The 137,212-nt window shown below is 42.6% G+C and overlaps 1 protein-coding gene across 4 annotated transcripts; it reads left to right on the forward strand.

Annotated features, from left to right (window-relative positions):
* The first annotated feature begins 3,855 nt into the window (after positions 1 to 3,855).
* On the forward strand, positions 3,856 to 115,218 carry LOC116980744 (galactosylgalactosylxylosylprotein 3-beta-glucuronosyltransferase 1-like). Of its 4 annotated transcripts, XM_033033282.1 has the most exons (7): positions 3,856 to 4,187; positions 10,227 to 10,263; positions 92,267 to 92,427; positions 96,480 to 97,006; positions 98,930 to 99,226; positions 102,918 to 103,031; positions 112,702 to 115,218. In XM_033033282.1, the coding sequence occupies exons 3-6, from the start codon at positions 92,316 to 92,318 to the stop codon at positions 103,002 to 103,004; spliced, it is 1,023 nt and encodes a 340-aa protein (XP_032889173.1). In that variant the 5' UTR covers positions 3,856 to 4,187; positions 10,227 to 10,263; positions 92,267 to 92,315; the 3' UTR covers positions 103,005 to 103,031; positions 112,702 to 115,218. The 4 variants fall into 4 exon arrangements, with proteins under 4 accessions (XP_032889173.1, XP_032889174.1, XP_032889171.1 ...); XM_033033283.1 differs by lacking the exon at positions 10,227 to 10,263; XM_033033280.1 differs by lacking the exon at positions 3,856 to 4,187 and having other exon boundaries at positions 10,169 to 10,263.
* The last annotated feature ends 21,994 nt before the right edge of the window (positions 115,219 to 137,212 follow it).

Below are 137,212 nucleotides of genomic sequence, written 5' to 3' on the forward strand. Positions count from 1 at the left end.
ACACTTGGGGCAATTTACAGAAGCCCATTAACCCACAAACGTGCACGTCTTTGGGTTGTGGGAGGAAACTTGAGCACCCGAAGAAAATCGGTTACAGGGAGGGCGTACAAACTCTGTACGCACAGCACCCGCAGTCAGGATGGAACCCAGGATATTGGCGCTGTGAGGCAGCAGCTCTACCGCAGGGTCAATGTGCTGCCACTGTGCCTTTTCCTTGAGGTTTACCCACCCTAATAAACCTTGAGGCCACCAATACCTCCTCTTTTGTAATTGCGGAAATGCTCCAAGACACCATTATTCATTTCACTTATTCCCCATCAATTGGTTAGCAATGAAGGGACGTGAAGGGTAGGGATGGGTTGTTTGTTGGCGTGGTGGGAGCAGGAAGCGATCAAAGGCTGAATACATTGAGATTAAAATGAAGCATCTGACCTGGTGTCGGCATGTGTACAATTCACAGCGGATTAAACGGAACACAATAGGTGCAGATGTGAACTGACGCAGATCTCTGTCCTGCTTCTGTGCTGTTACTGTTTTGCAACTATGAAATAAGAGGGGCACGGTGAAAGGATGCAAAAGATCGGTGGGTAACGTCAATCAAACAAAGACATTATTGTAAACATATCACAATAAAAGGTTTGTCAGAGGGAGGGTGTGGCTAAATAGGAATAAGGAAAAACGTGTTTAGTGAAGTAATGGAGAAGGCTGAGAAAGCAGTTGACACATATGCAGCGTTTCAAAACGCACTTGACAGAAAGGATAGGGAGATGCTATGTTTGTTAGGAAACCATCTGGTTCTTGAAAGAGAGGGATCGAGTACAAGAGCAATATGATTTAGGATGAACCTGTACAGAGCATTGGATGGGTCTGCATGTGATGATGCACAGAAAGGAGTGCGTAGCGTGGGGTGGCGGTGAGCTGTAGTGGAGCTGAGGAACTCACCTCTTAGTACTGCAGTTGTATTAAAGCACCTAACACAAAATGGATATGTTATTCGGCAGACTCCATTACCCCGACAAACCTTATTGGTAAGACCATGACAGAACTGGAATATCTACAGGAATATCCATGCTACATGTTACATCCAGTTCCAAACAAATTATAATGGTGAAGATAGACATGAAATGCTGGAGTAACTCAACGGGGCAAGGCAGCTTCTCTGGATAGAAGGAATGGGTGACGTTTCGGGTTGAGACCCTTCTTCAGAATGTAAGCCAGCATCTGCAGTTGCTTCCTACACAAATTCTAATGGTGTGGTCCTGAAACAACATCAACACGTGGTTAAAAGGCAAAGTACTGAAGTAACTCAGAGGGTCAGGCAGCTTCTGGGAAGGTAATGGATAGATGATCTTTCGGGTCAAGACCCTTCATCAGACTGATTGTATAAAGGGGGGAGAAATCTAGAAAAGAGGTGGGGTGGGGCGGGGCAAAGTCTGGCAAATGAAAGGTGGTTACAGATGAGAGGGGGTGGCAGATTTTGTGGACATAGGCTGGCGATGAAAAGGAGACAAGGTGAACAGGAGAAAAAGGTGTGTTACCCTTTATCGCTGGGGCTATCAAACTGTACAACTCCTCCCCCTTCTGTCATGAGGTACACTGAGTCCCCTCCACCCCACCCTCCCCCACCCACCTTCATAGTTATAGAGTGAGATGGGGTGGAAACAGACCCTTCGGCCCATCTTGCCCACACCAACCAACATGTCCCAGCCACATGTCCCACCTGCCTGTGTTTGGTCCATATCCCTCCAAACCGGTCCTATCCATTTACGTGTCTATCTGTTTCTTAAACATTGGGAAAGTCCCAGCCTCAAGTACCTCTTCTGGCAGCTTGTTCATACACCCACCACCCTTTGTGTGAAAAAGCTATACTGCTTAAATTCCTATTAAATCTTTTCCCCTTCACCTTAAACCTATGTCCTCTGGTCTTCGATTCACCTGCTCTGGGCAAGAGCAGGTGATTCACCTGCTCCTGCAGCTACCCAATCTATTCCTCTCATGAATGTTCGGTGAATCGGTCGCCTAGTCTCAGCTTGGTCTCACCAATGTAAAGGAGGCCATATTGTGAGTACCAAATACTGCATATAAAGCTCTCTTTCACCTGGAGGGGCTTCTGGGGTACTTGGATGGAGATGGAGGGACAAGTTATATCTCCTGCGGTTGCTGGGGTAAGAACATGAGTAGTGGGCGATTTGGATGGGAAGGGATGAGTGAACCAAGGAGAGGGAGTGGAATCTAAGGAGAGCGGCTGGGATGGGGATGGGTAAACATGCACGATTATTGTGTTCGGGGACCTCATAGTTATTTTTAAGGTGATCTAAGCACATCAAAGCTGCCAAATATCAGAAGGAACTGTAGATCACTCAAGAAATCAAATCCCAAATTTGTTCAGTAGAAGTGCCCACCTGAGACTCTTTCAAGTGGAGAAGATTGATGAGAATGAATAAAAACCTTCAAGATTACGAAGGATTTTTTTCAGCTTGAGTAGAGAAACACTATATCCTTCAGTTACAGAATCACCAATAAGGGATAATTTAGAATCAACACTAAATTCAAAGCCAGAATAACTCCTATTACACTGTAAGTTATTGGAGGTTGACCACTGCAGTACTGAGAATGACTGAAGCAGGGAATGGAAAAGACATATGAAATAACAGAAAATATTAGGACAGTTACAGGAAGGGGCAAAGCGATGTGTTTTACATATTTTTCATGATGGCACAAACATAGCATTGTAAGCATTTCTTGAAAGCATTTCCACTTCTATGAAATGGTATTACCTATTAGAGTTAATGAGGGTCATTTCAATGTAACCGAGGATCTGAAGTCAGTCTAGGTGCAAAGTCCCCCTGGCCCAAATCTTCCCTGTTCCTTCGGTAGACACAAAGTGCTGGAGTAACTCAGCAGGTCAGGCAGCATCGATGGAGACAAAGAATGGATGACGTTTCGGGTCGGATCCCTTCTTCAGTCTGAAGGAAAACAAAACGTTTTCAAAAACAAAACAAAACCCCACCCTTTGAGTGAACAAGCTACCCCTCAGATTCCTATTAAATCTTTTCCCCTTCACCTTAAACCTATGTCCTCTGGTCCTCGATTCACCTCCTCTAGGCAAGAGACTCTGATCTTTATTTTCTATTCTTCTCAGAGCTGTGTTCTCCCATTCCTTTGTTTGGGGCCATTCTATTTCAACAGGTATAAGTAGGTGAAGTCCAGTGGCCAGTGTTCCCACCCTGATAGATGGGAAGCCAGTGCATGCTGGTGCTGCTCTATTGCATTTTAGGATGCAGGGCATCCAGAAGTGTAGGCACCAAGGCAGACAATGCTGCTGCTGGTCAGGCCTACACCATCCCTCCACAATGGGACCTCCACCAGAAATGTGGGTTAGTACTGGTGCCGGGTTCTCAGATGAAGTAGCTCAACATCATGCCTAATGTGGCCAGAAATGTTCCCTGCACTGGTTTATGAGCTGTCATCTGGTGCACTCCTCCAGTATAGTCTTGACAATCTATGTGCAGTGAAGTTAAAATCAAATTTGTTCCACTTGTTCAGATATGGGTGCACGTTGAATTGTTATTTATATGTAAATGTGCACATTGTATTGGAAGAGCACATTTTCACGTGAATACACTGCTTCCTTTGTGCGGCTTATATCCTGGTGCGAGTATGTGAAGAGTGCAGCTACGATATGAGTTAATTTATTCTGGATTAAGCAAATGTGATTAAAAAAAATGAAAAGCTGTTCCAGTTTCAAAGACTGCAATTTTAAAACAAAATTAAATGAACATCTTTGCTAAGCCCAAACCTAACTCTGTCACGACATTTTGCATCTCAATCAGTGTTAACGTAAGATAGGTAACGAGGAAATGCTTCTGGCTGTCAGCATGTCTTTAGCAGTGCGGCTTTAAGAAGCCTCTGCACAGGCGTAACAGTCATTTGCAGAGCTTGCTGTTGCAGCCTGCAGAATTCTGCTTGCTCAGTATTTCAGTCGTAAGAAGACAGGGCACACACTGCACATCTTCCTGATGAGCAGACCTGAAGAAACTTCTTCCAATTATTCTCTTTTTCTGGTTCTGTGGCCTTTACTGAACAGTAATTGAAACTCGTGTGCAATGGGTTTCTTCCCGAACTTTATTCATCTGGTTAGAAGGATGCTGATGATTTGATGACAGGACAGTACGGCAGTCTCACCGGTGAGTAATTATGCCTTTTACTCTACAATATTTATATTTTGCTCCATTTTAGTGACATTCCCTGCACAACTGCGTTATTCTTAATTTCAGCTGATTCCAGAGAAAATCTCGAAAGGCATAATACTTAGCAGTCTTTAGGTTTGCAATCAATAATCATCTACAATTGAAAATAGAGACATTTTGTTGCTTGTTTTCAAGATATTATTTCACCAATTTTCTGGCATTATTTCCAAAGCGATGCAGGCTTGCAGAAAATGTTCAAACTTCTGATATCTGCAAGGAGCGTATGATTCAGACTAACGTCAGGGATGCATATTCAAAGTTTAAGTCATGATTATTATTTTAATTTTGGCTGAGCATCAGATATAAGCTCAGACATTACACGTACTGTTTGACCTGCTTGTGGAACATATATTTTAAAGCTCTCTTACCAGAAAGTGTCAGAACAGAAATTCCAAAACAAAAATGGTCATGCATTATCAAGAATTCTGCATAGATCATCAAGATTGGGAAAGTTAATGGTGAAACCATTTATCACAAAATGATTAAGAGAGTATCGAACTTTCAATCGACCTGTTAGATCGTCTTGCAAATGACAGCATGCAAGTGACAGCAGTTTCTGTGATTCTTGGGTTGGCTTCCAGAACCCCAAGAGTGCCTTAGAATTCCTTTGAACATAGAGGACATTAGTTGCCAGGCATCCTTCACTGAGAAGGTATCCATGTACAAGCAAAGGGCAGATCTACACAGAGGGCAACTGAGCTATAACATGACACAGAAACCAGTTGTTCCTTTTACAAAGAATCCATGACCAGGACTCTTCTCAAACACCAACGGGTCGGGGCGAACAAGCAAATCTGTGAAGCTGACGGACCAATGAGGTCAACCAAGGAGGATGCTGAAAACCTCTGTGGTATTTTCGCTGCCAATGTAACTTATGTCATATCATTTTCTTCTGACTGAAATGGGATAAAACTACAAAAAGGTTGAAAGAAAGAAGTGGCGTGGCATGGTTTTGTCATTTGAAATGGCAATTGATGCTGGCGAGAAGGTTCTCAAAGTTGTTCTATAATTACTTGGGTCCTGAGGTCTCTGTTGTTAATGGAGATGAATGGAAGTCAAGGTATTCACCTTATTTAACCACCAACCATAAGGACCTGCTATAAGGAAAATTTAGAGTTATGCAGCACAGAAACAGGCCCTACAGCTCAACATGCCCATGCTGACCAAGATGCTTCTAGCAACAATAGCCCAACCTGCCTGTGTTTGGCCCATATCCATCCATATCCGTTGTGTCCTTGGGCAAGACACTTCACCCACCTTTGCCTGTGTGTGAATGTGTGTGAATGTGTGTGAGTGACTGGTGGTGGTCGGAGGGGCCGTAGGCGCAGATTGGCAGCCACGCTTCCGTCAGTCTGCCCCAGGGCAGCTGTGGCTACAGAAGTAGCTTACCACCACCGAGTGTGACTGAGGAATGAATGAATAATGCGATGTAAAGCGCCTTGAGCATTAGAAAGGTGCTATATAAATCCCATCCATTATTATTATTATCTAAACCTTTCCTATTAAGCACCTGTTCAAATGCATTTTAAATGTTGTTATAGTACCTGCCTCAACTCCTCCTCAGGCAGTTTATTCCACATACCCACCACACTCTGTTATAAAGTTGCCCCTCAGGTTCCTATTAAATCTTACCCTTCACTTTAAACCTATGTCCTCTGGTTTCTTTTTTCCCCTATTCTGGGTAAAATAATTCACCCTATCTGTTCTTGTCATGTTCTTCTACACCTCTATATAATCACCCCTCATCCTCCTGTTCTCCAAGGAATCAAGTCCTAGCCTGTCCAACTTCTCCCGATACCTCAGGAAAAGATCCCAAGTCAGTCTGAATGTTGACGATTGAGAAAATGTTATCTTGCTTCATCTGACCACCTCTCAGTCTGATATTCAGTGATGTTACTGTGAAAGGTTGACACATAAGGCTCAAATGCCAATTACTGGCCTGTTAAAGTTTGTCTTACATAATTGTGGGACAAGCATTGTAGAAGTAAGGGAATTTCAGAGAACACAGAACAATGAGCAAATCTGAAAATTAAACAGTGAAAGTATCCTGAGTTGGTTCATGCAGAGTCTAAAGACACAGACATTAAATGTACTCTCTTCCACAAGTTGTTGAAGGGCATACTTTTACTTGGCCTCTTGCACCATATGTGTCACTACCATTATCTTTAAAGACCTCCAGTAAAGATACTGCCTGTTGAAATTTGTGATTCACTACATCAATATCCGCATGAAGACTTGTAAAATTTCAACTGCATTTTGATTCTTTTTTTAATGTACAAGAGACGGTTGGAAAACAGTAAGCAGGAATTTAAATCAAGTTTTCAACAGGGAAGTTATTACCTCAGGGAGATCTCCGTACCCTGAAAAATATTTAATAGTTTCCTGCTACGATAAATCCATTCCTGTGGAAAAAGGGCTCCTAAAATCTACACTTCCTGTACTTTGTCACTTTGTCAGAATGAAAAAGTCTGTAGTCTGAAGAAGTCAGTAGTAACTAAGAAATATGTAAACATTTCTAAATTCTTTCAAATAGACCACAACATATTATCTCAGGCCACAGAGAGTATGCAGCATCAGAAATATTTGTGCCTCATTTGTTGCTTCAGTCCAACATTAATATTCTAGAGGAGATGTTACCATTTAATTTATACCTGTAGATCCATGAGGAATATATGAGAAGGAAACAATGGCTCTCTCCTCTCATGGAAGTTTGGATGAGTGAAAATGTCTTTGACGTGAGAATATCCTCCTATGTCATTATAAGAAATAATATTTTGCTGAAATATTATTTCTTATAATGACATAGGAGGATATTCAGCCTATGCCAGCTCCCAGAAGTGTAATCAAATCCTGGCACATCCCATTTGCCTGCACCCCATAGAAATCTGGATGGGAGCGGCAGTACATGTAATTGGACCTTGGCCATCTTCACTAGTTTTAGGTTCACAAGTCAATGAGAATATTGATATTGGAGGCATCTCAGAACATGGGTGATGACCAAAGAAAACAAAATGTCAAAGCTGAGATGGAAAATATTTGGAAACAACAGGCACAGGATCAGAGGCGAGGAACCGTGTTATTAATAAGAAGTGATCAAGCTGGGAATAGAAATGATTAAGGCTTAAACATATTGATGGAAGCGAATATTAGTGGCAGATTATTGATTGTTCATTGTGACAGAGTTTACAGTGCAGGAAATAGGCCATTCAGTCAATTGATTTTTTGTTGCTATTTTTTGATTTTGCGCAAGTACCAGCCATTTTCACACCATCTGAGTCGATGAGCATCAACTCATGCACGTAGCTGTTTTTTTGGTTGCTATTTTAGAATGCCAATGCAAAGTGGACAGATCATTGAAAAAGTTGAGAAATAGGTGGATAATTGAGAGATAGATCTGGCATGGGGGAAGAGGAGGAGATGGGGAAGGGGGGGGGGGGGGGAACAAATGTGCATACCCACATTTTGGGTATGCAAAACAAAGAATTTCACTCGACGCATGTGACGATAAAATATTCATTCATTCATTCGAAACAAAGTAATATGTCGGTCATGGGGGCAATTTCAACTGCATGGCAGACAGGGAAGATCTGAGGTAGACTGAAGTGAAGGGTAAGAGGCAGTGAGGAATAAGTTCAATAGGAATCATTTGATCATGCCCTTCATTCAGGGACTGCACTGAATCATCCCATTCATTGCTGGTGTGAATCGTACAAATTGGTGGCATCCGTATTTCTACTCTCTCTTTGATAAAACTCTGTACAGCATCCCAAAGTTAACGGAGTAAATTTCTGAGGCAGATTGCACTGCACTGGTAATAAGTTGCTTTACACCACAGATTGTGGATGAATTTTAAAGCTGACGTTCTTAATAATATTATGTAGGATGATGCACCTAGATTTTCTTTTTCCACTTAAAGTAAAATTACAAAGGACTTTAAGGGGCTTCCGAAAAAAGAGAACATTGATCGCATTAAAGGATGTTTTGTGTATGACTATGGCCTAAAAACAATAAAGGGGATGGCGCAGTGCCGTAGCTGGGAGAGCTGCTGCTTCACAGCACTGGAGACCCAGGTTTGATCCTGATTTTGGGTGCTGTCCGTGTGGTATTTGCACCTTTCCTTAGGGTTCTCCAGTTTCCTCCAACACTGAAGACTTGCAGGTTTGTAGGTTAGTTGGCCTCTGTAAAATTGCCCCCAGTATGTGAAGAGTAGATGAGAAAGTGGAATAACACAGAACTAGTGTGAATGGGTGATAAATGGTCAGTGTGGACTCAGTGGGCTGAAGGGCTTGGTTCCATGTTCTGTCTCTAAACTCTGAACTCTACCTAATACAACACATATAATGGAATTTTTACGTGGCTTCACGGGGATGAACATTGATTGATAACCAACATTTAACATTTGTATACATTCTCCTTCTTTACCAAAAATTGCAGCAGGATCTTGATCGGTTAGACAGGTAGGCATAAGGAATGTTTAATGGAATTTAATGCAGAGAAATGTGAGGTGTTGCATTCTGGAAGTCTAACATGGGCAGGACCTACACAATGAATGGTAGGGATCTGGGGAGTGTTGTAGAGCAGAGGGATCGAGGAGTGCAGGTACATAGTTCCTTGAAAGTGGCGTCACAGGTAGATAGGGTGGTCATAAAGGCTTTTTGGTATTGTGTTCAGTTTTGGGCACCATGTCACAGGAAAGATGTTGTCAAGCTGCAAAGGGTGCAGAGAAGATTTACGAGGATGTTGCCAGGATTTGAGGGAATGAAGCTACAGGGAGAGGTTGGCCAGGGTAGGACTTTATTCCTTGGAGTGCTGAGTGGAAATCCTGAGTGGAATGGATCAAATAAATGCACAGAGTCTCTTGCCCAGAGAAGGGGAATCAGGGACCCGATGACCTAGGTTTAATGTGTGGGAGGAGGTAGGTGGAGGGAAGGGGGGGTGGGGGGGGGGGGGGGGGGGGGAGATCTAATAGGAACTGGGTAGCTTTATTATGCAAAGGGTGGTGGATGTATGGAAGGAGCTGCCAGAAGAGATAGTTGAGGCACGTACTATTGCAATGTTTAAGAAACATTTAGACAGGTACATGGATAGGGTAGGTTTAGAGGGATATGGGTCAAAGCAGGCAGGTGGGATTAGTTAGTGTAGGTCAATGTGGGCACATTGGGCCGAAAGGCCTGTTTCCACACTGTACGACTCTATGACAATGACTCTAAAGCTGATTTTAAAATTGCTTACAATACATGCGCTCTATGGTAATAATATTACACTATTCATCCTACTTTGTGTCCAATGTTTTTTTGCTTTTGAAATATTTTGTGCACAAGCTGGAAGAATTAGATATTTAGAAAGCCCTTTGGCCAGATGAAATATATTTGAGAATCATAATAATATTAGATAGAGATACTCGTTGATATTTTCTGAGCTACATAAATAATGGAATATTGCCTGAGGACTGGGGTCCCAGGAATGAAAGAAAAGTATAAAGACCATGATTGTAGGTCATACAATTGGGAAGTTTAATAGATTGCCCTTTATACAATATTATATATGAACACAATAGAAAGTTGAATGTTACATCAGTTTCCAGTTTGGAAATAATGACACCAGTGACTGATATTTACATTTTATTCATTTATAGGATCCAGGCATCACCGCTGAGAGCAGCTTATATTTTCTATGTGTAATTACTCTCGCGAATATAGTCATGAGCCACTTTCTTGAAGTGCAGCAATCTTTACAGTGACGGTACTCCCACAGTAATGTTGTGAATGACGTTCTTGGACTTGGACAGAGTACATTGTGGCTATTTCTTTTGAAGTTGTGATATATGATATTATAAATGACACTTTAGAAGTTTGCATGTCACATCAGTTACCAATTATGACAACGGCAACTTGTATTCACCTTTTATTTATTTACATAATCCAGGGATATTGTGGTAGTGACATCCCCTTGCACCTTTTACCTTTATCTTTCCAGGTAATTGAATTGGGAGACAAAGCCAAAGAAAGCGCTGGTGAGTGGCTGTTATGCAATTGTACATGAAGTGAATAATGGATGGATTTTTATATATAGCGCCTTTCTAATACTCAAGGCGCTTTACATCGCATTATTCATTCACTCCTCAGTCACACTCGGGGGTGGTAAGCTACTTCTGTAGCCACAGCTGCCCTGGGGCAGACTGACGGAAGCGTGGCTGCCAATCTGCGCCTACGGCCCCTCCGACCACCACCAGTCACTCACACACATTCCCACACATTCACACACAGGCAAAGGTGGGTGAAGTGTCTTGCCCAAGGACACAACGACAGTATGCACTCCAAGCGGGATTCGAACCGGCTACCTTCCGGTTGCTGGCCGGACACTTAGCCCATTGTGCCATCCGTCGTCCCAAAGATGTGAATGGATTAGGTGATGCCTTTCAGGCAGGAAGCTTTACCCTGAGAGTTATTATGTTTCTAGCTGCACTTACCAGGCAAGATGAGAGTTCTCCATCAGAGCCTTGAACTGTGCGCTATTGTGTTAGAAACATAGAAACATAGAAACATAGAAAGTAGGTGCGAGATTAGACCACCAGGCCCGTCGAGCCCGCACCGCCATTCGCTCATGGCTGAACACTAAACAGACACACTTACCCACAAACAGTAGACACAAGACACAGAACACAAGACACTACCCTCCCCTTTATACCGCTATCACCCCTTTCCACCCCAAAAACCTCGTGATCTCCTGGGAGAGGCAAAAAACCGGATAAAAACCCAGGTCCAATTCGGGAAAAAAATCCGGGAAATTCCTCTCCGACCCCAATCCAGGCGATCGACACTTGTCCAGGAGATCACTCAGGTCTTACTATACTAACCATACCTAGGTCCATATCCCTGCCCTCTCCCCGTAGCCCCTTATCCCCTTGGCAGCTAAAAAACCATCTATTTTAGTCTTAAATATATTTAAAGTTTCTGCTTCCACTGCTCCCTGGGGCAGTGAATTCCATAAATTAACCACCCTCTGGGTGAAGAAGTTCTTCCTCATCTCCGTTTTAAAAGAGCCCCCCCTTATTCTGCAACTATGTCCCCTAGTTCTAGTTTCCCCGATCATTGGGAACATCCTCGGTGCATCCACCCGATCAAGGCCCCTCACGATCTTATATGTTTCAATGAGATCGCCTCTCATTCTTCTAAACTCCAAAGAGTAGAGTTCCAGCCTACTTAACCTTTCCTCATATGTCAATCCCCTCATTGCAGGAATTAATCTTGTAAACCTTCGCTGCACTGCCTCCAGGGCTAGTACATCCTTTCTTAAGTATGGACCCCAGAACTGTACACAGTATTCCAAATGTGGTCTCACTAATACTGTGTACAGCTGCAGCAAGACCTCCGTGTTTTTATACTCAATCCCCCTAGCAATAAATGCCAAAACTCCATTGGCCTTCCTGATTGCTTGCTGCACCTGCATACTAACTTTTAGTGATTCATGTACTAATACCCCTAGATCCCTTTGCGTTGCATTACAACGCAGCTCCTCCTCATTTAGAAAATAACTTGCCCTATCATTTTTTTTCCCAAAGTGAATGACTTCACATTTATTAGTATTAAACTTCATCTGCCAAGTTGTTGCCCACTCACCTAGCTTATCTATATCCTTTTGCAGACTCTTCCTATCCTCCTCATCCCCTACTTTTCCTCCCATTTTTGTATCGTCCGCAAATTTTGATATATTACACTTGGTTCCCTCCTCCAAATCATTTATATAAATTGTGAACAACTGGGGTCCCAGCACCGACCCTTGCGGAACCCCGCTAGTTACCGGTTGCCATCCCGAGTATGAACCATTTATCCCCACTCTCTGCTTCCTATTTGTTAGCCAATCCTCTACCCATGCTAATATATTACCCCCAATCCCATAATTTTTTATTTTTAGCAATAGTCTCTTATGTGGCACCTTGTCAAAAGCCTTTTGGAAGTCCAAGTATACCACATCCACCGGTTCCCCTTTATCCACCCGGGTTGTTACTTCCTCAAAGAATTCGAGCAGATTCGTTAAACAGGACTTCCCCTTCACAAAACCATGCTGGTTCTGTCCGATGAAGTCATGTTTATCCAAGTGCCCCGTTAGTGTTTCTTTAATAATTGTCTCTAACATTTTACCCACCACCGATGTTAGACTAACCGGTCTATAGTTACCCGCCTTCTGTTTACTTCCTTTTTTAAATATAGGTGTTACATTGGCCATTTTCCAATCCACTGGGACCGTTCCTGCCTCCAGGGAGTTTTGGAAAATTATCACCAATGCATCCACAATCCCCACCGCTATCTCCCTCAAGACCCTTGGATGTAATCCATCAGGCCCAGGGGATTTATCCTCCTTCAGTCTCATTAATTTCCCTAATACCACCTCCTTGGTGATCTTAATAGTATTTAGCTCCTCCATTCCTACCGCCCCCTGTTTATCCAGCGTTGGAATATTTTTTGTGTCTTCTATGGTGAAGACTGATACAAAATACTCGTTTAATGCCTTTGCCATTTCCATGTTCCCCACCAACAACTCTCCAGTCTCACCCTCCAATGGACCAACGTTCACCTTAGCCACCCTTTTTCTTTTTATATAGCTATAAAAACTCTTACTATTAGTTTTTATGTTGTTTGCTAATTTCCTTTCATAGTCTATTTTCCCCGTCTTAATTAATCTCTTAGTTATTTTTTGCTGACCTTTAAATGCTTCCCAATCCTCTACCCTCCCACTATCTCTGGCTACCTTATATGCCCTTGCCTTCAGCCGAATACTATCCTTTATAGTTTTACTGAGCCATGGCTGACTGTTCTTACCCTTACCCCTTTTTTTCTTCATAGGAATAATTTTTTCTTGAAGGTTATACAGTAGACCCTTAAACGTACACCACTGCTCATGTACCGTCTTATTCTTGAGTCTGCTATCCCAGTCAACTTTGATCAGCTCATTCCTCATACCTTCATAATCCCCCTTATTTAGACTAAGCACCCTAGCCTGAGTTTCAACCTGCTCCCCTTCTATTTGAATATGGAATTCGACCATATTGTGGTCACTTGTTCCCAACGAGTCCCTAACTATGACATTTTTAATTAATCCTGCTTCATTACACAGGACCAGATCCAAGATTGCCTCCCCCCTTGTCGGTTCTGTAACATACTGTTCTAGGAACCCGTCTCTAATACATTCTATAAACTCTTCCTCTAGTCTACCCTGCCCAGTTTGGTTTGCCCAATTAATATGAAAATTGAAGTCCCCCATGATTACAGCAGTTCCCTTTTTACATGCGTCAACTATTTGCAGATTTATGTTCTGACTAACAGCGTCACAGCTATTTGGAGGTCTATAAATTACACCCACTAGTGTTTTTTTTCCCCTTGTTATTCTCTATCTGTACCCAAGCTGTTTCACTATCCTGATCCTTCAACGCAATATCCTTCCTCTCTATTGCCGTTATTCCCTCCCTTATTAAAAGGGCCACCCCTCCTCCCTTTCTTTCCTGTCTATCTTTCCTAATTGTCGAGTACCCCTCTATATTTAACTCCCAGTCCTGATCCCCTTGCAGCCATGTCTCCGTAATGGCCACAATATCATAACTATATATACTTAATTGCACCGTTAATTCATTTATCTTATTACGAATACTCCGTGCATTTAGATAAAGCACTTTCAGATGATTTTTACTACCCTTCCTTTCCGTTTTTGCCCCTTTTACATCTAGAGCTTTATCTTCACACATTCTGTCTCCTGTCACATTTTGACTTTCCGCTTCCCCACTGATACCCTGCTCTATTTCCTCTACCCCTGCCGTTATTACCCCCCTTGATACCTCCCCCCCGCTACTTAGTTTAGAAAGACTTTGGAAATTCATATTCTTGCAACTATTTATGCAATTTGTCCGATTCCAGGACAAGGGGTCACAGTTTATAGATAAGGGGGAAATCCTTTAGGACCGAGATGAGAAAAACATTTTTCACACAGAGAGTGGTGAATCTCTGGAACTCTCTGCCACAGAGGGTAGTTGAGGCCAGTTCATTGGCTATATTTAAGAGGGAGTTAGATGTGGCCCTTGTGGCTAAAGGGATCAGGGGGTATGGAGAGAAGGCAAGTACAGGATACTGAGTTGGATGATCAGCCATGATCATATTCAATGGCGGTGCAGGCTCGAAGGGCCGAATGGCCTACTCCTGCACCTATTTTCTATGTATCTATGTATCTATGTAATCTTTTGATCAATTTGGCCCTCAGGATATTGACGATAGGTGATTCAGTGAGAGTAATGCTGTTATATAATTTGCAATGCGAGGAGAAATTAAGTAGACGAGACTTGCACTCTCTTCAGGCTAGCAGAATGGTGGGTGATCTCAATGAAACACACTGGAACCGACAAAGTGAGGGGTTAGATAGAATAGATGCAGAGTTGGTGGTTCCCCTGGCCAGGGTTCTAGAACTGAAGTCACAAACTCAAAACAATGGACTGGCCATTGAGACGAATGAGAAGAAATATCTTAATCAGTAGGCTGTAAATCTATTGAACTTACTATCCAGGAGAGGTGCGAATATACTCAGTTGGTGAGTATATTGGCAATTTTTACGTATCAGGTCACCGAAAAAGTTGCGGCGTGATGCGGGGCGTGTGTGGCGGTGACGCAGCGTGATGACGCGTTGATGCAACATTCCTCAAATGTCGCAACATTTTTTTTGTCGCCGCTGGATTTTGAAATGTTCAAAATCTTTCGGCGACCCTGATACTTCAGTCAATGATGCCGGCAGTCACTGAAAAAAATCACCAAGTGGGACAAGCCCTAAAGCCATTTAGAACGGAGATGAGGAAACACTTTTTCACACAAAGAGTTGCGAGTCTGTGGAATTCTCTGCCTCAGAGGGCGATGGAGGCCGGTTCAAGAGAGAGCTAGATAGGGCTCTTAAAGATAGCGGAGTCAGGGAATATGGGGGAAGGCAGGAACTGATTGTGGATGATCAGCCATGATCACAATGAGTGGCGGTGCTGACTCGAAGGGCCGAATGACCTACTCCTGCACCTATTGCCTATTGTCTTTTGTCTATTCAAGATCTTTCAATATTAATAGAATCAAGTGATGTGGGATTAGTGCGGATAAATGGGACTGAGGTAAAAGATGACCCATGATCTTACTGAACAGCAGAGCAGGCTTGAGGGCCAAGTGGCCTACTCCTGCTCCTGTTAACATAGAAAATAGGCATAGAAACATAGAAAACAGGTGCAGGAGTAGGCCATTTGGCCCTTCGAGTCAGCACCACCATCCAATATGATCATGGCTGATAATCCAAAGTCAATACCCCGTTCCTGCTTTTTCCCCAGATCCCTTGATTCCTTTAGCCCTAAGAGCTAAATCTAACTCTCTCTTGTTTCTCAAGATCACCTGCTCTTACATCAAGGTTAGGTGATTGCACTCTCTCTAGTTGGAGAGACTCATTGCCTGTCATGAATGTTATGCCCCTGTTCCACTTAGGAAACCTGAACGGAAACCTCTGGAGACTTTGCGCCCCACCCAAGGTTTCCGTGCGGTTCCCGGAGGTTGCAGATGGTTGCCGGAGGTTGCAGGTAGTGGAAGCAGGTAGCGAGACTGACAAAAACCTCCGGGAACCGCACAGAAACCTTGGGTGGGGCACAAAGTCTCCAGAGGTTTCTGTTCAGGTTTCCTAAGTGGGACAGGGGCATTAGCCATCCTTAGAATAAAGAAAGTAGACCATTCATTTTCCAAAAAACAGACAGCAAAATGGCATTGGTAGTTGAATTTCACCCCCAAAAAGCTTTATTTAGCAATCCAAAGTTATAATCCTCTATTTCTATAATCATTTTTTGTTTACCTGCCAAGGGTGTACAATGGTTGGCTAGCTTTTGATTTTTGGTGGGGGCAGAGTATGTTAAACCAAAGCCAACATGGGCTCTTTCCAGAACATCTTCCTTTCCCAGTGCCTGTACTTTGCTGGTTCTTCTGGACTAATTTGCAATCATTTTTGCCTCTAGATCTCATAGCAGGAACCATCTTGCTAATATTGTTATAAATGCTGACAGCCTTTTGCCGTGTTCTGAGTGCCTGACAGATACTGTCAATGAAAGGAATTGTGTGTCAACTCGTTGTTCTTTGTTCCTCTACGAGAATGTTTTAGTAGATGCTGACTTTGCATTCCAAATGCCATCATAAACAATCAGCCTGCAAAATCCTCCTTGTAACGCAATGTTTTGAGAAAATCTATACAAGTACTTACAATCTCTCTTTTATAATCTTGTGACTTCTGTATTCAGGTAACGTATCACATATTTTGCTCACCATTCTTTTTCTGAGTTTATAGAAACATAGAAACATAGAAAGTAGGTGCGAGAGTAGACCACCAGGTCCGTCGAGCCCGCACCGCCATTCGCTCATGGCTGAACACTAAACAGACACACTTACCCACAAACAGTAGACACAAGACACAGAACACAAGACACTACCCTCCCCTTTATACCACTATCACCCCTCTCCACCCCAAAAACCTCGTGATCTCCTGGGGGAGGCAAAAAAACGGATAAAAACCCAGGTCCAATTCGGGAAAAAAAATCCGGGAAATTCCTCTCCGACCCCAATCCAGGCGATCGACACTTGTCCAGGAGATCACTCAGGTCTTACTATACTAACCATACCTAGGTCCATATCCCTGCCCTCTCCCCGTAGCCCCTTATCCCCTTGGCAGCTAAAAAACCATCTATTTTAGTCTTAAATATATTTAAAGTTTCTGCTTCCACTGCTCCCTGGGGCAGTGAATTCCATAAATTAACCACCCTCTGGGTGAAGAAGTTCTTCCTCATCTCAGTTTTAAAAGAGCCCCCCCTTATTCTGCAACTATGTCCCCTAGTTCTAGTTTCCCCGATCATTGGGAACATCCTCGGTGCATCCACCCGATCAAGGCCCCTCACGATCTTATATGTTTCAATGAGATCGCCTCTCATTCTTCTAAACTCCAAAGAGTAGAGTTCCAGCCTACTTAACCTTTCCTCATATGTCAATCCCCTCATTGCAGGAATTAATCTTGTAAACCTTCGCTGCACTGCCTCCAGGGCTAGTACATCCTTTCTTAAATATGGACCCCAGAACTGTACACAGTATTCCAAATGTGGTCTCACTAATACTGTGTACAGCTGCAGCAAGACCTCCGTGTTTTTATACTCAATCCCCCTAGCAATAAAGGCCAAAACTCCATTGGCCTTCCTGATTGCTTGCTGCACCTGCATACTAACTTTTAGTGATTCATGTACTAATACCCCTAGATCCCTTTGCGTTGCATTACAACGCAGCTCCTCCTCATTTAGAAAATAACTTGCCCTATCATTTTTTTTCCCAAAGTGAATGACTTCACATTTATTAGTATTAAACTTCATCTGCCAAGTTGTTGCCCACTCACCTAGCTTATCTATATCCTTTTGCAGACTCTTCCTATCCTCCTCATCCCCTACTTTTCCTCCCATTTTTGTATCGTCCGCAAATTTTGATATATTACACTTGGTTCCCTCCTCCAAATCATTTATATAAATTGTGAACAACTGGGGTCCCAGCACCGACCCTTGCGGAACCCCGCTAGTTACCGGTTGCCATCCCGAGTATGAACCATTTATCCCCACTCTCTGCTTCCTATTTGTTAGCCAATCCTCTACCCATGCTAATATATTACCCCCAATCCCATAATTTTTTATTTTTAGCAATAGTCTCTTATGTGGCACCTTGTCAAAAGCCTTTTGGAAGTCCAAGTATACCACATCCACCGGTTCCCCTTTATCCACCCGGGTTGTTACTTCCTCAAAGAATTCGAGCAGATTCGTTAAACAGGACTTCCCCTTCACAAAACCATGCTGGTTCTGTCCGATGAAGTCATGTTTATCCAAGTGCCCCGTTAGTGTTTCTTTAATAATTGTCTCTAACATTTTACCCACCACCGATGTTAGACTAACCGGTCTTTGAATTCTTATCAATTGTTTATAGTGCATTTTCCTGTGAATTTATTTATCCTTCCTTTCTTTTTTGTTACCATTTCTCTCACCATTCAAGTGTAGTTACTTAATGACAAGGAAGAAATGTGTGTCTTAAAATTCCTTGCCCTTGCCAACCCATGGCATCTATCCCAGGCTGAAGTCTCATTTAGAGTCGCTTATGTTAACGTTTTAAGAGTTTATTTGAACCAATTATTTTACTCAACTTTTCTTAATACCATCCGTGATGTAAATCCAATGTAAAGGGTTAAAAAATGGTGCAAACAATGAGACCTCAAACTAGGGTTGTTGTAGTAGGAGTGGGGTTGTGATTACTGGGTAGATTGGCCAGCAGTTCTCTTGGTCTGTTGCTCATCCCTGGAAGGGGATACAGGTATTCTAGTCAGCGTTAAATCCAAAGAAGGGACAAAGGAACTGAGTGATACTCAGAAGGATTGTTCAGGAACTGGCAAATCCCAGAGAGAGAGCCTTCAGCCAATCAAGCAGGAATAGTCTGGTCAGATAGAGCTGAACAAAGAAATTATCATATTCATGCATCAAGAGTATTGTGCGGCATTTCTTTCAGGTGATTTCTTTAATAGAAGGACTTGAAACTATAATAAACCATGGTAGAGTATGACTTCTAAGATAGACACAAAATGTTGGAGTAACTCAGCGGGACAGGCAGCATTTCGGGAGAGAAGGAATGGGCGACATTTCCAGTCGAGACCCTTTTTCTACCACGACCTGAAAGGTCATCGGTTCTTTCTCTCCAGAGAAGCTGTCTGTCCCACTGAGTTTGTGTCTATCTGCAGATCTTTCCTACACCAAGTATGACTTCTGATCTGTACAATACTCTAGTGATTATAAAACAAATTGGGCTGGTTATTCATTCCTCACTGTAGTACACCAACGTATTAATCAGTCTAACTCTTGGAAATGTGTAAAAAGGCAATTTAAATTCGTAACAGCTACTTCTTATAATGTGCACCATGCATTGATTTAACTAGAAATTGAACAGTAGAGGCGAATTCTTAATCAAACATGACAAGTGATCTACATTTGGGAGACAGCAGTGGCGCTGAGTTCAAAAATGTACACAGTACAGACACAAATATTTTATCTGTCACTTTAGAGGTTTTAGAAGTCACAAATCAATCGCTGCAAGTAGCTGGATTAAAATGATGGTTGTGGGCAGTATCTTATTCATGTCTCCAGTGAACTCTGCTGGTAGTCATAAGGAAAGCTCTTTAATGTATCTAAACTGATGCCATGTAATCAACATCACACCCCAGTTTAGTGCCCAGGACCTGCATTGTGGACCTTAAACTGGCAAAACCAGGTGTTGGAGCATAAAGTGCTCAAAATGGTAAATGTTACAATTATTTACTTTACTTCCCAAGGAATGCCATCACCTCTGCGCAAAAATAATTGTATACCTTTTCACAACTTTCCAGAACTATTTTCAGTTAGGTCACTGTTGTGTCACAGAGCTGCTGTATAAAATCATGAGAGGAATAGATCGGGGTGGATGCACAAGAGTCTCTTGCCCAGAGCGGGTGAATAGAGGACCAGAGGACATAGGCTTAAGGTGAAGAGGAAAAGATTTAATAGGAATCCGAGCGGTAACTTTTTCACACAAAGGTTGGTGGGTATAAGGAACAATCTGCCAGAGGAGGTAGTTGAGGCAGGGACTATCCCAACATTTAAAAACAGTTAGGTACGTGGATAGGACAGGTTTGGAGGGATATGGACCAACGCGGGCAGGTGGGACTGGTGTAGCTGGGACAGTCTGAAGAAGGGTTTCGGCCCGAAACGTCGCCTATTTCCTTCGCTCCATAGATGCTGCTGCACCCGCTGAGTTTCTCCAGCAATTTTGTGTACCTTGTAGCTGGGACATGTTGGCCAGTGTGGGCAAGTTGGACCGAAGGGCCTGTTTCCACACTGTATTCTAAGGAGAATTTCCACACTGTGACTCTATGGTGGAACATTGATTCATCAGTAAACTGATAGCAAGGCTTCAAGACCAGGCAGTCTCTTGGTTGGATACACCCTGCGGGCTGCAGCAACAGGACAATGAATGTGTGGCATAAGTTTCCATCATTAAGGTTGGCCAATTCCCCCTCGAGGGTGCCTGCGAAAGGACAAGAGAAATAAACTTTGTATTGAACTAAATATATCAAGGGAACCTCATTAAAACTCTGAAGTGAGGGAGAGAAAAATAAAAAATGGATTTGGATTTGAATTTGAACTTTCTGCCAAGCTTTTTATCTATGGAAATTCTCATTGGCTCACATTGTGGTTGCTCTTTTCCCTAGATGTGTTTTGTGCAAATATTATTTGGTTACTCAAGATTGAATAAACTTCTCTCCAGAGATGCTGCCTGTCCCAGAGGAACTCCAGCATTTTGTGTCTATCTTCGGTGTAAACCGGCATCTGTAGTTCCTTCCAACACGTTGAATAGACTTCATTGACAAAGGTGATACTTGATCATAAAATTTCAAGGCAACAACCATCTCTAGTTTTTATGTGGTGTATGAAGAGAGCATGTGGATGATGTGAGAGGCAGATAACTAGTAGAACAAATATCCCACCACTGAAATATCCCACCCAACCTGAGTTTTGCGACTCAAAGGAACCAGCTATATAATCCAATGTGCTCTGCAAGGACGTGGGCCAAGATTTGTCTATCATCCAAATACAAATCGTAAGACTGGACTATATTTTAACTTGTTTAACAGACTTCTTTGCCAGTCCAGTCAGGAACTGGATATGATTTTTTTCTGAATTCAGGCTGTCAATGTGGAGAGCCACAACCATTCTCTCTGAAGTGTGGAGTGCAAAGCCAGCCACCCTTTCTCAGTTCCAGTATGCAGCGTGAATCTTAAAACAACGTTTGTATTTTGTACATTTAACTGGAGATCAGAATAAAGATCGGAACATAGACATCTGATAAAATGATGGCGACCAACAAAGTAATGGGACTGAATGAAGATGGAGTAAACTCAGCATCTCTGGAGAAACAGAATAGGTGACATTTCCGGTCAAGACCCTTCTTCAGACCGAGAGTCAGGGGAAAGGACAACGAGAGATATTGACTGTGATATAGAGAGATATAAAACCAATGAATAAAAGATATGCAAAACAAAGTAACGATGATTGAAGGGACCAGACCAATTGTACTGGCCAACTGGCTGTTTGGTTGGTTGAGAATTGAGAAAAAGCAGCATCATTGTGGCTCTGCTATTAATAGATTTAATTATTCCCGTTTGGTATTCAGATTGCACAGATTTTAATATTATATGTGCACATTCATTTGAAACTATTTGTTTTAGTTATGTTCTGTAATGCGCAGGCAAATTAACTATTTGGAAAAGTCAACCTGAACAATTCTCCTTAGCATAAATGGGTACATTCTTATCTATTTTGCAATGATGGATCTTGGTGTAATTTACATTGCTTTAAATGCCCTGACCAATGAAGGCAACATACCATATGCCTTGTTTACCAATCTATCCACTTGTTTGCCACCTTCAGGGAGCTATGGACTTGCTGATCTATATCCCACTGTATACTTTGACAGCCTTTCTCACAATCTGCAACTCTGCAATCTTTGTGTCGGCTGCAAACTAACTAACCAGCCCATCTATGTTCATGTCCAAGGTACAAAAATGCTGGAGAAACTCAGCGGGTGCAGCATCATCTATTGAGCGAAGGAAATAGGTAACGTTTCGGGCCGAAACCCGTCTCATTTAGATATATGTTTAAGAAGGAACTGCAGATGCTGGAAAATCGAAGGTACACAAAAATGCTGGAGAAACTCAGCGGGTGCAGCATCATCTATTGAGCGAAGGAAATTAGTCTGAAGAAGAGTTTAGGCCTGAAACGTTGCCTATTTCCTTCGCTCCATAGATGCTGCTGCACCCGCTGAGTTTCTCCAGCATTTTTGCGTACCTTCATTTAGATGTATGATGTTTTCAAGAGAGAGTTAGATTTAGCTCTTAGGGAATGGAAACAAGGGATATGGGGAGAAAGCAGGAGCGGGGTACTGATTTTGGATGATCAGCCATGATCAACAACAGAGGTCCCACCACAGATCTCTGTAGAACTCCACTGGTCATACATGTCCAACATGAATAACACCCTCCTACCACAATCCTCGGTCTTCCATCAATAAGCCAGTTCTGCATCCATACGACCAAGTCACAGTGAATCCCATGCACCTTAATCTTCCGGATACTATGAGGGACTTTATCAAATTCTTTATTAAAATCCATGTAGATAACAATGATCACTCTACCCTCATTGATGACCTGCATCATCTATTCAAAAAGCTCAATCGAGTGAGTAAGAGTAAGCGCCTTGAGTATTAGAAAGGCGCTATATAAATCCCATCCATTATTATTATCATTATAAGACATAACCTATCGCATACAAGCCCATACTGACTCTCTCTAATTAGCCCTTTCTTTTTCAAATGGGAGCAATTCTATCCTGAAGAACCATCTCCAATAGCTTCTCAACCAGTGACGTGTGGGTCATCAGCCTCCATTTCCACTTCCCTTCTTAAACAATGGAACAATATTGGCAACTCTGCATTCCTCCAGGACCTTGTCTGTTCAATCTCCTCTCTTGCCACTCATAATCACCTGAGATAGATCCCATCTGGCCCTGGGGATTTATCCACCTTAATGCTCTTCGAGAGGACCAAAAACATCCTCCTTATTGATTTCAAACTGCCCCTGCATATTAGTATTCTCCACATCAATCTCACTGCCCTCAATGTTCTTCTCCTTGGTGAATACAGAAGCAAAATACTTGTTTTGTACCTCACCTACATCGTCTGACTCCAAGCACAGATTCCCAAATTTATCCTTGAGCTGTCCTACCTTTTCCCTGGCTAACCTGTTATTTTTAATGTACGTATGAAAAGCCTTGGGATTTTCTTTGATAATTCATCAAAGCCAATTCTTAGCCCCCTTTAGCACTTCTAATTGCTTGCTTGAATTCTTTACATTCCTCAAGGCCCTCTCTGATTTCATCTTCTTAAGCATACATGCACTTCCTTTTTCTTTTTGACTATATTTCTAACCTCTTTGGTCATCCAAGGACCCCCCGCCTCTCCTCGTTACTGGAACATGCTATTCCCAAACTTTGGTCAACTGGCCTTTAAACAATTCCTTACTAGCAAATAAAAAAAGACACAAAATGCTGCAGTAACTCAGCGGGTCAGGCAGACTGAAGGAGGGTCTCGACCCGAAATGTCACCAATCTATGTTCTCCAGCGATGCTGCCTGACCCACTGATTAGTCCAGCACTTTGGGTCTTTTTGTGTAAACCAGCATCTGCAGTTCCTTGTCCCATGTATCAGATGTCGACTTGCCCAATGACCATTGCTTCCAAGGTAGACAAAATTGCTGGAGAAACTCAGCGGGTGCAGCAGCATCTATGGAGCGAAGGAAATAGGCAACGTTTCGGCCCGAAAAGTTGCCTATTTCCTTCGCTCCATAGATGCTGCCGCACCTGCTGAATTTCTCCAACAATTTTGTCTACCTTCGATTCTCCAGCATCTGCAGTTCTTTCTTGAACAATTGCTTCCAATTTATTCTCCCTAACTCCAGGCTAATGACTGTAATCTGCCTTACTCCGTTTGATCTCATGCCCCTTGGTCCAGACTTATTCCTATTCAAAGCATTCTTAACCTTATGGAGTTGCGATTGTTATCCTATCCATACATTGCCCATCAGCTGATATTCTAGGAGCTGTCTGGGTTTCACTTCAGTTGAGATTAATAGAACCAAAAGACTTCTGCCTCTGGTAACTCTTAACTATATGGGTACAACCAATTACATATTCATAAACTATGGAAAGGCGAATGGTATTGAGAAAAGGCTAAATGCAACTCGACATATTATTTAAATTTGCAATTTCTAAGAGAAAGTAAAAGCAAATTGGACCACATGACTCTGATTGGACTGTGCAAATTAATCTCCATGTCTGCCTCTGGAGAAAGTACCACCCTGAGCAGAGCAGAAGCTGATTTGAACAGTGACCCTAGTTACCTGCCCCCAGACTGAGAGGACCTCAGAGTCCTGCCCACTAGGAACAAAGTAAAGAGAACATGTACAGTTCAGTTCAGTGTATTGACACGTGTACCGAGGTACAGTGAAAAGCTTTTGTTGCGTGCTAACCAGTCAGCAGAAAGACAATACATGATTACAATCGACCCATTTACAGTGTATATATACATGATAAGGGAAAATTATTTCAATGAATTTGCAGGGTACAATCAGTCATGTCGATCAATTTGCTTTTATTTCTTTTAGAAATTGCAAAATGAAATAATATGTGTAGGAAGAAACTGCAGATTCTGGTTTAAGCCGAAGATAGACACAAAAAGCTGGAGTAACTCAGTGGGTCAGATTGCATCTCTGGAGAGAAGGAAGAGGTGGCATTTCGGGTTGAGACTCTTCTAATATGTTGTGTTGTGTTTGTCCTTTTCCCATGGCAGTCTGCCTTTCCAGAGTTTGTATACATAATTGATTGCACCAAGAAACGCATAGTTTTGAGTGCATTGTAAGAAAAAGATTAGCAACTATATCCAATAGTTTTGGATTGTTGTCATCTGTCACACAAGACTTTCAAGGATAAACGTCCATCGCAACGTTACTTTCCTGCTGCTGTCACATACAATTTAATTCCGTCTTGATTTCAACCTTCAATGTATCCATTTCATGGCATCCATATTCCTCTGGGTGATAAATGTCTCCTCATGTAAGTTCAAATAGGGACAATGACCCATAATTCTAAATTCCCAGCCCAAACAGAACAAGGTCACCATGTCTGCATTGAAGAATGTTAACACTGGGCTAAAATAAAATGCATTCAGGAATGCAGAAACCAGCAGGGATCCTGGCACGTGGAAGAGAAATAGGGCCTGTCCCACGAGCATGCGACCTGCATGCAGCAAGCGCGACCAAACCGGAAGCGGAGGCCGCGTGGAGGTCGAGTGATCCCCGTACAGGGCCAGTCCCACCAGCTTGCGCCTGCATGCGGCGAGCGCGACCAAACCGGAAGCGGGGGTCGCTCGGAGGTCGAGTGAGTGACGTGAAGTTCGAGCGAAGTCCGCGGGAAGTTCGCACGTGACGTACGGCGTCAAGACGCAGCATCCGGCGTTGAGACGCTGCGTATGCCCGTCGAGGCAGTGCATACGGCGTCGAGGCGGCTGCGGGCCGGCAGGCCGTTGCCGCGCGGAATTTTTGAACATGGTCAGTTTTTCGGAGCAGATGTCGGGACCAGCTCCGCACAAATCCATACGGCTCTGGCAATCGAAGTGGGACTGGCCCCGCGAGGCCGTACGGCTCAAGCGACCACGTTAGGTCGCGCTTGCCGCATGGAGTCGCATGCTCGTGGGACAGGCCCTTAAGAGTTGGAAAATAAGTTTAAGAAAGGTAACGAGCAAGGACATCAAACTTTTTTTTACAAATAGGGAGATGAGGCCATCAGGAGCAATGCATCAACCTTGAAAATGGGTACTGATGATCTTGTAAATTATAGTAAGGAAATGGCTGTTATGTTGAACACTGATTGATTCCACCAAGATGCAGCACAGAACGCTGCAGGACATCCTTATTCCCTGCGGCTATCAAACTGTACAACTCCGCCCCCTTCTGTCGTGCGGTAGACTGACTTGCCCCCCCTCCACAATCTTTGCACATCCCCAATCCTTTCCACTCGCCACTTTAATTTCATGTTTCATGTATTTCGTGTTTTATGTCTGTGGACAGATCAGTTTCCCTCCTGGGATAAATAAAGTTCTATCGTAACATATCGTATCGTATCGTATGAGTTTGCTTCAGAACTTGCAATCGTCATTGAAAAAGGCATCACTGACATCTCAAAACTAATATGGAATGAGGTTACATTTAACCAACATAAGCAACAAAACATGAATGGTGCAATGGTGCTAAAGTCAGTAAACCCCCATGATTCGATGGATTCCATTCTACAATAGGTAGATTATAACACTGAAATCATCCCATTTTAATTTGAGAACAAATCAGTAATTTTGGAAAATTGTGTCAGTCTTTCCACTGTTTAAAAAAATTGAGCTGAGAAAACCAAAGAACAATAAGACCAAAAAACACAAATGCTGGAGGTCAAAACTATGCGACCGTTTCACTAAACTTGCATTTGGTCCAACGAGGCTTGCTGGACTTCCTGGTTGCCAACCATTTTAACTCGCCTTCCTATTCCCAAACTGACCTTTCTGACCTGGGCCTCCTCCATTGTGGCCACACACAGACTGGGGGGGAACAGCACTTCATATTACTCTTGGGTAGCTTACAACCCTACATTATAAAGATTGAATTCTCCAATTTTAGATAGGTAATGTCCAACCATCCCATTTACCTTATTGCCTCTCCCTCTCTTCTCTGTGCCCCATCTAGATGCACCCCACCCATTTCTCCTGTTGTTTCCACCCCTATTCCCCCTCCCCTACATCGCCTCCTCTGGCCTCACTTTTCTTCTCTCCTGATAACACAGCCTTCTGTCTCCTTTTTATCCCTGGACTTTGTCCACCCATCTTCAGTGTTTTTTTGCTCAGGATTTCAGCATCTGCAGCTCGTTGTGAACGATACAACCAGTTAGAATGAAGTGTGTGGTCATAAAACAACTCGATTGTGAAATTAAACTCGATTGTTTGAAAAGGCTGCAGAAATGACAAGGGATCTATTGATATTGACTTACTTCCACACAGTATTTTATAAAGCCCCTCTTAGGAGACTTGGCCAAAGTTGAAGCTCATCGATCATAAATGACCTGGTCAGGAACAAAGTTATGCAACAAAATACATTGGTAAGGGTAATAGGCAGGTGCGTGCTGTAATTGACAGTTTCTATCTCGAAAGAAAGGTGTTGGTTCTGTCCAGCCAGCAGTGCTCACTGGATTCATTCCAGGAAAACAGTTCAGCAGACCTAACCTGGCAAGAAATGACCATTGATCCAAGGATGTGGTGAGCTAGATAATTTCATACACAATTGGCTTCATGGTCGGAAGCAGGGGGTGATGGTGGAAGGATGTTTCTCGGAACAGCGGCCTGTGACTGGTGGTGTGTCTTAGGTGCTGGGACCATAGCTATTTGTTGCCTATATCCAGGGGCGGAAATCCAGGGGGGGACAGGTGGGACACATCCCCTCCTGTTTTGAGAAGTGGGGGACAGTTCCCCCCCCCCCCCCCATTTTTTGTAATCCGGATTTTAAAACCCGGTGAAATCTCCGCTTTCCGCGAGGCAGTGGGGGTGGGACTGCTGATCGAGGGCGCCGATTGGACGAGAGAGACGTCGGACATGATAATTCAGCATGGTGATTGGAGGAGGGAGACGTGCCAAAACACTCTCGGCACAGACCTGCACCTCATCCGCAGCCAGGATCGATCCCGGCTCTCCGGCGCTGCCCCGTCCCCACCCAAGTGCTCCCCCCCCCCCCCCCCCCCCGGGGTGGCCAGAGATGTCGGGAGTCAGACGGGAGCTGTACCCCCAGTCCCACAGCCAGCGCAGAGAAGCAGCACAAAACCCAGCTCAACTCTGCCTGTCCCGCCGGGTCAACCTACAGCCCTGCCTGGACTTGCGGGAAATATGGCCCAGGTGTACAGCCAGCACGGAGAAGCAGCGCTGGTGTCCCGTCAGTCCAGGCAGGGCTGTAGGTTAACCCGGCGACACAGGGTGAGTTCAGCTGCATTTAGCGCTGGATTGAGCCTCCGAAGCCTCGCGTGTGTGTGTGTGAGTGTGCGCATGCGTGCGCGGCCGCCTAGAAATTGTGTTCCCCCTGTCTCCCAGTCCCCCCCATATTTTGATAGCGATTTCCGTGCCTGCCTATATCAATGATTTGGGTGAGAATGTACCATGCATGGTTAGTAAGGTTGCAAATGACACTAGCGTAGATGATATTGTAGACAGTCATAAAGGTTGTCAGGAATTATAGAGAGAACTTGTTCAGCTGGATAAGTAGGCCAAGGAATAGCACATAGAATGTATTCAGATAAGTGCAAGGTGTTGCATTCTGCAAAGTCAAACCAGGATAGAACTTCCACAGTGAAGAATAGGGACCAGAACAGAGGGACCTAGGAGCTCAAGTACATAATATTGTTCAAAACTCATATTCCATATTGTTTACAATTCACATCAAGTCAAGGGAAACAGTTCCCTGGTGTGACAGGTAGATAAGGTGGTGAAGAAGGCTTTTGGTACATGGGCCTTCATCTGTCAGGGTACTGCGTATAGTTTAGTTTAGTTTAGAGATACCCGGTGGGAACAGGCCCTTCGGCCCATCGAGTCACACCAACCATTGATCGCCCATGCACTAGTTCTATTTTATCCCACTTTCATATCCTACACACTAGGGGCAATTTAGAGAAGCCAATTAAACTACAGACCTGCACGTCTTGGGAATGTCAGAAGAAACCGATACAGGAAGAATGTGCAAACTCCACACAGACAGCACCCACAGTCAGGATTGAACCCGAGTCCAGAGCGCTGTGAGGCAGCAGTCTACCGCTGCACCACTCTGCCACCCATATTGGGAATGATGTTATGTTATATATGGGACGTTCTGTTACAGATGTGCAAGACATTGGTGAGACTGCATTTGGAATATTGTGTTCACTTTTGGTTACCCAGTCATGTCATTAAACTGAAAGCAGTGCAGAGAAAATTAGCATCGATGTTGCCAGGAATCAGGGCCCTGAGCAATAGGGAGACTTTGGGCAAGCTAGTACTTTATTCCTTGGAGCACAGGAGGCTTAGGGGTGATCTTCGAGATGTTTAAAATCATGAGGGGAATTGAAAGGGTGAATGCTTAGAGTATTTTACCCAAAGTAGGGGAATTAAGAAGTGGTTTAAGATGAGAGGGGAAAGATTTAACAGGAACCCAAGGGACAACTTTTTCACTCAGAGGTTGGTGGGTATACAGGATGAACTGCCACAGGAAGTAGTTGAAGGAGGTAAAAGACACTTGGACAGGTACATTGACAGGATAGGTTTAGAGACTATGATCCAAATGCGGGCAAATGGAACTAGCTTAGATGGGGCAGGTGGACAAAAATGCTGGAGAAAATCAGTGGGTGAGGCAGTATCTATGGACCGAAGGAAATAGGCAACGTTTCGGGTCAAACCCTTCTGGGCATCTTGGTTGGCATGGACAAACTGGGCCAAATGGCCTGTTTCCGTGCTGTATGAAGTTATGACTCTCTATGTCTCTAGGCACATGGCTGGAAAGATTTAGAGCGATATGGTTTAAACATGGGCTAATGGGACCAGCTTAGATGGGCATTTGGTTGGCATAGACTAGATGGGTGGAAGGGCGACTCTATGACTGTGAGTATGGGACTGGTCTGGCCCAGAGGAGGTGAGCACTAGAAGATTTAAACACGTTTGTCTTATTTGTGTAAACCTATCTTGTAAAGAAAGTACAGACAGGATGTTTTAAGTCTTTTTGACCTTTTCAGTATGAAGCCACAGTGCTGACAGCATAAAGAATCATTAGACTTTAGTATTGAATTAAATCTCAATCCTGTGAATTGAAAGTGCTTATAGGAGCCAGAGTAGAAGTTATTAATGACATGTTTAAAGGTATTTTACTTTTTATAAATAACAGTTATTGAGTTATGCTGCCTCACCCGCTGAGTTTCTCCAGCATTTTTGGCTACCGTCGATTTTTCCAGCATCTGCAGTTCTTTCTTAAACATTTATAGAGTGATACTTTATGAGTCTTAAAGTGTGGAAACAGGCCCCAAGGCCCAACTTGCCCACACCGACCAACATCTACATTTGTCCCAACTGCTTGCATTTGGTCCATATTCCTCTAAACCAGTCCCATCCATGTACCTGTTTAATATTTCTTAAACGTTGCGATAGTACCAACTTTGTTGTAATCTAGATTTTGCTTGGTACACGTTTCCCGCGACTTATGTAAATTGGAAATCATATGGAATTATTACAATCATGTATAGAAATATGGATGTTGTTATTTGTCCTTTCAGTATACACACAAGCTAATGGTTAAACTGAGACTTTGGATCCAATTTTAAACTCAGGACTGACAGGAACGTAGGAAGAAGTCAGTCACAATTGCAGCAATGTTCTCCCTTTGGACTCTCTTTGTTTAGACACCACCGAGAATTTTAAATGGCTCATATTTCACTGCTGATTTTTTTTGTGCATTGCAGTTTTGAATGATATAATACTGACTGCTCACAGTGGATGGAAATTGGGCATTAATACAGGGCAGACTGCAGGGAGGATCCAGTGAAGCATGCAGTGATGTTTTTTCCATTACTGTAACAAGTATTGAGGCAATGTGATGCCCATGAACCATGTAAGCGGAGCAGCGATAGATTCTCGTCCTTTAGGATGGATGTGAGAAAATCCAGGAGTCAATTCACTACTAACTGTTTAAAATACTTTAAGTGAAATTTTCAGTTTGATGGAATAACATAAACTCGTTTCAATGCCAGCGGGTGTAGACTTCAGCCCCGTTGAAGCGATCCTTTAGCTTCAACTACACCCGAGGCAATCACTCCATCTGTTGTGATGCCAGGTGCTTTCAGATGCTCATTGAGAGTTAAGCAAGTCTTCTTCATCTGTGTCATCCAAACTTACTTTTGTTTCACTGTTAACAATTATGTTTCAGTCACAAGATTCGATATCAAGGCAGAACATCTTTTTTACATTTAAAATAAAAAATAGAGTGTGCAACTTCTGTACAATGTTTATGTAATGGGCTAAATATTCGACGAAAGAATTGGTTGGAACACCATTTATTTGTTGGTCTGAAAGTAAACATAGTAGTTCAGTATGGCGGCCCCTGGTGGTGGGCCACGCACTGTACATAACCTTCAGCTTTGGGGGGGGGGGGGGGCTCACGTGTCCCGGGTGATGAGAGGTAGGGGTAACCCTGTGGGGTTATTTAGGGCACACATGGGGTGGGAGTTAGGAGACTTGTAGCAGCAATAACGAATCTCGTGTTGGACAAACTTTGTGTCCTGCCTCGTTCTTTGACGGACAGCTCCGTGTCTACTACATCAGTTTAGTTTATGGTCACTTGTAGCGAGGTACAGTGAAAAGCTTTTGTTGCGTGCTAACCAGTCAGCAGAAAGACAATACATGATTACAATCGAGCCATTTACAGTGTACAGATACATGATAATGTGAATAACATGAATGACATTTAGTGCAAGATAAAGCCAGTAATGTCCAATAAAAGATAGTTGGAGAGTTTCCAAAAAGGTAGACAGTAGTTCAGGACTGCCCTGTAGTTGTGGTTGGATGGTTCAGTTGCCTGATAACAGCTGGGAAGAAACTGTTTATGCCAGCTACAGTTTCAGTAGGAATGTAACAGAGTATTAAATGTTTAAGAACATGTTATTCATGTTATTATATAAAGACTGCAGTGTTGGAACTGGGGATAATTTTTGCCAGATTACATTGTAAAAAATGGAGCTCATGACATTTTGGACTCTGCTAAGGATGGTACCAGACTGAAATGCTTCCAGAATAGAAACATAGAAACATAGAAACATAGAAAATAGGTGCAGGAGGAGGCCATTCAGCCCTTCGAGCCAGCACCTCCATTCATTGTGATCATGGCTGATCGTCCCCAATCAATAACCCGTGCCTGCCTTCTCCCCATATCCCTTGATCCCACTAGCCCCTAGAGCTCTATCTAACTCTCTCTTAAATCCATCCAGTGATTTGGCCTCCACTGCATTCTGTGGCAGGGAATTCCACAACTAGATGGATAGATGGACAAAAATAGATGGATAGAGATTCTACAACCTTCCATTCATTCCTGATCCACCTACCAGCATTTTTCTCAGGAATTCTGGACCAGTGGGCAGCATGGTGGCGGAGCGGTAGAGTTGCTGCCGCGCTGCGCCAGAGACCCGGGTTCGATCTTGACCACTGGTGCTGTCTGTACGGAGTTTGTACGTTCTCCCCATAACCTGTGTCGGTTTTCTCCAGGAGCTCCGGTTTCCTCCCACGCACCATAGACGTACAAGTTTGAAGGTTAAATGGCTTGGTATAATTGGTAAAATGGACCCTAGTCTGTGTAGGGTAGAGATCATGTGTGGATATCGCTGGTCGGTGCAGACTCGGTGGGCCGAATGACCTGTTTCCGTGCTGTATCTCTAAACTAAACTAAAAGTAATCCAGCTCCCTGCCCATCCTAGAAGGAAGCACATTACTTGTTTTGTGGAAAATAGGATTTCAATAACATGCTATAGATCCTGTTACAATTGTTGAGACTCAAATGGGCAATGCATAAATAGTGAATGCTTCACCAGATCTAAAAAGCAATCCATAGAGGGATGATGTTGGACTTCCATCCAGGTACATGTATGGTTTCCTTGCAAGTACCTCTCTCTCTTTCCCTCTCCCTCGCTCTCTGTCTCTCTCTGTCTCTGTCTCTCTCTCTCTCCCTCTCTCTCTCTTTCTGTCTCCCCCCCCCTCACTCTCTGTCTTTCCTCCTCACTCTCTCTCTTGTTGTGGTTTTGAAGTTACAAACTTTAACCTGGTCGAGGCAATTTCTAGGGGCAACAAAACCTGCACACTGACAGGATCTGGAGTATTCTGCAGCCCAAAGAAAGGAGAAACCGCCAAGAAATAAAGTGCACCTTGGTGACCAATGGTCGAGGGTAAATCAGCCTGTAATATGCATGGATAAGCTGTGAAGCTGCATTGCCAATAGTTTCCTGTTGACTCCAATTGTGCTCCAATTGATTTGGGTATGTTTCCTGTATATACGTCACGCATGAGAGCCGATCAGGGTTCTACAGGCATCACATGTACTGATGGGGGATGATTTTGTGAGGACTGCTTTCACTGGGCTGCAATGAGCAACATTGTGGGAGCTCCATGTCCTGTCATACTGGGCCTTTGGGTATCTATATATCTGAAAGTGACTGCAGGATAATCCAGTTCCTGTCTCAGTGATAGTGGCTCCTGAACTGGACATAAATCACCTGTGTTCTACCCCACAATCTTCACCGGCATTGCTTCAGCAGTATCCTTGTTTCCCAGCTATCTATCCGCATGGAAATGATTCATGTGTAAGAAGGAACTGCAGATGTTGGTTTAAATCGAAGGTGGACACAAAATGCTGGAGTAACTCAGCGGGTGAGGCAGCATCTCTGAAGAGAAGGAATGGGCAACGCTTCGGGTCGAGACATTTCTTCAGTCTGAAGAAGGGTCTCAACCCGAAACGTCGCCTAGTCCTTCTCTCCAGAGATGCTGCCTCACCCGCTGAGTTACTCCAGCATTTTGTGTCCACCTGGTAATGATTCATTCCGCGCATTAGCATTACATGGAAGTGTTCTTCTTCAGTAGATCTAAAAAAAACGGTAAAATCACTTTCCAGTCAGCAGGGTTATGCCAGTCTTATGCTACCATAATGCTACTAACACCATTAAATCATCTCATTATAATTTTGCATTGTGTCCAAGAATAACACTGCTGAATAACTGAGCTCTACAATAGAAATGACAATTGCCATTGCATTGTAAATTGCAGCGTTATCAATTGTACGTATTAACTCGTCGCCTTCTATGCACCGTACATAAGTGAAACACAGCTTAATGCACTTTTTTTATTATATCATTGATGTTGTTGTTTTTATTATATCATTGAAGTGAGTCTACCTCACTTGTTCCCGAGTTGCTCAGCAATGAGGTAGAGATGTATTATCAAAGCTTCTCAGCACTGTCACAGTGGAACCTATTACAGCTTTGCTGCAGTATTATAATTGGAACAGCGAGAGATATCACGGAGATGCCTCCTTCCTACCATCTCCTTGCTCTGTTTGAGAATTTGATGGTTGCAAAATAAAAGGGTTGGTCGACTATTTAAAAATGCTTCATTTTAAGGATCAGAACAGGTTCACGTGAATTGGAGATTACAAAATAAGTGTTCTAGGGTTTTCATTAAAAGCCTATTCAAGTATAGTAGATTTCCAATAGATTCGCTGACGTTTGCTCATCTTGTTAGAATGCGAGGCTGTTCGGGGGATCAGAGAAAAGTGCTTTAATATTTAGAATATAGCTGAAACAGTCCAGTGCTGCTGTGCTGAAAGTCAGACTGGAGCAATTTATCTCCAGGTATCCAGTGAATCGGGAAAGTTGTCAAAAGCATTCAAGTAAATTCATAATATTAATGCTAATCTACCTAAATGGACACAGTCTGTGTGATACTGAGTACAAGGATGGCTGTTATGAACGGCATCTGGGCAAGTGAGCTGGTTTCTTTAGTAGAGAATCAGTTTTATTGAATGTATATTTCTTCAAATGAGCCCAATTTGCACATTAGCTTTCTGCGTGGTTCAACAGGAAGATTTAGTACTCAATCGCAAGGATTGTTGAGCCGGGTCTTCCAAAATAAAATGGAAAGTTCTGCAGGTCAGGAAGCATTTGTGGACAAAATAAATCAGCTTTGAGACCCTTCGTTTTAAGTTGCTGAAAAGTGGGGAAGGATAGGACAAAGAGGATGTCTCTGTTAGAGTGAAATTAAATGGGCTAATGTGGCCATTCAAGGCAGTGTTCTGCTATGTGGTGCCAGTAGCTGGCCCGTGGGACATCTTCAGCATGTCAGGCTGTACCGATGGAGAGAAACAACTCAAGCTGAATCACTGGGGGATGACTGGAAGAAATGGTCAGTTCTGGAGCAGATAGAAAGAAAGTGCGGGTTTCAAGAAATTGGAGAGTTCAGTGTTGAGTTCAGAAGATTGCGATATGCACAGATCGCAGGCGAGCTCCTCAACCTTCCCTCGGGTCTCAATGTCATGGAGGAGCCCACAGACAGGTAGGCTAGACTGGGTGTGGAATGGAGAATTGCAGGGGGAGACAAGTGGAAGATGAGGGTTTGTCCTGCGGATTGAACACAGATGCTCTGCAAAGGAAACACCCAATTTGCGTTAGGTTTCCACTGAGTAGAGGAGACCGTACGGTGCATTCAGAAATTATTCAGACCCCTTCACTTTTTCCACAATTTGTTACGTTACAGCCTTATTTTAAAATGGATTCAATTCATTTTTGTTATCATCAATCTACACACATAACCCCAGAATGAAAAGCAAAAACAGGTGTTTAGAAATTTTTGCAAAGTAATTAAAAATAAATAACTGAAATATCACATTTACATAAGTATGCAGACCCTTTGCAATGATACTCAAAATTGAGCTTAGGTTCATCCTGTTTCCATTGATTATCCTTGAGATGTTTCGACAAGACAGCTCACTTGGAGTTTACAAAAACGCATGAGAAACAAGATTCTCCGACCTGATGAAACCAAAATTGAACTCTACAGCCTGAATGCCAAGCATCACATTGGGAGGAAACCAGGCACCGCTCATCACCTGGCCAATACCATACCTACGGTGAAGCATGGTGGTGGCAGCATCATGCTGTGGGGATGTTTTTCAGCGGCAGGAACTGGGAGACTAGTCAGGATCGAGGGAAAGATGAACGGAACAAAATATAGAGAGATCCTTGATGAAAACCTGCTCCAGAACATTCTGGACCTCAGACTGGGATGGAGGTTCACCTTCCAACAGGACAACGACCCTAAGCACACAGCCAAGACAACGCAGGAGTGGCTTCGTGACTAGTCTGTGAATGTCCTTGAGTGGCCCAGCCAGAGCCCAGACTTGAACCTGAACAAACATCTCTGGAGGGACCTGAAAATAGCTGTGCATCGACGCTCCCCATCCAACCTGACAGAGCTTGAGAGAATCTGCAGAGAAGAATGGGAGAAATTACCCAAATAAAAGGTGTGCCAAGCTTGTAGCGTCATACCCAAGAAGACTTGAGGGTGTAATCGCTGCCAAAGGTGCCTCAACAAAGTACTGAGTAAAGGGTCTGAATACTTATGTAAATGTGATATTTCAGTTATTTATTTTTAATTACTTTGCAAATTTCTAAACACCTGTTTTTGCTTTATTAATATGGGGTGTGTGTAGATTGATGATTACAAAAAAAGAATTTAATCCATTATATAATAAGGTAACAAAATGTGGAAAAAATGAAGGGGGCTGAATACTTTCTGAATGCATTGTATTGTGAACAACAAATGCACTAAATTGGAAGAAGTCCAAGCGAATCACTGCTTCATTTGGAAGGACTATTTGGGTCCCTGGATGGTAGGAAGGGTCACATGGGATTATTTTCCTCAATTCAGTCTGCCGCATGGCATCACCACTTACCCTCACTTACTTGGCTAACATAGTTGACCCTTCACACTCTGGAGTCAAACAGCAAGGTCTCAACAATAACCAGTCAGGGTCACTGCCCCCTGACAGTTCCTGAGGAGAGTCAAGAGTGTTTTATTGTCATATGTCCCAGTTGAACAATGGAATTCTTACCTGCAGCAGCACAACAGAATATGTAAACATAGTACACTTTAAACAATATAATAAATGAGAAAAAAAGTTGTGTATATATACTTATACACACATATATATACATACATACATAACCACAACATATACAGTGGCTTGCAAAAGTTTTCATACCCCTTGAACTTTTCCACATTTTGTCACGTTGCAACCACAAACGTAAATGTATTTTATTGGGATTTTATGTGATAGACCAACACAAAGTGGTGCATAATTGTGAAGTGGAAGGAAAATGATACATGGTTTTCAAATTTTTTTACAAATAAAAAACTGAAAAGTGTGGCGTGCAAAAGTATTCAGCCCCCCTGAGTCAACACTTTGTAGAACCACCTTTCGCTGCAATTACAGCTGCAAGTCTTTTGGGGTATGTCTCTACCAGCTTTGCACATCTAGAGACTGAAATTTTTGCCCATTCTTCTTTGCAAAATAGCTCAAGCTCAGTCAGATTGGATGGAGAGTGTCTGTGAACAGCAATTTGCAAGTTGCCAGAGATTCTCAATTGGATTTAGGTCTGGACTTTGACTGGGCCATTCTAACACATGAATATGCTTTGATCTAAACCATTCCATTGTAGCTCTGGCTGTATGTTTAGGGTTGTTGTCCTGCTGGAAGGTGAACCTCCGCCCCAGTCTCAAGTCTTTTGCAGACTCTAACAGGTTTTCTTCCAAGATTGCCCTGTATTTGGCTCCATCCATCTTCCCATCAACTCTGACCAGCTTCCCTGTCCCTGCTGAAGAAAAGCATCCCCACAGCATGATGCTGCCACCACCATGTTTCACAGTGGGGATGGTGTATTCAGGGTGATGTGCAGTGTTAGTTTTCCGCCACACATAGCGTTTTCCATTTAGGCCAAAAACTTCAATTTTGGTCTCATCTGACCAGAGCACCTTCCTCCACATGTTTGCTGTGTCCCCCACATGGCTTGTGGCAAACTGCAAACGGGACTTCTTATGACTTTTTTTCAACAATGGCTTTCTTCTTCCATAAAGGCCCGATTTGTGGAGTGCACGACTAATAGTTGTCCTGTGGACCGATTCTCCCACCTGAGCTGTGGATCTCTGCAGCACCTCCAGAGTTACCATGGGCCTCTTGGCTGCTTCTCTGATCAATGCTCTCCTTGCCTGACCTGTCAGTTTAGGTGGACGGCCATGTCTTGGTAAGTTTGCAGTTGTGCCATACTCTTTCCATTTTCGGATGATGGATTGAACAGTGCTCCGTGAGATGTTCAAAGCTTGGGATATTTTTTTATAACCTAACCCTGCTTTAAACTTCTCCACAACTTTATCCCTGACCTGTCTGGTGTGTTCCTTGGGCTTCATGATGCTGTTTGTTCACTAATGTTCTCTAACAAACCTCTGAGGCCTTCACAGAACAGCTGTATTTATACTGAGATTAGATTACACACAAGTGGACTCTATTTACTAATTAGGTGACTTTTGAAGGCAATTGGTTGCACTGGATTTTATTTAGGGGTATCAGAGTAAAGGGGGCTGAATACTTATGCACGCCACACTTTTTAGTTTTTTATTTGTAAAAAAAATTAAAAACCATGTATCATTTCCCTTCCACTTCACAATTATGCGCCACTTTGTGTTGGTCTATCACATAAAATCCCAATAAAATACATTTACGTTTGTGGTTGTAACGTGACAAAATGTGGAAATGTTCAAGGGGTATGAAAACTTTTGCAAGCCACTGTATATATAGTGTGTATATATAGAGGGTATAAGTGTCTATATGTTCACTTGTACATACATACATTCACTTAAAAAACAAAGGACTTTGTTGTGAATTTTAAGTTTTTGAATACCTCTGACGTTCGAAGACAGTTAAACACTTTTCAGAGACATTAACACTAATGTGAAAATATTAAAAATTAAAAATCCTAAGTTATTTAAAACACATTAAAACAGTCCAGGGAAATCTGATTGCCGTGTTGCTCTCAGTGAGGGGACTTCATTTATGGACCATTGAGTAGAGTTGCAGCAGTGGATTTGGACGAGCCTGCAGGAATGACCCATTCAGAATGACACATGGCAGAGTGACGCACAACCAGCCGAGAGGCTGCAGAGTGTTAGAAAAACTCCAGAGCAGCAACACGCACACAGGACAAGGAAAACATAAAGGCTGCATCCTCCAGGTGTTGCTAAACAACAAGTAAATAATGCAACCCATCGGGCGTGCAAATATGCAACTTTGCACTTTCAGTCAAACTGGGAGGAAAGATGTAATTTCTTAAACCTCAGCGGAAAATAAAACCGAGGTTATTAAAGATACGTTGAGCAACCTTCCTTGCAAATAAATTTCTAATCTTGTCAAAAATATATAATGTTCAGCAGCTTTTTGGTGTTCCATTCAAACCTATGCAAATGCGTTTTGGTTACCCAGTTGCAAACCTCAGTTGATAGTGAAACTATGGCAGGTGGCAACTTTTTTCAAAGTTACAGAGCTCATCTCTTCTGTCCGCATAATAGCAGCACATCACGCGGCTACAATTAAACTTCTGCTGAGATCTAATTCTTAGCTCAAGCAAAACGTTGAAATATTTGAAAAAGCCTCTTTTATATCCCGATATCGATGGTGTTGCTCACAGGAAGTTAAAATTAAACATCATCCCTGGATCTTCTCACTCACATCTTGCCCTCTGGTTCCATTATGTTCTACTTTCACATGTGTGCTGCCCTCAAACCTATCACAGGCTCCAGCTTCTTCTCAGTGGCCATTTAGGGAGTGAGCGGCACAGTGTGGCATGGGGTGGGTGGTGGACATGTCACCACAATCTTGAGGGGGCTTATGGCAGCAGGAAAATATATTCCCCGACCCGCTACATTCAGTGGGTGAGAGAATACAGAGAGTGGTGAATCTCTGGAATTCTCTGCCACAGAAGGTAGTTGAGGCCAGTTCATTACCTATATTTAAGAGGGAGTTAGATGTGGCCCTTGTGGCTAAAGGGATCAAGGGGTATGGAGAGAAGGCAGGTACATGATACTGAGTTGGATGATCAGCCATGATCATATTGAATGGCAGTGCAGGCTCGAAGGGCCGAATGGCCTACTCCTGCACCTATTTTCTATGTTTCTATGTTCCTAATATGAATACAGCAGACCACTCTCCAGTGGCACGGTGGCACTGCGGTTGAGCTGCTGCCTTACAGCACCAGAGTCCTGGGTTTGATCCTGGCTACGGGGGCTGTCTGTACGGAGTTTGTACATTATCCCTGTGATCGAGTGAATTTTCTCCATGTGCTCCGGTTTCCTCCCACATGCCAAAGACAGGTTGGTAGGTTATTTGGTTTCTGTGAATTGTCCCTAGTGTGAATGATAGAACTAGTGTGCGGGTAATCGCTGGTCGGCACAGACTTGGTGGGCCGAAGGGCCTGTTTCCATGCTGTATCACTAAACCAAACTAAACCAAATTAGTTTTTTTTCTGTCAACTTAAAAACTGGAAATACCAAAAAAGAATTCATGTTTTTTAAAGATTGTGTAACTCATCCTTCTTTCAGCCACATGTGGGAGAAATCATTGCCAAGACAGTGTGATGGTGAAGTAATCAAATTCCTGTCAACATATCCTAAATTGCAGCAGACAAAAAAACACTTCCAATTTTGTCAGTCGTGACACTATTTTATATTCTTCAAATGAAAATTCAAATTTGACTCTTTCTTCTCTTCCAAAAAATTATAAATGTCAAAAATGCTCAATCTGCATTGTCACCTGGAATACCAAGTGTGAGTACCACCCACGCGCGATCCCCATGGTCCCATTTAATCAGACCACTCACTTTCTTGCAATTAGGTCATGCACACACTCCCAGTTGTAAGATCCCAGATCATCAAACACTGAAAACTAGCTACATGCTTAATTGAATTGAATTGAATTGAATTGAATGCCTTTATTGTCATTCAGACCTTACGGTCTGAACGAAATTTCGTGCCTGCAGTCATACATACAATCATACAATAATAACAACAATAAACACAAATTAACACCACCACAGTGAGTCCTCCAAGCACCTCCTCACTGTGGTGGAGGCAAAAATCTTAGGGCTGCAGTCTCTTCCCTCCTCTTCTCCCTCTGCGCTGAGGCGATTCCCCACCGGGCGATGGTACAAACAGTCCCGCAGCTCACCGAATCCCGCAAACGGGCCGGCTCAAACACCGCGGCCCGGGGTGGTCGAAGCTGCCGCCCTCCAGTCCAGCACACGCAGCCGCTGGCCCGCCGCTCAACCCCGGACTCAGGTCGCCGCCGCCAGAACGCCGTCCCAGCCACCGGAGCACCGTTCCAGCCCCGAGCCGGATCGCCCTCACGTGAGTGCCGTTCCTCCCTCGGGCTGGGCCACTCCGATGGGAGCGCCGTTCCTCCCTCGGGCTGGGCCACTCCGACGGGAGCACCGTTCCAGCCCCGAGCTAGGCCGCCCTCACGGGAGCGCCGTTCCACCCTCAGGCTGGGCCGCTCCGACGGGAGCACCGTTCCAGCCCCGAGCTGGGCCGCCCTCACGGGAGCGAGCCCAGTGCAAGTCCTGACTGGCTCTGCCTCCGGAGTCTCGAGGCCGCCAGCTCCGCCATCAGGCCTCAGCGCAGACGGAGGCAGAGAAGGGGGATACGATAAAAAAGTCGTATTCCCCCGAAGAGAGAGACAGCAAGCCCCGTTTAAACCCCCCCCCCCCCTACATAAACACAACCTAAAAAACAAAAACTAACTAGACAAAACGGAAAAAAACAACATAAAAAAGTAAAGACAAACGGACTGCAGGCGAGCCGCAGCCATTCACCACCGCCGCCACTTCCGGAATCACATTGAACTGTGCAATAAGTATATACACAGGTGGAAGATGCTGCCCATACTATCTGCAGTTCTGGTGGCAATATTAATTCTTAGTTCAGAGATACAGCACAGAACCAGCCCCTTCGACCCACTGAGTCCACGCCGCCCATTGATCACCCATTCACACTTGTTCTGTGATGTACCACTTTCAAACTCCCTAGACACTAGGGGCAATTTACAGTGGCCAGTTACTGTACACACCCACATGCCTTTGGATGACCCACAGTGCCAGGGAAAACCCACACGTGGTCACAGGGAGAACATGCACATTTTACACAGGTCAGGATCGAACTCAGGACCTTGGCGCTGTGAGGCATCGGCTCTACCAGCTGTGCCACCATGCTGCCCAATTTGACAATTTAAGTTTCAACCTAAATATTTGCACCGTTACATTAACCAGCGCCACCCAGCTGCAGCTTAGCTGCTGGTGACCATCTCATTCAATCCTTTGCTGCCTCTTGGCGTGACTATACCACTGCTCTCATGATAAGTCTCACCAATACTCTTCTGTTCACACCAAGTCTTGTTTAGGACCCACAGTAAAGATAAAGCTCAATAATGAAATTCTCAACCTTTCTTTCAAACTGCGCCAGGGCTGTACCTATCTCTGTAATTTGTGGAAATAAGGAACTGCAGATGCAGTTTGCAAAAAAGAAACAATGTGCTGGAGTAATTCAGTGGATCAGGCAGCATCTCTGGAGAACATAGAGAGGTGACGTTACAGGTTGGGACTCATCTTCAGACTTATGCCCCTGTCCCACTTAGGAAACCTGAACGGAAACCTCTGGAGACTTTGCGCCCCATCCAAGGTTTCCGTGCGGTTCCCAGAGGTTGCAGGTGGTTGCCGGAGGTTGCAGGTAGGGAGACTGACAAAAACTTCTGGGAACTGCACCAAAACCTTGGGTGGGGCGCAAAGTCTCCAGAGGTTTCTGTTCAGATTTCCTAAGTGGGACAGGGGCATTAATCTCCAAAGACTGAATTTAATGACAGGCCCTGATTCGAAACGTTACCTATACATGTTCTCTAGAGATGGTGCCTGACCCACTGAGTTACTCCAGCATTTTGTATCTACCTCTGTCATTTCCTCTGCATTTCCTAAGCCCTTTCAATTCTGACTCCTTGGGTTGTTCTCGAGTTCAATCACTCTCTTCACAACCACACCAAAGTTAACCTAGCCTGAACTCTGCAATCCCTTCCTTAAACTTCTCTAAAACTTTCTTTCCCTATCTCTCTAGATTGTTCTCATCCAAGCTTAATGCTTTGGTCTAACTTTCTAAATATTAATAAGCAGCCTAATGTTCCTTATGCGGTTCAGCCAAAGTTTGTTTGAATAGGCTGCTGTGAACGAGAGCTATCTTGGACAATTTACTGTCCAACATAAATATAGGTCATTGTTGTCAACTTTTTATGAGGACAAATAAGAATAAAGCTGAATCACAACAACCCCCCAAAAAATTAGGCTGACGTTATGAGTTATGCATTCAACCATTTCACATTTGTTTCATCGCGAATACCTCCAGTATTTTACTGACAGCGATTTCTTACATTTTAACAGCATAATTTGGAGAATATCTTACATGAAATATTTGACATTTGCATTTCCTTTGCCAACAAAGAGCCCTTAAATACTTAAGAAGCCTTATTGTCACGAACTGAAATACAATGGATCTTTGCAAATCTTAGCAAAAGAAAATCCTTCTGAATACATAAAAGTGGCGCCCAGATTTTTAAAATAAGATTACATTCTTCAATAAGAACAAATAGACCAGTTACATGGCACATAATGGGTTTAAAGAAAAAAGAATACAGTGCCTATCTTGTAATGAGCAGTATTCTTTTGTTGAAATATGTATGCTGGACTTAAGATTAAAAAATATCAAGCTTACATTGCATTTTCATTTCACTTTGTTCAGCCATTTTATAAAAGAAACAATGATGAATATTTAGAGGCCTGTATTATAGAGTCCAAACTGAAAAAAAACACATCCAACATCAAATGGCCTAAATCTGAATCCATTTATCACAGTAACTACTTTTATAGAGTGGCGATCGAAAAGTGCTCTTTCTAAATGTAACAGATAAAATACCCTATTCACAAAAGCTCTATTTTAACAAGTGCAGTATCGTTTAAGGTCATACAATTCCACTGTTCATTAAAAGATGTAGGTTTGAAGAGTATGGTTCCAACTCATCTGATGAATGCTAATTGTCATATGTAAAATCAGGAGAACATGATGATCCAGAGATGCCATTCAACAGCAGAAGGCTTCAAAACAAAAGCCTATAAAGCTCACAATTTTGAATGGTTTCACAATATCCGATCAGAACTACAGATGCTGGTTTACAAAATAAGAAGTCGCAAAATGCTGAAGTAACGCAGTGGATCAGGCAGCATCTCTGGAGGACACAGACACCCAGTGGACCAGGCAGCATATCTGGAGGACACAGACAGGCGAAACTTTCTTCAGACTAATTGTGGAAGCAGGAGAAAAGTGCAAGAGAGGTGGGGGCTGTAATAGTGCTTTGACATGTACATATTCTCTTAATATTTCCCTTAAGTTTGGACTTCAGGGTCACCAAGAAAATGCGTTTCAATGTGAATGAGAAGTCAGCTGATATCTACCGAAGTCCTTAAATGCCGAGAATTTCTTTGAAACCATTTTTGTCACAATGGCCTCACTGGTAGTGCATGGCAATCCCTACCCATGAGATCAACAGATGTGTAGATCTTATGAATTGGAAAACTTGTAGTCAATTGACAGCTACATTCCTGTATAAATGGCAATGATGCCGATAAAAACTCTCTGAGCAGCCTTCAGGGGGTTTGGCGGGTTCAAGTGGAATTCATCTTACTACTAGTTTACCACAAATTTTGAACAAAGACCAACATTGTGTGTCGTATATCAGTTTTCATCCAGCCTGAGTTTGCATCAAGCAATTTCAGTTATTGTGATAACTTAACTCTGCTTCCACAAGTGACACTATCATCAGGTGTCATGGCCTTGGGTTTAATCAGTAATGCCCCTGTCCCACTTAGGAAACCTGAACGGAAACCTTTGGAGACTTTGCGCCCCACCCAAGGTTTCCGTGCGGTTCCTGGAGGTTCCCGGAGGTTTTTGTCAGTCTCCCTACCTACTTCCACTACCTGCAACCTCCGGCAACCACCTGCAACCTCCGGGAACCACACGGAAACCTTGGGTGGGGCGCAAAGTCTCCAGAGGTTGCAGTCTTCAGGTTTCCTAAGTGGGATAGGGGCATTACGCTTTCATACCTGAGTCAGGAGATTCAGCTTTGAAGTACCACACCATAGGTAGAAACGCTAAAGTCTGGGCTAGTGTTTTAGTGTAGAACCAAGGGAGCGCTACATTGTTGAAGGTGATGTATTTTTGATGTGCATGAGAGACCCAATGCCTTTATTTCTATGAAGAACAAGGGAATTATTTGCAGTGTGTAGTCTATTTTTATCCCTCAAACAGCATTACAACAAAATGGATTACCTGATTAATATTCATTGCTGTTAGCAAGAGTAAGTGTAGTCTAAATTGATTGTTGTGCAACCTATATTAGCATTCTTATCGTGCATGTTAAGGAATTCATGATGGAATATTCTTCTTCATTCAGGCTACAAAAAAGCTAAGGAATTACCATTTTAATGACAATGTTGTGCATCAGCGTTCAACATGTTTATGTCCCTCTGCCATTTAAGAGCAAATATTAATGTATTTGTGTATTTTTGTTAATATCTCTGGAAAAATATTGGACAGAAAACTGCAGATGCTGGAAACCTGAACAAAAACAGGGAGCGCTGGAAGCAGGGAGTGGGTCAGACAACTGTGGAGAGATTCATAGCTGTGTGTTCCGGGTCTGTTATTGATACTGTCTGACCTGCTGGATGCTTCCAACTTTCTTGGCAACATGAAAGTATTAAGCTTGTATGCCTAAATGATAACGGTAATTGCTTAGCTATAGATTGGAAGGTGGCATAATGGCTCAACAGGTCCAACAACCTGGCTCTGTTCCTGACCTCTGGCACTGTCTGTGTGGAGTTTGCAAGTTCTCTTTGCGAACTTGTGCTCTGGTTTCCAATATCCTAAAAATGTTTTGGTTGGTTGGTTAACTCACTACTTTTATTTTAAATGTTGAGATGTTCCAGGGACATTTAGACTCTTGCAACACTTTTAGTGTTTGACATAGACTTCCCCTTTTTCCTTTCTCATGCCCTCTATGCATGTTGTCTCCAGGGATGTTCCTGGGATGGTAATCCCACTCATTTATTTTCCTGTAAATAATTCTGTCTCACATGCCCATCAGCATCCGTGTGATTCACCTACCACTGAATTACACTTTGGGAACTTGTGGATTCCCCTGGATGCTCTGGTTTCCAATATCCTAAAAATCATACGGATGATGATGAGGGATCAATGAGGGATTGAGATATAATGAGATTGCTCTGGGAGATAGCATGTATGTGATGGGCTGAATAGCCTCCTGAGTCGTAAAAAATGAGAATTAAATGTATTTATATTTCATGCTGGAGCAACTATTTCATAGGTACAGTACAAATAAGACCCAGATTCTGAATGAAGAGCAGCATTCAAAAGGATTCAGGGAAAATGGAAGGAAGAAAGAGTGGGACTACCATCCCAGGAACATCCCTGGAGACAACATGCATAGAGGGCATGAGAAACGAAAAAGGGGAAGTCTATGTCAAACACTAAAAGTGTTGCAAGAGTCTAAAAGTCCCTGGAACACCTCAAAATTTAAAATAAATTTGAGAAATCAAAAAGAGGATGTGTGAAGATTTTTAGATAGACACAAAATGCTGGAGTAACTCAGCGGGGCAGGCAGCATCTCTGGAGAGAAGGAATGGGTGATGTTTTGGGTCGAGATCCTTCTTCAGACTGAGAGTCAGGGGAGGGGGAGACACAGAAATGGAAGGGTAAGGTGTGAAAACGAGAGATCTGAGGGGACGAAGTGTAGAATGCATCGTTGTTAGCTAGGGGAAGATGACAGCGAGGCATAGAGATAACATTTCATCAGGAGGACAGTCAGACTGGTCGGAGAACTGGGATAGGGGAGGGAAAGCAAGGGTTACAGGAAGTTTTTAATTATGTGTCACACCGTGCCACAGTCCCAGGTTCGATCCTGACCTCGGCTGCTGGCTGTGTGGAGTTAGCACGTTTTCCCTGTGACTGCATATGTTTCCTCCAGGCATTCCTGTTTCATCCCACATCTCAAAGACGTGCAGCTTAGTTGGTTAATTGAAGATAGACACACTAAGCTGGAGTAACACAGTGGGTCAGACAGCATCTCTGGAGAAAAGGAATAGGTGACGTTTCGGGTCAAGACCTTCTTCAGAGTCAGGGGATAGAGAAAGTAGAGATATAGATGGTGGTATACAGACAGTGATTGGTTCTGTAACGTACCCCTCATATGTAGGGAATGGTAGAAAGAATGGTACAACATCGAGCTAGTGTGAATGGGTGATTAATGGTCGGTGTGGAGTGTGAACCTGTTTCCGTGCTGTATCTCTGATCTAAGTATCAAAGATAACGGATTTGGAAATGTATACGACATCAGGTCGAGATAGATCTGACCTGTTGAAGAAATAAGGGAGGAAACGGCTGAAGCTCTGAATGTTATTGATAGTGGGGAGGAAAGATTGAGACTGCAGGAAGATGATCACATTACAAGATTGATGGAATGCCCTGGGGAGGAATAAAAGGACGTTGTCAGGCGTGGAAGGTTGAAAATTAGAAGAAAGATTGAATAGGTTGAGGTGGATTTATATCGAGCAGACGAAACTGAGGGAGTTTAACGGGGAGGTATAAAAGTACAAGGGTCTTAGATGACATGAATGAAGAAGGAACTATTTCCCTAAACAGAGGGCTCAGTGATAAAGGCATGATTTTAAACTCATGGATGGAAGACAAGAAAAAAATATTTTCACCAAATCTTTGATGAGGTTCAATAGTTTGCCAGCAAACCCGATGTAGAGAGTGCATCATATTTAAATTCATCGCATTTAAATAATACCATGATGTGTACATGAAGCGATGTGACCTCTTAGTGCTATAGACTTAGTGCTGGAAGATGGAATCAGGTTGTTTTGTTCAACCAGTACCGGCATGATGGGCTGAATGGCCCCCTTCTGCCTTCGAAATGGATGGTGGCACGGTGGCACAACGCTTGAGTTGTTACCTCACAGCGCAAGGGAGATGGGTTCAATCCTGACTACGGATGCGGTCTGTACAGACTTTGTACGTTTTCCCAATGACTGCGAGGGTTTTCCCCACGATCTTCGGTTTCCTCCCACATTCCAAAGACATATAAGTTTGTCGGTTAATCGGCTTGGTATAATTGTAAATTGTTCCTAGTTTGTGTAGGATAGTGTTAGTGTGCAGGGATCGCTGGTCGGTGCGGACTCGGTGGGCCGAAGGGCCTGTATCCATTATTTCATGTCTATGAACACTGACCAGATTTTGATTTTCGAAAACAAATTACCTGATATAACTCCTTGGTGAGGTAACACAGCAGGTCAGGCGGCATCTGTGGAGGTAGTGAATAGATGATGTTTCAGGTCAGGACTCTTCTTCAGACAGAGTTCTCCAGAATTCACGGAGTTCTGTCAAATTCTTTTTCAGGAGACCCTCTTTCACTGCTCTCATGGAAGTTACCTAATATGTTGACCTGCAAATTGGAATAGAAATCTATTCACTAACGACAGACAGTAAGACAGACTAGATCATCAATTGTGCAATTTATATTCTCCCGCAATGCATTGTTGATGACACTGGCCATTTCCTACTGGGGTTGTTTTGTACATACACAGTCCAACTGGAGAGTGGTCTGGTGCTATAAAGGAGTTTTCAGGCAATTTTGACTTCTTATAATTTCTCTGTGATGGCACTCAAAATCCCCGTGGAATTTCAACAATCTCTCTGCACAGCTATCATCCAGTTCCCATAAATGCTATTCAGAATAACATAAAATATGATTTACCTCACGCTGCCTCGGCAAGGCCAGCAGCACAATCAAGGATGAGTCTCACCCTGGCCACTCCCTCTTCTCCCCTCTCCCATCGGGCAAAACACCTCCAGATTCAGGGACAGTTTCTTCCCAGCTGTTATCAGGCAACTGAATCAACCTACCACAACCAGAGAGCAGTGCTGAACTACTATCTACTTCTTTGGTGACCCTCGGACTATCCTTGATCAGGCTTTGCTGGCTTTACCCTGCACTAAACGTTATTCCTTATCGTGTATCTGTACACTGTAAATGGATTGATTGTAATCCTGTATTGTCTTTCTGCTGACTGGTTAGCACGCAACAAAAGCTTTTCACTGTGGTGCATATGACAATAAACTAAACTAAACTGAACAGTGCATATTCATGATTAGCATTTCTGCATTAACAAAGCTTTTTTCATCATAACTTCATTTGCCTGATTTTTAACAGTGATTTTTAACAGTGATCTGCTACCACATTGATGGAAACTCCTGGCTTTGAAATGTGCCATTTATAAGAATCCAATTACATTAGCCAATACACAAGGAGCGAATCATGACACACTTCATTCAATGGTCCTTTAGTAATTCATTATTAGCTAACCAGCCAATAATGTGTACATATTTCAAATTTTATGAATCCAGCTGTGATATCAGCTCAGGAATAGTGAGCTGGTTTCAGATTTATTCATGAGGTTCAGTCCATCTTGGAGTAGATACACCAATGATAAAAGTTCTGAGGAATGTCACGAGAAAACTCATCTTTCTTCGGTAAAAGTCGAAAGAATCATTGCTGTCTTGTTGAAGTTAAGGTCAAAGGTGGTAGGTGCAGAATTAGACCATTCGGCCCATCAAGTCTACTCCGCCATTCAATTATGGCTATCTCTCCCTCCTAACCCCATTCTCCTGCCTTCTCCCCTTACCTCCTGACACCCGTTAGGATCTGTTAGGATCTGTTCTATTGTAGGATGAAGAAGCTTGCATCTTTCACAATCTTATGAAATCCCAAAGAATGTTTTTTTATTTAAGCAATGTTAGGCAGAAGAAGCAAATGCTTCAGAGTCTCCCACTAAGATACTGGAAAAGCTGTTAGTATTTGAAGCTTTGATAAAGAAATTCATTTAAATGAATAAAATCCCTGCAGTGTCATGGCAGCATTTTCATTCTGTGGTTATTTTGCTCCCACAGAGATGGACAATTTCTGGCAAATCACACACACAAATCAACACTGTTGCAACCCAGAGTGTTGTCAGTCCTGTGACACAATCCCAAATCACAGCAATGACAAGTGACACAGTGGCACACACGGTAGGGTTGCTGCCCCACCAGACACCCAGGTTCGATCCTGACATCGGGTGCTGTCTATGTGGAGTTTGCATATTGTCCATGTGACTGTGTGGGTTTCTTTAGGTACCCTGGTTTCTTCCTATATCCCAAAGAAATGTAGGTTTGGCAGTTAATTGGACTCCATAAAATTATCCTTCATGTAGTGGAGTGGATGGGAAGTGGGATGGCACAGAGCACATGTGAATGGGTTGGCGTAAACTTGGGGGGCTGAAGGGCCTGTTTCCATGCTGTATTTCTAAACTAAACTAAACTAAACTAATGCCGAGCTTCAGATCAAACAGAATATTTGGATTCATCATGCCATAACTGGTTAAAATCCGACGTTCTTCTAAGGAGCACATTTTATTTTTAAAAAGTAAAACTAATGAGAAGCAAAAACATAGCTAATTTAAATGTTTATTTAAATAAAGCCATTCACATCAGTACTTTAATGCCTCCTGTCCCACTTAGGAAACCTGAACGGAGACCTCTGGAGACTTTGCGGCCCACCCAAGGTTTCCATGCGGTTCCCGGAGGTTGTAGGTGGTTGCCGGAGGTTGCAGGTAGTGGAAGCAGGTAGGGAGACTGACAAAAACCTCCGGGAACCTCCGGGAACCGCACAGGAACCTTGGGTGGGGCGCAAAGTCTCCAGAGGTTTCCGTTCAGGTTTCCTAAGTGGGACAGGGGCTCCAATGCAATGTAAGTTCCACAGCAGCAGTGTGCAATGTCGGAAACATGTGCAAGTGAATGATCACTTTTGTACTAAATGAGCACAAAGATTTGTTTTGGTAAATTCTGTTTACATTACACAAAAATTGCAACAACTTTTATTTTTCCAGTTTCTAACCTACACATTAGATTAAAATATTCTACAGAGGCAACAGAGCAGCAAGCCGGACCACACGTGCATCTGCTTGCATTCTTCGTACACAATGAAGATTCAGTTCCATGGGATGATTGGAATGATTACAGATGGCCAGAACTAATCAATGTCTCACTAATCAATATTAATTACTTTTAACACTACTGTGATCCATGCATCTACCACTCACGGGACCGTCCACCAAACAAAGGTCACCCAAATGGGTGTGAAGTGCTTTATCGACATGAGACAGAAAATATAGATTCCTGGTTCCCCACACCTTTTGACTAAAGGGCCTGTCCCACTTGGCCGTCATTTACGCAACAGGCCAGTAGTGAATGACGCGCGAGGGTCGCGCGCATCATCATGCGTCCACACAGCCGTCTGGAGCACGTGACGTCATTTGAAGATAGACACAAAATGCTGGAGTAACTCAGCGGGATCGGCAGCGTCTCTGGAGAGAAGGAATGGATGGTGTTTCGGGTCGAGACTCTTCTTCAATCTGAAGAAGGGTCTCGACCCGAAATGTCACCCATTCCTTCTCTCCAGAGACGCTGCCTGTCCCTCTGAGTTAAGGGTCTGTCACACTTTTTCGACTTTTTTTGGCGACAGCCGGAAAATAGGCCGTGGCCACATGTTCTCGGGGTGACGCGGCGTGACGCTTGTAATGTCGTGAGCTGTTGCCTCCAGTGTCGTGGCCTGTTTCTTGTCGCCGCTTGGTTTTGAATTGTGCAAATCCTGTCGGTGACAGTTAGCTTGACGTCGCGTGACATCTCCTGGCGTAGGTGCTGTCGTAGGTTGTCGTAGGCGGTCGCCAGGTTGACGCCATCTGACGTTGGCTGACTTCGGTGAATTCAAGTGGCGGCAGCCTACGTCATGCTACGTCCACCGGCGACAATATCGGCGTCACGAGAAGTCACGTTGCGTCATTTAAAAAAATGTGCACCTGTCTCCACCTGTGTTCAGTTGGCGCCGGCAGGGTCATAGCTTGGGAGGGAGGAGGGGGGGAGTGGGAGGGAGGGGGGGGGGGGTGGGGGGGGGGGGGGGGGAGTGGGAGGGAGGGGGGGGGGGGCGGACAACGTAATAGAGGTTAATAGAATTTTGAGATGCATAAGCAGGCTGGATAGTCAGTGTGTTTTTCCTGGAGTGAAATTGTCAAATACTAGGGGGCACAGCTTTAATGTGAGATGGGGAAAGTTTAAAGCAGATTTACAAGGCTAATTCATCTCACAGCCAATGCTTGGAATACCCTGCCTGAGGAAGTGGTGGAAGCAGATACAAAAGCATTAAGATGCATTTAGATAGACATATGAACAGGCAAGAAATGCAAGCATTTAGACCATGTGCAGGCAAAATTGGTAACGTTGTAGCCACAGACATTGTGGGCCGAAGGGCCTGTTCCTGTGCTGTACATTGCTACGATTTTTTAGGTGACTTCAGGCGACTAGGCAGTCACCGCATGGTCGCCGGGGTGTCACTGTATGGTCGTGAGTAGTCTCCTCAGTCGCCCAACGAGTCGTAGCGTCTTTCTGTTTGCCACTGGATTTTCAACTTGTTGAAATTTTTTTGGAGACAGTCGGCGACAATGGGTTTGACGCCAATGAGCGTAGCTTGACTTCTCCTGACGTAGGTGCTGTCATAGTTGACGCCAGGGTAACGTAGGTTGTCACCAGGTGCTGACTTTGTTTTTTTTGTTGTTGTCAAAGTAATGATACTATTTAAAATTTTATGTCGAAGGGGGGGTCCAGTCACCGGTTTTTCGACGACCTGCTACGACTATGACAGTCGCCGGCAGTCGCCTAAAAATAGCCTAAGTGGGTAGGCCCTTTATTCTAACAGCCCCTGAGTGAAAAAATCCTTCCTCAAATCTCCTTTAAACCTCCTAAAAATGCAAATCCAAAATTTCTATGCCACTCGCAACTTCCTATATGTCATACAGGTCCCCCTTCATTGTCCTCTGCTGTCAGGAAAACAAGCTCAGCCTATATCATGTCTGCCCAGAACCGCAACACCACAAAAAAGCAGAAAATAGTGGAAACACTCAGCAGGTCAGGTAGAATCTGCAGGAAACCAGCAGAGTTGATGTTTCATGTCAAAAACCCTTTGAATGAATTAAAATTCAATGTTTGGTACATTAATGCATTATGGTCATGCAACAATGTGCGGTTATTTTCTAAAGATATACTGTATGTCCAGTCATGTTTGTTGGGTTTATTGACATCTGTACAAGTACGGTGAGATACAGGTACAATGAAAATCTCGCTTTCAGCTCCATCACAGGTTCATGGACCAAGACACTTACATTCACTCCATTATCCCCCCTTTAAAATAAAATACATAAAAACTAACAACAGTTTACAACATGAAATTCTATAATTGGTTCACTACTTCACAACTGAATTCTCTCTCTTCATTTCTTTTCACTGATTTCCTCATGGCAAGAGGCACTCGACATCTCTGAAGTATGCACTCCAGGCATTGGCAATTCTGAAGAATCCTTCAGAGAGCCCTCACATATACCTAGTTTCACATCTTCTGGAAATCCGCCTCAATTTAATCAACACATAACTCGGATTCCAGGTCATAACCCTTCTATATCACCTATGCCTACTAACCTGTCACAGCTAAAATCTACCGCAGGTGGCAAGTAATTTATCAACAGTGTCACCATTGTACTTTGTATTTGGTACATTACCGAATGCGACAAACAGGTTGCAGTTGCTTCTTCAAACATTGTGCCCTGATTTCACGACTCTCTAAAGACACTGGATCCTGCCGGAATGTTTGGAATCCTGAAGTCATTTCATCTGAGGTTCCATTTCTGGATCATAGCATCATAGAGTCATAAATTCATAAGTTCTAGGATTGGAATTAGGCCATTTGGCCCATCAAGTCTCCTCCACCATTCAATCGTGGCTGATCTATCTTTCCCTCTCAACCCCATTCTCCTGCCTTCTTCACCTTAAAAATGTCCATTGACTTGGCTTCCACAGCCATCTGTGGCAATGGATTCCACAGATTCACCACCCTCTCAACAAAGAAATTCCTCCTCATCTTTCCAAAGGTACATCCTTTTATTCTGATGCTATGGCCTCTGGTCATAGACTCTCCCACTAATGGAAACATCCTCTCTACATTCACTCCATTCACTATTCGGTAAGTTTCAATGAAGTCCCCCCCCCCCCCCCCCCCATCCTTCCAAACTTTAGTGAGTACAGGCCCAGTGCCGTCAAACGCTCATCATATGGCACCCACTCATTCCTGGGATCATTCTTGTAAATCTCCTTTGGACCCTCTCCAGAGCCAGCACATCCTTCCTCATATGTGGGATCCAAATCTGCTCATAATACGCCAAATGCCGTCTGACCAGTGTGTTATAAAGCCTCAGCATTACATTCCTGTTTTTACATTCTAGTCCTCCCCAAATAAATGTTAGCATTGCATTTGCCTTCCTTACTACTGATTAGACTTGCAAATGAGCTTTTTGGGAATCCTGCACCAGAACTGCTAAGTCCCTTTGCACCTTCAATTTTTCAATTCGTACAGTGTGGAAACAGGCTCTTCAGTCCAACTTGCCCACACTGACCAACACATCCCATCTACAATAGTCCCTCCTTCCTCCATATCCTTCTAAACCTGTCCTATCCATAAGAATATCCAACTTCAAGAATTTGCCACTTTCAACCTCACCAAATTCTGACCATGTTGTTTGAACTGGCATTAGTAAGTCCATAAAAGGAGCAACTCAGCAGGTCAGGCAGCATCTGTGGAGAACATGGATAGGTGACGTCTCGGGTTGAGATCCTTCTTCAGATTGATTGTGGGGGGGGGGGGGGGGGGGAGAAAACTGGTACAGGGGAGATGCAGGGTAAAGTGTGTCAGGTAATAGGCTGGCATAGGCGAGGGGGGTGTTTGATAGGCAGATGGTTGGCACTTTGTGTGGTTTTGTGTATTAACCAACTGATGTTCTGTGTTTCTACAGTTAGTTAGTCCATATCTGCTTGTAACATCATTCATAGAATCCACTGATCTTAGAAGTCCCTCCACATTGTGCAGCAGGCATGGACTTACTCACTGGAGAAACTCATAAATGCAGATGCTGACTTAAAGCATCCATCTTAAACTGCACATGATTCAGTCCATTCAACAATTCTGCAAATTGATGGACACTGACCTCCTCTCCAGAACGCGTGCAGTTTCATCTTCTCTGTCTACACCTTTACCGGACTCAGTTGAGATTATCCCAAATGCAACACCTTTTTTGCTGAGTTAATTTCTTTGTTCATCAATTTTTGGGCTGACAACTGATACCATAAACATCTGTGAACTGGTTCCTTCATAGAACCCTCTCACCTGTCGCCCCTTATGTTTGGTGAATCATCCCAATGAACTGAAATTGCCAGGACATGACAAGTGACGCCTCTGTTCAGATTGTTTTCACTGGGTTCGGGTCCAGAATATATTTATCCTCTGGACCGCAGGTCCAATTATCTCTCGAACGAATTATTTTGGTTTGAATGTCTTTTTCAGTCTTAAGGTCACCTCTGTAATCAGCACCTTCTATCCGAGTGTTTTCCTCAAAAATATCTCCTTCGTTTGTTGCCTGCAGTAAAATAGACATGTGCCCAGCCCAATGGACACCTGAGCAGTCAGCACTGCAAATATATTGCCTATGGAAGAATGTTCTCAGTGTTCTCTTTATGTCTTAAATTCTTTGTTAATATTACCCACCCCGATTGCGCATCCACTTCTGATGATATCACCTTCCCATTCACGACCATGCTGCCCCAGCACACTCACTGGCTCTGTGCCACATGGCTTGTCTTTGGTTTCTTTGTACACAACAGACAGGCTCACACACACCCATGCCCACACACCCATGCACACACACCCATGCACACACACCCATGCCCACACACCCATGCACACACACCCATGCGCACACCCATGCACACACACCCATGCCCACACATCCATGCCCACACACCCATGCACACACACCCATGCCCACACACCCATGCACACACAAATTGAGACACTGACACACGTGCACACACACACAAAGACCAAGACACTGACACACACACACACCGACACACAGTTTCCAGTTGAGACCCTTCTTTAGACTCTGAAGAGCAGAGGTCTGAAGAAAGGTCTCGAGCCGAAACATTCCTTCTCTCCAGAGATGCCAACTGTCCTGCTGAGTTACTCCAGCATTTTGTGTCTCTTTATTTTAAACCAGCATCTGTAGTTCCTTCCTACACAAGTGGACCTATGGAGCCATGTCCCTTGCAGGAAACTGCCTGTGTGAACAGCACAGGATTCATTTTTAACAAAGCAATTGGTGTGTTAACTACTTTAGCAATTTGTTAAAGACAATTTTTTTTCACTTTTATAAAAAAAATTTGAGTCCCATTATTGGGCATTTGTCAGGACAAAGTAAAATATTTTTCCTAAATTAAAAAATATTCAAAAGTATATTTGTTTTGCAATTTAAGAGGGTTAATGAATCAGTACAATTACCTTCGCCACACTCTCTAATGGGCCTGGAAAGGACATCCAATGCTGGGGTAACTCAGTGGGTCAGGCAGCATCTGTGGAGAACATGGGGAGGTGACCTTTATGTTCAAGGCCCTTCTTCAGGTGACCTTTCGGGTCGAGACCCTCCTTCAGAAGATGGTGCCTGGCCTGCAGAGTTACTCCAGCACTTATGTATTTATGTTCTCCAGAGATGCTGCCTGTCCCACTGAGTTACCCCAGCACTTTGTATGTGCATGTTCTCCAGAGGTGCTGCCTGACCCGTTGAGTTACTCCTGCACTCTGTGTCCTTTTGTGTATTAATCACACACAAGGACACAAAGTGAACCTGCAATCAGCATCTGCAGTTCTTTGTCTCTGATGGGTCAGTATCTAACGGACACCATGCCTGGGAGCTCCTTGGATCTGATTTGATATTGGGGCTCTGAAGAAGGGTCTCGACCCGAAACGTCACCCGTTCCTTCTCTCCAGAGATGCTGCCTGTCCTGCTGAGTTACTCCAGCATTCTGTGTCTATCCTTGATATTGGGGCTGTCAGATTATAGACCACAGCTCAGGGAAGATTGTGTTCACATGGCATTGGCCCTATTGATCTCAAGCTGCTGGCTCCAAGTAATTTGTATGCACCTGACAATGGCCTTTCCGCCTACAGGCTGCAGCCTCCAACTGGTGCAGACCCAAGTAACATTAAACCCCATGCAGGCTCTAACGCGAGTTTACAATCACAAACCATATCTTGAAATTAACATTGCAAAAGTCTAAACAGACATTGTTGGCAATTTATTTCCACAAGCTATAATTACTTTTCTAATAATAGCCATAATGGATTTTAATTTATGCTATTATGACAACAGGGATGATTCTGTTATTTTTAGATGTCTTCATTTTCTCAAGACATAGGCAAGACTAAGACACTGCTAAGGCAAGTATTAATTGTGTAGGAAGGAACTACAAATGCTGGCTTACACCGAAGATAGACACAGAAAGCTGGAGTAACCCAGCGGGACAGGCAGCATCTCTGGAGAGAAGGAATGGGTGATGTTTCAGGTCGAGACCCTTCTCCAGAAATTGCCTCGGAGAAGGTGGTGATGAGCCATCGAGATACCTGTGCCATCATCTGCAAGTGGATGAAGTGCTACTTTGGGGTTACCTGGTTAATCATTGAGAGGGTAGGATCACTCGAGGATAAAGGGGGGAATTTATGCGTGGAGTCAGAGAATGTTGGTGAGGCATTAAATGAGTACCTTGCATTGGAAGTCACCAAGTAGGAGGACAGAGAGATAAGTGTGGGGTAAACTAATATGCTAGGGCATTTTTGGATCACAAAGTTTAGTTTACTTCAGTTTCATTTATTGTCATGCTTACCGAGGTTGATTACAATCAAGCTGTCCACAGTGCACAGATACAGGATAACGGGAATAATATTTAGTGCAAATCTACAACGTTCAATAAAGTCCGATTAAAGATAGTGTGAGGGTCTCCAATGAGGTAGATGGTAGGTCAGGTCCACTTTCTAGTTGGTGATAGGATGGTTCAGTTGCCTGATAACAGTTGGGAAGGAACTGTCCCTGAATTGGAGGTGTGCATTTTCACACTTCTGTATCTCTTGTCTGATGGGAGAGGGGTGAAGAAGATGTGACTGGTGTGAAACTGCTCCTTGATTATGCTGGTGGCCTCGCCGAGGCAGCATGAAGTGTAGTCTGCAATATCATGCGGTCTTGGATGGAACTGGTCTCAAACCAAGCTGTGATGCATCCTGACAAAAGTTGGTGAGAGTTGTTGGGGATACGCCAAACATCCTGAGCCTTCTAAGGAAGTAGAGCATTGGTGTACATTCGTGGCCATTGCTTCAATGTGGCTGGTCCAGCACAAGTTGCTGGGGATATTTACTCCGAGGAACATAAAGCTTTCAACCATTTCTACTTCGGCACTGCCAATGTATGTGTACCCCGTCACTTCTTGAAGTTGAGCACAAACTCAAGAGTCAAGAGTCAAGAGTGTCTTATTGTCATATGTCCCAGATAGAACAATTACATTCTTACTTGCTGCGGCACAACGGAATATGTAATCATAATAAATAATATAACAAAAACTCAGAAAAAAACAAGCAATAACATTGCAGTAATAATAATAATAATAATAATAATAGTCTATTGTAGTTCAGAGCTTATGAGGTTGTTGGGTTTAATAGCCTGCTGGCTGTAGGGAAGAAGCTGTTCCTGAACCTGGACATTACAGTTTTCAGGCTCCTGTACCTTCTTCCTGATGGCAGTGGTGAGATGAGTGTGTGGCCAGGATGGTGTGGGTCTTTGATGCCGCTGGCTGCCTTTTCGAGGCAGCGACTACAATAGATCCCTTCAACGGTGGGGAGGTCAAAGCCGGTGATGGACTGGGCAGTGGTCACAACTTTTTGCAGTCTTTTCCGCTCCTGGACGTTCAAGTTGCCGAACCAGTTTTGCTGACATTCTGGGAGAGGTTTGTGTCTTGGCACAGGTTACGAGGTTCTCTATCTCCTTCCTGTACTCTGTTTCATCCTTATTTCAAGGGACCAAGTTCACGGCATCCTGAAAGTAGCAATGAATATAAATGGAGTGGTGAAGAGAGTGAATGATATGCTTGCCTTCATTAATTGACTCCAGTGACCATGTGGCTGATCTATAAATCTTTGGTTGGGCAGAAATGAAGGAATCTTGATATATTTCCAGTCAGTAAAGTGGAAGATTTGGAGGGGAATCTGCAGGTGGTGGAGCTACCAAGAGCCTGCTCCCCTTGTCCTCCGTTGTGGAAGAGATCACAGATATGATAAGGGGTTTAGAATAGCTCCAATGAGTAATTGTCTTTTTTAGTTTTTAGAGATGCAGCGCGGAAACAGGCCCTTCGGCCCATCGGGTCCGCGCCGACCAGCGATCCCCGCACATTAACACTATCCTACACACACTAGGGAGAATTTTTACATTTTACCAAGCCAATTAACCTACAAACCTGTACGTCTTTGGAGTGTGGGAGGAAACCGAAGATCTCGGAGAAATCCCAAGCAGGTCACGGGGAGAACGTACAAAACCCGTAGTCAGGATCGAACCCAGGTCTCCGGCGCTGCAAGCGCTGTCAGCCAGCAATTCTACCACTGCACCACCGTGCCGCCCTTTACATTTTACATGTGTGGTACACTTTACATACGTGACACTTGCAGCCACATTGGTGATGGAGGCAATGAAGCCCAACCAAGTGGGTTTTTGGAACTGCACTCACGCCAGCACGTGGACTGTACTCTGCTGGCGTGGATTGTGGGTGGGTGATCGGCCTTGGGGTGTCAAGAGGTGAGTCACTGGATGCAGGCAACCCGGCATTTGGCCTGCTCTTGTGGTCACGATATTCATATGGCTGGTCCAGTTGAGTTTCGGATCAGTGGTGAACTTGTTGCATGTAGACGGGGGGGTAATGAGGGGTGGGAAGGGGAGCAATGGTGCTACCATGAAATATAAATGGAGGGAATGGTTGGACTCTCTCTTTCGTCGGAGGTGGGCATTTCCTGGGATGTTTTGAAAATGGATCGTGCCAGTCGGAAAATGAGTCAAATTTCTGGCTTGGGCGCATGCCCAAGCCTGAAATTTGACTCATTTTCCGATGAGATAAATCTTTACCGATAGACTGTTAACAATTCAATAACGGCCACATCCAATCAATGAATGAGTGCAAATTTGCAAATGACTTGCTCAATGATTAAATGACCTGTCTGATGACCTGTCAAAGAAATAGAACATCGGTCAAATACTTGCATCTCCAGTGATTGTAGGAAGAGGAATCTGACCAACAGCAGCGGCCACACACGTGACCCATCTGTCTGTCTTTGTAGGTGGTTAGGTTGCATATAAACAATATTACAAAACTGATTATCACACAAAACAGCTTGATGCTGTGAATGATTTCAGCGTAGTGGAGAAAGATTGACGGTGCAAATTAACTGCTTATCGATGTTATTCACATTGGTTAAGCAAGGCTTCAGGCATACATTGACCTCATCCATGAAATATAATGCACCACATTATTGTCATCCGTTCAATGCCAAGCGTTCAGCGTGAACACTGTTACATGAACACCGCCAATATGCGTCCTGGAGATTCAATGCAGACCTTCACCAAAATGTCAAAGTTTAGAATTAAGCCTTTTGTAATGTCTGTGGGAAATGGATGTCAGCCTTTATCTAATTATATAAGCAGAATAAAAGCCCAGCTATGTGCTTAATCATGTTGGCATAGTCAACACAATACACTTTAACTCAAACTGCGGACTATCAGATATTATTTCACCCCACTGCTTGGCGACAGCTTAATAATGGCAACTCCAGAGATAGCAAACGCTATCTCCAACACAAGCAAGTGTGGCTGTGACCCTCTGTGGCTTGTCATCGCAAGTGTGTGGTGTTTGTGTGATGCCAGTCGTGTGGGTACAGTTTGCAGTCTGGGCAAGCCATGAAAACTGGATGTTAACCTTGAAGCAGTATCACAGGATTCCAAGTCCTGATTGACCAGGACCATCAGGACCATCAGTTGGAGAGGGGGGGAGGGGGTGATGAATTGAGCAGTGTCCTAAGCTAGTCATGTCATTGTTGGGATTTGACATTTGAAGATGCATTTTGTGACCTGAATCACTCATGCAAGTTCGCATTGAACTTCTTGTGGCACCACAATGCGGTTCTTAGGGCTTAGCACCTGGCATTGAGTAACACAGCCATCTGGTCAACTGCTCTCTGGGAGTTTGGCTGGACTTTCCAACCCTCTGTGGATCACATGCCTCCGTTATTCCACCTCCTACACCATAGCCTCCAGTGCAGAGTTGGAAGGCCAGAGAGCTCTCGCCTGTGTCGTGCCATTCTTCAGTCTCTCCCTGAACAATAGCCAGCATTTGTATAACAACAATGTACATCTTTTAAGAGCTATTAGCTGGTTTTAAGAAGTGCTGGCTGGCTTTGAACAATGTTTTTTTTTTTTTTTGTGTGTGTTTTTTTGTTGTTTATTTTATTAGAAGTTAATACAGTGCAAAACAGTACAGTGGAACCTAATTTTAGGTGCCAACTATGTCATGCCGTAATCCATTCTATGTACAACCTCTAGTTTTATGTTATGAGAAGGAAGTAAGCAAGACAAGAAAAAGAAAACAATAGAAAGGGGATAAAGTGGAAAAATAGATGGTAGAGAGTAGAAAAACGTGAAGTGTGTATATAAAAAATAAAAAATAAATAAAAAATAAAAAGTGGAAAGTAGAAATAGAAGAGAAGGCCCCTTAAAAGAGAATTTTTCAAATCTGTATTTGGAGATGTAGATCTATCCACGTCATGAACTGAAATCAGCAATCCTTATGGTACCGCTGCATCACATGATTCCAAAAAGTCGATGAAAGGAGACCAACTCCTTAAGAATTGGTCATATTTATCTATTAGTCGGAGTCTTGAACAATGTTAACTGTACAGAATATTTGGCCTTTGCTGAACATTTAGACTATTAAACAGTAGGGTTAACGATGGGGGTAATCACACCAACTTCCAGGGAGCATGAATTAACATTTGCCTGGAACAGAAACAAAGAACAAAGATTAATTATGTCTCATAATGCCCATGCTTGATTTTGATCTATTGCATTTACTTCTTACTGAATTATTCCATTTAACTGTCAACAGAAAAATCAAGACGCGATGCTGATGGATTGAATAACTATTGATGTTTAAAAATAATACCATCCTTTAAAAAGCTTGTCGCTTTTTTAAGGGCAGCACGGTGGCGTAGCAGTAGAGTAACTACCTTACAGCGCCAGAGACCCGGGTTCGATCCCGACTACGGGTGCTTGTCTGTATGGAGTTTGTACGATCTCCCTGTGACCATGTGGGTTTTCTCCAAGATCTTCGGTTTCCTCCCACACTCCAAAGACATACACATTTGTAAGTTAAATGGCTTAGTATAAATATAAAAAATGTAAAAATTGTCCCTGGTGCGTGTGTGTGTGTGTAGGGTGGTGTTAATATGCGAGGATCACTGGTCAGAGCAGACTCGGTGGGCCAAGGGCCTGTTTCCGCACTGTATCTCTAAATTAAACTAAAACTAATACCAACGACCCACAGGTTTACCTGACAGTCTTGAAGCTTTCGAGGTGTAAAGTATGTGGTGAATTTGTCACTTTCTCCTTTAACCCATGTGAACATATGATTATCACTAGTTCTTTATGAAATTCTTTGTTGAAGTCCTCTGATGAATATAAATTCCTGCTAAACTAACATGAAAGGTCAACAAGACTGGCATTTGATATTTCATTGGTAATTTCATGGAACCCACATACTGACCTCATCTCTACACTCATGCCCTTTATTATAATAGAGGCACTTCATTCTAAATCCCCTCTGACAGCATCAGTTATTCTTCCTTTACAGGTCTGAACTCTCAAGATTTGACAATATCTTCAGCTGTTCTTAAAGCTTGAAAGAATAAGCAAATATATTTCAGATATTGTATCTTCAACTGCCTGTGTATGTTTCGATGTAATGTTACAGACAAATTCTTCTGTGTCATTTAAGTCCAACGACTGTGTTCTAAGGGCAACTATAGGCCAGTCTTGCAAACATCCAGCTCCTGTTAACTGGCTGCACTCTTGTACATGCTCCCATGTTAAAGGTTCATTCATTTTAGTAAGAGGACAGTTGCTTCTCTGTTAAGTTCACGAGAGTATTCATTGGCATACTGAATCTCTCCAATCTTCTAAAGGAAGTAGAGGCTTTGATGGGCTTTGTTTGTGATTGCATCAATGTGCTGGATCCAGGACAGATCTGGGGTCAAGGAAAGAGCGTTCACGTCGCGGCCCTGTTTCCACCAATCTTTCCACCACCACGCACAAGAAGCACAAGAAGCGACAAGACAGACACCGTTGTATGAGGATGCCGAGAAGTGTGTTCATCTCTGGCTGAACAACTTTTAAACTTGTGTGTGAACTCGATGAGAAGAAGGACAGATCTTCAGAGAAAGGCAGGCCCAGGAGATTGAAACTTTTGACTCTCCGAGCCTTGAGGTGCTCCCGAACTGATGGTTATCGAGGAGCAAGTTTTGCTGCCAATAGGTACAGATTGTGGTGTGTGGATGAGGAAGTCAAGGATCCAGTTGCAGAGGGATGCACAGAGACCCAGCTCCATGGGGAGATTTTGCAATACATAGACTGACTGAAAATTCAGAAGATGTGAGCACAAATTTAGTTTGAGAATTTTAAATACGTGATAATGAAAAGTGACCACAAGTAGTTAGAAAGCACTTCCTTAATCTCACAATTTTGCTCCTTCAAGATTAATGAGGTCGGTGGACCTTTCATTTCCAGCTTCTGAAGGCATTTGACAGATAAATATTAATTTTAAAAGCCTGACGTAAATCTTACATTCTTTATGGAATAAGTCATTCAGACTAATGACTGCTACATAATGCTTTGTGCCAATCCATTCTGGAAAAATAGAAGTGCACATTTCAAATCTGTCAAACATTAGAGATTACAGTTCTATGAACAAGCAATACTTACATAAGCACTCTTCATTAAATGGCTTTTCTCACTCAGTGTTGGAGCCTCATCGACCGCTGCCTGTGAAGGCAATAAATGACTGGGAAATATACTTCTTTTATAATGAAGGATGAGAGATTTTACATTTCCTTTTCTAATCAAGGACCTACCAAGGAAGTCATAATCTCCAAAGATCAACACAAAATGCTGGAGTAACTCAACGGGTCAGGCAGCATCTCTGGAGACAGGGAATAGGTGATGTTTTGGGTTGAGACCCTTCTTCAGACTGAGAGTCAGGGGGGAGGGAAAGTTGAGGTATGAAGAGGTTCAAAGAACAAAAGAATGAAAGGTAGGAAAAGACAAATCAAAGCCAGCAACGGTGATCAAGGAAAGGTGGAGCCCACAATGGCCCATTGTTGGCTGTGAAAAAAGCGGTAACAAACAGTGAAACTAAGCAAGATGACAGTGAAACTAGTAGGATGACTAGGGTGGGGGAGGGGGGTGGTGTAGAGAGAGGGAATGCAAAGGTTTCTTGAAATTAGAGAAATGAACCCCCAAAACTGTATATGTTGCAGCCTCCATCATCCTGTGTTCAAAAAGGGCCTCGAATTTTGGAGAAAGTCAGCCACTGCCCTCCTTTTCTTCAAGAACCATTGTAGCTCAAATATAAAAACATAGAAACATAGAAACATTCTTAGGCCTCCCTCGGTCATGGCAGACCATGGGTGTCTCCAGGGTGCGATTCCCTATATGGAGGACGCCTGTGCGTGACTTTGTTTAACGTGGGGAGACTGGTGCACAGACAGCCACCCCACGGTCCTTGATAGATCTGGGTCAGGATCCAGTGGCATGGAGTCCAAGACGACCGGAAACCCTTTTCTGCTGCAGCCTTCATCCGCCTTCCCAGCCGTTGTGACGCTCCACTAAGGTCATCCATCGTCCTCCGCCTGTTCCACCGTTGAGATCTTGGTTGGATCGCTCTTTGTCAGAGACCACCCCCTCGACCTTACCGCCATGGGTGGCCCTACCAGGAGCATAGCTTCAGACGGCATCGCTCTCAGGATCTCTGGTCCACACAAGCTTCTCCACCACGACAATCCACGGAGAAACATAGAAAGATAGAAAATAGGTGCAGGAGTATGATGGCTGATAATCCAAAATCAGTACTCCATTCCTGCTTTTTCCCCCATATCCCTTGATTCCTTTAGCCCTAAGAGCTAAATCCAACTCTCTCTTGAAAACATCCAGTGAATTGGCCTCCACTGCCTAATGTGGCAGAGAATTCCACAGATTCACAACTCACTGGGTCACTTCCTTATCTCAGTCCTAAATGGCCTACCCCTTATTCTTAAACTGTGACCCCTAGTTCTGGACTCCCCCAACATCGGGAACATTTTTCCTGCATCTAGTCTGTCCAATCCTTTAAGGATTTTGTATGTTTCTATAAGATAACCTTGCATCCTTCTAAATTCCAGTGAATATAAGCCTGGTCGATCATATGTTGGACCCGCCAACCCGGTATTTAACCTGGTGAATCTACGCTGCACTCGCTCACTAGCAATAATGTTCTTCCTCAAATTAGAAGACCAAAACTGCACACAATACTCCAGTCTCACCTGGGCCCTGTACTCAATATGTCTCAAATATGTTGCACGGTGAGAGATTAAGCAGCCATAAACATCCAATGTGAGCAAGTCTCATCCAAGTATTTCCAATAGTAGCAGATGTGTTTAGTTTAGTTTAGAGATACAGCCCGGAAACAGGCCCTTCGGCCCAACCGAGTCTGCGCAGACTAGGGGACAATTTACACTTATACCAAGCCAATGAACCTACAAACCTGTATGTCTTTGGAGTGTGGGAGGAAACTGAATATCTCAGAGAAAACCCACATAGTCACAGGGAGAACGTACAAACTCCGTACAGACAGCACCCGTAGTCAGGTTCGAACCCGGGTCTCCGGTGCTGTGCGGCAGCAACTTGCTGCTTTGTCACTGTGCCCCCATGTGGCAAAGCTTAAGTTAAATATTTCTTCAAGGAGATACAATGCCACTATGTCTAGGTATGAATTAACTTTTGTTGCTTAGCTTTGGATATAAAATATCCATTTGGTCTTCGTTCGGAGAAAGCTGCAGTTCTGCTCTGACTCAGCAGGTGGCACTCACGAGCAAGGTTTGAACGGCAAATGGTTCCAATCTTTCTCCGGAAACTTCTACTTCTTCCATATGGCGTGCAAAACCTAAAGTTGTACGTCAACTTGTTCTAACTGATCTATTTGTTTGTGCACTCGGTGGCTGCATATGTGGTTTGACCCCAAAAAAATTGTTACAAAAGGTTTCTCAACAGTTATTTTGTAGTATCAGGTGTGCTTAATAACATACAAAAAATCTACCACAGTCAGACCACTAGAAAGGTCTAATTTTCAACATGGCGTCCAAGATGGCCACCAAATTCTTAAAATACCCATTATTCTTTCATTATTCATCATAGACAAATAATCTTGTTGCCTAACCCCATGTTTTGAGGGTCTAGGAATTCAATTTGCATATTTAAATTATAGTAAAGTGAGTACATAATTGTGAAATCCAAGATTGCGGACCAACATGGCCACCAAGCTATGAAAATGCCCATTACAACTTCATCATTCATCATAGACAAGTAATTTTGGTGTCTAACCCCATATTCTGGAGACCTAGGAATCCAATTAGCGGACTTAACATATAGTGAAGTGATTACATTACAAAGTGATTACAAATCCCGTAACACTTATTTCTGAAAAATAACTTTGATCCGCACCAGATTTATAAATAGTCATTGTCACACTCTTCCTCCTGTAAAGGCTGATTATGTGGATTCTCACAATTCTCGTCTTGACATGGTCCGCAAGCGGGCGTGCATGGTAGTCCGTATCTTCTGCAACTACACCATCTTGTTCAGCAGGCAGTTGTGCAATTACAGTGGACCATCTGCAGGAGGCTTTCTGGGGCAGCACTTTAGTTGGTCATAACTAGCACAAACCAATTGTTCTTCAGTTTCCATCCCCAATCCACCGCATTCATGTCACTCTCGTTGCCAATCCACGCCATGACCTGGTAATACACTCTAAGGCAGTGGTTCTCAACCTTTTTTCAATATTTTTTCAGCCAAGTACCCCCTAACCAGTGCAAAAATATAGGCCTACATATATGTAGGCCTATATTTTAAAATCTCACGTACCCCCTGGAGTGCCTTCACGTACCCCCAGGAGTACGCGTACCCCCATTTGAGAACCACTGCTCTAAGGCAATGATATCTAGTCGGGGGCTCGGTAGGAGGGAGATGTTCTGGGGTAACAAATGACTTGGCGCAAACGATTTGCTTGCTAAGAAGATTGTAGCGCAAAGAAGCGAGTGAATCAGCACTCTTTACACCAAACATAACTGCCATCGCCTTGCTCCCAAGGTCCTCTATGACATTGTTTGTTTGATTTGGAAGCAGTAACGCATTGGCCCAGGTCTGGATGGTCGACTCACCATTCGCAAGTTTCAGAAACGCTGACTTTTTGGTAACTCTAAAAATGAGCGAAGTTGTATCACATCCTATGAAAGCTTGAATAAACTGAGAACACAAATCACTACCCAGGACTTATTTCATCTCGATGATGTCGTACACCTTAGGAACTGTGGACTTGTCAAATAGGGATGTAGGGAATGGGCTTAGCTCATAGCTCATCACATCTTCCAGTGAAAGGTCCCCAAGTGAACCCAAATAAAAATCGTTGGAACAGCAGAGCAGGATCAATGGTTCGGCCATGGGCAACTTTGATGTTGGACTCAACTGCAAGGGTTTTTGCGCGGTCTTTCCGTTTGAACGAGATCCCAAAAACTGTTTTTCCAACCATTTTTTCAACAATCCAACATTGTCGAACCCATTCACATCCTCGTTGGCGACTACACCAGTAACAATATTTCTCAGAGATGGGTCTGAAGAGAATGGCGTGCAAGTGGAAAGTTTCTCCTTGATCTTTTCCAAGTCAGAGTGATCTCATTTCATCCTTGCTTCTGTTGATTCTCTGTGTTGCTCGCAGGTCGTGTAGGTGAGATCATTGATTTCCTGCAGGGCGTTGTTGTACTTAGATGTAATGGGTGTGGATCTGGTTCACAATGCGTGCATTTCTTCGGTCATTCCACTTCCATGAGTCAATCCTGTACCACTCTTCAAGGACTGCATCAATGTTCGTGAATACCACCCTTGAGTGTTGTGACAGTCGTTCAGGTGAATGGGCCTTCAATGTGAAAGGCAGGATTGAATATTATGGCTGAGATCTACCTGCTGCGGACTGTATTTACCATCACTCATGCAGTGGTCATTTCCCGTCTGGGCTTCGCACACCACTGCAGTTCCAGAATGTCCCAGAGGCAAAGCACAGAAAGTCTGGCCGGCCCATAAACAAAGTTCAGGAGCAGGCATTCATGAACGTTTGTTCTTACCTAGAGAACAATGATGAAGAACAGTTGACAATTTCACATTTACGAGATAAAATGAAGGAATTTCTGAAAAATACAGATTCTGTACCATTTGGAAATCAGTACCTTAAAGGGAAATTGAAAGAACAGAATGTGGACAATGTTCATTTTGCTGAAGTGGAAGGCCTCCATGACATAGTGACCATGAGAGAAAAGACATCACAGATACTGAGACCTTATTTCAACACCCCAGCAAAAGACGAAGAATCACAGAAAGAGGCGATCATTGAAACAGCGGCGCGACTCATTAAAAGTGATATCAAGTCCAATGTGCCGTCTCTTAAAAAAATCAGTATTCAAGTGCAAAATCACTCAAGCTTGATACTGCCCTTTCTTTTGTTCCTGAAGCTCTGCAGACATTGTTGAATGGTCTTTTCATGGGTAAGGAGACAAGACAAAAGGTTGCAGGAATAGGACACGCAATTGTCCAGGCAGTTCGACCACGTGCCGTTGTAGCTCACTTACAAGTTGGCCTTGCAGTGCAGGAACATAATTTGTATCGGTCACAATTCCTTGTGGATACCCTTCATGAAATGGGATTTAGTTCTTCTTATAAAGAAGTCTTGCGTTTTGAAAAGAACGCAGCGGATTTAGTTGCTCCAGATATGTTAGCAGATGACATTCATTTGCTGGACTAGGCACTTCTTTTCACCGGGGACAATGTTGACCACAATATCCTTACTATCGATGGCAGGGGTGCTTTCCATGGAATGGGAATCATAGCAGCACTCACCCTAGAGCGAAATAAACCTTGTGTTATTACAAGGAAAGTGTCATGTTTGTTTTTATGAGGCAGACCTATACTTGCACTGGAAAATATTCCTTTCTATGCTAATATTACACATAAAATGGATCTTGGGCACCATCTTGAAAATTAGACCTTTCCAATGGTCTGACTGTGGTAGACTTTTGGTTTGTTATTAAGCACATCTGATACTACAACAAACCGTTGACAAACCTTTTGTAGCAATTTTTTTAAGGTAAGGTGTTTTTTTTTGTCATATATGCAGCCGCCTACATGTCGGGTTGATTGCATTAGTCGAAACAGGATGGACCACGTGAAGGTTGCAATCTCCCACCCCTCTCCAGAAACTGAGCACAGGGGGATACAGCGTGATGGCACAACCAGTAGAGCTGCTGCCTCACAGCTCCAGAGACCCGCAGTTAATCCCCATGTTCTGCATGTGTGACAAGTGCACATTCCCCCTATGGCTGCCTGGGTTTCCTCTGGGTGCTCGCATACCCACCCACATCCCAAACATGTGGTAGGTGGTAGGCTAACCGCAAAATGACCCCTTGGTGTAAGTGAGTAGTAGAATCTTGGGCAGGGGTGTTGATGGGATAGTGGTGAGAATAAATTGGGGAGAATAAGGGGGGGGGGGGGGGAGGGAAGTGTGGAGAATCTTGATTATAGAGGTTACTAGACTAAGTGGGACCCGTTGGGTGCCATGTTCACATGGGAGGGCTGGTCCCCCAACGCAATATTCCTCCTCTCCACCAATTCCATTTCAAGCAGGGTGCAAGGCCACCAAATTCAAGTGCAGTTTGTTACCACTTCAAGCAGGGTGCAAGGCCACCAAATTCAAGTGCAGTTTCCTACCACTTCAAGCAGGGTGCAAGGCCACCGAATTCAAGTGCAGTTTCATACCACTTCAAGCAGGGTGCAAGGCCGCCAAATTCAAATGCAGTTTCATACCATTTCAAACAGGGTGAAACCACCATAAAACCACCATGAAACCACACAAAACACCACACTCACAGTTCAATAGACATGTGTGTTCAGTGTGTTCAATTGATTCACAGCTCAGACAGAGTCGTGACCTCTCCCTCCCCCATCATGCAGAGACTGAACCACACCCACACTTCCGGGTTTTATAATCCCTCCCCCCCACCCACCAGAAAAGCTGTGGCCTTCATGGCGTGATTGAGAGGAAAGATATTCTCAACATTTTTGAAACACTAATAACACTTTTAATTTTCATTGATGGGAAGAATCCTCTGCACCTGATGAGAGGAGGGAGACTGAGTAAGATGGCCAAATATCACAGCCATAAGTGGTAGCGCTTTATCTAAAATCAATATAGAGTGCAAACAGGAAGTTGTCAAGTTTTGACCACCAACCATTTGCAGTGCTTTTACTTCAACCAAAACCCCCCAAACCAACCATTTGCAGTGCATTTTACCTCAACCCAAAACCCCCAAACCAACCATTTGCAGTGCATTTTACCTCAACCCAAATCCCACCCAACCATTTGCAGTGCTTTTACTTCAACCCAAACCCCCAACAACCATTTGCTGTGCATTTACTTCAAACCAACCACATTTTCATTTTCAAACCACATTAAGGGCACTCAAGGTCAGTAAAACCACACTCAGTTTAGTAGACATGTGTTCAGTGTTATTCACAGCTCAGATTCAGAGACGTGACCCTCTCCCTTCCCCCATCTTGCAGAGACTGACTGAGGCATAACACTTCCGGGTTTTATAGTCCCTCCCCACTCCCACCAGCAAGGGCAGCAGAGAGAATGTCAACATTTTAAAAACATTAATAACTCTTTTATGTTTCATCGATGGGAAAATCCTCTTGTCCTGTGCAGCGGAGGGGGACTCTGAGTAAGCTGGCCAAAAATCACAGCCGTAAGTGGCAGCGTTCTTTCTAAAATCATGAAACAGAAAAACAGGAAGTGGTCAAGATCTTACTTTTAGTAATATAGATGGGGAGAAGGCAGGAGAATGGGATTAGGTGGGAGAGGTAGATCAGCCATGATTGAATGGCAGAGTAGATTTAATGGGCCGGATGGCCTAATTCTACTCCTATCTCTAATGATCTTATAATCTTATGAGAGTGGGATTAGTGTAAATGGGAGCTTGGTGATTGGAGTCAGAAGCCACAGCGCCTGAGTTGTGCTGTATATCTTGATGATGTTTGTGAGGAGCTTGTTGTATACAAATTGTCTGCTGCAGCTCCAGTTTTGCCACAATCAACCTATTTCAAAAGTGCTTAGCAGAATGTAACATGTTAAGATATTTTGAATGGGACAAGAGAAACATTATATAAGCATTATGCAAGTCTTTGCTGACTACCTTCAAATGTCCAAGCACCAGGACAATATCCATGTAACAGGCAGCATGTCAAGATGGCAAACGGTAGTGTAAGCGGCACAGAACTATTGTGCAGTTTGCACAAACGTTTCATATCTTGAGGATTGCTTTGATACCTGCAATAAAATCAGTACTAATTGCAAAGGTGAAGGGCCATATGGTAATAATGAAATATGGACATGTTTAAAGTTAACTTATGATATTGAAACCATATATTTATCAAAGCCAACACCAATACCATTGATGCCTGCTTCACAATCTCTGAATTATTTGACCTACATCCTACAATTCAGAGATTGTAACGCAGGCATCACTAGTATTGGTGTTGGCTGTGATAAATATATGGTTTAAATATCATAAGCTAACTTTAAACATGTCCATATTTCATTATCCAACAAATTAAGAAGTGACCTCGGAAATACAGATTATCAGCTAAAGTGAGCAATTAGTCATATTGGGACTTATTCAGATACCCAGTGCCACAGCCAACTTTATGTGATATGGTTATATATAGAAAATTATATATAACGAAATTACAAAGAGTTGGAGCTGATTTTCAAAGTAAGTTAACACACAGGGGAGTCGTCAAAGATTAATGGGGACTAGTGGAAAGGATTCCAGTTAAAATTATTTTTTATGATCTTAGGCCAATTAGTAGCACGCACAGTAATACAGCCAAAACTGCCACTAATTAACTACAGAGTTGGATTTTATTTGGGCAGAAAACCCCCAAGGATAACTGACACAAAATTTTTATATTTCTTCTGTGATTCCGACTGTGAATGACAGCAAGGCAAAATTAAGAGAACTTCATCTTCAATTTAGTGTATTGTCACGTGTGCTGAGGTAGAGTGAAAAGCGTTGGTTGCAAGCTAACCAGTCAGCAGAAAGACTATATATGATTACAATCGATCCATTTACAGTGTATAGATACATGATAAGAAGGCATTTAGATAAGATGTGTAATGCTAGTGAGATAAAGTGGGCAATTGGTGGAACTGGATGATAAGGGAATAATGTTCAGTGCAAGGTATAGCCAGCAAAGTCAATATACAATACACAATAGATGCAGTGGTAGGTCATTCAGCCCTTCGAGCCAGCACCGCCATTCACTGTGATCATGGCTGATCATCCACAATCAGTACCTCATTCCTGCATTCTCCCCATACTCCTTGACTCTGCTATCTTTAAGAGCCCTACCTAACTCTCTCTTGAAAGCATCCAGAGAATTGGTATCCACTGCCTTCTGAGGCAGAGAATTCCGCAGATTCACAACTCTCTGGGTGACAACGTTTTTCCTCATCGCGTTCTAAATGGCCTACCCCTTAATCTTAAACTGTGGCCTCTGGTTCTGGACTCCCCCAACATCGGGAACATATTTCCTGCCTCTAGCGTGTCCAATCCCTTAATAATCTTATATGTTTCAATAAGATCCCCTCTCATCCAGTCCAATCAAGGATAGTCCGAGGGTCACCAATAAGGTAGATAGTAGTTCAGCACTGCTTTCACAAGCTCCAGATCCTCTGGAGGACAAATTGATGGCACTGATTCTGACTTGAACGGCACCTGTGCAGAGGTTGGTGATCTGTAGTGGGTTTGCTCCATCCCTCCTCATTCCAATTTGACCTCTGGCTGACCTCTCTTCCCATGAAATTCCCCTCTCAGTCCGTGTCCCTGCCCAGCTTCAAACTTAATCTTTTGCCCATCACCTGATTGGCAATCTCTCTCCTTCAGGCGTAGGACCCTGGTAAAAAATGGTAGATCCTTCATGTGGCTGAGCCCAGTTCTCTGGATCCCCATCCTCCAGTTCCGCCGATTGCCCTCTTTACCTCACTAGCATTACACATCTTCTCTAAGTGCCTTCATATTCCCAGCACCATGATGATCACCCCAATACTAATCATGTTAGATGGTAAGAGAAGTTGTGCTGAAAAGGGAAACACACAAAGAGACTCTTTAACAAACAGTAGCCCACTGCTACTGTCAATATTTGTTATTGCTTTGAGCCCAGCATATGACACCACTGGTCTTTATTTTACACCTCTAAGTGTGTATCAACTTGACTGGAGACACAAATTGAGGCGGCACGGTGGCGCAGATAAATATGAGATGCTGTTCCTCCAATTTGCGTTTAGCCTCATTCTTGCATTGGAGGAGGCCCTGGACCGAAAGGTCAGTGTGGGAATGGGAAGGGGAATTAACACAAATTGGAGGAACAGCATCTCATATTTAGCTTTGGCAGCTATGAATATTGATTTCTCTAACTTCAAGTAACCCCGGCATTCCCTCTCGCTCTCCATCCCTCCCCCACCCCAAGTCGCTCCAGCTTCTCGTTTTCACCCAACCCTACAACTGGGCTGTTTACCTTATCATCGTTATGTTTTTGCATATCTTTCATTCATTGTTCTTTACCTCTCTACATCATCATATATATCTCTCGTTTCCCTTTCCCCCGACGAGTCTGAAGAAGGGTCTCGACCCGAAACCTCGACCCATTCCTTCTCTCCAGAGATGCTCTTTGTCCTGCTGAGTTACTCCAGCTTTTTGTGTCTATCTTTGGTTTAAATCAGCATCTGCAGTTCCTTCCTTACACAATGCGTCCTTGAGGTGCTCCTGTGCTGAAGGTCAGTGACGAGGAAGTGTTGTTTTCAGTTCCTACTGATTGAGGTCTGCCGATGAGGAAGTCAAGGATCCAGTTGCACAGGGACGAGCAGGGACCCAGTTCCCTGCGTTTGACTATAAGTTCAGAGGGTATGATTCTGTTGAACGCCAAGCTGTAATCGATGAAGAACAGCCTGATGTATGTGTTTTTGTTGTTTGTGGTCCAGCACAGAGCTTGTGAGGTGGCATCTGCTGTCGATCTGTTGTGGAGGTGGGCAAATTGCAGTAGGTCCAGATCCTTATTCAGGCTGGAGTAGATACTGTATGCATCATAACCAGCCTCTCACAGCTCTTCACCACCGTGGAAGGGAGCGTCACCGGTCGGCAGTCATCGAGACCTGTCACCTCACTCTTCTTGGTCACCATATTATGAATATTCTTTTAAAGCAGGTGGGGCATCAGAATGTAATAGTGGGAGGAGGCTGCGAAGATTCCAGCCAGTCGGTTCACGCAGGTTTTAAGAACGCGGCCAGGAATACTGGGTGCTTGCCAAGGGTTCACCCTCGCGAAGGATCTTCTGAGGTCAGCCTCGGAGATTGTGAGCATAGAGTTGGGGACTCTGTTAGTTCTTGAGGGGACATCGTTATTTTCCCATTCGAAGCAAACACAGAAAGCATTGTGCTCGTTCAGGAGTGATGCGTCACTGTCATTTCACATGTTCATAGGTTCTTAAGTGTTAGGAGCAGAATTAGGCCATTCGGCCCATCAAGTCTACTCCGCCATTCAATCATGGCTGATCTATCTTTCCCTCCTAACCCCATTCTCCTGCCTTCTCCCCATAACCCCTGACACCCTTGTGTTACTTGGCTTCACTTTGAAGGAAGTGATGTCGTTAAAGCCCTTCCCCAATTGTTGACAGTCCATCTAATCCTCCAGTTTAGACTGAGAGTGTTTCTTTGCTTTCTTGATGGTCTTCTGAAGGTTGTACCAGGACCGTGACCCAATATCACTTACCTTGACTAAAACATGATACATCACCTTAAAGTTTGAATAAGGGCTAATGAGAACTGAAAACAGCAATTGAAGCAGGTTCGGCTGAATCCATTGCAGCATGTTATAATATGGTCATTATATAGCGGTAGAACTGCTGCCTTACAATGCTTGCAGCATTGCAGCGGAGACCCGGGTTCGATCCTGACTACAGGTGCTGTCTGTACGGAGTCTGTTCGTTCTCCCTGTGACCACATGGGTTTTTTTCTGAGATCTCCCACACTCCAAAGACATACAGGTTTGTAAGTTAATTGGCTTGGTATAAATGTAAATTTTCCCCAGTGTGTGTAGGATAGTGTTAGTGTGCGGGGATCACCGGTCAGTGTGGACTCGGTGGGCTGAAAGGCCTGTTTCCGCACTGTATTTCTAAACTAAAGTAAACGAAACTGAACTAGGAATAAAGTGCACTGATATGTCCATGGTGTGTTTACCTCTCCACCTCCTTCCTATACACTGTGCACACCCCTCTCTCTGGTGGTGAATCAGGGTAGTGTTTAAAACAGTGGCTCCCAACCCGTTTCATCTGCGGATGAAACTTGATCAGACATTTGTATTTACAGCCCATATTTTAAGATAACATGATTGATGAATTGATAATTCTGTGAAAACAATTTGAGTTTTCAAAATTTTAGCTCTGCAGCTTATTAATCACAGAATTAAACCATTTAATAAAAGTCAAATTAAATAATTGAAAACGAAATTAAGGCATGAACTAAAAATTTGATGGCCCTGTTTTAATCGTTCGACACCCAATTTTGGTCCGCAGGGGTGGAGGTTGGAAACCAGTGCTTTAAAGAGAAGTAGATAAGCATGAGGGAGAAAGGAATACAAGGGTATGCTTAAGTCCATTTGGAGTACAAAAGGTGAAATTGTCTATTTAGACAGAATGCCTGATTTAGTTTTAGTTTTTAGTTTTAGAGATACAGCGCGGAAACAGGCTCTTCGGCCCACCGAGTCCGCACCAACAAGCGATCCCCGCACATTAACACTATCCTACACACACGAGGGACAAATGACACATACATACGGCAGGCCAATTAACCTACAAACCTGTACACCTTTGGAGTACAGGTTTGGAGGAAACAGAAGATCTCTGAGAAAACGCATGAGGTCACGGGGAGAACGTACAAACTCCGCGCGGACAGCGCCCATGGTCGGGATCGAACCTGAGTCTCTGCCGCTGCAAGCGCTGTAAGGCAGCAACTCTACCACTGCTGCCCTTTCAATACTGTCAATTCTACATTAATGAAGAATAGGACTGTCATGTGAACAGGAATGGACACGATGGGGAGAAATTGTACTCGGTGTACCATCTTGTACAACTTTCCCAGAATTATTTACCTCGCCCAGTATTTGCTTCTTGACAGATGGCACAATGGGCTAAGTGTTCGGCTGGCAACCGGAAGGTAGCTGGTTCGAATCCCGCTTGGAGTGCATACTGTCGTTGTGTCCTTGGGCAAGACACTTCACCCACCTTTGCCTGTGTGTGTCCTTGGGCAAGACACTTCACCCACCTTTGCCTGTGTGTGTGGATGTAATTATGTGAAGCACTTTGGGGTCAATGCAAGTTGACTAAAAATGTGCTATATAAATAAAGACATTTAAAAAAAAATTGAATTTAGAGGTTATGAACACTGCACTGACCTTGTTAAATTGATGCAATAATTTCCTCTTGCTTTTTCTTCAGCTTTGATCACTGTGGAACTAAGGTCATAAGGTCACAAGGAATAGGAGTAGATTTAGGCCATTCGGCCCATCATCTGCGCCATTCAATCATGGCTGATCTATCTGTCCCTCCTAACCCCATTCTCCTGCCTTCTCCCCATTACCCCTGACACCTCTACTAATCAAGAATTTACCTATCTCTGCCTTAATAATATTCACTGATGTCCTCCACAGCCCTCTGTTGCAAAGAATTCCACAGATTCCACAGAACTAAGGCCTTAACTTTGCCAATGATTTTGAAAAAAATAAAAACAAGGATTGTAGAAGAAATAAGAATGACCGAAGCTACCTTTCGGTAAATCCATGGGAAATATGAGAGAGATTGAAGGAAGTGTATGTTTATTATCTGCTGCTTCCAATAAAAATGATCAAAAACATCAATAGAGAATGAAAAATAATTAACGATTCTGAACCTCGAATTAAACATCACTGATCTGAAGCATTAACTATGCTTCTATCAGACTAGATGCTGCCTGACCTTCTAAGCATTACAGCAATGCCCAGTGTTTTGATTAATTAATGTTACTATTGTGTCAAAATCACAATAGCAATGATATTTATAGCACATCTCAAGAACTCAAGAGCTGTCTAACTGGTTTGCAAATATTTTGCCAGTTTAATCCATGTATCATTGTAAGATCTCGGTTCCTGTGCACTTAGACAATGTCTGAAGAGCCATAATCATTAATGTGATATTTGAACTCCAGTCATATTCTGCAAAATAAATGATACCAATAATGTTGCTTGATATTCTCCCAAATTGTGATTCCGAATGTGACGTTTCCTCCATCTTTTTTTTTATTGTCTCTTTGAATCAAAACATTCAAACATCTGATCTTTCCACTTTGTGATTATATTGTCATTAGTATATGGAGCCTCTTAGATGCCTGCTTGATGACTGCAGTCCAATGCATCTCGTCAGATGTGTAATTAATTTTCAAACTGATGATAACAATTTGATCAGGAGATTGGACAAACACAATAAGAAAAAGCACAGGTTCACTTTCAATCGGAAAGTAAATAACTCCATTGTTGTAGGTAAAGATTCTTTTAAATCTTTACAATTTTCAAAATGTTTTAGTGTAATAATAGCAAAATGTTAATAATAAACAGGCCTCAGAAAAATAATCACAGCTTTGGTTTTAGTTTTACTAAGATTATTGTAGTTTAACTTTAGAGATACAGCATGGAGACAGGCTCTTCGGCCGCGCCGACCAACGATCACCCCGTATACATGAATACTCTCCTACACACTGGGGACAATCTTTACAATATACCGATGTCAATTAACCTACAAACCCATCCGTCTTTGGAGTGTGGGATGAAATCGGAGCACCCAGAGAAAACCCTTGCGTCTTAGGGAAAACAGACAAACACATTACACCCATGGTCAGGATCGAACCTGGGTCTTTGGTGTTCTAAGGCAGCAGTCCACCGTTGCGCCACCTGTGCTGCATTGGACCATTGAAGTAGAATAATATTTATTTTTGCAGCATGCAACCTAAAATCGTAGCCGCTAAAAGAAATGTCATTCTACTTCAATATTAAGAAGAAGTGCAGTGCCTGCTATCTTGTTGAAGATTTGAGGTCTATTAAAAAGCTGCAGTGACTGGTTAATAATGTCATATCACATACTGGATTATGCTATTTAGACTGTGTGAATGTACATTCTTTGTACATTATTCAATCGAATGATCCTTAATTCCATCATTAAGGCATGCTTTGAATTCTTATACTCCCTGCGATGGAACATCGCCCAAAGCTATAAGAAATTACAGCAGGTTGTCGACCCAGCCGAGTCCATCATGCAAACCACGCTCTGCTTCCCCCCACCCTCACCCTCACCCTCACCCTCACCCTCAGGATGTTCTTTTAGCAAGGAGATGAGGAGGAATTTCTTTAGTTAGAGGGTGGTGAATCTGCGGAATTTGTTGCCACAGAAGGCTGTGGAGGAAAAGTTAGTGGATATATTTAAGGCAGAGATTGATAGATTCTCAGAGGTGTCAGAGGTTATGGGGAGACGGCAGGAGAATGGGGTTAGGAGGGAAATATAGATCAGCTATGATTGAATGGTGGAGTGGACTTGAGGGGCCGAATGACCTAATTCTACTCCTATCACTTATGATCTTATGATCTGATCAACTCCATCTACACTTCACAATGCCTTGGGTAAGCAACCATCATAAGTAAGGATCACCTCACACTCCGGTAATTCTATATGCTCCTCTCTCCCGTTGGGCAGAAAATAGAAATGCATGAAAACACGTGCCACCCAGATTTAAGAACAGCTTCTGCCCTGCTGATATGAATTCTGGAATGGACCTCTTATATGCCAGGGATGTATCCCCGATCTTTCAATCTACCTTGTTGCGGTCCTTGCACTTTTTTTAATCTGCACTTTCTCCGCAGCTACGACACTATATCTGCAGTGTGTTTCCTTTCTCTTTTCGCACTATGTGAACGGTTTGATTCTACTCATGCATGATATGATTTGTCGGGATATGTTTTTCACTGCATCTCAGTGCACCAACAATAATAACCCAACTGCACTATCTACTGGTAACTCTTTATAGTTGCATTTGTTGCATCTCTATAGCTCGCCCAGTTAATCTTGGTTAAAAAAGAGAGATTTTGAAGAGAAAGTTGCTCATCATACAACACTTAAAGGAAAGTGTGGTTTTGTTACAATTAAATGTTTTTTTTAGGATGCAATTTTTTTTTAAACATCCTGCCTCTAAATGTCTCACTGACAGAAATGGTGTACTGCACATATGTGAAATTGGACATTAAGTAACACTTCCTTGTGGAGTGAAAAAAACATATGTAATTATTCTTTGTTGCTTTCAGTGCATTGGAATGCCAATTATGTCGGGGACCTCCAAATTCTATTTGACGAGAGGCAGGGTTGTAATTGCACTCAGTGTAGTGAAGTGCTGCACAAAACAAAATTAGAAATAGGTCCATTAACTTGACACGGTTGATGCATATGGTGCTGATTGTACTTTTACTGGTTTGTGGCTCCAGAAGAGAGAAATTTAGTTTCACTTAAGCAAGCTTGGAAGGGAAAATTTGAGAAGTGTTTTTTTGCTTGTGAAACACAAATCTAAGACTGGCTAAAAGCTAGAGTATTATGTTGGCCAGTCATATACAATTCATTTGGAACATTGAATGATAGGTAGGATAGCTTCAACCAAGCATTGAAATGACAGATGGAACTGCATTTGAGCAAGTGGGGCTTGGGCCTGCGTTAATGAAAGCCTAGAGTTGCAGACACCTGATGCAGCACCGTGGCGCAGCGCCAGAGTTGCTGCCTTACATTGCTTGCAGTGTCGGAGACCCGGGTTCCATCCCGTCCACGGGTGCTGTCTGTACGGAGTTTGTACATTCTCCCCGTGGGTTTTTTACGAGATCTTCGGTTTCCTCCCACACTCCAAATATGTACATGTATGTAGGTAGATTGGCTTGGTATAAATATAAAATTTTCCCTGGGTAGAATTAATGTGCAGGGATTGCTGGTCGGTGCAGACTCGGTGGGCCAAAGGGCCTGTTTCCACGCTGTATCTCTAAACTAAATTAAACTAAACTAAACACAGCCACCCACTTTCAGGTGAGGATTTGCACTGTGACAGCGCATCTCCGTTGCTCTAGAAACCAAAGATCCGCTATAGGATCTTTGCTAGAAACATAGAAACCAGGTGCAGGAGGAGGCCATTTGGCCCTTCGAGCCAGCACCGCCATTCATTGTGATCATGGCTGATCGTCCCCTATCAATAACCCGTGCCTGCCTTCTCCCCATATCCCTTGACTCCACTCGCCCCTAGAGCTCTATCTAACTCTCTCTTAAATCCATCCAGTGACTTGGCCTCCACTGCCCTCTGTGGCAGGGAGTTCCATAAATTCACAACTCTCTGGGTGAAAAAGTTTCTTCTCACCTCAGTCTTAAATGACCTACTTACAATGACTTACAAGACCTACACCAAACCCAAACCAATTAGGAGCAGACGAGGGCATTCGATCCAATTTGTGATCCCAACTACAAAGACAGATGTGTACAGCAATTTGTTCTTCCCCCGCACAATTAAAGCATGGAATAATCTCCACCCTACTATAGTTACCCAACTAAATTTAAAGTAGCTCTTTCTTCCCAATAACCCCTTTCTGGCTTAAGCCCTCCCTTCACCACCTCCAGTTTAAATTCCATTTGGAATATTTTGGAGGACCAAGAAACCAAGAACCAAGACACCATTCTCAGGGAACTGAATAAATGTGCTCCTACAACCATTTGCTCTACAACACTGTGTGAGCGCAGCCTTTCACTGTGAAGGCCCTGCCCTGGTTTGATTTTCCAAAATGCAACTCCTCGCACTTATCTGCATTAAACTCCATCAGCCATTATTCAGCCTTCTTCTCCAGCAGAACAAGATGCTGCTGTCATTTTTGATAATCATCATCACAGTCTACGATTCCACCTACTTTGGTGTCACTTGCAATACGTGAACAAACGTCTGAAGATGCATTTTAGACAATATCCTGAGTGGTTGCATCGTAGCCTCATTTGGTAATTTCAACGTGCAGGAATGTCTAGAGGATATAGACATTATAGGTAGGCTCACCCACTGCAATGTGTAGGAAGGAACTCCAGATGCTGGTCTACGCCAAAGATAGACACAAAATGCTGGAGTAACTCAGTGGGACAGACAGCATCTCTGGAGAGTAGGAATGGGTGATGTTTTGGCACGAGTCCCTTCTTCAGACTGGGGCCTCAACCCGAAACGTCACCCTATCCTTCTCTCCAGAGATGCTGTCTGTCCCGGTGAGTTACTTCAGCATTTTGTGTCTATCTAGGACACAGCCCTCCCCACCAGAGAAGCCAACGGCATGAAGTGATGCCTCAAGATGGTGGCATCTATCATCAAGGATCATGACCATACCCTCTTTTCACGGATACCATTGGGCAGGAGGTACAAAAGTCTGAAGGCACACAACAACAGGTTCAGGAACAGTTACTTTCATCAATCATCAAGTTCTTGAACCAAGCCGCACACCACTAATCAACCTCAACAACAGAACACCATGAACCCACCTCTTGCACAACCACAGACTTGTCTCTTCTTGTAATTAAGCTTTGCATTAATGTCTTTATTTTGCACAACTTTTTTTTCTCTTTTTGCAGCAGTTTTATGTGTAATTAAAGTATAATAAGGATTTACTACAGTCTACGTGCTGGCAGTAGTGTTGTACGCAAGATTGTCTGTATTGCGTACAGTTTTGGTCTCCAAATCTGAGGAAGGACATTATTGCCATAGAGGGAGTGCAGAGAAGGTTCACCAGACTGATTCCTGGGATGTCAGGACTGTCTTATGAAGAAAGACTGCATAGACTTGGTTTATACTCTCTAGAATTTAGGAGATTGAGAGGGGATCTTATAGAAACTTACAAAATTCTTAAGGGGTTGGACAGGCTAGATGCAGGAAGATTGCTCCCGATGTTGGGGAAGTCCAGGACAAGGGGTCACAGCTTAAGGATAAGGGGGAAATCCTTTAAAACCGAGATGAGAAGAACTTTTTTCACACAGAGAGTGGTGAATCTCTGGAACTCCCTGCCACAGAGGGTAGTCGAGGCCAGTTCATTGGCTATATTTAAGAGGGAGTTAGATGTGGCCCTTGTGGCTAAGGGGATCAGAGGGTATGGAGAGAAGGCAGGTACGGGATACTGAGTTGGATGATCAGCCATGATCATATTGAATGGCGGTGCAGGCTCGAAGGGCCGAATGGCCTACTCCTGCACCTAATTTCTATGTTTCTATGTTTCTATGTCACTTGTGTACGTGACGATAAACTGGACTTAAATTGACTTAATGTTGTCCACACGTCTTCCACATTCAAACTCAAATTAACAAATTGCAAACAAAAATTGGTTGGCTGGGAACCTTGAACCTTGAAGCGGGATGTACATCAAGTTCCTCCTGAGCAAAAGTTTAAGTAGGCTATCCTCGAGAGTAGCCTTGTGCTCAGAAGATCAGTCCACCTAGATCCCTCGACCTGCATCAATGAACTGACGTCCAGCAGAAAACCAATGTCTGCAGATTCCCCACTCTCATTCTAGAGCAGTGACCATGTGCCTTGTTAAAACATGTGTTAGAACAATGTATCCAGGGAGACAAAGGGGCAATTGGCTGTTAGGAGGAAGGCAACTGGCATTTTTATTACATTTAATTAAGCTAGTTTAAATATTTAAACCTTTTAGTTTTGTTTAGTTTAGTTTAGCGATACAGCAGAAAAACAGGGCCTTTGGCCCACCGATACCATTCCGACCAGCGATTCCCGCATACCTACATTATCCTACACACACACGGAACAATTTACAATTATACCAAGCCAATTAACCTACAAACCTGCACATCTTTGGAGTGTGGGAGGAAACCAGAGATCCCGGAGAAAATCCACGCAGGTCACGGGGAGAAGGGAGAAGATGCAAATTCCAAACAGACAGCAGCCATAGTCAGGATCGTACCTGGGTATCTGACACTGTACGGCAGCAATCTTACCACTGTGCCACCGTGCTGTCTCTGTTTGCATGCCTATGTGCATGTATTTGCGTGCATGTGCCTGTGCGTGTGCCTGTGCGTGTGCATGTGTGTGTGCATGCGTGTGTGTGTGTGAAGCTCTGGGCAAGCACCATACACAGTCACTGTGGATTGAGTTGAGGAATTGCAAAGGCAAGAAGACACTAATTGGTGTTATCTACAGACCCCCAAATAGTAGCCCGGATGTAGGGTGTAAGTTGCAGCAGGAGTTAAAACTGGCATGCAACAAAGGTAATGCCACTGTGGTGATGGGGGATTTCAATATGCAGGTAGACTGGGAAAATCAGGTTGGTTCAGGACCCCAAGAAAGAGAGTTTGCAGAGTGCCTCCGAAATGGATTCTTAGAGCAGCTTGTAATGGAGCGGACCAGAGAAAAGGCAATTCTGGATTTAATGTTGTCCAATGAACCAGATTTGATAAGAGAACTCGAGGTAAAGGAACCGCTTGGAGGTAGTGATCATAATATGATTAGTTTCAATCTGCAATTTGAGAAGGAGAAGGTTAAATCGGAAGTGTCAGTGATGCAGTTGAATAAAGAGAACTATGAAGGCATTAGAGAGGAGACAAGGTAGACTGGAAAGGGACCCTAGCAGGAATGACTGTGGAACATCAATGGCAGAAATTTCTGGGCATAATCCGGAAGACGCAGGATCATTTCATTCAAAAAAGGAAGAAAGATTCTAAGAGGAGTAGGAGGCAACTGTGGCTGTCAAGAGAAGTTAGGGATAGAATAAAACTAAAAGAAAAGATGTATAACACAGCAAAGAGTAGCCGGAAGCCAGAGGATTGGGAAACTTTCATAGGACAACAGAAGGAAACAAAACGGGCAATACGGGCTGAAAAGATGAAGTACGAGGGGAAGCTGGACATGAATGTAAAGAAGGACAGTAAAAGCTTCTTTAGATATGTTAAGGGAAAAAGAATAGCAAAGTCAAATGTGGGTCCGTTGAAGGCAGACACGGGTGAAACTATTATGGGGAACAAGGAAATGGCAGAAGAGTTGAACAGGTACTTCAGATCTGTCTTCACTAAGGAAGACACAAACAATCTCCCAGAAGTACTGGAGGACAGAGGATCTAAGGGGGTCGAGGAACTGAAAGAAATTTTAATTAGGCGAGAAATAGTATTGGGAAGGCTAATGGGACTGAAGGATGATAAATTCCCTGGACCTGATGGTCTGCATCCCAGGGTCCTCAGGGAGGTGGCTCTAGAAATAGTGGACGCATTGGTGATCATTTTCCAATGTTCAATAGATTCAGGATCAGTTCCTGTGGATTGGAGGATAGCTAATGTTATCCCACTTTACAAGAAAGGAGCGAGAGAGAAAACAGGGAATTACAGACCAGTTAGCTTGACTTCGGTGGTGGGAAAGATGCTGGAGTCAATTATTAAAGAGGTAATAATGGGGCATTTGGATAGCAGTAAAAGGATTAGTCCAAGTCAGCATGGATTTATGAAAGGAAAATCATGCTTGACTAATCTTCTGGAATTTTTTGAGGAGGTGACAAGTAAAATGGATGAAGGGGAGCCAGTGGATGTAGTGTATCTAGACTTTCAGAAAGTCTTTTTATAAGGTCCCGCACGGGAGACTGGTTACTAAAATTAGAGCACATGGTATTGGGGGTAGGGTGTTGACATGGATAGAAAATTGGTTGGCAGACAGGAAGCAAAGAGTAGGAGTGAATGGGTCCTTTTCAGAATGGCAGGCAGTGGCGAGTGGAGTGCCGCAAGGCTTGGTGTTGGATGTTATATTAATGATTTGGAAGAGGGAATTAGGAGCAACACTAGCAAGTTTGCGGATGACACAAAGCTGGGTGGCAGTGTGAACTGTGAAGAGGATGTTAGGAGGTTGCAGGATGACCTGGACAGGTTGAGTGAGTGGGCAGATGCATGGCAGATGCAGTATAATATAGATAAATGTTAGGTTATCCACTTTGGTGGCAAAAACAAGGTTATTATCTCAATGGGGTTAGGTTAGGTAAGGGGGAGGTACAGTGGGACCTGGGTGCCCTTGTACACCGGTCACTGAAAATTTGCGTGTAGGTGCATACCAGTGAAGAAAGCTGGTGGAATGTTGGCCTTCATAACAAGAGGATTTCAGTATAGGAGTAAAGAGGTTCTTCTGCAGTTGTATAGGGCTCTGGTGAGACAACATCTGGAGTATTGTGTACAGTTTTGGTCTCCTAATTTGAGGAAGGACATCCTTGTGATTGAGGCAGTGCAGCTTAGGTTCACAAGATTGATCCCTGAGATGGCGGGACTGTCATATGAGGAAAGATTGAAAAGACTAGACTTGTATTCACTGGAGTTTAGAAGGATGAGGGGATTTCTTATAGAAACATATAAAATTATAAAAGGACTGGGCAAGCTAGATGCAGGAAAAATGTTCCCAATGTTGGGCGAGTCCAGAACCAGGGGCCACAGTCTTAGAATAAGGGGGAGGCCATTTAAGACTGAGGTGAGAAAAAACTTTTTCACCCAGAGAGTTGTGAATTTGTGGAATTCCCTGCCACAGAGGGCAGTGGAGGCCAAATCACTGGATGGATTTAAGAGAGAGTTAGATAGAGCTCTAGGGGCTAGTGGAATCAAGGGATATTAGGAGAAGGCAGGCACGGGTTATTGATCAGGGGACGGTCAGCCATGATCACAATGAATGGCGGTGCTGGCTCAAAGGGCCGAATGCCTCCTCCTGCACCTAGTTTCTATGTTTCTATGAAAGTGGACCCAGCGGCCAGTGTGAACCAAAGATCATAGTACTACGGCTTTTTCGCCGAGTGGAGTATCTTGCTCCACTCTATGATCTTCAGACTGAAGAAGGGCCTCGACCCGAAACGTTGCCTATTCCTTCGCTCCATAGATGCTGCTTCACCTGCTGAGTTTCTCCAGCATTTTTGTCTACCTTCCACTCAGCAGAAGGTCGGCCCAATAAGATCTATTTGCTCTCTCTATGAACTGTAGATTCTGCCTGACCTGCCATGTTTTGCAGCATCTCCTGGTTTTATTTCCAATTAAAATTAATTGATCTTCAATATATTCTTAATGTACGGAAGGAAGTAGTGATTTTTTATCAAAATCAAAATCAATTAGATTTTAACCGGGCACCAAGGACAGGTTTTCCATTATTATGTGTTTGGTGCCTGACTGCTCACCAGAAAAGAAGCTTGTGTAATTGTCACCCTTCACCAGTAAACGGGAGCATTTCATTCACATTCCCATGGCCTAGAGATTCTTAAAAACAATCTGCGATGGCTTTGTGTGCTAGACGGTAGAACACGGGAGGCCAGTTGGATAAATTAGATGTCGACTAGGATTGACAAATGGTCTGCAATGCTCTTTTGGATTTCATTTGTGCAAATTGTAGTATGGAATCGGGAACTCTTGAGTGGATCAGAGCTAGTGCTGTGAAATAGATCTTACCAAATAGTTCAAGCCTGTACTTGCATTATTTGGAGATGGCTGGACCTACCAAGGCCAGTTCTGATGAGCCTGAAGTGTCCATCTTCCAGATAAGTCTTTCTTTAACGTTTTCCTTAATGATTGCTGACAACTCCTCATGCCCCCACACCTTGTCACCAATGTCATCAGGTTCCAGAGTCCTCTCTCTGTGTCCCCTTCCTGATCTTCACCCCAACTCATCCCATTAAGCATTTCCATGTCCCTCCCAACCAACTGACGTATCATCATGTTGCATTGCATTCCCTATCAATCATCCCAAAACAAAACCATCAGTATCCTTAATCATGTCACCTCGACTATCCCTTGCACACACCACCATTCTCCTCTTTCCTACAACCCTCCCATTGTCTTCCTTCAATGAGACTCGTAATGAACTGATTAACAAATACAGCATAGGGTGGCACGATGGCGTAGAGCTACTGCCTTACAGCGCTGGAGACCCGTGTTCAATCCTGAATACAGGTGCTGTCTGGACGGAGCTTGTACGTTCTCCCTGTGGGTTTTCTCCGAGATCTTACAGGTTCAAGACGTTACAGGTTTGTGTGTTAATTGGTTTGGAATAAATGTAAAAATTGTCCCTAGTGTGGACCCGGTGGGCCGAAGAGCCTGTTTCCACGCTGTATCTCTAAACTAGGCCAAACTAAATTAAACCCTTGCAATAATGACCACAGGTGGACGATATTGCCGATTGTCCGCTATAACCAAGTGAAGGGGAGTAAAGTTTAACCCAAGTCTTGGTGGGAAGTAACACGACATTGGGCAGGGGTTACATACATGGGAATTCCCAGGCCGGTGAGCTGCAGAGCCCCTCCCCACACGCAGTGCACCAGGGACAGGCCTGGTACTCACACTCACACAGTGGGGACAGCACTCATGGTGGCGCAGCGGTAAAGTCGCTGTTTTACAGCGTTTTCAGCGTCGGAGACTCGGGTTCGATCCGGACCACGGGTACTGTCTGTACGTAGGTTTGTACGTTCTCCGAGTTTTCTCCGAGATCTTCAGGTGTGTAGGTTAATTAGCTTGGTATAAAAATTGTCCCTAGCTTGCGTAGGGCGGTTGTCATTCATTTCAATGATTACCATTCAACGTGCGGCGATCGCTGGTCGGTGGGGACTCAGTGGTCCATTTCCGCGCTGTATTTCAAAAACTAAAACTAAGTTAGTTATTGCGAGAGTTTACTGTAAACAGTAATATGGAATGTATCCTTTAAATGTTTGCTTTTACCATTGGCAGAAACCACAGAAACTGCACTGATTCACAGTCACTTCATCTTTTGCAGTGAACAGTGAATAAACAAAGGATTGACGTCTAAATGAAGCATGAAATATTAATGTTAGAACTCAAGCCATGATAAGTCAACACCATAATGAAAACCAATTCTTGGCTGGTGCTCATTAAAGGTAGAATATCCTTTCAGTAACAATGGGCCATCGATGTTATTTCAACATAAGGCATAAAACAGATGTTCATTGTTAAAGTATCTGAATTGGAATGATTCCATTGTCAATCACTTGAAGGATGATTGTCATTCATACAATGTTTAACAGACTGAATATCAACAATCCTGTTCATTCAAACGACAGCAAGTAGCAAACTAATTTCATACCATAAAGCCACCATTGGACATATATTAAGCATTGCTGAGGCAATTCAGTGGAACAGGCAGCATCTCTGGGTAGATGGAAATGGGTGATGTTTCGGGTTGAGACCCTTTTTCAGACTCAATTTGAATAAGGGTCTTGACTTGAAACGTCACCCTTTTCCTCTATCTAGAGATGCTGCCTGTCCCGCTGAGTTACTCCAGCATTTTGTGTCTACCCTTCATGTAAACCAGCATTTGCAGTTCCTTCCGACATATGTATGCATGTTTCACTCTAAGTATGACTTTAAAAGATTACTAAAATGAGCCACACTACATTTTTATTATCTTTATGGGTGCCAAAGCACTTGTGAAGACTAAAACCTCACTGACAGCGGGATGCTTTCCTTATGGAATAATGAAAGATGGAATCATTCATCACTGTTTCTTTCTGCTGTAATTAGACAGAATCGATTAACTGGGAAATGGCATGATATTAAAATGTCTGCAGGCTTGTCGGAACACAAAATTGATTATTCAATATCTAAGTTTAAATAGCTCTCTATTTGGTTTGTGTTGAAATATCCTTCCTACAACCAACCTGAGTAATATTAATCAAGACTGCAATCAACTGAGGCAATTGAGTAAAGTCCAGCTGTGGTGGAAATCCACTGTAGGGTTACCAAGACTCAAAAAATGAATACAATGATCATGTAGGGCCACCAATTTGTTTAAAATGAAAATCATATCATTTTGGAAATATTCAACAATGCAGAAGACATCTGTTGGTTGAGCATTTCACACTTTCAACCATTCAAGGTTCAGGAACATCTTCTTCCCTGCAGCCATTATGCTGTTAAACACTATAAATAAGCTCTGAGTTGCATAGACGATTATTGTTATTTTATGTGTACATGTGTGTCTATATATATATATATATATATATATATATGTGTGTATGTATGTGTATGTATGTATGTATGTATGTATGTATGTATGTATGTGTATATATATATGTGTGCATGGGTGGGTGCATGCAAAGGAATTTCAAAGTGATCTTATATTGACTAACCTGTCAAATGTGCATTTGCCCAGTGGGAGTATAGATGCTGAACTCAGAACAAAGATACATTCTGGGCCTAAGATAGACACAAAGTGCTGGGATAACTCAGTGGGACAGGCAGCATTTCTGGATGGAAGGAATGGGTGAACCTTTGGGTCAAGACCAGCATCTGTAGTTTCTTCCTACAAGGCAGCATCTGCAGTTCCTTCCTACTCTATTCTGGGCCTGATGTGGATGACAAAGCTGCAAGGGGTTTAACTACCATCGGAACAAGACCTTGCAAGTGTTGATGAATCGACTTTCACAACTGACCCTGTTGTTGTTCAGTAGGAGCAGGCTTGTTTCCTATTGGGTTCTCTTTAATTCAATATTCCTCCCCTCAGCTACGTGTTGATTTTTGCAGAAAATAATTTTGTACATTGGTGCCTTTAGACATTCAAGACCGTGGGAGATCCCTGGTTTATTGAACTATGATGTTACAAATAGTGTAAGCATGTAATGTCTGTTGTAGGACCATGTTGTGCTAGCACAATGAATACACGTCCAACACCGACGACATCTTGTATGAAGAGTTTATTTCCGACAACTAACAGAAACTTCTAGAAGGTCACATGTTATCAGTCACGAGGCACAGGCACACTCGCCAGCTTCTACTCCGGGCCTCAAGGGGCGCTGGCATTTACATTACAATTACATTACAGATCCCAACCTGAAATGTTGCCTATCCACGTTCTCCAAAGATGCTATCTGACCCGTTGAGTTGCTACAGTTTTGTGTCCTGTTTGTAATCCAGCATCTGCAGTTCCTAGTGTTTCTAATCTCCTTCCCTGACGACAACAACCGTTTCCTAGAGTCACTCGAGCATTTAACCCGTTGCCTCCAGTGTTATTTTTCACAAATTAGATTCCAGATTATTCTTTGCACCAAAATAATGTGATATTTAATGAGTTATTGTATATTTTCTTTGCCTGGTTAGTTTTAGAGTGTAATGCTAATTATTTCTATAGATGGGGTTAATCATATCATGGAACAATCAGGGCTGAGCAAAATTGTGGAATGATTGCAGAACGGAAGGAGGCCATTCATCCCCTCAAGGCCATGCTGCCCCTTTGTGGAACTATTTAGTCAGCCCCATTCCCACGCTCTTTCCCCTATCCTGCAATTTAATCTTCCTCACACACCAATCCAAATCCCTTTTGAATGCACTGACTTGATTTGTGTCCACTGCCCTTACAGGGGCTGAGGTCCAAATCATTACGCAACCACAATGAAAATCTTGTTTCAGTCACTTTGAATCTGTGTTTCATGAAATGTCCATTCATGGCATACTTCAATCACCATCACTAAATTATAGTGTAGGAAGGAACTGCAGATGCTGGTTTACACCGAAGATAGACACAAAATGCTGGAGTAACTCTTCAGAAGAAGAGTCTCGACTCGAAACACCACCCATTCCTTCTCTCCAGTGATGCTGCCTATCCCGCTGAGTCACTCCAGCATTTTTATCTGTCACTACATTATATGATGGACATTGCTTTGTCTAAATGTGGCTGTTGTGCTTCCCTTCACTATGATGGTAAATATGTTTTACAGTAATTCATTGATAATAATGCATTCAAGACTGAGTTTTGAAATGAGTTATATAAATGCAAGTTATTTCTTCAACTTATATATATTAATGTAATACTGGACCAGGTGGGGACCTGTTGGGCCAGTCCCCCAAGGCAATATTCCACCACTGACCCATAGCCCCCAACCGCGCAGGCGCGGCTGAGGGGTTCCCGATGTGACACCAGAGATCCCCGTTGTGACAAGAGTCACGGCAACCCTCCCCCAACTGTGCCGCACCATCCCTCTTCCTACCCCTATCCTCCTCCATTCCCCCTCATCCCCAGCACTCCCTCCCCCTCCTCTTCACACTCTTTCCCGTCTCCTTCTTTACCGTCTCCTCCTCCCCTCCCTCACTCACCTCTCCCTCCGTCTCCTTTCCCCTACCCATAGCCTCTCCCTCCCTCCCCTCCCTGCCCCCTCCTCTCCCTCTATCTCCCTGCTCCCCACACCTCACCTCCCCATCACACTCCCCCTCTCCTCACCTCCCCCACTGCCCTTCTCTCCATCTATCCCCCACTCCCTACCTCCCCCCTATCTCACCCCCACAATGAAAATCGCCATTTTTTGAAAAATGAACCTTCCCCCTTATCCCCCCCCCACCCATCCCCCACACACAATGAAAATCACGATGTTTTTTTAATGCAATTTTCAATGAAAATCATGTTTTTTCTTTAAAATAACCTTAACACAATGTTAGCTGTTAATGAAAACGGAAGAATTTGATTTAAACAGTTTTTTTGAAAATAGCGATTTTCTATGTAAATGAGATTCGTGATCGCATTGTGACACCGTTGTGACGTCGAACGCGGCTGACGGGCAGGGCTAGTGGAAAAGTGGTTTGAAAAGTGATTTTTGTAAAGTTTAAAATGTCAATAACTCGTAAAAAATATCATCAATCTGAACAAAACTTGTTTGATTTACATCACAGGGCAATGGTAAGGTGGGCCAAAAATTGTAGTGCTATCGTGTACCATTTTGGCTGGGTTGTGGGATCTCATGCGCACGCATACAAACAAACAAACAAGATGAGAGTTATAGTAATATATAGATGAATGCAATAAACATGAACATCATATTACACTACTTAAGTTCTCGGCTACTAGTCATTGTATTTTTGCAAGTGCACCGTTTAAATTATCATATTATTTCATTTGGTTGAAGGCACACCAAACACAAATATATCTACTTTTCTGGTCTGGATCTGTGATGTTATTTTTCTGTTCTGCTTGAAGATATAGATGAAGAAATGAGGCACCTTTCCAACTGTGAGTTCCCAACAAAATGCCAAGACGAAGAAACCTTCTCACTGCAATCCTCATTGTTTTACCCTGGACCATACTGCTGACTATTTGGCATCAGAACTCAAGAGATTTTTATTTTGCCGTTAAGAGAAGTAGGTGAACACTTTGTGGCCCCGTGTGACTTTTCATTATTCATGAATTCATTAGCTATGAATTAATGCTGCCTTTCATGTTCCTGACATGTATGCTGCAGACCACATTTTAAATAAACATATTTGATGTGGTCATGTGGCAGATAGACACAAAAAGCTGGAGTAACTCAGCGGGTCAGGCAGCATCTCTGGAGAAGAGGAATGGGTGATGTTTTGGGTCAAGATCCTTCTTCAGGCTGGTTCTTGGCACTATGAACACTTCCCTTCTCAAATGTACTCAGCCACAAACATTAGGAGCAAATACTTGGAAATTACTGGTGCTCCCCCTTCAATTTCAAACAATAAATAGCAGCATCTTTGAAATGTCCACATGGAAGTGGGGTCGAGATAGTTATGTGAGTCAGTGGGGAAGATCAGTTGGACCATCTCTGACACCTATCTCCCTTTTCTTGATCCCACTGTCTCTATCACTGACGTCTATTACAAACCCACTGACTCCCGCAACTTTCCCACCAAGTTTCCTGTAGAGACTCTATCCCCTACTCCTAATTCCTCCGTCTACACTGCGTCTGCGCCCAGGATGAGGTGTTCCATACCAGGACAGCCGAGATGTCCTTATGCTTTAGGGAATGGGGGTTCCCCTCTGCCATCATAGATGAGGCCCTCATTCATGTCTCCTCGGTACCTCGCTACTCTGCCCTTGCTCCCCCTCCCCCTAGTCCCAACAGAGACAGTCCTTTCCTTTCACCCCATCAGCCGTCGCATACAATACATAATCCTCCAAAATCTTCGCCACCTCCAACAGGATCCCAATACTAGTCACATCTTCCCATCTCCACGTCTTTCTGCCTTCCACAGAAACCATTCCGTCTGCAACACCCTGGTTAACTCATCTCATCTCATACAACCTCATTTTTTGCTGAGGCAGCTTACAGCCCAGTGGTATGAATATTGATTTCTATAATCTCAAGTAACCCTGGCATTCCCTCTCTCTCTATCCCTCCCCCACCCAAGTCGCACCAGCTTCTCGTTTTCACCCATCAAACAGCTAACAATGGCCTGTTTCCTTTATCGTTACTTCTTTGCCTTTCGTTCATTGTTCTTTATCTCTCTACATCACCGTCTATATCTCTCGTTTCCCTTTCCTGGGACTTTCAGTCTGAAGAAGGGACTTGACCCAAAACGTCAACCATTCCATCTCTGCGGAGGTGCTGCCTGTCCAGTTACTCCAGCTTTTTGTGTCTATGCATTCCTTCATGGGCTGTTTATATTACCGTCTTACTGTTTTGTATCATATAAGATGGTTATCACTCTAAAGCAAATGTATTTACATAAAAGCACAGAGCCAATTGTGCTAGCATCTGATTACACCCCACTCAATCAACAGTGCTGGATATCACTGATAAAATAGTTTACATTTAGACAATATCTTTCCTGAGCTTGTTTGGGTGAAACTAGGCATCACAATTCAAAAAATAAAGAGAAAGGTATTTTGCGCTTTTCCAGCTTTAACTTTAGAAATAATTTCTCCTGTCGTTGTCAATTGTGAAGACAGAGGATAATTTAATATCATAAATCAGTTCCTGCTCTAATGCCAATGAGGTCAGTATGTAAATGATAATGCTATCTTGGGCCACATATTCCTTTTGACATTGCGGTCTTTTGTTACATTCTCACCCCAAAGGAGGGATATTTAACCTAGAACTACTGCATTAGTCCTAAACAAGCAAGAAGATGCAATATACATATCCCTACACGCTTAGTTTGAGGCCAGTTTAGTTCAGTTTAGTTTATTGTCACATATAACAAGGTGCAATGAAAAGCTTTTGTTGCGTGCTAACCAGTCAGCGGAAAGACAACACATGATTCTAAGCTGCCTGATTATAGTCGGCAGGTTCACAGTTTCCAATATCCAGAGAAAATAATTTCCCTGTTGGATTTATCATTAATTTCCTTTCTCTATGATTAATGGAATGAGTTGTGTGCGGGCAAAGGGATATCCAGTAAATGAATGAGGTCCTGGAGAAACTCAGCGGGTGAGGCAGCATCTATGGAGAAAAGGAGTAGACGACGTTTCGAGTCGGGACCCTTCTTCCAGTAAGTGGAAGGCTTTTTTAAGTGAGATAGTGAGAGTTCAAGGATGTTCAAGCTAAAGTAAACAACGAGGTGATCGGGAGGAAGGAACCCTGCAAAACAAGAGATATTGAGGCTTTGGTCACAAAAAAATAGGAGGCAATTTTAGGTACAAACTGTTGGGATCAGATGAATCGCTGGAGAAGTAAGGAAACGCACAAGTGTACTGATGGAAATTGAGAGGGCTAAATGATGGAATGATATGGCTTTAACGGGAATATTAGGGAGAATCCAAAGAGTTTTTGTAAGTTTAGTTTAGAGATACAGCGCAGAAACAGGCCCTTCGACCGACCGAGTCCGTGCCGACCAGCGATCCCCGCACACTTACATTATCCTCCGCACAGTTTACAATTGTACCAAGCCAATTAACCTACAAACCTGTACCTCTTAGGAGTGTGGGAGGAAACCAGAGATCCCAGAGAAAACCCACGCAGGTCAAGGGGAGAATGTACAGACTCCGTAAAGACAAGCACCTGTAGTCAGGATCGAGCCCGGGTCTCTGGCGCTGTAAGGAAGCAGCTATACCGTTGCCCAGATATTAAAGGAAGAACAATAACCAGGGAGATAATAGAGCTCCTCAAGGATGAAAGTGGACATTGATGTTTGAAGTCGCAGGACATGGATGAGATTATTTATCCATTGTTTATACCATGGAGAAAGATGAAGATTAGTGAATTCGGGAAAGTTAATGGGGATGTCTTGGGGGTAGTTTGCATTAAAGATCAAGATGTGGGTGTGTGTCTTAAAACGAATGAAGGTAGATAAATATCCATTGCCTGATGTATATCCAAGGTATATCCAAAATTATTGTGAGAAGCTAGAGAAGCATAGAGAGGGAATGCCGGGGCTACCTGAAGTGAGAGAAATCAATATTCATACCATTGGGCTATAAGCTGCTGTAGCGAAATATGAGATGCTGTTCCTCCAATTTGTGTTTAGCCTCACTCTGACAATGGAGGAGACCTAGGACAGAATGGTCTGTGTAGGAATGGGAAGGAGAATTAAAGTGTCCAGCAACCGGGAGATCAGGTTGGTTCAGGCGGGCTGAGCGAAGGTGTTCCGCGAAATGATCGCCCAGTCTGCGTTTGGTCTCACCGATGTATAAGAGTCCACATCTTGAACAATGGATACAGTAGATGAGGTTGGAGGAGGTGCAAGTGAACCTTTGCCTAACCTGTGCAACCAGCTCTCAGAAAGATTGGCTGTAGCTTATTCCACTTGTCTAGAACTTAATTTTTTTATCTATTTGTTTCGATGGGGCATAAACTGCCAAACTACTTTCCAAGGTTCTCACCAGTAGTTAGAAATGGATACAAGGAAATATTCAAGAATAGGACATTTTACATACTTGTTATAACACAGAATGAGGCTATTCTTCCCTTCAGGTCCATACTGGCTCACAGCAAGTCAACCAATTTCTCTCTTCCCATTATATTTGTATCCCTGCAACTTATCCTCTCTCATATGCTCACCACCCCTCCTGTACTTCTTCTGCCCCTTACCCATATTAAAGGCTAATTTAAACTAGCCCGTTAATAAATTGCCTATTGCATTTCCTGTATTACATCAGTAAGCTTCTAAATTCACGTTAAAAGGCGCTTGGAGTTTCATGGAAGATGCTTTTGTAAATGTATATTTTCTTGCTAATGGCCCCTGATGCTCACACTTTTGATATTGCCATGGCAAATAGGTAATATCTCTCATCAGATCATGGATACGTTTTTGTTTTATGCTGAATATGTAAAATAAAAACAGAAAATATAAGAACTGGTCCAATTTTCTACAGATTGCAAATGAGCATGAAAAAGATCAGCTTGCATTTTCTCAGTCTTGGATCAAGTGAATGATATTGCATTGATGGTGCTGTTAATTGATCGGCCCAAGGCCATAATCAATATCTTCTTCCCTTTTATTTTCAGAGGAGCCAGACAATGGAACAAAAAGAGCACTCGTCAACAGTTCACAAAGCAAAGAAGAACAGGGTGTCTGTATTCACCATCAGGCAGCGAGCACTCAGACCTATATCAAGCTGGAATATGTTTACACTAGGCCGCCCCAGTGGTCGCAGTCCTTGCCAACCATTTATGTGGTAACACCAACCTACATCAGACCTGTGCAGAAAGCAGAGCTGACCAGACTAGCTAATACCTTCCTCCACATACAGAACCTGCACTGGATTGTGGTGGAGGACTCGCCCCGGAGGACTGGTTTGGTTGCACTGCTACTGGAGAAGAGTGGACTGAATTTCACTCATTTGAACGTTCAAAGTCCAAAAAGTGTGAGGTTGGGCCTCACTAAATCATCGTCGCGTGCTCCAAGGGGGACCTTGCAGAGAAACCTGGGCCTCCGCTGGCTGAGAGACAGACTGATCCCAAATGATTCATCAGAGGGTGTTGTTTACTTTGCCGATGATGATAACACCTACAGTTTGGAACTCTTTGAAGAGGTGCTCGCTGTTAATCAAAAATAATATTCGTATTAAAAATGAAATAGTCAATTCTTACATTTTACAAATTTAGACCATTTGACCACTCTACGTGCTCCATTATAGATTTTTTAAATTTCAGTGGGCACCAACATAATGAGCATTTAATCACACCTGGTAGCTTATACAAATCGATAAAGGCATTCCTACAAAGATACTTTTAAAAAGATTTCCTTATATTTTTCTGCAATTAATTAATGTCATCATAATCATGCTGGGTTTTGAGCTTCTGAATAGGAAAATTGCACTTTGGTTATTGATTCATCTGGTATTTGGTAGACTGGGCTGAGAGATACATTAGTTTTAACCTGTAGGTGAGAACAGGAATTTTGCCGCACTTCAAAATTTATCTCTGGAGATAGACACAAAATGCTGGAGTGACTCAGCGGGACAGGCAGCATCTCCGGAGAAAAGGAACAGGTGACGTTTCGGGTCGAGACCCTTCTTCAGACTGAGAGTCAGGGGAGAGGGAAACTAGAGGTATGAAAAGGTGAGTCATGAGATATGGAAGGGTGAGGCGTGAAAACAACAGATCGAAGCAAACATTGATAAGGAAATGTACAATGGTTCATTGTTGGCTGACGGGATGGTGACAAGGAAGTATACAATCAGTAAAATTAATCAGGAGGATGATGAAACTAGTCAGAGACTAGGGTGGGGGTGGGACAGAGAGAGAGGGAAAGCAAGGGTTACTTGAAGTGAAAACATTCAATATTCATTGTAATGGGTTGTAAGCCGCCCAAGCAAAATATGAGGTGCTGTTCCTCCAATTTGCATTGGGTCTCACTCTGACAGTGTAGGAGGCCCAGGACGGAAAGGTCATTATGGGAATGGGAAGGGGAGTTAAAGTGTTTAGCAACCGGGAGATCACTTAGGCCTGGGCAGACTGAAAGGAGGTGTTCAGCGAATCGATTATCGCGCCTGCGCTTGGTCCCAGTCGAGTTGAATATTAAAGACATGTTCTGTCTTGTGTGTGGGTACACTGCCCCCTCCTTATTGTCAACCTATGAATGCTGAGAACCAACTTCAGGAGTCAAGAGAATCAAGAGTGTTTAATTGTCATTAGCACTTGGACTAAAACAAAGAAATTCTCACTTGCTGCAGCTTTATAGACACATTAAAGACAACACAACAAATAAATATCCAATTACGTATCAGTTAATCTGGGTAAACAAGACCAAGATCAAAGATCCTATAGTGGAGCTATAGGATTTTTGACCAAGATTGTGCAAGGCCTTTGTCTGTGATGAGGTTGTGCTAAGGATGTGTAGGGAATTCAAAAGAGTCTGGAGAGAATAAATATTCTTTGCTAGGTTTTGACAGTAAAGCCTTGACAATATTCACGGTCAGAAATCAATGTTTTTGAGATAAACTTTAGGAATGATGTTGGATGAAACACATTTTATTAAAATAGAAACCTGTGACTTTATAGAAGGTTTTTTTTTAGGATACATAAAATGGCATGTGGAAAACCTAATAGCAATTGAAAAGTTGGATGAATAGGCAAAAAACAGACCATAGCTATGTCTTGGGGATAACCCAACAATCAAATAACTAGGTAGACAAAAATGCTGGAGAAACACAGCAGATGAGGCAGCGTCTATGGAGCGAAGGAAATAGGCAACGTTTCGGCCCGAAACGTTGCCTATTTCCTTCGCTCCATAGACGCTGCCTCACCCGCTGCGTTTCTCCAGCATTTTTGTCTTCTTTCAACTTTCCAGCATCTGCAGTTCCTTTTTAAAAATCAAATAACTAGAGCTGAATTGTATGTTAACAAATGCAGTGAATGGTCAAATAAAGTTTTCTGTTTTATATTTATCAGGCAACAAAAGTGAAGACAGGCAGTTTATAATAAGCTTAACACCCTCTATTGATATTTTTCAGATGCGATTCACTAAAAAGGTATCGGTATGGCCTGTGGCTTTTGTCGGTGGGCTGCTGTACGAATCTCCCAAAGTGAACACTGCGGGAAAAGTCGTCGGTTGGAAAACTGTCTTTGATCCAAATCGACCTTTCGCTATTGATATGGCGGGCTTTGCAATCAACGTTAAACTGATACTTGAGAAATCTTCAGCCAACTTCCAGCTGTATGGCGTCAAGGGAGGATACCAGGAGACCAGCTTGCTGCGCGAACTTGTAACTTTAAGAGAGCTGGAACCTAAAGCTTCAAACTGCACTAAAGTAGAGTAACGTTCCAACCAAGTCTCATTTAGCATAGAATGTTTACTCTTTCTCAAACAAAGCTCTATGATGTATATCACTCCAACTCGAATCAAACCATGATTTTTATCATGAATTCTCGTTCCCAGTCTTCTCTAAGTGCCTCTGTTGATGGTAGTTCTCTATTTAAGATACTATTATATAGATATGATATTAATTTCTGTGAGTCAGCATTAATATTCATTGCTTCTTCCAGTGGGTCTAAAATTATAGTTTGATATCTTTGCATATATTTCTTCATAAATTCGCAGATCTGGAGATATTTAAAGTATTGGTTGTCATTCAGCTTAAATTTTAATTTTAATTGTTGGAATGTTAACAGATTTCCCATTTCATACATGTCGCCTACCCTTTTAATTCCCAATAAATAAAATTAAAAAAAACAAAACTCGAATCAAACCATTACATTGAAAGTCAATCAGTATAGACAAGCCACTCATTCTAAAGTTTTTGAGCTAATGTCCAAAAATAGGCATTACTAAGAAACAGTGGTCAATTGTAAATTGACTATTGGATCCCTTTATACAAGGAACATTGCCAGTGTAATGAATCTTGTTTGTAATGGTCACAATCAATGTACCGTTCCTTTAGGGTGAAGTCCATTACTAATTTCCTAACCTTCACCAGGTGAAACTCTTAGTGTGTTGTACTTTAAACCTTCTCTCCTGCTATAAGCCGGTGCAGACTTATTCAAGATGCAATGCATAACAGCAGGTGAGAACAGTGAACTGCAACCAGCCCAACCCATGATCCCCAAAACAAACCTCTAAATCTACAAGAACACCAGGTAATGTTGGATTTATGTAGGCGATAGGAATTGTCGGAGCCTGCAAATCGTTGGCCTTTTAGTGTCATTTAAAAAAAAAAATTTATTCGCAAGGCCCGAGTTAATGCCAGTATTTAATAATTGCCTTTGCCTTGAGAAGGAGATGATGAGCCCGCGTCTAGAACTGCGGCAGCTCTTCTGGCTAAGGCACCCACCATTGGAGAGAGAAAGAGAGAGAGTCAGAGACAGAATTCAGACTTGTCAATGAAGAAGAACCAGAAATATATTCCTGATTCAGGTTGGTGTGGGATTTGGAGGGGAACCTCTGAAAGTTCACCTGCTCCATTTTTGTCTTTGGTGGTTGTGATTGTGAGTTTGAGATTGAGATATTTCTTGTCAAAAACCACAGTATATTTTGCCAAACGGTGCATATGGCAGACAATGTCTGCTGGTGGTGTAGGAAATAAATGTTTAGAATGGTGAATCATGAAGGTTGCTTTAGATTGAAATGAGGAGAAACATCTTCGCTGAAAGGATGGTGAACCTGTGGAATCATCTTCTGCAGGAGGTTGAGGAAGCCAAGCTGTTGGATGCACGTAAGAAGGGGGATAGAGATTTCTGGACACAAAAGGCATCCTAAGCAGTGTGGGAGAAAACAAATATGGTATTGAAATAGATGATAATCTGTGATTGCACTGAATGGGAGAGCAGGCTCAAGGTGCCAATTGGACAACTCTTGCTCTTCTTTGTCTACACCTCTGTGTTTCCATTTACCCTTTTGCGGCTTAGACGTTATTTACTACCAAGGCGAGGTTGTGCCACGTGCAAACATGAGCTGCGTTATTTGCGAAGGAGTTGCAAATAGAATCCAACTTTGTGTAAAGATAGACAAAAAATGCTGGAGTAACTCAGCGGGACAGGCAGCATCTCTGGAGAAAAGATCTCCTAGGTCTTTCTTCAGAGAGTCTGAAGAAGGTCTCGACCAGAAATGTCACCCATTCCTTCTCTCCAGAGATGCTGCCTGTCCCGCTGAGATACTCCTGCATGTTGTATCTATCTTCTGTGTAAACCTGCATCTGCAGTTCTGAATATGCCTGTAAATGCGATAGCACACAGATAATACATACAGGTCCATCACCGATTATCCGGCAACTGATGGTTTAGCACCTCATTTAATCCAGACAAAAAAACGAAACATTGCATATGGTGCATGCTCCTTCGGGACGCTAGCCTCCGTCCTGAGTTAATTGGTTACTTCTTTGTTAATTGTTAATTCTTTATTTAAATTTCTAAGAGTCCATGGTCCTGTAGAGGCACAAGAGGGGGATAATTAGTGGGTCAGAGGTGTATTGTTGAATTATTATTACATGACCTCTGTTATCCGGACAAAATGGATAATCCAGCAAGGCTCTGGAACCAAGGGTGCCAGAAAATCAATGGTGGACCTGTAATATAAAAAATATAGTACATTAATCATAATACTAGCTAACCATTATAATACAAAATGAAATGGAGTCTGTAGTTCAATTAAAGACACAGTCCATTGAAGATCATAACTGCTAAGGTTAGTGTTGTAGCGTGTTCAAGGTAGTTGCTGGAAAGACACCATTCATGATCTTGGTGTTCACGGTTTTCACGGCCTAATGGGGGCAAATAGGATTAGGTCAGCATGGATGAGATGGGCTGAAAGGCCCGTGCTGTTCGTTTCGATGGCTTTATGAATGAATGAATGAATGAATCTTCTTCTTCTTGCATATGGCGTGCACAGCCTAAAGTTGTAGGACAACTTGTTCAATTTGATCTTATTTGATTGTGCACGCCGGGTTGATTGCATTCGTCGAAACAGGGCGGACCGCGTGAAGGTTGCAATCTCCCACCCCAATGAATGAATGAATGAATGAATAAGTTTATCAAGTCAAGTCAACTTTATTTGTCACATACACATACAAGATGTGCAGTGAAATGAAAGTAGCCAAGAATTCACATACAAGGAATTTGCCTTGGTGCTCCGCCCGCAAGTGACAACATGACATACAGTGACAATTAGGAATGACACCTAAAACATTAAACATTAATAATAAAACATTATTGATTATTATTTGATTATTATTATTGATCATAACAACATGATTTGGCAGACCAGACGCAAATGCTGGATTCGTGGCCAATTCTTGGATTCATATTCCAGTATCGTACACAAAAGATTTTATGATGCAAATTTCTAATTGGGTTTGAGGTAGGAATAAAGTTATTAGCCAATAAACTGATGGTTTTTAATGCACATTGTAAGTTATGCAGAATTAGTTCTAAATATTACATTGCAATTTCCTAGCTATGAATCAAATATTGTAGCGTGTGAAATAAATTAGAATAGAACTCTTGCTAACTCAACAATTGAAGATTGTAAACTCATGATGCAACCAGAGAGCAGTGCTGAACTACTATCTACCTCTTTGGTGATCCTCGGACTATCATTGATCGGACTTTGCTGGCTTTACCTTGCACTAAACATTATTCCTTATCATGTATCTATACATTGTAAATGGCTCGATTGTAATCATGTAATTGTCTTTCTGCTGACTGGATAGCACGCAACAAAAGCCTTTAATTATACCTCGGTACACTTGACAATAATAAATGAAACTAACAGTGGTCTTTCTGACTCCTACAGGGAGTCAAACCATTGTCACAGGACCGGTAGCTTAACTTTGAGCAAAACACTTGTGGTCACACTCACTAAACTTCCTTTGCCCTCGAACCAAGTTGCTCCTCCAGCAACTGCAAGCCGTTGGTCAGTGCAGTGGTTTGAATCATTGAAATGCATCGTGCTTGGGTACAAAAGAAAATGAGTTGACATTGCTATTGTTATATATGATCATTTTGCAGATCCTAGTCTGGCACACTCGAACTGAGAAACCAGTTCTCATTAATGAAGGAAAGAATGGATTCACTGATCCAAGAGTGGAAGTGTGATCTGTACTGAGACTGAAGGCATTTCCTGTAAGTCACAATTTAATGCATATTAAATAATTAACATTTATCTACTTTAATTTTGGTCTGGACTTTGAAGCTTCATTGCTCAAGTGAACTGATAGCTGGAATCTAAATGTTTTCCCAACTCACGTATTTAAACTTAGTGAAGTTGTTAAGCTTTAACAAAAACAATGTTAGAACAACCTTGAATTTCAGACATTAAATGTAAAATCAGCTAGTTTTAGATACAGATCCTGAACAGCTTTAACTGCTAAATAATGACACATTTTAATCGATTTTCTAAACTTTCTGAATGTATTTACTACATGGCAGATGATCACAACTAAACATTGGAACTCTAGATTTCAATTTATTGCACTTAAAGGGAGGCACTGAAAGTAATGCCTTTCTGTTTCTCAACTATTCCATGTCTTTAATAACATGTTCATCACTATTTGATCTTAGTCATTGCCGGGCATCTGAAGATCATTAATCATAGAGTCATAGAGTGATACAGTGTGGAAACAGGCCCTGCGGCCCAACTTGCCCACACAGCCAACATGTCCCAGCTTCACTAGTCCCACCTGCCTGTAGTTTGGTCTATATCCTTCCAAACCTGTCCTATCCATGTACCTGTCTAACTGTTCCTTAATTGGTGATTCCTTTCCTGTGTAGCTCTTCTTGGGTCTAGCATCTTAGCAACATTTCCTTTCATTAGAGACAGCTATTGTGTAGGGGGCGAGGCAATTCTGGACCATGATTAAAGACAAAATCTTGCTTTCCAGTAAAAAATCTTGAGATACAAATATCGCTTAATCTTTAGGCGCATCAAGCAGCCCAGAGAAGCCAAGGAAATGTTGGGGCTTGAGATGGGTTGGAGGTGCAGTGGTTGAGGAGAGGCAACCAATCAAAGATTGTAAAGATTGACACTGAAGATAGACACAAAAAGCTGGGGTAACTCAGCGTGTCAGGCAGCATCTCTGGAGAAAAGAAAAAGGTGACGTTTCAGGTCGAGTCCCTTCTTCAGACTGAGAGTCAGAGGAGAGGGAACTGAGAGATATGAGATTATATGGAACAATTAATGAACGATATGCAAAAAGACAGATCAAAGCCAGCAATGATGATCAAGGAAGGGTGGAGCCCACAATGGTCCATTGTTGGCTGTGGGGAAGGCTATAACAATTAATACAAACAGTGAAACTCAGCAGGACAACAGTGAAACTAGAATGACGGCTAGGATAGGGGAGGGGCAGAGAGAGGAGATGCGAGAGTTATTTGAAGTGAGATAAATCAATATTAATACCACTGGGATGTGAGCTGCCCAAGCAAAATATGAGATGCTGTTCCACCAATTTGTGTTTGGCCTCACTCTGATAGTGGAGGAGGCCAAGGACAGAAATGGATATGTGGGAATGGGAAGAGGAGTTAAAGTGTTTGGCAACTAGGAGAAGGCGTTGCCCAAGGCGGACCGAGCGAAGGTGTTCAGCAAATTCTACCTGTTTCCAAACAACACCCAAATGGATGGAACATCATGCAATGCAAACAATGCATTTTATACATATTTAAATCTCTGGAACCTGGAGTTAATTCCAGCGCTCAAACTCAGGATAAAGTTCCTGCTTCGCAATTTGTAAGGTGCTCAAACATGAAGGAAATTGGAAATGGTTTGAGTAATTTGAGAGAGGATGTCAAACAATGGAGGAACTCCCCTCTGTGTGTAAAGATTTAAAAGTCATTTTTAAAATGTAGAATTTTTCAACGTTGATATTTATCTGTTCATGGATAAATGGCATCTATTGGACAGCAAAGCAGATTTCAAAATACCACTAAATATCTGTACATTGTTTTTAATTAGTCATTGTTATAAATCACCTTTATTGCCATGAGAGTCTGTGTGAACTTTACTTTCATTAATCATGCCAAGTCTACGATACTGCTTCCTCTTGTCGCAACCCTTCCCTAGGAGTAGGCAGTCTTTAATATTGTGACGATTTGCAAAATTCCATAAGCAGGTGTTTTATGAAGTGAAATCCACTAGATTAATTTCAAACATAATTAGATTATCACAGCTAATTGGCTCCAATCACAATGAACCGCTTGCTGGCGAATACATGGATTGCCTGATGATCAGATGTGGGCAATGAAGAAAGAAAAGCGGTTCACTTAATCGCAGGTTATTTGCAAACAAAGATCCTGTGTGATTCTATGAAGTAATAGAGAGAAGCCATTAAAAAGGACCAATATGAAATACAGTACTTACAAGAAGCAACTGGAGTTTACTCGATCAACAACTTGATCTATTTTAAAATAGTTTTTTGGGGCCATTGTGCCTATTCCTTAGCAGCCTAATGACCTTGCTGGAGCCTGTACATTGGATAGCGTAGAGCAGTACTTGGTTGCGATGGCTTTTGCAACAGTAATATCAGTCACCATAAAATGCACCCTCCACTGACTGTTCAGAAATACAAATAGTTCAGCATCTGGTTTTCCAGGTGGTGTTTCCCCTAACTCGAAACTAAACAGAGGCCCGATTGCCACACTCCACCCACTCGCTTGCATCCCACTTCCAGCATTCCCTGCCCACTCATCAGAGTCCCCTTCACTGCCTGAAGCACTATTTTCATTCACTCTGAAGAAGGGACCCAACCCGAAATATCACCTATCTATATTCTCCAGAGACGCTGCACAACTCACTGAGGTAACATTTTGTCTATTTTTTTGTACATCAGCATCCGTAGTTCCAAGTATTTGCAGATTGGAGATGAGTTTGTTTGGAATGAAGGTGGAGTTATAGTCAATAAATAGGAATCCAACAGATGTCTTTGTTATCATGTTGCTCAAGGGATGGGTGTAGGGCCAGGACATTAGCACCTGTCATATACCTGTTGTAACAGTAGTTAATGCCATCACGCAGGTTGGAATTGATGTGCGTCATGACCGGCCTCTATAAGCACTTCATGAAAGTGAATGTTAGAGCAAGTGCATTAAGGCATGCTAAAGTTGTTTTTCTTGGGCACTATGATGATAGTGGTCTTTTGACAGCAGATGGGAACCTCAGAATGGAGGTAGGGTGAGGTTAAAGTGTCCGTGAATATTCCTGCCAGCTGGCCCACACAGGTTGAGAGGACACGGCTGGGGACTCTATTATTGGGATTTAGATTGATCCAGAATTTGTAGATCCAGAATCCACAAAGTCCTCCAACACTCTGTAGAGACATATTCACTTGGGTGGGCCATCAAGTCCCACAACCTCAAGCAGTCACGTAAGATCTCATCTGTTTTCTCAGACCAGCACTATACGACTGTATGTATTGGATTCTCAGGCTTCAGTGTCTGCTTGTAAACAGGGACTAGAAGCACAGCGAGGTGGCCAGGATTTCCAAAATGCAGGCCGCGTGCTGAAGCAGTTGGCGTCTTGTAGAGTATAGTATGAGTATAGTGTAGTGATGCAGCATGCAAACGGGCCCACTGAGTCTGCGCCAAACAACAATCACCTACCTGTACACCAGCTCTGTCCGACAGACTAGGGACAATTTAGAAGTCAATGAACCTACAAACCTGTACGTCTTTAGAATGTGGGAGGATACTAGAGCACCCGGAGAAATCCTTCACAGTCACAGGGAGAACATACAAACTCCGTAAAGGCAGCACCTGTGGTCAGGACCAAACCCTGGTCTCTGGCACCGTAAGGCAACAACTCTACTGCTACGCAACTGTATAGCAGGTCAAGGGTGTTTGGATCTCTGGTGGGTCACCAGATGTGTTAATAGTATTTTTGGTCGTACACTTGAGATTGGCTTGTAGAAGATCATAACTGATGAACAAGCTCTGGGGTATTTCATTACATGGCTATTGGTAGTGGTGTATAGTTCATGCAGTAGTGGTGTAAGCTTCACACCCACAGAGGGTGGGGTGTAAACTGGTGCCAGGGTATTCAAAGTGAATTTCCATGGCAGTTAATGAGGACAGCACTTCACTGTTTATTAACAATGTGGAAATACCTGATGACAGTTAATGGATGTCATCATATGCAGAACAACTAGTAAAAGTTAAGCATCAAAAGGAACAGGATGTTTGCGGAGCTTCATTTAATTGTGTCTTGAGAACCAGCTCATGCAGTCAAAAAATTAGATGCATTAATCTGGGCCCTGAGGGAATACTAACTCTTTTGGCAACAGCTTAAAGGGCCTGTCCCATCGGCAGCCTGGCACTTCCTGACTTCAGTCGATACTATTGATTAGATTAGATTAGATTAGATTAGATAGCCTTTATTGGGCAGCTAACTTGCAAAAACTCCTGTATTGGATGAATGACGATTGCGACCATCTACCGGCCTGGGTACACATGGAAAAGGCGAGTTCACGTCTCCCGTTGCGGTCTGTCCTATGCTCCCCCTTCCTATAACATTTGTGGGTGCAGGCCCAATTGCGTCCCTTTCGCTCAAGATATGGAGCCAACTCAGGAAAAACTTCGGTTTACAAGGCCCTTCCATCTTGACCCCACTGCTTAAAAATCACATCTTTAAACCTTCAAGTACAGACCCCGCATTCAAAACTTGGCATGGCAACGGTATCAGTAGTATCAAAAACCTATACAAGGATGGCATTTTTTCGTCCTTTGCGGAGCTCTTGTCCAACTATAGCCTCCCAAACTCCCACCTTTTTCGTTTTTTCCAGATTAGGGATTTTGTGAAGAAGACATTCCCCCATTTCCCAAATCGTCCCCCTGAAACCCTGACCGATACCATCCTAGCTCTAGATCCCAACCGGAAGAAATGCATCTCTGTTTTGTATAACTTGTTAAGGTCGGTTATATTGAAACCTCATACCTCATTAAAAGCTGCGTGGGAGGGCGAGCTGAATACGAAACTAACAGACCAGCAATGGGACTCTGCCCTGGATTTGATCCATTCTTCCTCCATATGTGCCCGTCATGGCCTAATCCAATGCAAAGTCCTTCACAAAGTCCACTACACAAATGCAAGATTATCTAGAATTTACCCCGCTGTTAGGGACACCTGCAACAGATGTAATCAATTCCCTGCCAACCATAGCCATATGTTCTGGTCTTGCCCTAAGCTAGCAGCCTTTTGGAGGAGTGCTTTCGACGTGATAAGCAGAGCCTATGGCCAGACTATTCCTCCAAACCCACTGTCAGCCATTTTTGGTACTCATCCCAACACCAACCTCTCTGTTGCGTTGAAGCGGGTCCTGGCTTTTACAACCTTGTTAGCCCGGAGACTGATCTTGCTTAACTGGAGGCTCACCTGTCCCCCGACACACGACCGCTGGATCAAGGAGGTGCTCTACAATTTAAAGCTTGAAAAACTTAGGTTCTCTCTCAAAGGCTCTACCAAGACATTCCTAGACACATGGAACCCTTTCCTGGAACTTGTTAACTCTCTTAACTTGTCCCCGGATTCGGAAGAGGACTGAGTGCTTTCCATCACTGTCCTGCTTTACTGCAGCTGCTCCCCCCTTAGCCCCCCCCCTTCCCACACTTATTTATTTAATTACCTACTTATTTACTGTTATTAGTGATTTTTTTTTTTTTTCGCCAGTACATTTTGTTTTGTTTATCTCTACGTATTTGTGTGGATGTGTATGTATGTGAGTGTTGTTTGTCCCCGTTTGGTTCCGACCTGATTCGGGTGGGTTGAAGGTGGGTAAGGGTAAGGGCTTTGAGGGCCGCTTACATACTGTTGCACAATTATGCCTTGAGTGTCACTGTCTGTTATCATTGTATGTATGCAAATTGATGTGAAATTCAAATAAAAAGATTTCAAAAAAAATAAAGGGCCTGTCCCACCAGCATGCGACTACATGCGGCAAGCGCGACCTAACGTGGTCGCTTGAGCCGTACGGCCTCGCGAGTCCGGTCCCACTACGATCGCTGGAGCCGTATGGAGTTGTGCGGAGCTGGTCCCGACATCGCGCGGGGCTCTGATAAACTGACACTGTCCAAAAATTCCACGCAGCAACGGCCTGTCGGCCCGTAGCCGCATTGAGGCCGTAGGCAGCGCCTCGACGGGCGTAAGCAGCGTCTTGATGCCATACGCAGCGTCTTGATGGTGTACGCCCAGCGTGTGGCGTTGCGCGATGACGTAACCGCCCGACGCCGTGCGACGTCTAAATTCAGTCGGCCCGCCTCCTGCCCAGCTGATTGGTGAGTATGATGTCGGGACCAGCCCCGCACAACTCCAGACGGCTCCGCGGTTGGAAGTGGGACCGGCCCCGCGAGGCCGTACGCCTCAAGCCACCTCGTTTGGCCGCGCTAGACGCATGCAATTGCATGCTGGTGGGACAGGCCCTTAAGGATATCTTACGCTATTAATTAAACAGTAGCACTCTCACTCCATAAGCATCATGATTTGTAGCCCAATAATGGAGAGGTCTAGTTCAATAATCCAGAAAAACAAACTCGTCTCCAACCGTCAGTAAATAGCAAGAAAAGTGGCAATTTTGCTGCATTGAATTCCCAAATGGCTCAGTCGTTTTCTTCAGGGAAGTAAGCTACTCAGATACACACTGCACAGAAACAGGAACTGCAGCCCAGTGGCCATGTCCAAAGACATTGACCAACGAACCAGCATTAACCCCATTTCCCAACATTCTCCTCAAAGCCTTGGTGCTCATCTAAATGCCTAAATATTGTGAGAGCACACCACCACCACCACACTTAGGCAGTGATTTCCAGATTTCAACCATCCACTGGGTGAAACGATTCTGCCTCAAATCCCCTCTAAACCTCCTACCCCCTCACCTTACACCCATGACCAGCTATAAACACATCTGGGAAGGGGAAAACTTCCTCACTGTCCATGCCCCTCATTTTTATGCACCTCTGCCAGGTCCCCCATCAGCCTTCTCCACCACAAGGAAAACAAACACTTTCCTCATAACAAAAATGTTCCATCCTGAGCAATATCCTGGTAAATCCCCTTTGCATAAGTAGATAGAGTGGTCAAGAAGGCTTTTGGCACATGGGCTTTCATCAGTCAGAGTGAGTGTAGTTGGAAGTTGGAAGGTTATGTTGCAATTGTACAAGACGTTAGCGAGTCCACATTTGGAGTATTGTATTCAGTTTTGGTCACCGTGTTATAGAAAAGATCTTGTTAAGCTAAAAAGGGTGCAGAGAAGATTTACGAGGATGTTGCCAGGACTTGAGGGCTCAAGGCTAGGACTTTATTCCATGGAGCGCAAGAGAATGAGGGGTTATCTTAGAGGTGTGTAAGATCATGGGAGCAATAGATTGGATAAATACAGTCTTTGAGCCAGAGTAGGGGAATGAAGAACCAGAGGATACAGGCTTAAGGTGAGGGGGGAACAATTTAATAGAAACATGAGGGGCAATTTTATATTTTTTTACACAAAGGGTTGTGGGTATATGGAACGAGCTGCCAGAGAAGGTAGTTGAGGCAGGTACTATCACAATGTTTTAAAAACATTTTGTATAGGTACATGGATCGGTGTAGATGGACACGTTGGGCCAAAAGGCCCGTTTCCATGCTGTGTAACATTATGACAACCCTCCTTGCTATCAACAATATACTCATTTTTTGTGTCATCTGTGAACTTATTAATCACACTGTCTGCATTTACGTCACATTGCCAATTATAAATAACAATCAGCAAGGGTTCCAGCTGAGACTCTATTCCATGGGGCTATCCCTCCAAATCTGGATTCCATTCCAGGTTTAGAGGAATATGAGGGGAGATCTTATAGAGGGGAGATCGTATAGTATACAAAATCATGAGAGGAATAGATCGGTAGAGCCCAGAATAAGGGAATTGAGGACCAGAGGACATAGGTTCAAGGTTCAAGCTAGATGCAGGAAAAAATTTCCCAATGTTGGGCAAGTCCAGAACCAGGGGCCACAGTCTTAGAATAAAGGGGAGGTCATTTAAGACTGAGGTGAGAAAAAAAATTTTCACCCAGAGAGTTGTGAATTTATGGAATTCCCTGCCACAGAGGGCAGTGGAGGCCAAATCACTGGATGGATTTAAGAGAGAGTTAGATAGAGCTCTAGGGGCTAGTGGAGTCAAGGGATATGGGGAGAAGGCAGGCACGGGTTATTGATAGGGGATGATCAGCCATGATCACAATGAATGGCGGTGCTGGCTCAAAGGGCCGAATGGCCTCCTCCTGCACCTATTTTCTATGTTTCTATGTGAAGGAGAAAAGATTTAATAGGAATCCGAGGGGTAACTTTTTCACACAAAGGGTGGTGGGTGTGTGGAACAAGCTGCCAGAGGACATAGTTGAGGCTGGGACTATGCCATCGTTTAAGAAACAGTTAGACATGTTTGGAGGGATATGGACCAGGCGCAGGCAAGTGGGCATCTGGGACATTGTTGGCCAGTGTGGGCAAGTTGGGCCGATGGGACTGTTTCCACATTGTATCATTAAAATATCCTGTGAATTCACCCCAATCCCTCACCTATGTGGTTGCCTCATGATTATCCCGTACAAGGTTTAATTAATCATTGCAGCAAGTCAAGAAGATTGCCGAACATTGTTGTGTAACAAGGGATGGGCACTACATCTGCTGCCAAGAAGCGAGAATTAAAGAGTAGTGTTTCAAATGGGAAATACAAGGTTTTATGGAAGAGCTGTCTGTGGTTAGATTCAGTTCCAGGGTTGCCTGGTGCTATTCAGTTCCTCATTCAATACCCACGAGCCCTCATTGTAAACGTAGCCTTTTACCCCAGGTGGCCCCTTAAATGCAGGTGTATTTCCATCTCAACTCAATGTTTGCTCATGTGCAAGAATCAGGAATGGAGATTAACAAGAGGGACCCTGCCAATAGTTTATCATTGATCTTATTTATGACACATTTATGATTAAAAATGCTTCCAGCTCAAGTATAAAAGAGGCAAGCCAAATTACAGCAGGGTAAACTGTCCTTCCATGAATCTTTCTGGAAAACATTGCACAATAGCAAACACAAGACTGTACACCCATTTGTTCTAATTCAGTTGCCTAATAAACTATTGTACGTTTGTTTGTAGCTACAGGCTTTAATAAATCCATCAAGACGGGGGTGAGGGGGAAGCTCATGTTGTTAGATCACATATTAATCTATGTATTTAAAATTATGTATCGTGTTCAAGTTTAAATAATTTGCATTTGCAAAATCTAATTTATATCAGGCCGACCCCATGAGAGAAAATCTGATTTCTCATTTTAAATTATTCCATAGAATATACTTAATAGGTGAAATCTTCACAATCTCGTACATAAACAACAAAACAATCTACCAGCCCAGACTTTAGTTTATGCGATGAAGTGATAAAAATACACCTAAGTATGAACAATGTTAAGCAGAGCAACTGAGTTCCAAGATAAAACTGTGTTATGTTGATCATAGGAAATCAGCTGATCTGAATGAACTAAGCAGAATAGCCAAAATATGGTTCAATGATCTGATATTCAAAAACAAAGCTTTCTTGAATCATATATTAGTAGAAGTTCACTGCTCTTGACTACTTAGTAACGTGCGGAAGCAATAATTTAAACATTGTGCCAGGCCGCTCTGTGCTTGCCAGCTCAGGGTGGATGTCTTTGTGAAAGTTTCACCATTTGGCCAGATATCGCCAACCTACCTGCCTCTCCACACCCTCGCCTTCTTCCATTCTACCTCCGCTCCTTGTTCCATTCTGTAAATATTAATCCATTTTATTTCTTATTATTTCAGGTATCTCGTGAAGGTCTTCTGCAGATTGGCCTATACCATGACAATGTTTCAGGTCATACAAGTCTTCTGTATGTGTAAGAAGGGACTGCAGACGCTGGTTTAAACCGAAGATAGACACAAAAAGCTGGAGTAGCTCAGCGGGACAGGCAGCATCTCTGGAGAGAAGGAATGGGTGACGTTTCGGGAGATGCTGCCTATCCCGCTGAGTTACTCCAGCTTTTTGTATCTACCTCCAAGTCTTCTGTATATTTGATTGAAAATATCCTACTAAATCATTACTGTACAGTGTGTTTTAAATTATTACTTGCTTCTAGCTGATTATTTTCACCACTCTCCCAGATAATCCACTTCTACAGAACTGGATTTGGAGAGTCACCAACAAGAGGATATAGCTACGAGATAAGAGGCTATCCGTTTAAAACGGAGGCGTAGAGGAATTTCTTCTCAGGGGGTAGCGAATCTCTGGAATTTTTTCCCCATGAGCGTGAAAATGGCCATATCTTTAAATATAATTAAAGTGGAGATAGATGCATATTTTGAAATTAAGGGCTATGTGGAACTGGGGCAGTAGTTGAGGCCAGTAGATCAGTCATGATCATATTGAATGGTAGAGCAGGCCTAAAGGTTTTGGTAGCTTACTCCTGCTCTTATTTTCTTGTGGCCACAACTTTGACAAGAATGGATTTTTCTTCCAAAGATCTTTATATTGATGGAATGAGCATATAACCTTATTCTACAAAGGAGGGCAGGGATCGCAATTAGGTACCTGTTTATACTTGATTAAACATAAATCGTAATCTATTAATAGGTGAACAATCAACATTCAGACTCGGCTGGTTTTTTTAAACCCAGTTTCCTCTTTCAACATAGAGTACATTATCTTGCTGCACAGTTGTGCCACAAGAGAGCTACAGGCAAAGCCAGCATTTTATTGAACATCCCTAATTGCCCTTCAGGAAGTGATGGTCAGCCATGTTCTTGAAACACAATGTAGTGGCTGCAGCACAACTGAGCCTTTACAGAGGACATCAAAATGGGGGAAGTGTGGAGTCACACGTGGGCCACACCAGGTAAGGACAGTAGTGAACCAAATTAATTTTTACACAAAGTAGTTGAGCATATCAAATTTTCATATTATTAATTAAATATAAATTCGACAGCAGCTTTGACGAGATTGAATTCATAAATCTGTTTACATTTTGATGTCCTTTGTAAACAGGCCTCCTGACCGCTAGTCTGGCAATTTAACTACAGTGCTACTATTACATCAATTGCATTAGCACGAGGTCACTGCTGTTCCTTTTGGTCAAGATTTGGCACATTGCGAGGACTTGAACATAATAGAAGTCTTGTTTTAATTTTAGTTTGCAGACTTTGATGAAATTTTACATTAACAGTAAGCAACTTGCAATAATTATACAATGAAGGGCACTGAAATGTCAAAGGAAGGCTTATTAAAAAGTCGGATACTTTTGATTTCCCTTTTAACAGTTGAATGACTGCAGCCTCATCCCATTCAATTGCTTGGCAACATAGCGCCGCACTTAACAACACTAAAACAATCGAATATAGAGCCAAAACAGGAGATTGCGATCTCGGCAGGTTGTGTGGTATCTTCACAGAACATTAACTTGATGATATTGGCATGTTTGTTTGCTTCTGCACAGCATAAATCTAGGTGTAGTTGTTGCCAAGACCAACATGATTGATCTGTAATATACAGCCATGAAATTTCAGATGATTTCAAACTGTGCTCTAAAAAGCAGAGTAAGCATGCCTAGGTGAGGTGCACAAAACAAATAATCAATGATATGGATAGAAAAATATCCATTTTATTGAAGGCCAAAAAAGCTACATTGAAGGATGAACATTTAAATTGCTGCAGAATTGATTTAAACAAGATATTTTATGCGTACAATAGATCAATGTATGCAGTGAGAGAGCTGGATGATGGAAGCAAAACATTGTGGATATTCTAAATAGAGCCAGATACTCTAGTGAGAGTCAAACATTCCTATTTCCTTGCCAGCAGGAATCATTTGATGGCAATGCTACAATGAGAACTTATGGCTGCAATGGGAAGTTGTTATTCCATTTCCCTTGGCTGAAATTAAGCCTTTCGTTCTTTCGCCTGCTAACTAAACAAAATCACATACGCCATTCAAAGATCCTCCTGATCAGAAAATAGTAATCTTCCTTTGCACAATTTCAGTATGTAGTTATCAGCGCTCGAATAACAAAACAAGTACGTACCTGGAAATAAGAACAGGCAGTGGAGATTCTTACCGCAATTTTAATCATGTTAGTAACTTCATGAATAAAACAAAAACACTCTTCATTGAATCATTATGGTGCTGATCCTATCTGAGCATCCGTTAACCCAGAAACATTGCACAATGTAACCCAGAGTCTACGATGCAAGACATTTTGTCCTTTTTTTTCACTTCCTTCTACTTAAAATATGTTGGCAAAAAAAACATAATTACAAGCTGATTTGACGGCATTTAATAACAAAAAGAAAAAGAAACAGACATAACGATTTAATTGGAATCAAATGCAACAGGGAAAGAAACATTGAATGAAAGTAGGAAAAATCAATTTAAAAATTCACACACTTTACTACCTGTAGAAATGTTTCCAGAGGGTTTTTTCTTTCGGAGGCAGAGAGATTGATAAGCACTTCAGAGGCAAACATCTTTCATCATAACAAGTGCTTCCACTGCAAGTACCAGCCATCTACCTCTGGTAGACTAGCAGTAAGTAAGCATGCTTAGAAATGTGACAAAAATCATGCTATAAGCCTCAGATCTTTTTGCAACAGTGGTTAAATCACGGGATTTTAAAAGTATTTTGAATTCAGCAACATAAATAACACAGAACTAAAAGTTTTGCAGAACCACTGCCAGGATGGTACATCTTCTGGTAGGATTGAATGAAACAGGGTTTGCCTCAGTGATCCACAAACGTATCTTGAAGGTTTAGCAGAGGCATCAGAACTTCAATGTCTGGTGTAGATACCTACGACAACCATGCAACTTAGCTTAGTTTAGAGATAGTTGAGAGATCCCTGTGAAAACAGGCCCTTCACAGGGAGAAAGTACAAACTCCGCACAAACAGCACCTGTAGTCAGGATCAAACCCGCATCTTTCATGCTGTGAGGCACCAGCTCTACCACTGTGCCACCGTGTCACACACATTTCAGCTTGGGGATGAAACAGCCTGTAATTGAGGCCTGATGCCTACCTGAACCTATGAGCTGTCAACAGAGTGGGGACCATGGGAGAAATCAATCTTCACACTCTCGTAGCACCACCCCTAAAATCAAACTCTCGTTCAGGTGATAGGATATATCTGACTGAGGATTGGCTTGAATCTCAGTATTTCTGTCTACAAGTTGTTAGTTTACCTTCTGTCCCTGACCTACAAAAGGCAACTGACAGAATATGATCCTTTTCGGTTGTCCCCTCCTTTACCAATGCATTCTTTTAACTTAGAACTTCATGGTTACGCTAATGCACACTTAAAAAAGTGTGCGAAAAAATACACTGACAATTCACAGTCCAAAACTCAAGTCATCCTTGAAGTCTGAACAGTGCCAATAAAGATGTTTGTTTAATCTGCAGACAATGGAGATCTAAATAACAGAAAGTACTGGAAGTAGACAATAGACAATAGACAATAGGTGCAGGAGTAGGCCATTCGGCCCTTCGAGCCAGCACCACCATTCAATGTGATCATGGCTGATCATCCCCAATCAGTACCCCGTTCCTGCCTTCTCCCCATATCCCCTGACTCCGCTATTTTTAAGAGCCCTATCTAGCTCTCTCTTGAAAGCATCCAGAGAACCTGCCTCCACCGCCCTCTGAGGCAGAGTATTCCACAGACTCACCACTCTCTGTGAGAAAAAGTGTTTCCTCGTCTCCGTTCTAAATGGCCTACTCCTTATTCTTAAACTGTGGCCCCTGGTTCTGGACTCCCCCAATATCGGGAACACTTTTCCTGCCTCTAGTGTGTCCAAGCCCTTAACAATCTTATATGTTTCAATGAGGTTCCCTCTCATCCTTCTAAACTCCAGAGTGTACAAGCCCAGCTGCTCCATTCTCTCAGCATATGACAGTCCAGCCATCCCGGGAATTAACCTTGCTGCACTACCTAACCTAACCTACGCTGCACTCCCTCAATACCAAGAATGTCCTTCCTCAAATTAGGGGACCAAAACTGCACACAATACTCCAGGTGTGGTCTCACTAGGGTTCTCTACAACTGCAGAAGGACCTCTTTGCTCCTATATTTGATTCCTCTTATTATAAAGGCCACCATGCCATTGGCTTTCTTCACTGCCGGCTGTACCTGCATGCTTCCTTTCATAGACTGATGTACAAGGACCCCCAGATCCCGTTGTACTTCTCCTTTTCCCAACTTGACGCCATTCAGATAGTAATCTAAGTATTTAGCTAGTCGGCAGCATCTCTGGAGAGAGAAACAGTTAACATTTCAGGTCTGGGACACTTCACCAGAAGTGGGAAAGGGAGAAACAGGTTCATTTATAGCAGAACTGGGGCGGTGTGACAGGTGGAACAAAGGATATTTCTCAGATAAAGTGAAAGTGGGTGACCTTATGTGACAATTAAGGACAGTTAAAACAGATGAACCATCTATGTGTAATGTGTTGCTAATATTGCATGATTTGTGCTACTGGGGCAAACCTGCTTAACAAGGAAGAGCATGATGGCTGACAAAAATGGCCAGTTCTCGTAAAAGAAATAGCAAGTTAGCATTGGTATTCAATATCAAATCCTGCAGGTTTAGATTTATTATTCTCACATGTATCAAGTTACAGTGAAATGCTTTGTGTTGCATGCTATCCACAAACAGATGTACCATACATACAGATACAATCAGTTCAAACTCAACTACAACATAGAGCAAAGGGGAAGATAGAGTGCAGCCTATAATTCTCAGATTTATAGGGCTTCAGTTCATTAGACAAAGTCTTATGGAGTAGAGGTGAATGGGGTACTAATGGGGTACTCCATGGGGTAGAGGTGAATCAAAGAGTACACTAGCTTATGGAAAGCTAGCTTACGGATGGACCATTCACTAGGCTGATAATGAAGGGGAAGAAGCTGTTCCTAAGTGTGATGTTGCTGCACCTTCTGCATGGAGCATGGAGAAAAATGAATGACCAGGGTGGGACAAGTCTGATTATGTTGGCTGCTTTTCTAAGGCAGCGTGAAGTGTAGATGGAGTCCATGGTGGAAAGTCTGGTCTGTGTGATGACCTGGGCTACATCTACAACTGTGCAGTTTCTTGTGGGTCTTGGGCAGAGCTGTTCCTAAACCATGCTGTGATGCAACCCAACATTACGCTTTTAAAAGCACATATGTAGACATTTGTAAGAGTGACTGGAGACATGCCAGATTTCCTGATTCTCCTCAGGGAGTAGAGGTATCGGTGTGCCTTCTTGGCTGTGGCATCAATGTGCTTGTCCATGGCAGATTATTGGCAATATTAATGCCGAGGAACTTTAAGCTCTCAACCATTTCCGTATCCACATGCACACTGCAATGTGGCCATATAGAAGATGAGGTCTTGTTCCTTGAGCTTGCTTTGATCCCGATTGTAACAGTGCAAGAAGCCATAGACAGAGATCACAGTGGGAATGGGATGTAGAATCAAAGTGGCAGGCAACCAAAGAGGCATTCATTCTCCTATGGACTAAATGCAGGCATTCCATAAAATCCACCCCTCGTTTGGTTTTTCCAATGTAGACGAAACGACATCCTGAGCACCAACTGCAGCAAAAGATTGCGGAAAAAAGTAGAATGGATTCAAGGCTTTGTCTGAAAAAACTGTTTGGGTCCCTTAATGGTGTAAAAGGAAGAGGTGAAATGAGAAGTGTTGCATTCCCTGCATTTGCATGGGGGAAATGCTACACAACTGATGGATAAGTGATGGCAGAACAGGTTATGGTGACATTCTATGAATGGTGACATTCTACATTCCTACTCCCACCCTACAGAATATTTCCAGCCTCCTAAACACGCAAACTCGAAGAACACCACTTCAGCTTCTGTCTGGGATTGCAGGATTCCGGATGAAATTCTCCCCCATTAGACAACTTGCTTTTTCGTTCTGTTTATATGAGAACTGGCCATTTGGCCTTTCATCCATTTAAAAAAAATATCTGTTCTCTGCACACCATCGGATGGAGCTCTGTGGGTTTTTCTATATGGGTTTAACTTCCCACTTTAAACTACATGCTTTGACCCAAAAATCACTGGCTTGCATAACCTGAATTTGCTACATTGCCATTAAAATAGTAAAATCAAAGTAAAGAAACTGAAGCAAATCTCCAAATACATTTTTTTGGGGTTGGTATGAATGAAATGATGTATTTAAAATTAAGTCTGAATACTACCCACCAATTCTACTGGCAATTGGGGGTGGTGGAAAACAGTAGTTTTGACCATTTCCCCCATCCAATTAAAATAATTTTTTCCCCTAAAAGGCAACAAATTATATTGTACCACTCGATGCTGTCTTCCCAAGGAGAGGAACATTTAGCTTTAGCCTCCAATAAGCTCTGCAGCCTGAGCTGCAGAACAGAGGCAACTTGGAGGAGAAGACACTGATCATTTCCTTCGATTTCGAGTTGCACGCTGACCACTCCCTCTTCTCCCCTCTCCCATCAGGCAAAAGGTATAGAAGTGTGAAAGCACACACCACCAGATTCAGGGACAGTTTCTTCCCAGTTGTTATCAGGCAACTTAATCATCCTACCACAACCAGAGAGCAGTGCTGAACTACTATCTACCTCTTTGATGACCCTCAGACTATCCTTGATCGGAACTTGCTGGCTTTACCTTACACTAAAAGTTATTCCCTTATCATGTATCTATACACTGTAAATGGACCGATTGTAATCGTGTATTGTCTTTCTGGGACTGGTTAGCACGCAACAAAAGCTTTTCAGTACACGTGACAATAAACTAAACTGATTTCTGCTCTATTATCCCACTCTGGCTTATACTTTAATCTGCTCCACACATTCCCTTCATCATTCTTCATCTCTCCTTCTGCACGTTTCTGTCCCGTTGTAACCTTTAATCCTATCCACTATTACTACTCTTCACCCCTTCCTTTAATTCTTTTAATTGCAACATTTCATCCTCATTTACACCTCCCATCTCAATATTCCTCCTCTACCGGTCTCATTCGTCCTCTTTTCAACTAACCTTCATCCACTTTCATCCAATCATTTCCAAGCCTCTATTTGACTTGAATACTTCATTCCCCACTGCAAAGTTACCCGAGTAAATAAAGGGAATAGCTTGGAAGAGGAAGAAACAAGTTGTTTGGGCATTAAGATATAATATAAAAGTCTGGACATTATGTCACAACAAAATACAGATTAGACTGCACTTGGAGTATTGTATGCAGTCCAGGTCTCCACTTAAGGGACAGGATGTGGTTATGCTGGGGAAAGTGCAGAGGAGATAAAATTATAAAAAGGTATTGATAGGGTACATTAGTTAAAATCTCAAAATGTTTCCCCCTATTAATAGGATGTCAAAAATAAGAGGGCATAGGGTTAAGGTGAGACCATGGAGTTTCAAAGCAGATTGAATGGCAACTTTGTTTGTTAGAGGACATAGAGTAAGATACAAACACTATGTTTTGCTTTCAGGAACTGTAGCTTTCTTGATTGTAACTGTGGCTCTAAACTACTGATATCTAAAAATGATTAAAACTAATAAAGACAGTTCAACCCTCTCAATGGGTCTTGTCATTTCGTTTTGCGACAAGATTTAAAATATGTATAAAAGTCTGAAATAATCATTTGGTCCAGCCCCACATTGGAGCAGGATTTTGTTTACAGGTTGTACACTGAATACATGCTTGAGTTATTGCTGATTCTGAATTAATTGGTGCAACCATTACTGCTTTCAACAATGCAAAACAAAATGGCAACTTACCATTATGCACCATTAAAATTGTTACAACTGTGCTCAATGCATTAAAGCAAAAGATTACTGACTGTGAGCAAATGTATTAAAAATAAACTGACGATCAAATCTCTCGCAAGTCTCTCAATTATTAGCAATTTTGTATATTCTTGTGTAAATTGATACGTTTATTTATTAGGATTAACCTATTGCATGATAGTTCTCCCCCAAAAGGTAATTGGGGTCTATTATAAAAGTTGTTAAGAAAGTGAGTGGAATTGTACTGTTGATGTACTAAACTGAGGAAGGGCAAATTACTTCATTATTGGGCAGGAGCTGGGAAGAGCAAAATGGGAGCAGCTACTATTGGGCAGGTCCACATGTGGGAATTGTTTAAAGACCAGTTGACCAGAGCTGAGGTCCACCATGTTCCAACAAGGGAGGAGGAACAGGAATGGCAAAGTAAGGGGACCCTGGAAGGTAAATTTGGTCTAAAAAGAAATGGGGAGCATTTGCAAGGTTTAGGAAGATCCAATTTGGGCAACACGGTGGGGTAGCGGTAATGTTGCTGCCTTACAGCACTAGAGACCCGGGATCGATGCTAACTACAGGTACTATCTGTAGAGAGTTTGTACATTCTCTCGGTGACCACGTGGGTTTTCTCCTGGTGCTCCGGTTTCCTTCCACATTCTAAAGACATACAGGATTGTAAGTTAATTGGCTTCTGTAAATTGTCCCTTAGTACATAGAATGGTGCTAATGTACAAAGATCGTTGGTCTGCGTGGAGTCATTAGGTTGAAGGGAATGTTTCCGTGCTGTATCTCTAACAAATATATCAGTCGGGCCCTTTGAGGAATATAAAGAATACAAGCAGGCAACTAGGAGAGCCAGAAGGAACCATGACATCCGTTTGGCATGTTGGATTAAAGGGAATCCCAAGACATTTTTAAGTAACAAGGGCGAGGATAAAAGAGATACAATTTTTGCATGGTGTCAGTGGACATGGGCAAGGTACCTAAATGTGTACACCATTCGCCAATAAAGAGATGGGGGATAGCAAGATCAATGAGGTGCCACAAGAGCTGGGTGTCCTTGTACATCAGTCACTGAAAGCATTCCGGTACAGCAGGCAGTGAAGAAAGGAAATGGCATGTTGGCCTTCATAGCGAGAGGATTTGAGTATAGGAGCAAGAAGGTCCTACTGCAGTTGTACAGGGCCCTGGTGAGACTGCACTTGGAGTATTGTGTGCAGTTTTGGTCTCCTAATTTGAGGAGGGACATTCTTGCTATTGAGGGAGTGCAGCATAGGTTCGCCAGGTTAATTCCCTGGATGGCGGAACTGAGATATGATGAAAGAATGCATCGACTGGGCTTGTATTTAGAAAGATGAAAGATCTTATAGAAACATATAACATTCTTAAGGGATTGGACAGGCTAGAAGCAGGAAAAATGTTCCCGATGTGGGGGAATCCAGAACCAGGGGTCACAGTTTAAGAATAAGGGATAGGCCATTTAGGACCGAGATGTGGAAAAAGGTTTTCACCCAGAGAGTTGTGAATCTGTGGAATTCTCTGCCACAGAAGAGTGGAGGCCAATTCACTGGATGCATTCAAGAGGGAGTTAGATGTAGCTCTTAGGGCTATCGGAATCAAGGGATATGGGGAGACAGCAGGAATGGCGTACTGATTCTGGATGATGAGCCATGATCATATTGAATGGCGGTGCTGGTTCGAAGAACTGAATGGCCTACTCTTGCACCTATTTTGTATGTTTCTATGTTTAGGAATAGCGGTTCCCCTCAGGAGTTGATGTGCTTTCTTGCCCATTGCTTTGATATGAGTGGTCTTGGACAATTTGCTTGTGATGTTTACTGCAAGGAAGGTAAAGCTTTCAACCAGAGAAGCTGCCGGACCTGCTGAATTACTCCAGCACTTTGCGGGGTTTTTTAAACGAGCACTTGCAATTCTTTGTTTCTATTAAACAACACCTTTTTAAATGGAGTCTTTTAAATTTAATCGTCGAGAATTCTTCAACCATATTCTTTTTTTTTTTTTTTTTTTTTTTTTTTTTTTGATATATATTTTTTTATTAAAGGTAATCAATTACAATGCTTCAAACAACTTTATATCAAATTAATTCAATTTGCATTAAGTAAAACACTAGTAATACTTATCTACTATTTTTTTTAGAAATAATGATAGAAAAAGAATAGAACAGTTATAAATCATTAAGAGAGTGATTAAATAATAATTTGATTATATATAAGAAAGAAAAGAGAAACGAAAAAAAAAAAAAAAAAAAAAAAAAAAAAAAAATGAAAAACCACAATATGTATTGTTAATAACACTACTACAAGTGATAGTATCAATAAAGACATATATGTTAATTCCAATATAAAAATGAATTATTCTCACCAAATCCCGCAGGGTGCACGTCGAGCTGTGTTGCCAAGAACAGCTACTTCTCTAAATACTGTATATATGGAGACCATATCTGTTCAAAAGAATTATACTTGTCCAATAGGACAAATCTAATTCTTTCCAGATGTAACGTCTCCATCATCTCTGTTGCCCACATTTTGGTTGTAGGGGATAATGTTCCCTTCCAAAATTTCAATATGATTTTTTTCCCAATTATCAAACAGTAATCAAAGAAATTTCTTTGATTTACTGTAAGTGATAGATGTAAATCCGGAATTCCAAATATTATTAGCTTTGGGTTAGGGTCCAATTTAACTTTGATGACTTCAGAAATAACTTTAAAAATTTCTGTCCAGTAATAATTCAATTTAGGACATGTAACGAAACTATGTATTAAATTTGCCTCTGCTTTCTTGCACTTATCACAAATAGCGGAGAGATTCGGAAAAATACTATTTAATTTAGTTTTCGAATAATGTAACCTATATAATACTTTAAATTGTATCAATATATGTCTGGCGTTTAATGAACACCGGTGTATTCGTTGTAGACTTTCTTCCCAGTTTTCTTTTGTTATAGCCAATCCCATTTCATTTTCCCATGCTTGACGATATATTTCCGTTATTGGATTCTCCTTATCCAAAATGATGTTATATATATAGGCTATTAATTTTTCTGTATTTGGATATAAATTAAACAGTTCGTCTAACAATCCTGCTTCTTTATTTTTATAATCTTGTGTATTGGATTTAATATAATCTCTAATTTGTAAATACCTAAACAAATGTTGTGGAGACAATCCATAAATATCTTGTAACTCCTGGAATAAAAGAAATTTTCCTTTTCTATAAAGGTGTTCTATCCTTGTAATTCCTAAATCATCCCATTGTTTAAACCCCCCATCTAATATAGCAGGTTTAAACGATGGGTTATTCATAATTGGTAATCTAAATGAGAGATTATCCAAATGTAGAGTCTTAACTATTTGTTTCCAAATACGTCTATTATTATATATTATTAGGTTGTCTTTATAATTTTTTTTTTGTACTTCCGTTGGTGCAAAAATTATCGAACCTACATTGAAAGGTAGACAGTCTTCCTTTTCTATATTTAACCATGTCGGTTCATGATCCATATTTACCCACCAGAAATTCATATTCTTAATCTGAACAGCCCAAAAATAATATAAAAAGTTTGGAAGTGCTAATCCTCCATTTATCTTAGCTTTGCATAGATGTTTTTTATTTATTCTGTGATTTTTATAATCCCAAATAAAACTATTAACAATATTATCAATTTTAAAAAAAAAAGTTTTCGGAAGAAAAAAAGGAATAGCCTGAAACAAATATAACAACTGTGGTAGAAATACCATCTTTATGGCACTTATTCTACCAATCATGGATATAGGAAGTGTTTTCCAATATAAAATATTTTTTCTAAGTTTATCTAATAGTTGAGGATAGTTGGATTTTATTAATGAGTTATGAGTTTTAGTTACGTTAATCCCTAAATATTTAAGTTTGTCTGTAACTACTTTTAATGGGTATTGTTGTAATGTATTTAGATTTATTCCTGTTATTGGCATAATCTCGCTTTTATCCCAATTAATCCTATACCCAGAAAATGCACCAAACTTAGTTATAATGTTTAGCAGGTTGGGAATACTAATTTCCGGTTTTGTAATATAAATCAAAACATCATCTGCATATAAAGAAATTTTATTAATTGTTGTATCAGTATTATAGCCATATATTTCAGGTTCAGATCTAATTTTTTCCGCCAATGGTTCTATCACCAATGCGAACAATAAGGGTGATAACGGACATCCCTGTCTGCATCCCCTAGAGAGTTTGAATTTGGCTGATAAAATTTGGTTAGTCAAAATTCTTGCAATAGGATTCGAATATAAAATTCTTACCCATTTACAAAATCTATCCCCCAATTGAAACTTTTCCATTATATTAAATAAATACATCCATTCCACCTGATCAAACGCTTTTTCTGCATCTAATGATATAACCGCTAGTTCCGTATCTCGTATTCTTTTTGAATATATAATATTAAACAAGCGTCTGAGATTATGGGATGAATAACGTTTTGGGATAAAACCTGTTTGATCATAATGTATTAATTTAGAGATCACTAAACTTAATCTCCTAGATAAGACCTTAGTTAATATTTTTTGGTCTGTATTTAAAAGGGCAATCGCTCTATATGATCCAGGATCTTCCAAATCCTTATCTACTTTAGGGATGAGTGTAATTGTGGATTCATTTAGAGATTCTGGTAATTTTCCTTGGTCATATGCATATCTATACATTATTTGTAATCTTGGAGAAATCAGATCTTGAAATTTTTTATAAAATTCTGCACTCAGGCCATCCGGGCCCGCTGCTTTTCCGTTCTTTAGCGAACTAATTGATTCTATAATGTCTTTTACTGTTATTTCAGCATTTAACAATTCTCTACCTTCCTGATCTAAGCTATTGATTTGACATTCTTGTAAAAATATTTCCATACTATCTGTTTGTCCTGTTAGTTTTGACAAATAAAGATTTTTATAATATTGTAAAAATCTATCATTAATATCTTTTGGAGTAGTCAATATATTTCCATACTCAGATCTAATTCCGTGTATCATCTTCTCATCTTCTAATTTTCTAAGCTGTCGTGCTAGTAATTTTTGTGGTTTATCTCCAAATTCAAAATACACTTGTTTAGTTTGTTGAAAAAGTTTAATAACTTGATTAGAATATATTTTATTTAATCTATATTTTACTGATGCAATTTTATTACTTAACTCTTTGGAAGGCTGTTTTATATTTTCATTATCTAGACGTTTTATCTCATTTTCTAAATTTTGTTCTATTTTTCGATTTTCTTTATTGAGATGTGCTTGTGCGGATATTATTGCGCCACGCATGAATGCCTTAAATGTGTCCCAAAATAGTGATGGGGAAGTTTCAGGATTATCATTAGTTTCAAAAAATAATTTAATCTGATCCATCACATATTTACAACAGTCATTGTCCTTTAATATCTGAGGGTTAAATCTCCAGGTAGTAGTTTTATTAGATATATCTTTTAATTTTATCTTAAATGTTAATGGCGCATGATCCGAGATGATAATATTATGATATTTTGCGTCATACGTAAAAGGAAGTAATTTAGAATCTATTAAAAAATAATCTATCCTCGAATAGGTTCCATGTACGGGCGAGAAAAAAGAATATTCTCGTCCGGATGGATTATCTAACCTCCAGATGTCTTTAATATTAGATGTATTGATAAAAGCATTTATGAATTTACTTGATTTCGAGGCAGCTTTCCTTTTTGCAGATGATCTATCTAAGTAGTTATCTAAAGTACAATTTAAATCACCTCCAATTATTAAATTGTGTTGAGTGGATAAAGGAAAATTATTAAATATTTTCTTAAAAAATAGTGGATTATCAAAATTAGGGGCATATATGTTCATTAAAATTACCTTTTTTGAATATAATTCCCCTGTAATTATTACATATCTGCCTTCTTTATCCTCTATAATAGAACTTTGTATGAAAGGTATACCTTTGCGAATAATTATTGCAACTCCTCTAGATTTATGTATAAATGTAGAATGATACACCTTAGAAATCCATTTAGCTGTTAATCTATGTTGAGCATCTTTTTTAAGATGAGTCTCTTGAAGGAAAATGACATCTGTCTTCAATCTGTTCAACTGAGCTAACACCTTTCCCCTTTTAATTGGTTCATTAATTCCTTTTACATTCCAACTGCAGAAGGTTACTCCATCACCCCCAGTCTTCACCTTTATATCATGCATTTTACTATTAGGGCGGCTTTTTTTGGAGTAGCTTTCTTGACTCCCCCAGCTCCCCGTTGCACCCGGACATCAATCCAATGAGAATTTCTATCCACCTTAATCCGCATCTATGTCTTCTTAAACTATATACACAATATCCTTCACATCTACATTCAAATAATATATAATATAAGATCAATAAAAAACAAAAACAATAAGAAATATCAATAATAAAAAAAAAGTAAAGGGTGTTAATAGGGTGCTCAGAAAAAAAAGAAACTACACTTATATAGTGTGTAGTATGTGAAGGTGAAAGCCACACTAACGTGGCCATTAATCTAAAGACTTCCGTTTTTTTAATTAAAAAAAAAGATGTTAATTATACCAGCTCCTATCTCAAATGCTATATATATTGGGGTGGGGTACTAACTTTATATACTTAGTACTTAGTAATTATTTCTATTATTCATATTACTATTTGCTAATTACTAATATCAATTGTATTTAATACTATAATATGTAATACTATTATCATGGAATAATTAAATATTTTCTAATAATTAATACAGAACTACAACTAAATGTTCATTATTCCACTTCCTTCTAAGTGAGTATTTCATAACCACAGGTCGATGATAAAAGTTCAGTTCTCTCCTTCTCCCTCGGGTCCTTCCTCCACGTCTTCTCTCTCTTCATCTTCTGGCTTCTGCTGTATGCCTCGTGCGAATTCCAATGCTTCAGTATACTTAACGAAACGATATTCCTTGTCATCATAAGTTACTCTCAGTATTGCTGGGTACATCAAGCCATATCTCAGATCCTTAGTATTCTGTAAATTCCTCAGGATACCTTTTGTTTCTCTAAATAGTGCTCTTTTCTTGGCCACTTCTGCTGGGTAGTCTCTAAAAATACTGATGTTGTCTCCCTCGTATTTCAGGTTTCTCTTTTTTATTATTATCTTCATCATTTCTTCGAAGACATGATCAAAGGCCACTTTTACAATCATTTGTCTGGGCGATGAACCTATCCCAGGAGCCCGTCTTAGAGCCCTATGTGCACGGCTCAACAGGGGTTCATGATCCAAATTCAGAATATCCTTTAAAAGTTTTGCAACAAATTTTCGAGGATCTTGATTCCCCTCACGACCTTCGCTCAGACCAACTATACGCAAATTTTTACGGCGTTGGCGTCCCTCCAGATCAATACATTTCTCGTTTGTTTTGCGTAATAATTCTAAGAGGCGTTTGTTCTCGGCACGGAGTTTTTCGGTCTCCTTAGTATTCAGTTCAGCAATCTTAGTTAGCTCTTTAATTGCTTCGCCTTGTTGGTCTAGCGAAATTATAGTAGGATCTATCTTGCCATCCAGCTTTCTTTCCAATTTGCTTGTGATGTTTACTGCAAGGAAGGTAAAGCTTTCAACCAGAGAAGCTGCCGGACCTGCTGAATTACTCCAGCACTTTGCGGGGTTTTTTAAACGAGCACTTGCAATTCTTTGTTTCTATTAAACAACACCTTTTTAAATGGAGTCTTTTAAATTTAATCGTCGAGAATTCTTCAACCATATTCTTTATAAATGAATATTTCTCATCTGTATTCACATAACCGCACCTTGTTCACTGGCTTTGCAGAGATTTCTGTTCTGTCCCCACCCTTTCCCTAGTTAATATCCCTCACTTAACATACTTTGTAAAATACTTTTACAAGCTCTGAAATAGTTGAAGATGATAGTTTGCCACAACTGCAAGGGTAATTAGGGATGGCTAATAAGTACTAACTTAGCAGTGACACCCAAATATCATTTTGAATAAAACTGGTCTTAAAGTACATAAGCTGCATCATGCAATCTTACAACAACATAGAACAGTGTCTTCAAGTTCAAGTGAGTTTATTGTCATGTGTCCGCTGCATCCTGCAGTCTTACAACATAGAACAGTGTCTTCAAGTTCAAGTTCAAGTTCAAGTTCAAGTGAGTTTATTGTCATGTGTCCCTGTATAGGACAATGAAATTCTTGCTTTGCTTAAGCACACAGAAAATAGTAGGCATTTATTACAAAACAGATAAATGTGTCCATATACCATGATATAAATATATACACACATGAATAAATAAACTGGTAAAGTGCAAATAACAGAAAGTGGTTATTAATAATCAGAGTTTTGTCCGAGCCAGGTTTAATTACTTCTTACTTCTACTATAACAACAGCAATCCAGATTTCAATCATGAAAGCTCCCACCTGTTCGGGAATTGAAATACATTTCCTGCATAAAATCTGAGAATTGTTGACATGCTTCGCAAATGATGCGGCAATAGATACAGGGCTTCTTGTGAACCATGCAAAGATCAGTAATATTTAATGCTCTAATTGCCGTAGATGACATTAAAAAATCTCAGGTATTCAAAATCATTGTCTTCAAAACCAAACACCTGAAAGATTATTTTAGCTTTTAGTTTTGTCCCACTGTGGTTTCGGTTTGCGATAGAAACTGTGAATATGCAGGGATTGGGGTGTTTTGGGAAATGGCAGGTGTCGGTGAAAGACTGGGCTTCACTGGTGGTGACATCATAGTGTGGAGGCCCAGTTCTTGGTGATCTTGTGACCCACCTGCCACCACCAAGTCTGGACCTCTGAAGAAGTTTCAAGAAGCTACTGCCCATGTGACCCACCTGGTGCCACTGAGAATGGGATCCTGAAGATGTTACTACTTTGTTTCTATGCACTGAATCTGTGATTAGGCAGAGGGTTTGCCTCCCATTCATGTGAACCACCTGTTGCCACTAAGTCAGGACTCCTGAAGAGATTTCTGTTTAGTTTCAATATACTGATGCTTGTTCTGTATTGTGCCTGCCATTGTATCTTCCCACCGGTAGTTGTGATGGGTTTGTAAGGGTTGCCTCCCCCTGTACTTTCGTGCCGTTAGTTTCCCGCCACTGTATAGGGGTATAAAAGGGTGATCGTTTTGCTAGGGCGGATCTTTTCCTTCGGTTCTGTTTGCAAGAGGCTGCTAAGGGTTCGAGTGAGTGGATCTGAGGCCGGCCCCGCGGTGAGTACTAATAAAGAAGGGTTTGGACTCCAGTGTTCGATTCAGTGTTTTACTGACCCAAGGGTAGAAGAACCAGAATCAATATTTGGGGGCTGGTCCGGGATCTCAAAGGATTGCCAACACGAGTCTGAAGTTGAATCGTCTCGGATCACGGGAGGAGAAATTGGGCCCCCAATGTAAGTAGTTTTGCTACATCGGTTTTCCCCGCTCTGATAATCTGACGACGAATTGGTCATTCGCTGACGTGCATAGAATCCCAAAGAGATTGATCAAGGTTAGTTACACAAAATTGCTGGGGAAACTCAGCGGGTGCAGCAGCATCTATGGAGCGAAGGAAATAGGCGACGTTTCGGGCCGAAACCCTTCTTCAGATCAAGGTTAGTTGTCTGGCGAACACTGGTAGTAGTTTTGGGTGAGGGTTAGAGTCCCTGAAGGCTTATAGTCCCCACCTTGGAGGGTTCGAGTCCCTGGTTTGGGTGAGGGTTGGAATCAGTGGCGGACTGGCCAGGGTGTCAGCTTGCCCGATGGCAAGTGGGCCCCTGATGAAGTGGGCACCCTTTGTCTCCTGGCAACCAATATATTTAGACCCAGTCCACCACTGGTTGGAATTCCTGAAGGGTTGGAGTCCCCACCTTGTAGGGTTCAAGTCCCTGGGGTTAGAGTCCTCGCCTAGTATTGGGGTACGATTGGCTGGGTACCTTGAAAGACAATACTGGGAAGGTTCAATACTAAGCAGGGTAAGTACTGAAAACCAGCAGTGAGGTGAGATTGGCAGATTCAGTTTAAAGATTGGCGCTGAGAGCCATTACCAAGTGGAGTAAGTACTAAGGATCAGTACCTTATCGGTTTGGAGGGTTTGAGTCCCTGGGGTACGAGTCCCTGCCTGTGATGGGTTAGACTGGGGATCAGTACTAAGGATCAGTACCTTTTCGGTTTGGAGGGTTTGAGTCCCTGGGGTTCGAGTCCCTGCCTGTGATGGGTTAGAGTCCCTGTTGGTGCTGGGGATCAGTACTAAGGTGGATTGGCATAGTCACTGTAAAAATTAGTACTGAAATTGGGAGGACGCGTCTGTGATATTCTTCGACTGTGCGATCCAAATTTTTCGATTCTAAATTCCGCTAAATTTTAAGTATTCATATTGAACGCTTTTGCTTAAGGTCATGTAATTACTCGTAGTATAGCCGCTTGCTTTTGCTTAAGTGTGTATGATTATGTAATTTACTCTTGTATTATGTTGTATGCTCATATATTACATTATAATCTGCTTTTGTATTATAGTTGTTAGTTGTATATGCTCTTTTGCTTTTGTTATATATGGTTCAAGATTGTGTGATTATGATGCTTTAGTTTAAGTTCGGGTGATTTTGCTATTGTATAGTGATTGCTTGCTCCCTTGGGGAGGTGGTATTGCTTTAATAAGTTATGTGAATATCGCTTTGATACACTTTGTGAATTGTGTGGGAGCCCCGTTTGTGTGGAGATAAGCATATGTGAAATACTTGCTGTGTAGATCGATCCTGTGTGTAGAACGTTGGCTGAAATGGGTAATTACCTAGATACTACTACTGATCCCGAGAGTCCGTTGCAAATATTGTGTGCCAAGTATCCCGATGAAGCAAAACAATTGAAGCAGTTGTCTGGAGCTTTGAATTAAAAAAATAGGGTGTGAATTGTTGCCCGAGGGAGGGTTTGGTACCCTGGAAGGTGTGAAATACATAGAGAAGATAATTTGGAAGTATAGTCATAATATTGCTGCTAAGGAGCTTATTGGTCTCTGGAGCCAACATTATCAAGAGCTGAGAGAACAGAAAGAAGCCGTAATGTTAGCAAATTCTCAAGAAACGGCTCTGAAACTGGGGATAGAGCTTAGAGAAAGTGGATTGATCAAACCTACTGATACACTGAAAAGAGAATGTACTGTGCTTATAAGGAATATTAGACTACATGGGACCTGTTGGTTTCTAGCTTCACACGGGAGGGCTGGTTCCCCAATGCAATTTTCCACCTCTCCACCAATTCCAATATACATACACTCACACACACAGACTCACCCACACACAGACTCACACACACACAGACACACACACACACACAGACACACACACACACACACACTCACACACACACTCACACACTCACACACATACACTCACACACACTCTCACTCACACACACACTCACTCACACACAGACTTACACTCACACACACACACTCAAATACACACTCACACATACACTCACACACACTGACTCACACACCATATATATGACAGTAAACTTTCTTGAATCTACTCACATGGCTGAGTGCGGCCTCTCCACTTTGGGGCTTGCGCAGTCAGCGGCACTTCCGCAATTAGTAACCTCTGCACTTACTGGAAATTACGCAATCAGCGCGACCTTTGCACTCACCGGAAATCACGCAATCAGCGCGACCTATCCACTAAGTCATAAAATGAGCAGGACTTTTGAACTAAACAGTATATGAACTAAACTAATAAAGCATTTATTCTTTCCAAACAAAGTCCGACCTAATAAAACATTGCAGTTTCAAGCACAGGCAGGGCAACAGGCCAAACAACTCATGGCATTGTCATTAAGGGCCACCAAATCATTTATTGCAAGTACATTGCAGACTCACAGTTCAGTTGATCCACAGCTTAGAATGACAGTCGTGGCCTCTCCCTCGCGATCTTGCAGAGTGACTGACTCACGTCCAGGCATCCGGGGTTTTATAGTCCTGCCTAACCAAGCCTTTAATCCAGCAAATGCAATTAGCGCCAATAACACCCAAACCATAGGTGTTTATTCCCCTTGAAAGCCAAATGAGATGATGGCCATATTGAGCCGGTTGCCTGTTTGTGGAAGATATTAATTTAGAGGGAAATAAATGGAAAATGAAAAGCAGCAACTTTGCAGATTTGCTTCGAGATTTTATTGCATGATATCATGGAGAGATGGCGGCAGTAAACTGCCCACCAGTTCTCTGACTTCACAGCAGAATTAGTTGGCAGCTATACTGTGCAGTAAACAACTTTTGTTTACTTTAGTTAGATACTATTCTACGAAAATATTCTAACATACTGTTCGATAATGTTAATCTTATCCAACAACAGGTTAATACAAATCAAACACAAAACAAGGGTATCTTGACATTATACTATCTCATCTTTAAAGCGGCCCACGTCACGATCCCCATTTCCGAGCCAATCATAAGCCTCCCATATATTAGATTAGATTAGATTAGATTATTTAATGACCACACAGTCAAGCTGGTGGAATTCAGGTTCAGTACAGGATGTTACAAGGTAGGCTGATTCCCATCAAACATAACATAAAACACAACATCATACAATATACAGTACATGCACGGGGAGGATATGTGCTGTTATCATAGTGTGTTCAGTATTCGGATTGCGTGTGGGTAAAAACTGTTTTTAAATCGAGATGTCTTGGCGGACAGTGATCACAACGTATCTACGCTACTAGCGGTAGGGAGAGCGGATGACCTACTGTAACTTCTCAGGAATGTAAACAAAGTTCGTTATTGTAATGTATATAATGTAATTAGCATATGTTATGTCTGGTGCGAGGGGACGCATGCGCTGGGGGAGACTCAAGGTGGCGTCCTACAATAAAGAAGCTTGTTAGTTTACTCCTGTATCTGAGAGTTCTTTTGAGTCAGTTCCAAGTACCCAGAATACACTACAATTGGCGACGAGGATGGGATAGAGTTTGTGAACTCACCCGCAGGACTGTTTTGCAACACGCAGGATTGTTTAACAGTTTAAACTGTAGATACGGAGTTGTGTCGCAGTTGTTTGCGAGCCGGACAAGAGAGGCCTGCAGATCCCTCTATGCCGGGGACTGCATCAGCTGTACAAGTCGGCGAGTTTTGTCAGGCTATCTCTATGTTGTGTCAACGTGGCAAGATGTCGTCCTTCAGATTGTTACTCATTTTAGACTGAGTTTTCCTTTTGTCAAATTCCTCAAGCTGAATAGTCTTTGTATAAGTTTTAGGTGAATTGTTACAACATAACTCACAACAACAGCACGAAGAGGATAAAAGAACAGAAAAGGAAAGAAGAAGGACTGTCAGAAAAAAAAAGGTTGTGTTTGGAAACAAAGTGGAACGGCACCAAGCCAAAAGATTTGGCGCCAAATGGTTTTGAATTGGCGCCAAAGAAAAGAAAGGTCGGAACAGGAAGCAAGGAAAACAAGTGGGGCAGTAAGTAAGTGTCGCCGAAGAAAGCAGCCGAAAGCTGGAAGCCTTACCAGCAGGACAGCAACGGTGTCAACTTACCTGGAACATTTTCCAGGGCTCTGCAGCCAATGCAAAGGGCAGAAGAGGCCACCGACTTTGGACGTTTCCAGGGCTGTGTAGCCCACAGCCAGGCCCAGGAGCAGCCAACAACGTCGAGTGAAGGCCTAGTACCGGGTACGTCACGGACAGGTCCAGTGAAGCCACCGACGAAACAGTCAGCCCGGCTGGGATAAGTGTCAACCCGGTCGAGGGAGAAAGCCGGTCGCGTGAGAAGCGGACCAGCAGCGAGAAAAAAAAGCCCGGCCACGCGTGAGAAGCAGACCGGCAGAGTAAAAGAAAACTGGCCGCAAGAGAAGCGGAACGGTCGTGAAAGAAAGCCCGGTCGGGAGTAGAGTCACCCCGACCGTGAGTAGAAAAGAGGGTCCGGCCGCGCAAGAGAAGCGGACTGACTGAGGGGGAAAGCCCGGACGTGAGAGGAAGTCCAGCCCCGAGCAAAGAGTGGGTCCGCACGAGAGAAGCAGGACAGCACTCAAGCACTTCAGCCCGGTCGGGAGTAGAGTCAGCCCGGTCGTGAGGGCTGTGGAGCCAGCGGGCAGGCAAGTCAGCAGAGCAGCGGTAGTCGACTTGGCAGCGAGCCAGCGGCAGCAAACGTAACGGTGAAGCACGGAGGAGCCAGCAAAAGCAGCAAAAGTGGAGGTCTGGCGAGGCCAGCAGCAAAAGTACCGGTGGGGACAGCTCGAGAGGTCGAGAAGGCACCGGAGTCCATAGGCCGACAAGCTGGACCGGTGAAATCCTTCAAAACAAAAGCAGGACTGTAGAATGTAATGCGTTGTTCACTATTCCTTCACAGTAAAAGCGGGACTGTTTGGATGTAATGCATTGGTCACTGTTATTAATAGTAAACCTGTGTGCATAGTAGGAATATGGTTAAAATGTTCTAAATGTCTATTAACATGAAATGTTGGTTAATAGTATAAATCTATTATTATAAGAATTAGTAATAGTCAGTGGGCTGGATCACTTCTTAGTGTGTAGAAGGATTAAGTCTAGTGCAGAATACACAGTGAGAGAAAAGAAGATAGTGCACCTGAATAGCAACAGTTAGCATGGCTTTTCAAATTGTAGGAAACGTGCCCCAGTTAGATTCTGGGTGTAATTTTGAGAAATGGACCAAAGTCTTGGAGGTTTGTTTCATTTCCAATGATATTGCTGCAGAGGAGAAGAAGAGAGCATGGTTCATATTAGGCTTAGGAAGAGAGGGTTATCAGACCTTACGTATGTTACTGCTGCCAGCAGCGCCCACGGAAAAAATGTATGAGGAGTGTAAGGAGGCTTTAATGGCTCATTTCTCACCAAAACCTCCAAGGGCACCGAGAGGCAAGGAGCCTGAACTAAAGAGGGCAGAGAGTCTCTCAAAGGACCAAGGTCAAGTGCAAAAGGACAAAGGTCAAGTGCAAAAGGACAAAGGTCAAGTGCAAAAGGACAAAGATCAAGTGCAAAAGGACAAAGATCAAGTGCAAAAGGACAAAGGTCAAGTGCAAAAGTACAAAGGTCAAGTGCAAAGGGACACAAGTCAAGTGCAAAATGACACAGGTCAAGTGCTAAGTGGACAAAGGGCAAATGCAAAGTGGCAGAAGTCAAAGGCAAAGAGAAATTGCCATCCAAAGGGCAACCCTAGCTATTCAAGCTGCATTCAGGGGTATGAAGGTACGGAGAGAAATCCGGAACAAACAGAAGGCAGCAACGGTAATACAAGCAGCATTTAGAAGGCACAGAGTATACTGTCAATACAAGGCAATGAGATTGGCAGCTATAATAGTACAAACCCATTATAGGGCACACCTTCAAATGGAAAGTGATCGCAAAACTTACATTAAGGTACACAGAAGCGTTGTAATAATAATAATAATACATTTTATTAATGGGCGCCTTTCAAGAGTCTCAAGAACACCTTACAAAAATTTAGCAGGTAGAGGAAAAACATGTAAGGGGAATGAAATAAATAGTAGAGACATGACTATAATATAACCATATAACCATATAACAATTACAGCACGGAAACAGGCCATCTCGACCCTTCTAGTCCGTGCCGAACACATAATCTCCCCTAGTCCCATATACCTGCGCTCAGACCATAACCCTCCATTCCTTTCCCATCCATATAACTATCCAATTTATTTTTAAATGATAAAAACGAACCTGCCTCCACCACCTTCACTGGAAGCTCATTCCACACAGCTACCACTCTCTGAGTAAAGAAGTTCCCTCTCATGTTACCCCTAAACTTCAGTCCCTTAATTCTCAAGTCATGTCCCCTTGTTTGAATCTTCCCTACTCTCAGTGGGAAAAGCTTTTCCACGTCAACTCTGTCTATCCCTCTCATCATTTTAAAAACCTCTATCAAGTCCCCCCTTAACCTTCTGCGCTCCAAAGAATAAAGCCCTAACTTGTTCAACCTTTCTCTGTAACTTAGTTGCTGAAACCCAGGCAACATTCTAGTAAATCTCCTCTGTACTCTCTCTATTTTGTTGACATCCTTCCTATAATTAGGCGACCAAAATTGTACCCCATACTCCAGAATTGGCCTCACCAATGCCTTGTATAATTTTAACATTCTATACTCAATGCTCTGATTTATAAAGGCCAGCACACCAAAAGCTTTCTTTACCACCCTATCTACACGAGATTCCACTTTCAGGGAACTGTGCACAGTTATTCCCAGATCCCTCTGTTCACCTACATTCTTCAATTCCCTACCATTTACCATGTACGTCCTATTTTGATTTGTCCTGCCAAGATGTAGCACCTCACACTTATCAGCATTAAACTCCATCTGCCATCTTTCAGCCCACTCTTCCAACTGGCATAAATCTCTCTGTAGACTTTGAAACTCTACTTCATTACCCGCAACCCCACCTATCTTAGTATCATCTGCATACTTACTAATCCAATTTACCACACCATCGTCCAGATCATTGATGTACATGACAAACAACAGTGGACCCAACACAGATCCCTGTGGCACCCCACT

This window comes from Amblyraja radiata, chromosome 14 (genome assembly GCF_010909765.2).
Source record: "Amblyraja radiata isolate CabotCenter1 chromosome 14, sAmbRad1.1.pri, whole genome shotgun sequence".
NCBI lineage: Eukaryota > Metazoa > Chordata > Chondrichthyes > Rajiformes > Rajidae > Amblyraja > Amblyraja radiata.

Excerpts from the sequence above, each read along its gene's own strand:
- LOC116980744 (XM_033033282.1), top strand. The coding sequence starts at position 92,316 with ATGCCAAGACGAAGAAACCTTCTCACTGCAATCCTCATTGTTTTACCC. Across the intron at positions 97,007-98,929 it reads GTTTGGAACTCTTTGAAGAG|ATGCGATTCACTAAAAAGGT; the intron begins GTGCTCGCTGTT and ends GATATTTTTCAG. Across the intron at positions 99,227-102,917 it reads AAGCTTCAAACTGCACTAAA|ATCCTAGTCTGGCACACTCG; the intron begins GTAGAGTAACGT and ends ATCATTTTGCAG.